Source organism: Cryptomeria japonica, chromosome 10 (genome assembly GCF_030272615.1).
Source record: "Cryptomeria japonica chromosome 10, Sugi_1.0, whole genome shotgun sequence".
Classification (NCBI taxonomy): Eukaryota; Viridiplantae; Streptophyta; class Pinopsida; order Cupressales; family Cupressaceae; genus Cryptomeria; species Cryptomeria japonica.
Window position 1 is genome coordinate 890,229,166 of NC_081414.1, and position 144,179 is coordinate 890,373,344.

The window sequence follows — 144,179 nt, forward strand, 5'->3', positions numbered from 1 at the left end:
AGACATTCGGATCAGAAAGGTATCAAGTAAAACCAACTGTCAGAAGGAAGGAGTCCATCTTGGCATACCAAGCTCGAGGAGCTTGTTTCAGGCCATAGAGAGACTTTCAAAGTCGACACACAAGTGAAGGATCTTGAAAAAATCCTTGTGGCTGCTCCATGTAGATTTCCTCCCGAAGGTCACCATGAAGAAATTCACTCTTGACATCCATCTGATGAACTTCCCAACGATGGGTTGCAGCAATAGCAAGGACAAGCCAGATGGAATTCATCTTAGCAACTGGAGCAAAATTCTCAGAGTAATCAACCCTTGGAACTTGGGAAAAGCCTTTTTCTACCAAGAGAGCCTTATACTTATCAATCGACCCATCTGCTGCAAATTTTGTTTGATAGATCCACTTGCATTGAACAAGTTTCCTTCCCTTAGGAAGAGGAACTAAATCCCATGTGTGATTCCTTTCCAAGGAATTAAACTCTTCTTGCATTGCAGCATCCCATTCGGGAACACCTGTAGCTTCTCGAAAAGACTGTGGATCAGAAGCTGAAGCAATGAAGAGATGTGGAGCTTGCTGAAATTGTGACCTAGTTCTTCTAGAATCTGATGGATCACCAAGCCAATATCCTGTTGACTCAAAAGTTTGTCAAGCCCAAAGAGGCACCGAAGCTGGAGAGTCTAGGGGAGAATCATCAACCTCTGAAGGATGACTATGAGAAGAATGTGTATCCTCACCATCACTATCACCATCTGAAGTGGAGGAAGAAGACTCCTCATCAGGATTAGGAGGATTAAGATCCTCAGAAGAACTGTCATCATCATGCAATGTCTCCAATGTGATAGTGGATGGAGAAGTGGTATGAGAAGAAATAGAAGAACTCTCCTCAAAATGAACACTCCTCTCAATGAACAACTCATGTGTAGAGGGATGGAGAAGTCTATACCCTTTGACATCATCTGGATACCCAACAAACATGCAAGGCTTGCTCTATGGATCCATAGCCTTGCGTTTCTCTGATGGAATGTGGGCCCATGCAAGAGAACCAAACACTCTGAAATGCTTAACTGTAGGTTTTCGACCAGTGTAAGCTTGAAAAGGAGTTACCCCCTTCACAGATTTATGAGGAACTCAGTTCTGGATGTAATATGCACAATTGATGGCCTCTGCCCAATACTGAGGTGCCAAAAACTTGGAGTGAATCATACAATTTGCCATCTCCTTCAAGGACCTATTCTTCCATTCTGCGACACCACTCTACTGAGGACTGTATGGAACTGTGTGCTGCATGTTGATACCTTTTGAAGCACAAAATTGTTCAAATTGATTATTAACATATTCACCCCCATTATCTATATGCAGAATCTTGATGAACTTCCCAGATTGTTTCTCTGCAAAAACTTTGAAATCTAGACATATCTTAAAGCAATAAATGTTAAGACATATCTAGCCCTGCTGAAAGATGGTTGTGGAAATGGTCCTGCCAAGTCACTATGTACCAACTCCAATAGCTGTGGAGCTCTCCATGCTTTGCCTTTATCATACTTCTCCTCAGGATGCTTACCAAGAATACATCCCTGGCAAACTCCATCAAAAAATTGAATAGAAGGCAACCTTGAAACCATGTCTTGTTTACTGAGTTGTTGCAAGTAACGATAGTTCAAGTGGCTAAATCATTGATGCCACAAACAACTAATCTCATCTGAATGAGTTAGTAAAATTGTCGAAGGAGAGTCAGGAACAAAGTGAGAAAACTAATATAATTTGGATTGATGATTTGATTTTCCCACAACAATAGTAGACCCATTATGCATTTCACTGATTACCACTGTATCTGGTGTGAACTCAACTCGCTTGCTAGAACCAGTGTGAGTGATATGATAAACAGATAGGAGATTAGTTGATAAAGATGGAACACAAAGGACATCCTTAAATGTTCCTTCGCCCATATCAACAGACCCTCTCCCATGCACTTCAATAGGAGTGTCATCACCCATTAGTATGGAAGGCATAGAACATGACTCTAAAGAGGTGAAATCATCTTTTGAAGAAGCCATATGGTGTGAAGCACCCGAGTCAGTTATCCAAGAATTAGGTTGTGAAGCAACAACAATTAGGGCCTTACCCTTTTCTTTCCCTTTACTCTTATCTGTATCCTTAGAAGATCCTTCTGATGAACTCTGTTTGAGTGAATCAGGCACCTTGATGTTATTCTTTTCAAGAAGATTTAAAAGGTGATCAATTTGTTTCTTTAAACACTTATGTTCATCATGACCGGGCCTCTTACAATAAGAACACTTGACCTTCTCCTTCTTAGGTTGTTCACCTCTTGATGAAGAGGTCTGATTATCTTCTTTTGAAGTAGAAGATTTCTGATCTTTTTTCTTCTCTCCTTGGTTCTTTTGTTTCTTATCTTGCTTACTAGACTCTTTTTGTTCTTTTGTGCCTTGATTTACAACTAAGGCATGTGACTTAGAGGGTTTTATTGTGCCCATTTGAACCAATTTGTCTTGCTCCCTAGTGATTTCTGCAACAAATTCATCTAGAGAAGGCATTTTGAATGTGGTACCTAGGGCACATTTTGTAGCATAGAATGTAGAAACAAACACTGAATAGTTAGGACCAAGCTTAGAAAGAATACTCAAGATCAGTTGCTTATCATCTTTCTTAGTTCCACACCATTCCAACTGCAATCTTACAGACTTAAGTTTAGTGAAGAAGTCTTGTATAGTATCATAATTGGTTGGATTCAACCCTATGAGTTCATTCTCTAACTGATGACTGTTGGCATTTGACATTATAATAGACAATGGGAGATTGTTGGCATTTCAATAAGGATATTGAGAAGGTTGTTGATGATTATGGATATAACTGATTAAGGATGTTTACTGTCTTGATATTATTATTTTGTCATTGATGTCAAGAAATTGATTTTCTAATTTAGTATGATGTTGCCATATCTTGAGAAGTATGATTTGAAGAGTATAAAGATGTCGGTAAAAGACACAGAAAGAATATGATGAATAAGGGGATGAATAAGGTATTCAATGGGCAACTATTACCGAGTCAGACAATGATGAGATCATGATGTTTAGATTGTTTTAACATCATACATATGTTGTAAATTGTAAGGTTATTACTATACTATGTTACCAAGCAAAGAACCTAGTCGGTAAACCCTAAGGAACCTAGTTGGTAAACCCTAAGGTTATTGCTATCGGTTAATGAAGGCAGAATGTCTACCGAGTGAAGTTTAGTATTTACCAAGTTGTTACCAAGTTGTAACCAAGTTGTAACAAAATACATTAAATGGTTACATGTGTTATTTAATGAAGGAAGCTGATGAGATGGAACTGATTAAATGATTGGTATGCCATGCATTAAGTTTGTTAATGAATCTATGGCAAAGGAAAATCAACATGAAGATCTACAGCTCAGATTGAACCGCAATACCCTAGCACAAGTTTCAAGAAATGTATGCAAGTTCCAAGGCAGGGTAAAACATTTTCAGATCGAAGGATACATTGAACCTGGTCAAAGTTTGAAGATTTGATGGCTATGATTGATCATGGGAAATGTGATCAAAGAGATTAAGAGGTTGGTGAATTGTTTATAAATAGGGAACTATTGATAAATAATGTATGCGGGCAAATGTATGCACATGGATGCTACATAGTGATTACCCAGCACAGAAGCTTGAAGACCTATTTGAATAACAAAGTATAGAATCCTAGCAGATGGACAAGATTAGTTCTATGTCTAGATTGTATTGAGCAAATAAGAATCTTATTTAGCATTTTAGATGTGAATTTGCAGATAGATTTTTATTACTGTTATTTTGTGAAAGTGACAAAAATCTCTTAACCGAGTGGACTTTACAGTTTTATTTGTAAAACCCTCTAGCAAGGTGACATTCTGATTGAGTGTTTGAAATCCTTTAACAAGGTCACTTCTAACAAGGTGAAGATCCTACAGATTTGAGGGAAATCCCTTAACCGGGTCACATCTAGCAATGTGTTTGTAATCTTTAACAAGATTTTCTTTTAACCGAGCATACTCTAGAAGAGTATATTTCTTAGTGGGTCCGAAATCCCACAGTGGTTTTTCCCTATTTGGGTTTCCACGTTAAATCTGTTGTTATGAGGTTTATGATGTTTATATGCTTTTGAGTTTGCATGTTTAGCAGTTTTGGTTATATTACTGAAGTATATGTTACTGAGGTTGAATCTAATTTTTTTATGGAAGATTAAGTTTGTATGATTCACCTGCCCCTCTCATCTTGTTGGCTATTGGATCTGTACTTACATTAAGTATTAGAACTATCAATGACCTCTTATCTCATCTTGCTTACCAAAGAGGTTTTCCAAAGTGGTCCACACAACATTTGGTGTAGTGGCAGATTCAATGTGGAAAAGATGGTCTGGAGAGACTGACATACATAGAGTACCAAAAGCGTCATCACATTTATTAAACCATTTAATCTTTTCTGCAACATCTTGAGGTTCAATTTCAAGTCCCATAGTAACACGATGATATCCATGTCTTTTCAGATATATTATCATCTTAGATTTCCATTCAAAATAATTATATGGTGTTAAAAGTGGAACTATAGATGCATCCATGATAGTAGAAAAGAAGATTGCAAAGAATCAGGAAAAGTGCAAGAAAGAAGGCACAAGAGACACCCCCCCTTTTCACTAGTCTCAGAAATCACCCCTCCCAATGATTACAAGGTTGACACTTTATAATTAGTGCATTTACAAGGCTTTTTATCAGATTACAATTCTTTTAAGAAACTAATAGAGATTTTAAATACAAATAATTTGAGACAAGATCTGAAACAAATTAGCCTTATAACTGCTTAATTTATCTCAATACCTTTCCAACAACTATTAGTTTTGAAAAATGGAGTTGTGAGGAGAAAGATATGACTAGTTGAAGAGAAAAAGAAGCAGCTGATACAACCTTTAATATCTGATATAAAAAGGCAAAAAATTTCAATTAGACCTGCAATAGTGGAGAGTGCTCATTTCCATCTTTTTGTCAAGTATTTGTTTGCAAAAATCTGACACCCGAGGCAAAAGTTGTGCAACTTTTAAGAAATGTTGCTGAATTTCCTTGATAGAAAAACGGATTAGGACCTATTAAAGCTTTATTTATACACAATTTATTAATTTTCTAGAAATACCATCCAAAACCCAGAATTTTTTTGATGCTGGGAAGAAAACCCAGAAATAGTTTTTTGTGAAATTGAACAGAAGTTGGAACACTAAAGCCAAAATGAAAACAGCTCCAGTAAAAAAAAAAATACTCTGATTTTTTACCGTGTCCTCCAAACTCTGATTTTGGTGAAGTAAAAGTCACTTTTGACTTTGTCAAGCCTTATGGACACTCTGAAAATTCTTATTAAGCTTCCAATATTACCACAAAGCTGCAATCACCCAGATCTTACAAGAACACATACATGTAAACCAGATTTAACTAGAAGCTATTTTCCTTTAAACTGTTCTGGTTCTCCAGATCACACGAGAATGCAAGAGAAGAGCATACTTAGTTTTTAAGGAAAATATTAGCTATATAAAAGTCTCAAATCCCTCAAATAAAAAAAGAAAAAAGAAATGAGCTATACCAGACAATAAGCTCTGATACCATGTGAGATTCTACGAGAAGCGAGAATCGAGCCAAGATTTGATGTCAGTCGTAGATCACATGCAACTCTTCACACAACAGATGATCGAAGATCAAAATAACTGAATAAAGATAATTTCAATATGAGAGAGAAATAGAGACAAAGAGGAGAATTTGGAGAAGACTCTCATTGAGCTATCACTCCACTAACTTAACTAGTGAAGGTGAGAGTACAGTGCTTATTATATAGAAAAATATAAGCATATACATCCAAAGGGTGCATTAACTCCCATTCCCCATAAAAAGTGGGAGGTTTTACCTTCTTGGTAAATGCCAAAACATGTGGCATAACCTCCTTACATGAAGACAAAAAAAGAGTCGAGAAAGTTGGCACATAAGGCCAAAAGAGGGTGTGAAACCCAACTACCCCATAACCCAGGAAATGACAAAATAGTGGTTATGAGAGGTTGCACAACAAGCCAAAAGAGGGTGTGTAACTCAACTACCCATGTGAGGTGGAGAGTTACACATGTAGCTGAAGTATTTCGTCACGTGTCCCTCATATAAACCACTTGTATTAACCTGAGCAAGCTTAAATAATATGTGTAGGAAAACATAAATACCCCCTAACATAAGGGAAATAAAAAACCTACACTAACATAGATGTGCCTGGTGCCATGGATTTGTCTGAGTTTGAATTTCTGCTGTAGATGGTTTTTCAGTATGTGTAACTGCCGGTGGAGTGGTCTCAACATGAACTTCTACCTCAGGTTGTTTTCCAGGTGCTGGTGGCTCAGTTTCATTGCTTTCCTTATGAATTTCTTGTACTTTATCTGCTTGTACCTCTGTAATCTCAGTATCCATCACTATATTTACATTTTGTGCAACTACATTCATTGTAAATAGTATCTCTGATTCAGGATTTGTATCATCAATCATGCCTTCTGTACCTATGACTAGAGGATCAGTTTCATGGATCGGTAAATTAGAGGTTAGAGGAGGGGTGTCCTGTACTGGTGGAGGGATGTTATCAGTTATCTTGATAGAAGGTACACCACCTACCTTACCTTTCCCTTTATCCTTATAATATACTTTGAATGTCTTTTCTACTTTCTTCTTATTGATTTCCTCTTGTTTTTCTTTCTCCACAAAGAATATATCCCAATTATTTACAGTTGCATCAGCAATCTCTTTCACTCTTCTTGCCATCAAGCTCACTTGCCGGTGCCCACTGACAAAAATGGACCGGTTTGCTTCAGATATCAATTCATCAATTTCTTCTTGAATTAACAGGATGTACAACTAGAAATTTATCAATTTTCAGTTCCTTATCCAACTCCATTACTGCCATCCTTTTTGCTTCCAATCTTCTATAAAGTTCATTCAGTAAATCATCCACAACTTCAATAAGAACCATCTTATAAATGTCCAAGTGTAAAATAATTCTTTCCTCAATACTCTGCCTATCAGAATCATTAAATGCATTATAAAATTTATGCACATTAGTCAAATTGCCATCTTCATTTATTTCATTCAACAAATCATTCAAAGAAGGGGTAACTAGTTGTTGTTTCTTCTTTGGTGTTCACTTCTTGGGCAGTTCCTTTACTACCTGTTGTTTCTTTCTCAAGGTCCTTGTTCTCTTAGGTGAAGGAGAGGGTACTGGTGAAGGTCTTCTCTTCCTCCTTTCAACTCTTTTAAATTATGCTTCCTTATCACTGTTAGTTTCAGAAGATGTGTCAATCGGTGAAATATGTGCCTTCGGTTGAAGTCCTTCAGGCTCACTAGCCGATATGCCACTAAGTTTAATGACATTCTCTTTGATTTCCTTTAATTTCTTAGAAGCATCTCTAATATTTTTTTCTCTCTTCTTTCTTTTCTTCAACAGATTTACATCACTCTCAATGGTCTCTGTCATGCCAAAAATTTAGGGCAAAAATAGAATAATTTTTTTTTTAAAGGACCATAAATTAGAACGTTATATTGAATAAACCTATGTTGGGTTAACTTAACTATCCAAATATTTAAAATCATAAACCGAATACTAAAGAACGTTAAATCATTTTCTCAATTTTAATTCCTGGCTCATTTTAAATCATTTCCCTAAATATAATTGACGAAGATAGAATTAGTTCTTCAAAGTAGTTTACAGTTAAAAGGAACTAATTAAATTAGTCCTAGTACCTTGTTTAAAATGTCTAAAAGTTTATCTGAATCAATAATCATAAAATGCTTTAAATTAAATTGACAAGCGGGCCAATAAATATATATATATTTTTTGAATACTCACCTATAAATTAAATAGCCCCATAACCGAAATCAATACTACCCCATTTATTAAAAGAGTTCTATATGTTTAGATCTTGAACATATATATATATATATATATATATATATATATATATATATATATTTTAAAACATCCTTAAAAATATCCTTATGACTTTCAAAACCCATTTCTAACCCATATATTTATTAAGGCGACTATAGTTTATAAAACTTAATAATTTATACCAATCTAAATTTGTCTTAATTTCTTACATTGGGCTCTATGTGTAAAAGTGCATCCAACTTATATATATATATATATATCCTAAAAATATTTTCCCTTTTTTTTTTTAAAACATTAAACTTAACCACCATGCAAACCCTAACATTCTTTTACTATTATTTAAGTGCTCTATCTTTTATTATTATTTTTTTTATTACATCTTTTTACTCTTCCTAACCTAGCCCTACCCGACTAGGGTTTGTTATTTTCTTACAACCCCATTTTTGTGTAGGGCGTTTTGTGCAGGGTCGGCCGCGGCCATGGAAGCTCGTGGGTCAAAGGAGGGGTGACGGGGGTGCCACTATGTGTCCACATAGTGGAACCCACCGCTCCACTGTGTGTCCACACAGTGGCGGGCGCGGCACCACTGTGTGTCCACACAGTGGAAGCCGCGAGGCCGCTCACTATGTGTACACACAGTGGAGTCTGCGGCCGATCCACTGTGTGTCCACACAGTGGCTTTCGGCCCTTTAGCATTTTCTCATTTAAAAAAAAAACCTTTTTTTTTTATAAAGTTATAAATTATTTTTATTTTTATGTATTTTTAAAAAAAATATAATATATATATATATATATATATTGATATACATATTTATTTTTATTTATATATATTTATATATATATATGTATATATATATATATATATATATATGTATATATATATATATATATATATATGTATATATATATATATATCTATATATATATATATATATATATTCAACGCATTTTATTTTATTTTCTTTTTCTTTTACATGCAGGCATCATTACATTATTCTTCGTGATCATTTAATAATAGTATTTTTTTTTCTTTTTAAACATATTTATAATGATATAAATGCAATTTGCAAGTCAATAAAATTATATATTTGTATGAATACATATATTCTATGTGACAGTCAATTAAAATAAATAGGCCCTAGTATTTTGATTTAGATGAAAAAGGATATAGATGGATTAATAATTTTCAAACTTCATTTACAACAAGGGTATACTTTTCTAAGCAATAATTTAATAGGTGTTTTACTTCTACCTCCAGCTACATACATGTTTAGATTTTGATAGTTTTACCAGCAACTAATTAAATATAGATTTTCTAATAAATAAAAAAAAACTATAATAGCTTGCGATATTTTTCTCCCTTTCTGCAATAAATAAATTTACTGATTTTGCAATTACTACAGCAACTAAATAGAAAATAATTTTATTTTTTTATCAAATCTAACAACAACAAAATCTTATATTTTCTCCAATTACAGTGAAGACAAAATCGTAGATAAAAAGGAAAACATAGAATTAAATAAAAATGATTTTTATATTTCAATGGGCTATTGCATGCAATTCAAAAGCATTTCTTTTCAAATAGAAAGAAGAATATATCGAGCTTATTTCATTCCAAAAAGTATTCTGCAAAATTTACAAGATGTTTCTTTATCTAAATAACAAATAACTAAACCTCATGTCTTTATTTCTAATTTACAATTAGCCTCTCATGTCAACGAATGAGGATATAGTTCTCCTTTTAAAATTAATAATTACAACTGCAAATAATTTCTGCAACAATAACTCTTGCAACCTTCCACTTGTCCTATTCTTTTCTCCCGACAATCCTGCATATTATATCACAACTATGACCATGGAGTGCTCACCTCCCAGCCTAGGCTAACTGGTAGCCACCCCCGAGCTCGGAGAATCAAGCCCTAGACGGGAAACAAACATGCAAACACAAAGAAGACAGAATGCACACAGATTCAAACACACTCCCATCCCGACTACACTGCACCACACTTTGGTGATGACCTTTTCAAGGGTGGTAGTGGACAAATACCCTGAGGAGAACTACAAGTATGGAAAACATGTAGCCACCTCTTGGCACAACAAATACATCAAGTATTGCAACCCCTTATTCCTTATGCCCCCCAAGGCATCCTAGCCTTATATCCCTCCTTATGACCCCCATTGCACAAACAGGCCATGCAACAAGGGTCACACAAAAATCCCTTGTGATCGCTCTCATAACAAGAGTCTCTCACTCGAGGGTTGTCACTGCTACCACCCACAAGATCCTCCTCTCTCCCAAGAGTAAGAGGTCTTGAAGACTCCCAAAAACACATACAAAACATAATACTAAATACCAAATGAAATTCCCAAAAAGGACATACAAGGAAATCAAATTTCTTACACCAACATACTTTCAAACACATGCAAACAGAAGCAATTTTAAGAAGAATGAAACCAACCTTAATCTGCCCAAAGGTAGGTTAGTATTGTTGAGGATGAGCTGCCCAATTCCACGGATCTTCTCCTTCTACCCTTAGTGAAAATTCACTATTCCAAATCTATTCTATTCTTTTCAAAATTTCTCTTGTCTCCAAAAATGGAGAGTGGGTGATTACCCTCAAATTTCCAAATTCTTGTTTAAGAAGCTCATTGTGAGAGTTCTCACAAGTTTCTAAAAACTAAAGAGGAAGGTAAGCTAGAATGGGAAAGGGAACTCTCATTCGAAAAGGAAAGTTTACAACTAGGTTCAATCTTCTAATTCCAATTTTCGCACAACTCAGAAAAGCCAAATTTTAGGGTGTCTAAAAGGTCACTTAGGAGTAGAAACTTGCCTAAAATTACCCCTAACCCTTAGGTATACCTTATGGGCTTTAGGAAACCCTATTAAACTACCCCTAGGTGTTCATTTAACCCATTTTAAACCCCTCTGAAGTTTATTTTCGGGTCAAACCTATGTTGACCACCCCAAGGATTCTTTACCCAAGGTATTTATGACATCACGTTACATTAATTGAAAAAGCTATAGTTGAACACTTTCCCACCAAGAGACAAAAATAAAAATTTAAACTTAAATCCACACATGTGTCGAGTGACACAAAGAAAACACTTTTACAATTTAATACATGAAATCATCTCTTGTGGATTGTACACAAATCAATTAAATAACATTTAACACACATGCAACATATACTATTACGAATAAAATACAACACAAATGGGGTGTTGTCTCTCCAAATAGACAAACCCTGGCTTACGAACATACATAGGTCTAGGTATGGTTCTCCGTAATATTTCCATTGTCACATGGATAACTTCTTGCGCATCTCAATTTACACATTAGTACTTTCAAACATCCACATATAATATAATTCAAAGGAATAATAATACACATCATCACTTGCATACAATTTACATCTGAACAAATTAAATACATCTTTTATCCAAGCAATTTCATATAAGCAATTTATCCTAATTCTCATAAACTTAAACATACATCTTAATTATATTATCATAGTAAAGTCCTGCAAATTCAATAACGACATTTATCACCATAGTTTCATCTTATTCAAAAATCATGTAGTGTTCTATCGCATAAAGCATATAAATAAATCATCAATATATAGCAATGTTATCCAAACGCTGAAATCATATAAGTTCTAAATTCCAAAATGCATCAAAATAAAGTATCCATAATAGTCTCAATATAAAAACCACTGAAATGTCAGACTGAGTCAAGGTGAGGCCTCACACCCTCCCCCTCTAGGCATGAACTTCCTCCTCGAGTTCATCAAAGAGGTGGGGGTACTCTAATCTCATACGTGCTGCGTCCTCCCATGAAGCTGTAACCTCATCATAACAATCCCACTGGACCTTAACCTGGTCTAGCTCTCAACCTTGAAGGGCCAGCGTCCGGCGTGCCAAAATGCGAATGGGCTCCAAAGCTAGCTGCTCGTGCAACTCCACCTACAAGGCATCCCAATCTAAATTATGAGACTCATCATAGATATATTTCCTCAAAACTGATACATGAAACACATCGTGGATGTGTGATAGGCTAGGTGGCAATGCTAAACGGTAGGCAACTGGGCCTATCCTCTCAAGAATCTCAAAAGATCCTACAAAGTGAGGTGTGAGCTTAGAACCCTTTCCGTAATAGATTGGACTCTTATGTGGTTGCACTCTCAAGAAGACTCTGTCTCCAACCAAGTAGCTACGATCTATCCTCTTTGCATCAACATATTTCTTCTGCCTATCCTAAGCCTCTCTGAGACACTGCCTAATCAAATCCATCTGTTGTTCCATATCCGAACTATCTCAGGACCAATAACAACTCTGTCCTGTATGTGATCCCAACTCAAGGGCGTCTTGTAAGGCCTGCCATATAATGCTTGATAGGGTGGCATCCCCAAAGAAGTGTGATGCCCATTGTTATAGGCAAACTCCACTATGGGAAGATACTCCACCCACCTGGTCTAATGATCCATGACGTACATGCGAAGCATATCTACTAATACTTGATTTGCCCTCTCTGTCTGACCATCTGTTTCCGGGTGATAGGCTGTACTGAAATTGAGCTTAGTGCCCATAACTGCCTGTAATGACTTCCAAAAGGAAGAAGTGAAAAGAGAATCCCTATCAAAAATAGTCTTGTGGGGCACACCATGAAGTATAACAATGTCTTGCAAGAACACCTGTGCTACTACTGGAGCTATGAATGTAGTACGGACTGGTGAAAAGTGGGCCACTTTGGTCAACTTGTCAACTGTCACCAAGATAGCATCATGGCAACAAGAAGACATAGGAAGACCAATGATGAAATCCATGGATATAGTATCCCACTTCCACTCTAGTCTAGCATGAGACTGGAGCAACCCACCTGGATGGCGGTGCTCTGCCTTTACTCTCTGACACTCGAGACATCAAGCTACTATCTCAGCAATGAGCTTCCGCATTCCTAGCCAATGATATAACTGCCTCAAGTCAGCATGCAATTTTTTAACTCTAGGATGCGCTGCATAAGGAGCTCTATGAGCCTCTGTGACAATGAACTCTCGCAATCCTCTGGAGGAAGGTACATAAATGCGCCCTCTGTGGTGTAACAGTCCATCGGACTCCAAAGAATAATCCACATGTTTCCCCTCTAGAGTAACCCGAGATCGTATTACTTGACCAACCTCTGCATACCATCCATCCTCTGGCAAGTGCTGTAGTATATGGTCTCTCAAATCCGTGCCCATAGATATGGTGTAAACCTTATGACGTCTCCTACTCAAAGCATCTACAACTACGTTTTCCATTCCTTTGATGTAGTGAATGTCAAAATAATATTTGCACAAGAACTCCATCCATCTCCTCTGACGTGCATTAAGGTTCGGCTGGGTGAAAATGTACTGAAGACTCTGATGATCTAAATGCAGCTCGAAGTGATGACCTCAAAGGAAGTGTCTCCACCTCACAAGTGCATGCACTACTACTGCGAGCTCAAGGTCATGAGTGGGATAATTAAGTTCATGAGTCTTAAGTTTCCTAGACTCGAAAGCTATGGCCCTACTATCCTGCATAAGAACTTCTCCTAAACCCTCTAGTGAAGCATCTGTACAAACCATGAAGTCAGCTATGGGATCTGGTACAACAAGGATAGGAGTGCTAGTAAGTGCCTCCTTGAGTTCCTAAAAGGCCTTCTCGCACTTCTCTATCCACTCAAATTTCTTCCCTTTATGCTGAAGAGAAGTAATAGTATGTGCGACTCTGGAGAATCCCTTGACAAAACATCGGTAATACCCTGCTAAGCCCATGAAACTTTGGACCTCTATCACACTGGTTGGCACTGGCCAATCCATAATATCCCTAATCTTTGATGGGTCAACTGAGATCCCATCACCGGAAATAACGTGCCCAAGGTACTTGAACTCTGATTGAAAGAAAGCACACTTTGACAAACTACCAAACAACTGGTTATCACGCAAACACTGCAATACCTATTTCAGGTGCTCCTCATGCTCCTTCTCATTCTGAGAATATACCAGTATATCATCGAGAAACACAATAATAGAATGGTCCATAAATGTACGGAATACCCCATTCATGAGGCTCATAAAAACCGCTGGGGCATTCGTAAGTCCAAATGGAACTACGGTGAACTCATAGTGACCATATCTAGTGCGAAATGCGGTCTTGTGGATATCACTCTTCACTATTCTCAGCTGATGGTATCTTGACTTCAAATCTATTTTGGAAAAGACTTTGGCACCTTGAAGTTGGTCAAATAAATCATCAATTCTGGGCAAAGGATATCGGTTCTTGATGGTTACTTTATTTAGCTGCCGATAATCCATACATAATTGGAGAGATCTGTCCTTCTTCTTAACGAAGATGACTGGTCCACCCCAAGGGGATACGCTAGGATGAATATGACCCTTCTCAAGGAGTTCCTCAAGCTGTATTTTGAGTTCATTAAGCTCGTTTGTGGTCATCCTATAAGGTGCTCTGGAAACTGGTTCGGCTCTTGGTACTAGGTCTATATGAAAATCAATCTCCCTATGGGGCGGCATTCCCGGTAACTCTGAAGGAAATACATCTGAATATCCCTTAAGGATAGGATGGTCATCAAGCGATGTTTCTTTTTCTTCCTCTTCTCCTCTGTCACTGATAGTGATAGCAAAAAGTTGACATCCCTTTCACATGCTCCGCTTAAGCTGCATTGCGGAGATCATACGAAGAGACACAGGCCTCTGAATCCCAGTGATAACTATGGGCGAACCATGATCATCCTCACACTCGATCATTTTCAGGAGGTAATCCATCCTGGCTCTATGGGCATAAAGCCAATCCATGCCAAGTACGATTCCGTAAGATCCAAGTGGCATCACTCTAAGGTCTACTAAAGTGGTGGTCTTGCCAATCTGTAGCTGACATGCCCTAACCTCTGATTCCACTGACACTCTAGCCCCTGAAGCTAATTCCACTTCCCAACTGACACCCTGTCTAGTCGCCACTAGCCCACAACGCTCCACAACCAATGGAGATATAAAGGAGTCAATAACTCCTAAATCAAACAAAATAGATACATTGTTACCTTTGATCATAGCTACAGACTCGATGACCATGGCCTGATGCTCAGCTTGGTGGTTGTCAACCACTGTGAATACTCTATGGGACCTACCCATATCACCAACTGTCAGCTCTGAAGCGGCCATCCGCTAATTCCCTACCATTTGACCCTGAGGGCAATCCCTCGCCATATGCCCCATGGCTCCACACATAAAGAAAGCACCCCATGCCTGAAACTGGGTGCCCTGAGGCCTAGAGAAAGCCTAACATCCTGTCCTACTGGATCCACTGTACCCACCCCTAGAGGACTGCTGAGTCCTCACCGAAGGTGTGTATTGCACCTGTGCTCTCTGATCACGTCTCTGTCCTTGAGTCTGCCACTGCTTGGGCTTGGAGCCCTGCTGATACTGTGGAGGCTTCTGCCTCTGGTTCTGTGGTGTCTGTTACGGAGGAGGGAGTTTGGAGAACCCCTAAGAGTTTTGATTGTTTCCTTTCCAATGTGGTTTCTGGAATCCATAAGTCTGAGGTGTGGGATTTCGGTTCTGAAACCGATCCCTATTGTCCTGTGGTCTGACCTGAATTTCCTCGGCAAACAGTGCCTTCTCCATGGCAACTCGAAGGCTCTCTGGAGCGGACATCCTAACTGGCCCGACTATACCAGCATTTAACCCTCTGATGAAGTGGTTTACAAGAAGTTTCTCATCCTTTAGATAATCTACATAGGGCAACAACTCAAAGAATTTGCTCTCATATTGGGTTACTGAGAAGCCCTTTTGTTGGAGATCGTGAAATTCGTCTATACAATGCTATCTGAAGTGTTCTGATAGGTACCTCTCATGGAACCTCTCGGTGAATATCTCCCAAGTGAGAGTATCAGGAACTAATCCGCATTTGTACTCTTTCTATCTCCACCAAGTGGAGGCCGACCCTCTTAACAGATGAACTGTGACACATGCTTTTAGGTTGCTCTCATAGGAACGCAACGCAAAGCACCTCTCAAGACTCAAAAGCCATGCCTCAGCCTCTACCCCATCGGTAGAACCTCCAAAAGACGGTGGCTGGAGGCGCATGACCTCCTTGATAAGATTCCCTAGATCCCGATGAGCTCTCTCAAAATAAACTGGTTCCACCATTGGAGGTGGTCCTGGCATGTGCACAGACTCTGGCTCATTTCCACCTTGACTCTCTATAGGAATAGGAGCTAGGCTCCTACTTCGTTCTCTATCAACTGATCTATGACTCCCAGAGTCCTGATTTCTAGCCTGAGGGTTCTCTGCTGGAATCCTTTCCTGAACTATGCCAATAAGATTCTATATTGCTTCTAAGAGGTTTCGGTTAGGTTCATTTGGCTATTTGAGAGGTGCTCTTGGGTTCTCTTCTGGAACCGATGCCTCCCTCACTAACTCTTTGCATGCTATGCGCACACGTCTAGGACCCCGTCCGCGCTTGCGAGCTTGTTGCGTTGTCGGAGGCATCCTAATAGGAAAATAAGGTAAAATAAATAATTAATTTCTTTTAGAATAATATTAATTCAATTAAATTTAAATGTCTTATAAAATCAATTTAACAAAAATAATTTAAATAATCTAAGGTGAAACGTAAGTGGAGTAAGGTTCCTAGTGTGGAAACCTTGCTCTGATACCAAAATGTCATGCCCAAAATTTAGGGCAAAAACGGAATAATTTTTTTTTAAAAAAACCATAAATTAGAACGTTATATTGAATAAACCTATGTTGGGTTAAATTAACTATCCAAATATTTAAAATCATAAACCGAATACTAAAGAACGTTAAATCATTTTCTCAATTTTAATTCCTGGCTCATTTTAAATCATTTCCCTAAATATAATTGATGAAGATAGAATTAGTCCTTCAAAGTAGTTTACAGTTAAAAGGAACTAATTAAATTAGTCCTAGTACCTTGTTTAAAACATCTAAAAGTTTATTTGAATCAATAATCATAAAATGCTTTAAATTAAATTGACAAGCGGGCCAATAAATATATATATATATATATATTTTTTGAATACTCACCTATAAATTAAATAGCCCCATAACCAAAATCAATACTACCCCATTTATTAAAAGAGTTCTATATGTTTAGATCTCGAACATATTATTATATATATATATATATATATATATATATATATATATATATATATATATATATATATATATATATATATATATATATATATATATATATATATATATATATATATATATATATATTTTAAAACATCCTTAAAAATATCCTTATGACTTTCAAAACCCATTTCTAACCCATATATTTATTAAGGCAACTATAGTTTATAAAACTTAATAATTTATACCAATCTAAATTTGTCTTAATCTCTTACATTGGGCTCTATGTGTAAAAGTGCATCCAACTTATATATATATCTCCTAAAAATATTTTCCCTTTTTTTTTTAAAACATTAAACTTAACCACCATGCAAACCCTAACAGTCTTTTACTATTATTTAAGTGCTCTATCTTTTATTATTATTTTTTTTATAACATCTTTTTACTCTTCCTAACCTAGCCCTACCCGGCTAGGGTTTGTTATTTTCTTACAACCCCATTTTTGTGCAGGGCGTTTTGTGTAGGGTCGGCCGCGGCCATGGAAGCTCGCGGGTCAAAGGAGGGGTGACGGGCGCCACTGTGTGTCCACATAGTGGAACCCGCCGCTCCACTGTGTGTCCACACAGTGGCAGGCGCGACACCACTGTGTGTCCACACAGTGGAAGCCGTGAGGCCGCTCACTGTGTGTACACACAGTGGAGTCCGCGGCCGATCCACTGTGTGTCCACACAGTGGCTTCGGCCCTTTGGCATTTTCTCAATTAAAAAAAAAACACCTTTTTTTTATATAGTTATAAATTATTTTTATTTTTATGTATTTAAAAAAAAAATATAATATATATATATATGTTGATATACATATTTATTTTTATTTATATATATTTATATATATATGTATGTATATATATATATACATATATATATATATAAATATTCAATGCATTTTATTTTATTTTCTTTTTCTTTTACATGCAGGCATCATTACATTATTCTTCGTGATCATTTAATAATAGTATTTTTTTTTCTTTTTAAACATATTTATAATGATATAAATGCAATCTGCAAGTCAATAAAATTATATATTTGTATGAATACATATATTCTATGTGACAGTCAATTAAAATAAATAGGCCCTAGTATTTTGATTTAGATGAAAAAGGATATAGATGGATTAATAATTTTCAAACTTCATTTACAGCAAGGGTATACTTTTCTAAGCAATAATTTAACAGGTGTTTTATTTCTACCTCCAGCTACATACATGTTTAGATTTTGATAGTTTTACCAGCAACTAATTAAATATAGATTTTCTAATAAATAAAAAAAAACTATAATAGCTTGTGATATTTTTCTCCCTTTCTGCAATAAATAAATTTACTGATTTTGTAATTACTACAACAACTAAATAGAAAATATTTTTTTTTTTTTTTATCAGATCTAACAACAACTAAATCTCATATTTTCTACAATTACAGTGAAGACAAAATCGTAGATAAAAAGGAAAACACAGAATTAAATAAAAATGATTTATATATTTCAGTGGGCTATTGCATGCAATTCAAAAGCATTTATTTTCAAATAGAAAGAAGAATATATCGAGCTTATTTCATTCCAAAAAGTATTCTGCAAAATTTACAAGATGTTTCTTTATCTAAATAACAAATAACTAAATCTCATGTCTTTATTTCTAATTTACAATTAGCCTCTCATGTCAACGAATGAGGATATAGTTCTCCTTTTAAAACTAATAATTACAACTGCAAATAATTTCTGCAACAATAACTCCTACAACCTTCCACTTGTCCTATTTTTCTCTCTCGACAATCCTGCATATTATATCACAACTATGACCATGGAGTGCTCACCTCCCAGCCTAGGCTAACTGGTAGCCACCCCCGAGCTCAGAGAACCAAGCCCTAGACGGGACACAAACATGCAAACACAAAGAAGACAAAATGCACATAGATTCAAACACACTCCCATCTCGGCTACACTGCACCACACTTTGGTGATGACCTTTTCAAGGGTGGTAGTGGACCAATACCCAGAGGAGAATTGCAAGTATGGAAAACATGTAGCCACCTCATGGCACAACAAATACATCAAGTATTGCAACCCCTTATTCCTTATGCCCCCCAAGGCATCCTAGCCTTATATCCCTCCTTATGACCCACATTGCACAAATAGGCCATGTAGCAAGGGTCACACAAAATCCCTTGTGATCGCTCTCATAACGAGAGTCTTTCACTTGAGGGTTGTCACTGCTACCACCCACAAGATCCTCCTCTCTCTCAAGAGTAAGAGGTCTTGAAGACTCCAAAAACACATACAAAACATAATACTAAATACCAAATGAAATTCCCAAAAAGGACATACAAGGAAATCAAATTTCTTACACCAACATACTTTCAAACACATGCAAAAAGAAGCAATTTTAAGAAGAATGAAACCAACCTTAATCTGCCCAAAGGTAGGTTAGTATTGTTGAGGATGAGCTGCCCAATTCCACGGATCTTCTCCTTCTACCCTTAGTGAAAATTCACTATTCCAAATCTATTCTATTCTTTTCAAAATTTCTCTTGTCTCCAAAAATGGAGAGTGGGTGATTACCCTCAAATTTCCAAATTCTTGCTTAAGAAGCTCATTGTGAGAGTTCTCACAAGTTTCTAAAAACTAAAGAGGAAGGTAAGCTAGAATGGGAAAGGGAACTCTCATTCGAAAAGGAAAGTTTACAACTAGGTTCAATCTTCTAATTCCAATTTTCGCACAACTCAGAAAAGCCAAATTTTAGGGTGTCTAAAAGGTCACTTAGGAGTAGAAACTTGCCTAAAATTACCCCTAACCCCTATGTATACCTTATGGGCTTTAGGAAACCCTATTAAACTACCCCTAGGTGTTCATTTAACCCATTTTAAACCCCTCTAAAGTTTATTTTCGGGTCAAACCTATGTTGACCACCCTAAGGATTCTTTACCCAAGGTATTTATGACATCACATTACATTAATTGAAAAAGCTATAGTTGAACACTTTCCCACCAAGAGACAAAAATAAAAATTTAAACTTAAATCCACACATGTGTCAAGTGACACAAAGAAAACACTTTTACAATTTAATACATGAAATTGTCTCTTGTGGATTTTACACAAATCAATTAAATAACACTTAACACACATGCAACATATACTGTTATGAATAAAATACAACACAAATGGGGTGTTGTCTCTCCAAATAGACAAACGCTGGCTTATGAACATACATAGGTCTAGGTTTGGTTCTCTGTAATATTTCCATGGTCACATGGATAACTTCCTGCGCATCTCAATTTACACATTAGTACTTTCAAACATCCACATATAATATAATTCAAAGGAATAATAATACACATCATCACTTGCATACAATTTACATCTGAACAAATTAAATACATCTTTTATCCAAGCAATTTCACATAAGCAATTTATCCTAATTCTCATAAACTTAAAATACATCCTAATTCTATTATCATAGTAAAGTCCTGCAAATTCAATAACGACATTTATCACCACAATTTCATCTTATTCAAAAATCATGTAGTGTTCTATCACATAAAGCATATAAATAAATCATCAATCTATAGCAATGTTATCCAAACCCTGAAATCATATAAGTTCTAAATTCCAAAATGCATCAAAATAAAGTATCCATAATAGTCTCAATATAAAAACCACTGAAATGTCAGACTGAGTCGAGGTGAGACCTCACAGTCTCAGCACTACCAAAGACTTTTTCTGATAGTTCTGTCGGCGCATCTAGTAAAGCTTTGGCATATGTCTCCAGAATAGTAAGATCTACTTCATATCCCATCTCGGTGACCCAAATAGTCCTTGGGAGTACTGCCTCCATCCATGTCTCATCTCTTTTGATAACAAAACAAATTTCTTTTTCATATTTATCTACTAGACTCTATGGTAACCTTTCTCTAGCTCTCATCTTAGCTTTGAAAGTCTTGAAATACTCAGAAATGTTAGTCTCATAGTTTGATCCCATACCAGTGAAAGCTTCTAGAATTTGCTTACCTATCGGGATGTCATATGCAAAGTCCTTGTGACCAATACCGGGTATTTCCTTAACGAAGTATAACATCAAACATACCAACAGATTTCCAAAATTGAATGTGCCTTTCTTGTCGCCTTTAATCTTTTTCAAGTTATCAATAAGCTCATCTTTCATCCATTCGCAAACATCAATTATTGCATTTTTGTTTACCATCTCATAAGCACTATGTATACAAAGACTAGAAACAAAATTTAGCCTATTTGCATGAGTGGCCTTGTATCCTAGCACCATACTTACAAATCTCACATTTGCATCCTTAATATCATTTACTCTAAGTGATCTGGTGTCAGATGTTGCTCCGGTTAGGCTTATCACCATTTTGTTGGGAATCTTCTTTGTCTTATCAGGTCTACTACTGGATGAGGGTAAACCCGTGACTGCCCTAATTGCTTCTTTGGTAATTTTGCAAATTGATTCCAGCCATATGAACTCTCCATGAACTCTACTTAACACAAGTCTAACGACCTCCTTAAGGAATATAGGGATGTTCAAAATATCAACAAAACCTAAGGTTTCTACAATCTTATGATCTGGTTTAATAATTCCTTGGTCATCAGTTATAACCTCATCATACATTTTCTTCAAATCCTCAGATCCTAGATCATCTATATTGCAATTTATGTAAATCCTAGGGTCTTCAGCAAATGCTACAACTTTAGGAATTTTCAAAAATGTCCCGACAGAGTCATCTTGCTTAGCAATTTCAGGAATTATCTTAAACATGGGCCTAGGTCTTTTAATGTTCTCGATAATGGTAGGGTTTGAAATAAACTTGGGAACGGAAGAAGAAGCCATTGAAAAATACCTTTTACTGTCTGAAAATATTTTGAATATCTGAAAATATCACTTTGCACCTTCACCTTGAATGCCTTCGCTCAGTTTTCACGCTCTCTGATAATTTGAATGTTCGGTGAGTCAAAAATGAGGGAAATCCGATGATTTATTATGACATATCTTTCACCAACCACATTAAATGCTTGCTGGTTAAGTGAAAACTGAACACATCTACCAGTAAAAAAGAAATCCATCTTCTCATCATCAACTGAGGGTAATTTGCATGATTTTCAACTTGCTGCAATACCCCCAAAGGGTTACTTCTTAGTTAGATGAAGAATCTCCTGCCAGTGGAGAATTACTCTGTTCTACCAATGCAGAGATAGTTTTATCAAATCTCTGATCTCTCTTATTAATCCATTGTTTTGAAAATTCATGCTTTACTTCATCTACCTTTTCTTTGCCTTTTAAACTGAATCCTTTATTTTTAGCTGGTGAAGTCTTGCTTCTACAAAATTTTGCAATATGTCCAATCTTGTTACAAGCATAACAAGTCACATTATTCCTTTGAATAGCCTTTCCATATCCTATGCCGGTTTGTGTTTTGCATTGATTAGATAAGTGCCCAAATCTTCCACAAACATAGCATTTCACATTCATTCTATAATTTTTTGAATTATGACCAATTTTGTTGCATTTGGAACATTGCCCGGTGGGTGCATTAATATTATGATTATTTCTAAGTCTACACTAATTTGCTCTATGACCATACTTGTTATAGTTAAAGCATTTTCCATTAAATTTATAAGCATTAGGTTGTCTTACCGGTTTGTTCTGATCTTCATTGTTTGCAGTACCAGAACTTTCTCCAACTTCAAGTCCAAGTTCATTAGTATCTCCATTAGGCTTCTGAATCTTCAACAAGTCATCAAGCTCCTTTGAACTTTTCTTGAATTCATCTTTGTGTTTATTTGCAGTAACCAACTCATTTTCTAGAATTCCCATTTGTCTCATAAGCTTAGTTTTATAATGTTGCATTTGAATCCAATCTATCTTCAGCATATCATTTTCATGACTAAGTCTTAGATTTTCATTTCCAGCATAATTAAGTCTCCTAGTCAAGTCTTCTTCATTCTTCTTCCTGTCTTCAATATCTTTACATAACCTCATGGTCATATCTTGCATTTTATTCTTCATATTACTGTTTTCTTGTCTTAACTTGTTTGCAACATCTCTAAGAGTTTCTTTTTCATCATCATCTTTCTGCATCTTTTCATGAAGTTCTTTTCTTTTATTTTGTGCTATAGCAAAGTTCTCCTAAAGTCCTTTAATGAATTCCTGCGCAGTCCTTAGATTATCTTCAAGTTTGATATTCTTCAATTTATCTGCACAATAATCTACAAGAGCTCCTTCCAACTATTTTCTTAAGTTCTCCATTTGTACCAGTGTCAGAATCTTCCTCAAGCTGTTTGGATTTTTCAAATAGAGGACCACTCTCTGATACCAATTGTTAGAATCAATGACAGTCCCAAAGACACTGAGAGGGGGGTGAATCAATGTCTATCCGATTAACATAATATTTATACTTATTAAAAACTTTGCATCCCAAAACAGTGTACCGGTAAATAAGAATTAATGCAACAAATAAGAATAACAAAGACAACATAAAGAACACACCATAACACAAGATATTTAACGAGGAAACCCGATGTGGGAAAAATCTCGGTGGGATTTGTGACCCACAATATTCACTCACTGGCCAATGAATAAATATTATTTACATGAGGGGCCTGCACATGCAGGAAGGCCAACAACGTAGAGCTCACTACTCAACTTCAAAATAGAAGTCTCACCGACTTACAAAATGGATGATTAAAGCCAATACAATGTACTACTTAAATCAACATCAACTATGCTAGGTTCAGTACCGGTTTAAGCTTAGTCTGTAACCAAAACCTTGCTGGCCTTATACAAAATTCTTTTGTCAATTTTGCATCATATCATTCTTCTTCCATTACACACATCACACACCCCTAAATGACCTACAAGACTTCATACATTTATGATTCTTTTACAATCTACCAAGTCGTCTTACAAAAAGATAATTATATTACAATTAAAGATATTTCCATGTCGGCTTGAGTGCCGGTATATTGTTGCCGATGTAATCTGAATGCCGGTGAAGGTGTCTATCAGTGCTGGTGCTTGCCGGTGTATGTAGAAATCTTAATGCCGGTGAATGCCATTCGGTTGCCTATCAGTTTGTCAATTAATTTTGCATCAATGACAACACAACCATTCTCACAAACCATTCTCATAAGAGTGTAGAATGCCAACATTATTTGGATCCCTAACCACTTATGAAATGAGAACAACCAGTGAAGGAACTTCAAAGAAAGAGGCTTCTTTCAACTCCATCAAAAAGGATAAGGAAGAAATTACTCATGGAGAATCTAGTGAAGACTTAGACACAGTGGTAGAAAAATTTGTAAGGAAGCTTAAATGAGGATCCGGTAAGTACAAAGGAAAATTACCTCTCAAATGTTTTAACTGTGGTAAAATAGGACACTTTACTTGAAAATGCCCCTATGGTGAAAATAATAGAGAGGAGCTACAAAGCACCAGCAGAACTTCAGGTATGGATAAAAAGAAGAAAACTTACCGACAAGAAAGAAGAAGGTACCAGAAGTAGAACAGTTTGTATGCTTTTGAAGATGATTCCATTGATGAAGATAGTGCCTTAGAAACTGACTGTTGTGAGGATGAAAGAGAAAATAATCTCTTTATGGAAATAGATGAACTGATTGATGAAGCTAATGAAGATGAAGACATTGAAGCTAAAGTGGGCTTGGAAGGTGATCTGATAAGTGCTCTTGAGGAGTTGAGTAAAACAAGAAGATAACTCAAAAAAGTTAAGTGTGTTGTTGCAGAAGAACAAGATCATTTGAAGCAATCACTTGAGGAGACCAAGAAAACAATTTCTGATTTGAAACTCCAATTGGAAGGAGATAAAAGGATATCTAAAGTTACATCCTCTAATTTGATAAAGAAGGAGAAGGAGCATCCGAATCTGGAAGAAGAAATTGTAAGGCTCATAAAGGAGCTTGAAAAGAGAAAAGATGAATTGAAGATGAGAAGCAAATATGAGAGCATCACTGAAGCCTTGGATAAGATGTTGAGTAATCATAAGAACTCTAAAGATATCAAAGGTATAGGTTTTGTAGAAGGATAGAGTTTGAATAGTAAAGATACATCAGGCAAGGAGATACAGTTTACTTCTTCAAGTGAAAGTAAAGAAAAATAAACGTTTACTATCAGCAAAGATACCAAGAAAAAGACCTATGCTGAAGGCACAAGAAATCATCTTGTGAACCAAAATAGTCAAACCTTGAACCAGAAGGCTCACTCACTGTACCAGAATGCAAATCCTAAAGGCAATCCCAAGGTTGATAATGAAGGGTTCACTAGTGATGCAGGAGCACCGGTCTAGTTCCTACCAGTTGAGTAGTTTTCAGTGGAATTTCTTGAGATTGTGGCATTTCTTCTTCTTTGAGTGTTTAGCATTGTGGTTTTGGTTTTATTTCCTTGTGTTTGTCATCTTTGTCATGTTCAAGTTTCATGGCATTTGGATTTAATCTAGGTGAGTTATCAATTCCGGTATTGGCCTAGTTGATATGTTCTTACCGATTGTTCTGGTAGTGTGTTGAGCGAAGTTGGATCGGGTTGTACTTGATCTCCGTGACTTGCAGATCATTGATTTATGTTTTTTGTGCCATGTCCGATGTTCCCAGTGGACCACACGTTGTTTTATGCATTTTGGAATTTGTTCTTTGTGATTTAAGTGGACATGTTACCCTTACATGTTTCATGAACTGGATGGTCTTTGGGCCAACTTGATTAAGTTGTTATTATTTGCAAACGGTATAAATGGAGGTTGCGAATCATTTGAGAAGACACAAGTTAGAAGATAAAAGACAGAGTTTAGAGATCAAGCAAATATGTAGATCCAGTGAGATTTTGATCTAATGGACTGAGGCAGGAAGGCTGAGGTCCGGATTAGGATAGAACCAACATACTATTTTTGGAGGTCGATCTGATATGTGGATGATCTGCAGATCTTTTATTTGTGTTGTAAGCATTGTTTGTATCTTGGACTATGATCCAACATGTGGCACTTGTAATTCTTGAGACTATAATAAGAATTGTTCATATTGTTTACCGATTATGTATTTTGTGTTGCTACCAGTTGTTCTTTCTACTATTTTTGGCATTGTGTTACCAGTTACTAGTATGTTTTGCATGGTTTATGTGCTAGGCTGCAAGGATGGGCTGTCCTTCATTGGATCTCCCTACCTTGACTACATCAAGTGGTATCAGAGTTGGTTTGTGAACTTGTTATTGGAGGACCTGGTTATGCACCAGTTTGTTGAAGAGGAAGTTTAGGCAACTTGTGGACTTGTTCAAATTGCCGGATGTGAGGAAGAGAAAGGTTTGTAGGTAGACCACCAATCCTAGAGCTTGAGTTTGACGTAGTTAGTGGGTGGAGACATGAACAGGTCACCAATTGAGGCAAGTTGCAGTTTGGACTGGTAGATTGCCAAGGAGAGGCAACCAGAAGCTATAGTCAGATCGCCAAACCCCCTAAGACACTTGCAAGTAGCTACTGACAGATCACCAAACCAGATCAAGTGATGGGAAAGACTTTTCAATTAACCCCGAGAGTTTGATGCAGGAGCACCGGTCTAGTTCCTACCGGTTGAGCATTTTTTAGTGGAATTGCTTGAGATCATGGCATTTCTTCTTGTTTGAGTATTTAGCATTGTGGTTTTGGGTTTATTCCCTTGTGTTCATCATCTTTGTCATGTTCGATTTTCATGATATTTGGATTTAATATCGGTGAGTTATCGATCCTGGTATTGGCTTGGTTGATATGTTCTTATATGTTATTCTAGAAATGCATTGAGCGAAGTTGGATTGGGTTGCAGTTGATCTCTATGACTTTTAGATCATTGATTCATGTTTCTTGTGCCATGTCTAACATTTCTGGAGGAGTGCACATTGTTTTATGCATTTTGGAAGTTGTTCTTAGAGATTTGAGCCACCATGTTACCGTTACATGTTTCATGAGCCAGTTGGTCTTTGGGCCAACTTGATTAAGTTCTTATTATTTGTGGATGGTATAAATGGAGGTTTGTGAATCATTTGAGAAGAAAAAAGTTATAAGATTGAAGATCAAAGACAAAGTTTAGAGATCGAACAAAGATGTATATCCAACGAGATTCTGATCTAGTGGTCTAAGGCCGAAAGGCTAGGGTCCGGTTTAGGATAGAATCGACAAACTGTTTTTGGAGGCCAATTTGATATGTGGATGATTTGCGGATCTTATATTTGTGTTGTAAGCATTGTTTGTATCCTGAACTACGATCCAACATGTGTCATTTGTAATTCTTTAGAATGTAATAAAAATTGTTCATATTGTTTACCAATTATATATTCTGTGTTGCTTTCGATTGTTCTTTCTACTATTTTTGGCATTGTGTTATTGGTTACCGGTATGTTTTGCATGGTTTATGTGTTAGGAAACAAGGATGGGTTGTCCTTTATTAGATCTCCCTACCTTGATTACATCAACTAGAGTCAATGATGTGAGAAGAAGACACCCGATGAGACAAAGTTTTGCCGGTCCAAAGAGACAAGATTGGTGTGTACCCAAATTCCATGGTTATTGTTACCAGTGTAATAAGTTTGGTCATAAAATTTCTGATTGTAGTTTGATGCGTAAGCCCCCTACTAGTTTTGAAAGTAGAAATTCATTTTCTGCACTTCAAGAGATGAATGCTATTTGTTATCATTGTAATGAGTTTGGTCATAGGAGTTATGATTGTAGGAGAAGTCAACTGACATCCTAGAATAGTTTTTCAAGTTCATCTTTCAATGTCAATGTGAAATGCTATCATTGTCAAAATGTTGGTCACATTGAAAAGCATTGCAAACTTAGGACATCTAAGAAAAAGAAGTTTGTATTGGATCAAAGACTAGAAGCAAAACTGGAGCAGAAAATTGTTGCAGACAAGAAGAAGGAAGCCAATGTGGTTTGGGTTGAAAAGGATAAGAATAAGGCTGAATCAAGTTTGATTGTCCAGACTGCTCCGCATGCAAAAAGAATAAATTTATGGGTAGTTGATAGTGGTTGTTCCAATCACATGATCGGAGAAAAAAAGAAGTTCATCAAGTTTGATGATTGGAATGGAGGTTTGGTGAGGTTCAGAGACAATTCTTCCATCAAGATAAAAGGCAAAGGTACTCTGAACATACATGGAAAAATAAAAGCACATGTTGTATACTATGTGGAAGGAATAAATCATAATTTTCTAAGTGCGAGTCAGATGTGTGATAAAGGATACAAATTCACATTTAACTCTATGGGTTGTTAGGTAAGGAAGGATAGTACCAGAAAGATTGTTGTAGAAGGTAAAAGGATAGATGGAAATGTATACAATATTAAGGAATTCTTTGAGTCCCAATGCTTGATGGGATAATTAGATGAGAACTGGCTGTGGCACATAAGATTAGGCTATATAAAATTTGATAATTTGGTTAAAGTGAGCAAGAAAAGCTATGTGAGACATATACCACCGATCATCAAACCGACAAGCACCTTTTGTGATGAATGTCTAAGAGATAAGCAGACTAAGGTAACCTTCAAGACCAAATAATATAATACCTCAAGGCTCTTAGAACTTGTGCATACAAATTTGTGTGGTCCAACTAGAACAAGAGCTTTAGCCGGTGAGAGATAGTTCATGCTGTTCATTGATAATTTCTCAAGAATGACATGGGTTACTTTTCTACATGACAAATCACAAGCATATGAGATGTTCAAAATATTTCAGAAGATGGTTGAGAGGGAAAGTGGATGCAAGCTGAAGTGTCTGAGATCATACCAGAGTGGTTAGTTCACATCAATTGAGTTTGTAGAATACTGTGAGAAACATGGAATCAAAAGACAATATTCAGCCCTGAGAACACCACAACAAAATGGTGTTGTAGAAAGGAAAAACCAGATTGTCAAGGAGATGAAGAGAACTATGTTGAATGAAGAAAACATACTAGATATGTACTAGAAGGAAGAAATTCATACTGTTGTATATACATTAAACCAGGTTTAGCTGAGAACAAATAGCAGAATGACACCTTATGAATTGTGGTATGACCAGAAGCCATTAGTTAAATATTTCAGTTTTTGGAAGTAAATGCTTCATCAAGAGAGATGGAGATAGTTTAGGTGGTTTTGATTCTAGGAGTGATGAAGGTACTTTCTTGGGTTACTCTACTCACATCAAAGCCTACAAATGCTACAATAAAAGACTGAGAAGAGTCATTGAAAGTGTGAATGTAATACTTGATGAAGATTTGCACAAAGGCAAACAAGAACAAGTAAACCGGTATGATGATTCATGTGATGAAGATTGAGTTCAGTTAGAAATTGAACCGAGAGAAGCACCCATCAAGACCCCTAACAGATATGTGCAGAAAAATCACTTGGAAGAGTAGATTATAGGAAACAAAAGTAATGGTGTACAAACAAGAAGAAGACTTGCTCAGAACAATGAACAAGTGAATTTATGCCTCATGACTGAAATGGAACCTAAGACATTCAATGAGGCCACTAAAAGTGACAAATGGATGGAAGTTATTGAAGAAGAGCTACAACAGATTGAAAAGAACAAGACTTGGGAATTAGTTCCTAGACCAACAGATAAAAATGTCATTGGTACTAAATGGGTCTACCGGAACAAGATGAATGAAGAAGGTAAGATTGTCAAGCATAAAACAAGGTTAGTGTGCAAAGGGTTTTCTCAAGTAGAAGGATTGATTTTGAAGAAACATTTGCACTAGTTGCAAGACTTGGGGCTATTAGAATGTTCTTAGCATTCTCTACCTTCAAAGGATACAAGGTATATCAAATGAACGTTAAGTATTCTTTCTTGAAGGGTAATTTGGAAGAAGTCTACATAGAACAACCAAAAGGTTTTCTGCTACATGATGATGAAACTTTTGTATGCTGATTCAAGAAAGCATTGCATGGTTTAAAGCAGGCTCCAAGAGCATGGTATTCAATGTTGGATAAGTATCTTAAGGAGAAAGGTTTCATAAAGGGAAGTGTAGATAGTAATCTATACATCAAAGCATATGTCAATCACTTGATTATTGTTGTTGTATATGTGGGTGATATAATATTTGGAGGCAACAAGGATATCTTGTGTAAAGAGTTTACTGATTAGATGCAATCAGAGTTTGAGATGTCAATTCTTAGAGAGCTATCATATTTTCTTGGTTTGCAGATTTCACAAGATAAAGGAATATTTATCTCTCAAATCAAGTATGCCAGAGATGTGTTGAAGAAGTTTCAGATGGAAGACAACAAACCGGTAAGTACCCCCATGGTGACTAGATGCAAGTTGAGCAAGGTTGATGAGTCACCAGAAGTGGATCAGACCCTGCATAGATCCATGATTGGTAGTCTATTATACATTACTACCTCAAGAACAGATATAGTGCAGACAATATGTATGGTGGCAAGATTTCAAGCTGCACCTAAAAAACCACATGAGAATGCAGTTAGAAGAATCTTCAGGTACCTACAAGGAACAATTAATTATAGCTTATGGTATCCAAAGCAAGGAGATTTTACTTTACAGGCCTACACTGATGCTGATTGGGCAGGCTGCATTGATGACCAGAAAAGAACGAGCGGTGGCGCATTCTTTTTAGGTGACCAGTTAGTTTCATGACACAACAAGAAGCAGGATTTAGTCTCCTTATCTATTGCCGAGGCATAATATATTGCTGCTACTACATGTTGTTCTCAGGTGTTATGGATGAAGTAGATCCTCAAGGACATTCAGATATAAATATTTGACCCTATTTCAATCCGATGTGATAACTCAAGTGCAATCAACATTTCAAAGAATTCGATTATGCACTCAAGGACAAAACACATTGCCATCAAACACCACTTTCTCAGAGAGAAGGTTGTAGAGAAAGAAGTGAAGGTAGAATATGTTCTTACAAGTGAACAAGTTGCTGATATCTTCACAAAACCTCTACCAGTAAACACATTTGAATATCTAAGACACAAGTTAGGAGTTTTCTCACCAGCTTTACGCACTTAAATGTGTATGGAGATCTATGGTTCAGGGGGAGTTCATAGTCATACTTTTTTTGACTCCTGGACCATATGCTGGACACAGGGGGAGATCAGATGTTTGTGTGGCAATACTGGCTAGTTTGAAGCTTTGGGAAGTTGTCTATTCAATTTGTCTATCTACAAAATTCACAATTGGCCTACCGGGAGATAGGGTAGGGTGGTTTGGCCTACCTATAATTGATGTCTAAGCCCTTTGTCATTGTTGTCAAAGGGGGAGAGTGTGCATATTGTGAGACTGAATTGTGAATAGTGAATAATGTGCATTGACATCAATGCCAAAGGGGGAGATTGTTGGCATTGTATTGTCATTGATGTCAATCGGTATGCAAGATATTGTTGGCATGTTGATATCAACTAGTATGGGATATCAATTGGTAAATCTTTCAATTGGTAAGAAAGCAAACCCGATAAGTACAGTCCAAGATAGCATGTTCTAACTGACAGAACATAGAAGTGCACAATATGAAGGTTAACTAGTTAGTGTATACCGGTAGCAAGTAGATTTCACTTTACAGGCATACACTAATGCTGATTGGGTAGGCTGCATTGATGACCAAAAAAGCACTAGTGGTGGCACATTCTTTTTAGGTGACCAGTTAGTTTCATGACACAACAAGAAGAAGGATTCAGTCTCCTTATCTACTGCTGAGGCAGAATATATTGATACTGCTACATGTTGTTCTTAGGGGCTATGGATGAAGTAGACCCTCAAGGACATTCAGATAGAAATATCTGACCCTATTTGAATCTGACGTGATAACTTAAGTGAAATCAACATTTTAAAGAATCCAATTATGCACTCAAGGACAAAGTACATTGTCATCAAACACCACTTTCTCAGAGAGAAGGTTGTAGAGAAAGAAGTGAAGGTAGAATATGTTCTTACAATAGAACAAGTTGCTGATATCTTCACAAAACCTCTACCAGTAAACACATTTGAATATTTAAGACACAAGTTAGGAGTTTTCTCACTAGCTTTACACACTTAAATGTGTATGGAGATCTGTGGTTCAGGGGGAGTTCATAGTCATACTTTTTTGACTCTCGGACCATATGTTGGACATACGGGGAGATCAAATGTTTGTGTGGCAGTACTGGCTGGTTTGAAGCTTTGGGAAGTTATCTATTCAATTTGTCTATCTACAAAAGCTACAATTGGCCTGCTGGGAGATAGGGTAGAGTGGTCTGGCCTACCTGTAATTGATGTCTGAGACCTTTGTCATTGTTGTCAAAGGGGGAGATTGTTGGCATTGTATTGTCATTGATGTCAACTGGTATTCAAGATGTTGTTACCGATATTGGAGATTGTTGGCATGTTGATGTCAACTGGTAAGTCTTTCAATCGGTAGGCAAGCAAACTCGATAAGTGCGGTCCGAGATAGCATGTTCTAACTGATAGAACATAGAAGTGCACGATATGAAGGTTAATTGGTTAGTGTATATTAGTAGCATGTTCATTCGGTGACCAAGTTTGAACCGACACAATCAAGTGAGTTAGATGCTGACAGAGATGTCACGTGGACTCTAGGTGGCGAGCATGTAGTGGTAGGTGAATGGTGCGTTGACGAGGTAGTTTCCCACTAGGTCGATATTAAATGTTGACTGTGAAAATCATGGATCGGTTGCAGAGGATTGCAACTCAAAGAAGATCGAAGGGTAGAGATTTTATTCTTTGACATTATGATCGAAGCACGATATCTGATCATCTGGAGAAAGAAATAGTTAGATCATTTATTATGATCGACAAAATCAAGACCAATGAAGAAAGTCCAATTTGCTAAATATAGTAAACATTTATAGGAAGAATAGAAAAGGACATAATTTTTTGTTGAACTGTTGCAAGTTGTCGATTCAAGAAGATGTGATCCGATTTGATATGGATCGTGGTTGGTGAAGAAAACCCTAAGCATGTGAAGTTTGAGTTTTTGTTTGGCAGGAAAGCATGTATATAAACATGCAGATCAAAGAGTTAAGAAATAAGATAGTATGTCGGATGAGTGATGAGAAAGTGTGATTCTTTCAGGTTTATCAGTCTGAGTGTTGATAGAAAAATCTTGAAGTGACCGAGTGTTAGTTAAAGAATTGGTAAGGAAGGTTTAACCGACAAGGTTTAAGGTAACCAGTAGACAATTATAGAGTGTAATAGTTCATCTAACCGACAGTGTCTGAACCAGTAAGATAGTAGCAAAGTGTGAAGGAGAGCAGAGTGAGTTTCAGAGAAGATCTGACAATACAAAAACTGAGTTGTAGAGGATTTAGACAGAAAGAACAAAGGACCGGTAGAAAAGAAGCAGTGTGATAGAAAGGAGTTTAACCTGTTGGCATTTGTATGAAGATTGCATTAATGATATGTTATGTTGTCATTGATGTCAATTGAACTAGTAATGTTATTGCTGATATTGTTGTTATTGTTGATATTGTCTTGTAACCGGTAGGAAGAACTTTGTGAAGGTTATTGTAAACCGGTATGTAAGTTTGTGAGTTGAACTGACAATTAGAGTAAAAGGTTAAACCCTTTCTATGTTATGTAACTGGTAAACCCTACCAGTTGTTTTTGTTAAACCCTAACTGATTAAGGTTGTTGAATTAGTTATGTTGGTAATGATAGTGACACGTAAGGTCATTGTATGAAGACAAGTTCAAAATGTATTGGCACGATTGTTTGTCTAAGGAATGATCAAAGTGTATTGCATCTAATGGAAAGTGCGTGATGAGTTACTAAGCTCAATGAAGTGGTAATCAAGGAGCGGTTGAGGTTTTACTGATTGATGTGTAGAGATTGCTATGAAATCCATCGGTCATGCTTGTACCGACTTGTTTGTAATCTTGATGAGAGGATTATATTTTTGTTGTGTTACTGACCTAATTGATTTGTATTTAAGGTTGATGAAGTTGTTTTGTTAAGTTTTGGCAAGATTTGACAAAAATCAGTTGAGTGTGTGGTTGCCAAACCAGAGAATGAGTCTACAGTTTGAGTAAAGGCAGATAGAAGATTAAATGGATCTGATCAAGCAAGTGTAGTGCTATTCAGACAGATCAAGAAACTCCTATTGTTTTCTAACAATTATAGTAGAATTGAAATCCCCTAATCGGGTAAGCTCTAACAAGCTTGGTTACTTATTAAATCCTCTAACAAGGTGGTCCATTAGATTGGATTTTCAAATCCTCTACTGAGGTTACTCCTTACAGGGTATCTGCTTCTAACAAGGCATTTGTAGTCAATCCCTTAGCTGGGTGATTCCCAATAGGATCAGTTCTTAACATGAATTTTTGTAAAAGCTTTAACAAGCTTGGCTCCTAATAGGGCAAACTTTAGAAGAGTTCAGATATTATCTTGTGAGTCTCATCTCACTGTGGTTTTTACCTATTTGGGTTTTCCACATATAAATACTTGTGTCATGTGGTGAATGTTTTTGTGGTTATGATCTTATGGTTGATTTGATTAACTAAATTATTTTTGATAAGACATGATAACCGAAAGCATTGACATATGATAAAGCATTTGGATGTTTACAAAGTTAAATGTTGTTTACTGTTAAGTTGCTATAACAGTCAATCAGTATTCTTTTGAGTATTGATCTTGACAGTGGTATTTCATTGATAAGTTTACTTTGTATGTTTGAGTTTGAGTTTGGGAAGTTTGTATCAGTTTTTCTATTTATTGATTCAACCCCCCTCTCAATAATCTACTAGATACTTATTATTTCATCATACCATCATAACCGATAGAGATAATTGTTTGCAGGGGTTATAAAACTCATTTGTAACAAGTGTTTATCATTGTATTGTTTTATATCTTATTGTATTTCACTAAGTGGGTGCTCAGTGCAGGGGTTGGTGCTCCTTGAGTTGGTGCTCAAAATAGAATAGGGGTTGGTGCTCCTTGAGTTGGTGCTCAGAATAGAATAGGAGTTGGTGCTCCTTTGTGTAGGTTCCCATAAATTTCTAGGGGTTGGTGCTCTTTGGGTCGGTGCCCTAAACATTATAAAATTGTTGTTTCATCGTGAGGCTGGATTGGAGCATTAGATCTCCAACAACATTTCTCTCTGAGGTTTTTCCCATATTGGGTTTTCCTCGTATATCTAGTGTTATGTGATGTGCTCTTGTGTGTGGTTGCTTGTTAGTGCTTTCATTATCCTATCAGTTGCACAAATTGTTTGAAATTTTTTATAATCACTGATTCACCCCTCTTAGTGATATCTTGTGTTCTACAATTAACACTTGGGAAAAAATGATAGCAAAGGTGAAGGCCCAATTTCTACTGGGTGACTATGAGGTTCAAATTGTTAGGAGATTGCAAGAAAAAATAAATGGATATGATGACATACATACAAGAGTTTCATAATTTGAGCCCGAGGGCAAGGCACCATAAAGATGAAGTGGAGAAAATAGGAAGGTATATAAATGGGTTGAGACATAGCATACATGATGAATTAAGTCTAGATACCCCTAGGAGTGTAGAAGAATGTTTCCAGTTAGCCACAAGAGAAGAAGAGAGGGTTAAAATTAGGCAGGAGCAGAAGGCCAAGGGTAGAGGACAAAACACTAGAGGAAGAGGAAACTTTGGAGGAGGTAGAACATAATTCCAAAAGCATCAAGGGGAGACTAGTGGACATCAAGAACAAACCAATAAGAAAAGAGGTGGATTTAGGGGAAGGAGATCTAACACAAGAGGTAGTTTTAGAAATGAAGGAAGAGGATCAAATACATTCTTAGGGAAGTGTTTTCAATTTGGCCAAATTGGTTACCCTTCTTGGAGATGCCCGGACAAACCAAGTACAAGCTCATATGGAGGAGAAAGGAGGACACAAGTTGTTCATGAGGAAGAGATAGATAGTGTGAACTCACCATCATTGCTGGAAGAACCTATGGTAGGGGAAAACTTACTCATGAGGAGGACATTGATCAAGGTTCCAACCACCACAAAGAAAATCTTTGTTTAGAATCACATGTATGGCACAAGGTAAGGTATGTAAAGTGGTAATTGATTCCGGTTCCACTGATAATTTAGTTGCAGTAGAGATGGTAGAAAAGTTAAGACTAAAGAGGATCGCTCACCCCAAACCATACAAGGTGTCTTGGCTAAATAAGGGTCAACAAGTACTTGTCAATGAGTATTCTTGGGTAGAGTTCAATATTGGTCCTTATGAGGATAAAATTTTGTGTGATATCATTCCCATGGATGTGTGCCACATCCTACTTGGCAGGCCTTGACAGTATGACAGGGAAGCCTAACATGATGGAAAGAAGAATGTCTTTTTCATCAAGAAGGGGGGAGTATCTTATACCCTTACCCCACTAAAGGAAGATGAGAGTGCAGTCAATGAAGGACCTAGTGTTACGGTGGTGAAGGAGAAGGAGTTCATGAAGAACCTAGAAGAAGAGGAGTGTGGATACATCATTGTGGGGAAACCAATCTCAGAAGAAATAGATAATAATAGCAAGGAAGTCCCTAAAGAGGTGCAGACCCTACTTGATAAGTATAAAGGTATAGTAGTGAAGGAATTACCTAATTCTTTGCCTCCCATCTATGATGTGAGTCATCATATTAACCTAATGCCTGGTACAAGTCTTCCCAACAAGGTGGCATACAAAATGACACCTCAACAAAATGAGGAGGTCAACAAGCAGGTCTAAGAATTCCTTGATAAAGGGCCTGGTGAGAAAGAGTTTGAGCCCATGTGCTATGCCAACTATTTTGGAACCCAAAAAAGATGGAGATTGGAGGCTTTGTACAGATTCAAGGGATATCAATAAGATAACCATTAGATATAGATTTCCCATTCCCTGGATGGAAGATCTTATGCATAGTCTGGCTGGAGTAAAGTACTTTACTAAAATTGATTTAAAAAGTGGCTATCACCAAATAAGGATCAGAGAGGGGGATGAGTGGAAGACAACTTTCAAGACTAATGAACGCCTGTATGAATAGCTTTCTATGCGTTTTGGGCTATCTTTTGCCCCGAGTACATTCACGAGACTCATGAATGAGGTCCTAAGAGACTTCATAAACAAGTTTGTGGTAGTATACTTAGATGACATTTTGGTATTCAAAAAGACAAAGGAGGACCATGTGGAACACTTGGATAAGGTGTTAAGAAGGTTGGATGATTAAACATTAATGATCAATCTGAAGAAGTGTGAATGGATGAAAGAAGATTTGGTATATTTGGGGTTTGTGATTTCAAAAGGAACTTTGAAGGTGGTTCAGCAAAAAGTAGAGGCCATTCTCAACTAGCCAACTCCTAAAATAGTTGGGGAATTCAAAATTTTCCATGGTTTAGCAAGCTTCTACCGTAAGTTTATCAAGAATTTCAGTCATATTGTGGCACCCATGATAGACATCATCAAAGGAAAGAAGAGGAGCAAATTCCAATGGACCAAGGAGGCTGATCAGAGCTTTGAGAACCTAAAGACAAGGGTAGCAAATCAACCTATCCTTACTTTACTAGATTTTAATAAGGTATTTACAATAGAGTGTGATGCCAATGGTTATACCATAAGGGTAGTGTTGAGTCAAGAGGGAAAGCCAATACATTTCTTTAGTGAGAAATTGAATGAAGCCAAAAAGAAGTATTCATCTTATGATTTGGAGTCGTATGCCATGGTGCAAGCACTTAAAAAAATGGAGACACTACCTACTTCCCAAAGAGTTTGTGGTATATTCACAGATAACCATGCTTTGAGTTTTCTAAACAATCAAGAGAAGTTGAGTCATCAACACATGAAGTGGGCAGAGCAATTGTAGTCCTATACTTTCACCATAAAGAACAAGAAAGGGCAAGATAACAAGGTAGCTGATGCTTTGAGTAGGAGGACAATGATGATACAAGAGGTGTAGTTTCAAAGTGTAGGAATTGATTCCTTAAGAGGTATGTATCAGAATGATGTAGACTTTCATGAAGTGTTTGCTATTTGTGAGCAATCACAGGGTTCTTTTCACAGTGAGTATGCAAATTATGTAGTACAAGGTGGTCTTTTGTTTAAGGGGGATCAATTATGTGTCCCAAAGTGTTCTATGAGGGAAAATTTGACCAGAGAGAAGCATAGTGGCAGTCTTGGAGGACATTTTGGATGTGATAAGACATTGGATCAGGTCAAAAGGTTTTACTACTGCCCTAAGATGCACCTAGATGTGAGGAAATTTATGGAAGGCTGTGGTATATGCCAGAGAGCAAAGGGGTCAAATTTTAATATAGGGTTGTATCAACCTCTGCCCATACCCAATAGGCCATGGGAAGCCATTAGTATGGATTTTGTTTTGGGTCTACCAAGGACCACAAGGGGCTATGACAGTGTGTATGTAGTTGTGGATAGGTTCAACAAGATGGATCACTTCATTGCATGCAAAACAACCAGTGATGCCTCCCACATTGCTAACTTATTCTTTAAGGAGATTGTAAGGATCCAACCAGTGATGCCTCCCACATTGCATGCAAAACAACCAATCATAGGGTTCTTTTCATAGTGAGTATCAAAATGATGCAGACTTTCATGAAGTGTTTGCTATTTGTTGAGATAGGAGAGATTGCCAAATGGAAACTATACAAAATTGATGATGAATAAGATAGGGCCATGTAAAGTGGTTCACAAGTATGGAAATAATTCTTATGAGATTGGGGTTGCTATCTCTCTTATATTCAATGTAGCCGATTTGTATCTCTATAAGGAATCTGATTTTGTAGGTCAAGGAGAAGAAGGAGCTGAAGATACTGATATGGAGTGGGTCAAGGACCTTCCACCTGCTCAGCCTATGCAACTTGAAGCCATTTTGGACTCAAGAGAAGTGAAGAGGACAAGGAGGAAAGTTTATAAGGAGCACCTGTTCAAGTGGCTAGGACTACCAAATGAAGATGCCACCTGGATGTTAGAGGAGGATATAGCACAACATGGGTCTCAGTTGCAGATCTTATTTCATTAGGAGCATGAAATATTTCATCTCCGGGTGTACGGTGTAGGAGCACCTAGAGTCTAGTTGTTATGTAAGTTAGAGGTTTGAGTCTTAGTAGTTAGGGGTCATGTCTTTCTAATTCAATAAGGTCTATGGAGACAATTTGTAATGTAATTTCATGTTTTTAGGTCAAATTTGGAGTCATATTTTGCAAGTCTGCAAAAGTTGTCATCGGAATAAGATATATCGATTACATGTTATTACTGTAATAATTTATCAAAGGGGTCATTAGGATAGTTATCCCGATAAAAGGGTCATCAGGATAATTATTACTATTGGGATTGCTTAAACTAGTTTAGCCGACTTTGTAGGGCTATCCTGATAGGCCTTTGACTCTCTCGATCGGTATAGCTATACCAAAATCAGTGTCATCGAGATAGTTTCCTCTATCAAGGTTGGAAAATATTGTTTAACCGACTATGGAAGGTTATGCCAATAGTTATCCAATTGCCTCATTCAATATAGCTATGTCAAAAGAGGGACATTGGAATAAGTTTCTTCTATCGGAGTTGCACAAAAAGGTTATCCTGTCAATGTTAGTTATTCCGATGGGTGAAAAAGACTTCAGTTTGGGATTGCTATTCTGACGTCAGTGTCCAGTGGTATTTTGTCAGTTCAAAATTGTTATTCCGATGCCAGTATTTAGATTTGATTTTTCAAATGTGGGAGTCAAATAGTCTTGTAGCTCAACGGTCTGTTGTGACCGCAGGAAAGAGCACAAATTTGGTATAAATTGTGTAAGCCAATGGTGGGAAAGAGTTTTTTGAGATGCAATATGAATTTTGAAAATTTGAATTCCTGAAGCTTTGTTTTGAAATCACTGGCAACTAATTGGAAGCTCATTTTTTTCTTTTGCAATTACTCTGTTTCTACACTTGTATGGTGTTGTATGTATTTCATTTGATTGAACAGTCATATGTATGGATAGAATATTGACTCACCTTCCTGTTGCTGGTGATTTGAGTTTCTAATTCATACAAAGAAAGAAGTTTAGCAATTTTACACACGATGACTTGGTTAGCAGGGTGACTAGGGTTTTAAACAGTCATTAAATCAATTCCCCCACCCCGTCTTACATCAACCTACCTCTTGCACATGTCATAGACATGCCAATTTCACAAGCCCTCTACCTTTTACACACATGAATTTCCAAGTCAACCTATCTCTTACATGTCATATGCATGTCCCTTTCATGATCTTCCACACACTTACCCTTGCACCTCACTTCTCCTTATGACACTTGCCACAAGATCGAGCCTCCAAATTTGGGACCACACTCCTTTTCAATCCTAACCATCTATTTGATATTAAATCTTGGCAATTGATTTTTCTCATGAAAATTTTATAAATTGAGGCCTCTTCTCTCATTTTGATCATCTCTTCATATGCTATCATTATGCTATCCATTTCATCACTCAATCATTTTTATTATGCCATCATGCTATTGGATCAATGAGCAACCACATCCATCCCATTCTCAACCTATTAATCATTTTGAGGTTTTCATCTTGTTTGAATAGACTAAGTTATATGCATATTTATTCCGTTTAATTACATTTGCATGCATTCATCAACAACTATTAGGCTCTTAGAATACATCACAATAATTAGATGTAATACATTGCCTTAAAATGAGATTGTCTTCAGGGGAAAACAAAGCAAAAAAAATATACAAGGTTAGATATATGACCTAATGATAAATGATCAAGGTTTACTATGGTAAATTCTACATAAAATGTGCCTTTTAAGGGTGCTACCTTTGAATCACCACTGGGGTGTGGGACTCCTAGGCCTCACAAGAGGAGTACCCCCCTTGCAACACCCAGTGCTCATTTATCAATAGTAACCTTTTCTTATTGCAAAGTTGAGACACCATTTTCTTAACATTAGGCACCAAGAAAGCATGACCATCATGTGTAGAAACAACAATTTTCTTTTCCACTTGATCTAATGGTGAGGATGACGAATACAAAACCCTTTTCTTAAACTTCATGGAAGCAATATTATACTGAATTGCACATGCATCTAGATTATACAAGGTGCCAATCCGAATACCTTTAGCAAGCACCATAGAACTTGTCATCTTACATCCACAACTCAAGAAAATGACCTGCACACCCACATCTCTTAGATTGCTAACTAAAAGTAGGTTTTGTGCCAAATAATGGATATGTAGGACACCATAAATATCCTTCAATTTTCCATCAAGGAATCAAATCTTGACTCTCTCATGACACACAACATTTAGGTGAGAGTCATTGCCTAGATACACCGTCCCACCATTAAACTCTTCGTAGTTTGAAAACCATCCTCTATGTGAGGTCATGTGGAAAGAGGCACCTAAAGTTATCAACCACACATATTTTGATGCATGTGTTTCTAGGGATATGAAAAAATCATCTACTTCATGATGAGATGATTTTGCAGAGTCAAAATCAAAGAAATCCTTTTTACCTTTCTTTTTATTTTCCTCACACTATTTTTAGAAATGACTAGATTTTCCACAATTCCAACATCTCTCCTTGGAAATTTTACTAGGAGAATTTGATCTCCCCAGAGACTTTGATTTACCCTTCTTGTCCTTGCTTTTGCCTTTCTCCATTGTTCTACCATTAGCAACTAGGGCCTCCTTAGCCATCTCAGAAGATTTCCTATTCACCTCTTCATATAATAATGAAGCAACCTTTTCCTCCATATTGGATGTGGTTGTTGTGCTTCCAATGACTATAACAAGGTAATCCCATGAGTTTGAAAAAGAACATAATAGAAGCATATTTTTTTCTTGTTCATCAATATTGATATCGATAGAACCCAATTGGGCAGCTAGCATGTTGACCACATTCATGTGATCAACAACAAATCCTCCTTCGTCCATCCTTAGAGAATACTAATTTTGTTTTAGGAATAAATTATTTACCAAGGGTTTCCCCTGATAAATATCACTAAGCTTCTTCCAAAGCTCACTTGTAGTCTTCTCTTCATAAACATTTAGGAGCACAAAATCAGCTAGACAGTGTCTTATTAATCCCTTGGTTTTTTTATCTATAGTATCCCATACATCCTACATTGTAGCTTGAGGATTTGTTGAAGAAATTGTAGCCCATAGATCTCTATCTATGAGCATATCCTTTATTTTGAGTTTCCACAACTCAAAATTTCCACCATTAAACTTCTCCTTGTCTATTTTTCTTGATGTGCTTTCCATCTCAAAGTTGCAACATGATTATGAAATCTTCTTTTGCAAAACTCCCATTGACACTAGATCAACACAAAAAACCTTTTGAAACCCAACAATAATAAAAAAATTGGCTAGGCTTTAAAACCAATTGAAAGGAAGTGAAGTGGGGAATAACTCTTTCAAATGCTAAATATAACAAGAGAGATAATGCAAAAATATCTTATAAATCCTTTAATTATTACAGATTAGATAAACACATATAAATACATATTTAAATGAATAAAACCATAGCACCATATTTACGTGGGAAAACCCTTCCAAGAAAAAAAAGACATTCCAAAATTCAAACTCAATTGTATTTTTGGTAATAAAAAACAGCTACAATACTATACACAGAGCCAATTCTTTTCAAGAGTGGTTACAACAAAAAGGAATTCTAGAGCAATTCTAATAGTGTAACGACATCTTAGAAAATAATCAACTTGACTCGTAAAAATAACTAAGGCATCAACATATATATAGAGTTCAACACAAAGAGGTAGGCACTCATGGTTTCCAATACCATCTTAAACACCTAAGAGTTAAGTTGTGTCATAAACAACATCTTGCTAATCCCATGACATGTTGCACTTAAGAACTTCCAAAGGTGTTCCAAAGCAACATCACCTATCTCATCATAATAGTCACCTTGTCAAATACAATGTAATTACAACATAGAAATTGCCATGACCAAGAATAGGCACCTTCCTTACCTCACACTACTTGTCAACTAGCTGCCAAAGGTTGAAACTATAAATGTCAAGGTAGAAGCTTTTGCAATTCCAACCTTGCACATGGGGAATGAATTGATAAACTAGCAAGATTGTGGAGAGAAGCAAGGGTTCTATGAGCATTTTGTGGTGATGTGGGATAAGTGCTGGTTGGTTTATATGTGCACCACCACTAGATTTTTAGAACTTAGCCATCATTTTATGATTTTAATATTTTTTTGTTCATGTATGTGGATGTCTTTTCACCAAATGGAGATTTTTATTGGTCTATGATTCCTTTCTCTTATTGGTCAATCTAGAGATGTGCTAGCCCATAAAGAGTTGCCAAGGATAGAAGATACATATTCATTACAAGCATAACTAGTCCCTAGTGGGTGTTGGGGGGTTGTTTGATATTATATTTGGCCTCTTCACCAGTTGTAGGGGTTTCGATTGGTTTTAGGCTTTTATTTTTATATTTGGTTCTTTGTGTAGATAGTTTTGTATGATTGAAATTGCATCCTCTCCAACAATAGCTTGGTTTATATTTTTATGTAATTTGTTTGAATATAAAATGTATATAAGTCTTTTATAACAAGGATGAGGGCTCCTATAGATCTACTATTATTATATCTACAAAATAATAATTAATATAATACAAACCAATGTAATTAAATATGGATTAATTTATATCTACTGTAATTAGATAGAATATCTTATATTAATTTATAAAACATAATTTTTTATTATGAATAAAATCTTTATCATTGTTTTAAGAAATAAAAAGATAATAATACACTATTCACAAGAAAAAAAATGTGATTAAAAGACACAACCTCAAAACCTAAGTGAAACTAAGTCTAAAACAAAAATTAAAATTAGTTTAATGAAATCAAATCTAAGCATCAATAAACATGAAAATCTACCAAACAACAAAAGTAACACCATTAAAAATTAATTTGAAGCATTTAAAAACTATTTTTAATAGATAATAAAAAATAAACTTAATGGGGTTGTGCTCTAATCGCAAGGCCATTAGGTTTTTAAGATGGAGATCCATGTTCAAATCCCCAAAGTGACATATAGTGTTGAAATTCCAAGTGGTGGCTCTTGAACTTCTATTATGACATCTAAATTGATATGAGTTGAATAAATGATTTCCTAGTTAAATACATTGATAGGGGACGAGGTGACTCTTGGACTTTTATTACGACTTCTAAGTTGATATGAGTTGAATAAGTGATTTCTTGATTGAATATGTCCCCTTGTGACCTTCCCTCGATTCAATCCATACTAAAAATTCCAAAACTCACCAACCTCTCCCCCATCAACTCTTCATTTTCTCCTCCACACTCAAACAACCTCTCCCCCATCAACTCTTCATTTTCTCCTTCACACTCAAACTTTTGTTGTGAGAGTTTCTTCTTGGTGAAGTTTTGCCATAGAGTAATTGCAGTTGACAGGCAGTCGATTGAACGAGTATTTAAGAGCAAACACTAGAGAAAAGAAACACAGCCATCTATCATAAAAGTGATATAGACTATTGTAATATCAATAGATCTTTCTTTTTTCCTACTATATCACATGGCGTTAAACATAAGATAACATTTCTGTTCCAATACAAAAGATACCTGTTATTGTCTGAAAGAAAAAGGCCATCTGCCATTGTATATAACATTTATTTGATTACTATTGAAAGTTCTCATCATAAATGAGAATACAAAATTACATCTAGTGTAGTCCACTCATACTCTTGTACGTCTGAGTTGCAGTCTTAATTCCTTAAAAATTAAGAAATCAATTGACACTGATAGCCATTTCAAATATGGTGGCATTAAATTCTTGACCTCTGAATTGTAGAAATTGTTCTTGCTATTCAACTTTATTAATTATTTTTCACTTCTCAATGATTTATTAATATTTACTTAGTTTGATTTAGGTTTTTTCAACTTCACTATTTAGATGTGCTGGTAGATGAGATACCTTGAAGATATATTTTGTTTATCTATGTTGTTGTTTTTATTATTAATTAATTATTGGTTTTTGAGAATTTTTTAGATATGATATTTTTAGTTTTGTTGTAAGTCACAGTCTTTTTTGTTATTTATATTATTTTTGTTATGAATGTTATCTTCAAATTCGATTTTATTCTATTTGAAAAGCATTTTTCATTTTTATTTTAAATTATTAATTTTAGATTATATTTGATCAAAATATTTAAATTAATTATTTTATACGTGAAATCTTTAAAAGCATCTTAAAATAGTTATATTATAGAAAATAATTTTCAATAAATAAAAACATAGGTCTACTATTAATCGTCACTTTTTCATTTCTATCAACAAAAATACAAATCATTCACTCTTTTATTTTTTCATAATTTGATTGTGATTTTGATTAGGTTTTATGAATTACATGGATATCTCATGATTGAATGTGGTTTTGATCAACATGTTTATATTTAGTTATCTCTATTGAGAGTGAACAGTCTTGATATCAATGATATCAAGTTTCCACAATTTATATCAAATTAATGCAGTTATTTCTGGATTCAATTGTGTAAAGAATTTTTTGCATCAATATTTCGGATCACACTTCCATCATCAGGATGAAAAAAGAGAGCTCAAGGATATGAAAATGTAAGATGCAGACCCAAGATCAACTTAAATAGGAGAGAGGAGGAGAGAGAAATCTTGGGTCTACATCTTACATTTTCATATCCTTGAGCTCTCTTTTTTCATCCTCTTGCTAGATCACGAAGTGTGATCCGAAATGTTGATGCAAGGAATTCTTTACATAATCGAATCCAGAAATAGCTGCATTAATCCTGATATATTTTTGTTAATTATATTCTTAGATATTTTATTGAAAATAAGATTTAAAAATTTAGTATTATGTCAACCAGTCATTCATGCATTTTCACATTAAAACATACACTTTATTTTTTCTTTCTAATTTTTTTTTTTTTTAACTTATTTGACAATTTCTTTGCTTATAAGTAATTGTTTTGTATCTACAATCTTAATATATCTTTGTCAATTATAATTTTATGAAAACATGTATTTATTAATACTTAATTTAAAAACTTTTAGAAGACTATAAAACTATACAACCCTTTTTTAATGGAGAAAACATCTTATTATTTTTCATGATAATTAGATATACTGCAATTTTGTGACTTTGAATTAATGACATATTGTGATTGAGCTATTGCAAAAGTACAATTTCAATTTTGTTGTAGTGTTCCTTTGTTCTATGGGAACTACTCTATTGTTCTAAACATGTCCCCTAATTCCCCTTACTCTTGTTACAAATTAATTGTAATATCGACTCTTTTATTATCTAACATTGTTTGTGGTTTGAGTGCAAGTTCAAGTATAATGGTGGAAATATGACACTAATTGATAGTTTCTTTTTGAACTGTATCTACTTCTACACTAATTTAACCAAGCACTCCTTGTTAAATATGGCATATTCACACACTTACTATCATCTTTAGCCATCTTATCTTGGCTATTTTATGCCAATAGGATATGATTTCTTCTCTCAATCTTCATTTTCAAGAATTTTCTTTTTAGAGCATCATTGGATAGGAGTCAACATACATGGATATTGCTTCAACTTTTGGTGAGTTCCCTAAATAAATATTTTTTGGATTTGGGCTCCCATCTTTTTGGTGAGCTTTTGGAAAAATGAGTTCTATTCAAGTATGCGATGTGTGCAGTGCTACTTTTGTGAAGGGGTCCTTTAATAATATTGATGAACCACTTTCCTATAGTTTGACTGACAATCTTTTCTCACACCATTCCTACTCTGTTCGAACCTCTTCTTTCCTCAATACTAATGGTTGATCCAAGGTCCAATGTTTAGTTGTAGGTGGTTCTTGTTTTGTTCATCTTTGGTCTTTCAAAAAACATATTCACAAATATATTTTTTGCCCATGTTTGGGTGTTTGGGGTTGGATCACGTAGTAAATCTTTGCCTTTGATCACCTAGTTTTGGCTTATTTGTTTATTGATATTTTTCTATATAATCTCTTTGATACTTTGTTGTATATTCTCTTTGGTTTAATAGTACAATCAAAATGAATTTGTCACTTTCATCCAATTTTTTTTATGATATAAATATAGATTTTAAATTGATTTTATTAAAAAATTAAATCTTAACATATAAATAACTTTTGTGTTCAAATTCAATTGTAAATCAAGAGTTACAGATACAACTTTCTCAAAAATTATAGTTATAAAATAAAATTTGTAAAAACAAAAAGTCTATAATATTAAATTTTTTCTTCTTTCTACTTTTATATGGACTCATTGTACTTGAGTAAAATAGTTGAATTTGTATACAATATACAAATGAAATTCAAATCATATCTAATACTTCAATATGAAAACTAAAACATAATAATATAATAAAATGGTGCATTATGTAGGACATATTATACCATAAGATAATATACCATATTAATAAGCTCATATAAAATTAGCCAATTTGTTCAAAACTTAAACGAGCAGATGTAAAATTGAAGTCAACATATATTGTTAAAATCTACACCACAATTGACTAATTATTTCATCAAAACTTCTATTATCTTGAAGCTAATGCAATAGAACAATTAACATAATATGAAGAAACTATAATTATGATTTTGAAATTAGGATATAAAGATTTTGAAATTAACAATTAACAATTAAAAGTATCTTAAAATATTTTAAGGAAAAAAATATAAGAAATTATAATTATGATGTTGAAATTAGGATATAAAAATCTCAATTAATAGGATTGGTCATAGATATTCACAACTAGTTTAGACTGATCTAATTTCAATAGAAAAAAGATTACATAAAAAGGAATAACATTGAGTATTTTACTCATAGAATCAAATCTTCGTATTATTGTTAACTATATGATTTACAAATTAAGAAGAGATAATTTAATTTATTTTTAACATCTTCACCCACATTATTTTTAACATCTTCACCCACTTAAAATAAGAATTATACATTAGACATAAAGTTATCAAAATATTCTAAGATGAGTAGTAGTTGTGTGGGTACAATTATTTGTACAATTTTTAAAAAACGGAATATTCTAATTTACATGGTATGATTACATGAATAAATAGAATACATACACAATGATCCTTTATTTATGACTAATAGAAGCCAAAGTAAAAATATAAAAGAAGGAACTTGTGTTAATTTTTTTTAATAAAGAAAGAAAAATCCTCTCTACATTTTAGGGACATGGTTGCATTGAAAATATAACCTAACAACCAGAATTAAATTTATCCTTATGCATGCTAGGTCACATTGACAAGATATAAATTTTATTAAGAACTTGAAAATTACATTAGTTTGATAGTAGGTAGAATTAAAAAAACTTAAAATATAGATTTCAATATAAAAAATTATAGGGGAGAGGGTCTTATAGTGGAGCAAGGTCCAATAATGGGTATAGTAGTTGGACACAATTAACATATCATTGAAATACAAAAAGTGTCATGTCAATACTTATCTTCAAAAACATTCCACTAAATTCGAAAAAATAGTCAATTATGTGATGCCTCATCAACGCACCAATAAACATGACTTAGTGCACAACTGTGGGTCTCACTTCTTTTTGGGACCATTTTGGAGAATTTGGTAAAAAAGGCATGTGATGTGGCCCCATATTTGACTATGTAGACTTCAAACCAAATTTTTTAAGTAGGAGACTTGACAAGGAGTAGTTGTAGAAAATTTAAAACGTTTTGAAATATTTAAGAAATATTGTGGGAGGCACGAAGCTAGAGTGCTACACTATAGGGCACTCTACCCTAATTATATCAAAATAAATATGTTTGAATATTTAAATTTATAAGAGCATTTTGCTAACGAAATCACATTTAATTCTAACTCTATCCTAACAAAATATTAGGATTCAATAAAAATATCATACCACATACATTTATAGGTCTTGAAAAGTAACCCTAGTTTAATTTCTACAATTCATTTTAAAATTTTTTTATTCCACTCCACATATAATACTATAATCAAAATAATTCTTATTTTATTAATGTAGTCACATAAATCTGTCCATTTTAATTAAATGAATATTTCGTATTTATTTGATTAAAAATCCACTAGCCATCAGTTAATTAAATTAATATTTAATTAATTCATCCCCAAACATTCTTCTATTAATTAAATAAATTACTCAATTTATTTTAATTAATTCATTAAATCCAATTCAAATCAATTAAATAAATAAAATCAATTTATTTAATTAAATCCCCTTTTCCTCTTTTAAATAAATTAAATTAAATATTTATTTAAATCATTATCCCCCACCCCACTTGCATTTTCCTACAAATGCAACTTGCACACATTTATTGAAATAAATGAATTTTTATTTTTAATAAAATCCTATTTTCCCTCACCCACCAAATCCACTTGCAAAAATCTAATCCCCTTCTAGATTCTTCTAACCCCTTCCTAATTAGCCTAATCCATCCCCTAATTATTGTCACATTCCTAAGCAAAATGGAGTCACTTCTCAAAGCCTAAAAGTCTTTGATAACCATTAAAGGCTTTCAACCTTCAACCACTAAATGTCTCAAAGACTTGGATAACCTTTGAAAGCTTCCAACCTTCAACCACTAAATGGCTCAAAGTCTTTGATAACCATTGAAGGCTTTCAACCTTCAACCACTTAATCCCCAAAGTCTCCAATAACCATTAATGGTTACCTCAAACCCTCCCACATGGTTAAAACATTTGTTTTGACTCAACCTCTACCCAACCCAAGGGTCTCATCAAGCCTTTAATGCTTTGACCATGATTATTTCTTAATCATTTGCACAAAGGTTTATCCTTGCATTAACTCCTAATCCAGTGGGTAATCCTAATTTAGACTTGACCCTTAGCCTTTAGATAACCATGAGGTCTTCTCAGGCCTTTAACGCCTCCAACCTCTTCTTTCAACCCAATCCTGTGTTGACACTTGTCACTATTTTATTGGTGCCAATTGTGCACATGGATCCCCAACTTTCAAGCTTGACCCTTGATTAAACCTTTCAATCCTGGCCATCCATTGCTCCATTTTTCCTATAAATAGAGCCCATTCCTTCATAATCTAGATCCTGAAAACTTGTAAGCATTTAGACTATAGCCATTTTAGAGAGCATTTAGCATAAACAATCTAATCTTTTGTCTTTTTGGTAAAATCAATCATTTTAGCATTAAAAATAGCTTTTCATTTCATGTTTGGAGCTATTTTATAAATCTCAATCCTCCATAAGCATCCATAGTGCAAAAAGCTGCTGAGAGCTACACTATTTTGGAACTTGGAGAGGAGAGGAACAAGGGAGAAGGAGCTAATCTCATGCTAAGAGACAGTTGGAGATGTCTCATTGTCTTACTTCTTTAGTTAGATTCATTAGCATGTGTTTTTAGTATCTCTCTTGGAATGCCTTCATTTGTGTTTAGTTTTTGATTGATTAACTCTAACATCTTGTGTGTTTTGTGTTCTTTGATCTTAGACTAACATTGTGTCATTTAGGAGGGCATCATTTGGTGAACCCGACGTAAATCGAACACGCAACCTTCTGATGATTATTTTTGAAATTAACATTTTTCTTGTTGAAATTGCCACACAGGTCGCGCTTCAGCGCTATTGAACGCGTTTTAGTGCTTTTGCAATGATTTCTTTTAGCACTATTGACACTAAGATAGCGCTATTGAATATGTTCCAGCGCTTTTGATAACATTTCAGCGCTATTGTCCCCGTTTCAGCGCTATTGACATACTTTCAGCGCATTTGTCTACTCGGGATTCTGTTTTCTTTTAGCGCTACCATTTAAATTAGCGCTTCTGCTCACGCATACTAGCGCTATCGTGTCAATCAGTGCTTCTGCAAAAACACAGAATAGCGCTATTGCGACAGAGTGTCGCCCAAATGTACTTGTAACCAAAAAATAAAAAATTAGGCTTGTGGAAGCCCCCCTTGTGAGCATTAATTTTCTTAACTTGTTCTTTTCTTTGTGCAGGTTAACAGCACAACAAAAATCACAAAATTTTTTTATTTAGTGCTTAAAAAGAACTTAAAAACACAAAAAAATAGTTTCATTGTTTTCTAGTTAGGGATACATTTTGTTTTGGTGCTTAAAAATCAACAAAACAAACTTTCTTTCCTTGCATCAATTCGGACCTAAAATTTACAAACCACACTTCAAATTTTGGTGCAAATAAAATACACAATCCACTTGTTTTGATTTTTGCAAGCGATTTTTACTTCATGCAAACGTGTTTTCCATTAAGTTGACCAGGATTTCAAATTCTAGAATACAAAAACACATTGCTTTTTGAAGTTAAAAAGAACACCATGACTGTTGGAGCAACATCTTCAAATAGTTAGATCATATTGCCATGATGGATTAAAAAGAACAAGTGAATTTCGTGTTTGGCACGCTTGTGCACAAAAGTCAGTCGAGTGGACCTACTTCTAACACACACTATCCTCTCCCTTGGCTCTCGTGGTCCTAGGTGCAAGAGAAAAGTGTTAGTAACGCTCACATTTTATCTTTTTAAGAGAGGCCTGCCAAGGGATCGATACTCTTGGGAACGACCTCGAGCGGTAAATCCTTCGAGCCGCTATAGAAATCAGGTGAGAGCGAAAGCTGTAGCCTTGGGTATAGCTGTTCCTACAGTGTAACTGGCCGAAAGGACAAATGGGCCCCACCACCAGTTACAAGGCTCTTAAGTGAGTCACTGCAGAATGAACTTATGTCCAAAAACATCGAACATGACTAAACACCTTTAAGTAGTAGCCCACCTGTTCTATTGATTGAGGATATTTGAGATACAATTTAGTGCAAGAGCATAGAAGGTTTTGCTCCCAAGATACTCACCATACATATTTCCTTGAGTAGAAACATAGCTTTTTGAAAAGTCACTTGTGGCTTGATAAAAGTGGTGACTCCCCCATCATAGGGATCATCTATTTGTTATGCTCGTGCAAGACTTAGTATATCACATCCTTACCTGCCACGGCGGGATTCATAAGGTATGTAGTACCAAAGTTGAAGAAATATCAAGATGTGGGCTAAATTTATCACAACTGGCCATTTGACCATAGGGATAAAAAGTGTTTGAAGTGTGTTCGTTTTACAGACCTAGTGCGAATTGAGCCGACTTCAGGCTTTGGAAATACACCTTAAAATACATCTAAAGGAAGGGTCAAAAACAAGTCCAAGAATTGGGTTGATCTAGACCCATACTCATTTGTGCCTTTGAGGCAACATTCTTGTGTTTGTGTGCTTGCTTTGTTTTCTTGTCAAAGAAAAATCAGAAAATCAATCCCAAAAACATAGTATTCATCCAACATCTGTCAACACAACCAAAAATACCAAAAACACAGTGCCAACAACGAAGAATCACATTTTATGACCATTCTTCACATCTTGCGAAAGAAGAAGTGTCATCAGAATATCACCTTAAAAAAAGAGACCACTAAGCTCAAAGGCTTTGATCAAAAGGAGGAAATTCTTCTATCTCAATAGACAAATCTTTGTCTCCCATAGAGTCTTTCTACATCGCATGCGTCTATACCTTCAAGGTAAAACAAACGAGTTTGATTCAGAATCATTGAACTGCAGAGCTTTTATGCAATATAGAGCTTTGAGTTATCACAAAAATCAAGGAGGAAAGATTAATCCCAACTTCTTCCCAAACATCTGTATCACCTACAACACAGCTCGAGAAGTGCCACCAACGCCTGAAAGGGAAGAGATAGAGTTTGTCCCGTTTGTAACACAAAGTTTTTATTGAAGTTGAAAACATTTTCATCCATCATCTCACTCATACATCATCACTTCATCATCAATCCGTCCCAACTCTCAAAACATTAAGAGGTTCTTGTCCCAAGTTCTCTTTTAGATATTGCTTGAAATCAACCACATCACATCACTTTTTAGATTGTTTCTACATCTAGGATAAGCTCATCCTAAGAGACACATCTACGCAGGTTAAAACTAGTTCATGAGTGAATCCTCTCATTGCTAGGTAGTCAAAATCTGTAACACATCTCAGATTTCTCTACACCTTATCACATCCAAACTTATCAAACAAACAAGCAAATCAAAGAAGGAATTTCGGTTACATCTACCTTAAAGTGCTAGAAGATCCCCATACAACACAAATCACCAACCAATCAATCTTTCATTTCATCACCACTCATCATCATCTTCAATCAACTTCAAAACCAAACTTGTAAACAAAATGGCTCAAACCCGATCGCGATCAAGGCAGCGAGAAATAGAAATTGAGGAAGAAGAGGACAACCTCAATGAATTTCAAGAGGCACTTGGAGGAAATGGGAATGATGAAAACCCAGGTACACCCACTCCTTCAACAATCGAAAGGGTTCAGCATAATCCTCATTTTAACAGATTATTTGATGAAATACTAAAGAGCAACGCAGATGCTCACTTCTTAAAACTCGCTCAAGAAGGAGCCAAACTCCCCTTAGACTTTGATCTTGCCCAATTAAGACAAGCATCAGAAAGACAAAGTCGCCATGAGGAGGAAAGGCGTAGAGATCCCATCAGATATAACATCCCTCGAGGTAACCCACCACCTCCTCCTCCTAATGAAATAGAGATGTTGCGGCAACAAGTCGAGAATCTCGCCCAACAACTTCATAGTGGTGTTAAGACCAATCAATTTTCACTTAACGACATCTGTCCCTATCCGTTTGATAGGAATCTTTATATGCCACCCTTTCCACGTGGGTTCGAAACACCAAAATTCAAAAAATATAGAGGAAAGGGAGATCCCCGCGATCATGTCCGAGAATTTCATTCCGCTTGTCTTGAAGTGGCTTATGAGGACACATACCTAATGTGCCTTTTTCCCCAAAGCTTGGGAGGAACAACCACATCATGGTTTTCCCGACTACCAGGTGGCATAAGAACATTTGAGGAACTCATCCAGAAGTTCCTATCTCATTACTCTTATAATATTGAACGCGACATCACCATGGCTGATCTATGCAATACCAAACAAAAACCAGGTGAACTATTCTCAGTATTCCTACAACGATGGCGCCAAATGTCTAGCAGACGTTCTCTTCAGTTACCTGAACGAGAACTAGTGGAAATTTTCATTTCCAACTTAAACGAAGAAATGGAATTTCACCTGGATGTCAAAGACACAGACTCCTTTAATGATATGATCACCAAGGGTATAAAATGTGAAAGGGCACTCATCAAAAAAGGACTCATCAAAATCTTTAATGAACCCAAAGATGGTCCTCGCCCGCGCTTCAATAGCGATAAACCGAACTTCTGGAACAAGAATAAGAATATCGTCAACGATGGAGTTGTGGATGCTCGAACTGTTCAAAATGCACAACCTGTGGTTCGATTTGCAGGACAAAATCCTCCACCTCAAAATAACACAAATGTTCCTCTTAATCAAGGTCGCATCACATCTCATGATGAACCAAGACCTCGTCCACAAAAACAAAAATGCACATACACTCCCTTAGGGGAACCCATTGAAACAGTGCTGCGACAACTCATTTCTCAGAATTTGATCACTCTACCTAAGTTATCAAATTATGAGCCTCAGGTCAAACCAGCATGGTGGAAGGATACTGAACATTGTGAGTTCCATCAAGGAAGAGGACACAAGACAAGTAATTGTCACCGATTGAAAGATCTCATTCAGGATCTTATTGATCGAGGAGAAATTGAGATTGAAGGACATGACCCAAAAACAACCAATAATGATCATCAGATGTTCAAGAATCCACTTCCATCACAAGATCAAAGGGGTCCTTCCACGTCCAGATGAGGTCCTGATACCACTGATTATACGCAGGCTGTGTATAACTACACTGTCAATCACCTGTATGATGCCAGTGAACAAATTGCAACTATCACCTTCAAAAATCCCACCTCAAATTGCAATGTTGTTACACGTCGTGGCAAGGTCACCATCAAGGCAGCTCCACAAGGCGCCACCTCCATCCCAAAGCAGTACAATCTTGTGGAACAATTAGATAAAACCCCTGCGCTCATATCCATTTTGGAGCTTTTGCGTCTGTCACCCTCTCATAAAACAATCTTGGATCAAGCACTCCAAGAAGCGTTAGTCCCTGCAAACCTGAACACGGACCAATTTCAAGCCATGGTTGGAAATCTAAAGTCATCACCTTGTCTCACTTTTTCTGAAAGTGACAACTCTTCGTTCCAGCAACCTCATAACGCCTCACTCCACATTGAAGGCTTTGTCAACCAACACAGGATCAAGCGAGTCTTGATCGATAATGGAGCAGGCCTAAACATTTGCACACTACAATTGGTCACAGCATTGGGATATGCAATAGATTCAGTGGATCCTCGCAAGAAGATCACCATCAAGGCCTATGATGATGCAGAGCATTCATCCAAAGGAGCTGTGGTACTACCAATCCGAGTAGGCCCTGTGATAAAGCATATCATTTGTCAGGTTCTGGACCTTCCTCTGCCATATAATCTATTATTAGGGAGACCTTGGATACATGCCATGCAAGCTGTTCCATCTACCTACCATCAATGTATCAAATTCCCACATAATGGTGCAGAGATCACAATCCTGGACGATGCAAATCCCTTTGCATTTTGCCATAATATCAGCCATCAACCAGAGATTACTGTTCCTAATAATAGGGAAGCCATTTCCTCCACATCATATGTAAATCCCGCCTCTCTTGCCAGTTCGAACACCCCTATACCCAAGCAAGAAAAGCTTAAGATGAAAGTCGCAGAGGAAGGTCGTGGAGAATATAACTTGAGTCAGCTCTTTTGTGTGGGACAAATGCCCATTTCTCCTAGAACACATGGTAAACCACAGCAGATACTCCAGCAACCACTAAACATAGCAGCATGTGCCTTAACGCCTTTTGTTCTTGGAAAGAGTCAAGAGGAAGAAACACAAGATGAGGACCTAGCGGAATGGATCTATAAAGATCCCATCACCACTGACAAACCGCAAGTTACACTTCCTACGGAACAGTATGGTAAAGGCCTCCTCATTATGCAAAGAATGGGGTATGATGGTCAGAGTGCTTTGGGATCCTGCAAACAAGGACGACATGAACCTCTGCTACCAGAATTCAAGCCCAAAGGTAATACAGGCCTAGGCTTTGAAAAAGAAGTCCTTCCTAAACTCAGATTCAAAGGAAAACCCAGCAAACCATTTTGCCCACCTACTGCAAAGAGGACACCTTTCATAATCAAAGCACCATCAAACATTATCCCCACTGCCCCATCGAGGCTCACAACCCCACCACAACCATCTACAATACCAATCATCCCACCAAACGAACCAGTAATCCCATCAATAACACCAATAGCAACAACAACTATATCAGAACCCGCAGCAGCATCTATGGCACCAGCCATTCCAACAGAAGTCACTAAATCAACATTGTCAATACTTCCAGTGACAAATCCTTTAATCCCCATCACAATTCCTGCAGCACCGATCACTACAAAGATACATAAACCAATCACACCTGCCGTATTTAACTCTAAAGACATCCCAGTATGGTATAGCAATCGGATGTTGGAGAGTGATTCAGAGACCGACTCACATGAGTGGGAATTTGATTCAGTGCAACTTAACACTTCAGATGAGGAAGACACATCACCACCTCCTCCACGCAAAGACATCCCTGTTTATGGAGAAGCACAGATAAAGACCACTTGGGTACCTGAGCTGGAAACATCTTCCACAGACCCTCTGTCTCATCCTACGCCTGATTCTGACAGGGAGAGTACCATCAACGACCTTCACCACACTGTCTTAACCCTCACTGATACATCTCCCGCACTTAACTTAATCGATGAAGTAATGCCCATTATCCACCCTGAACTCATTGAATGGAACCAACCAAATCCCCCATGTCTTGACCTCTTCCAGAACGATGAGGCTATCATTGAATTTTTGGAATTAAGGGATAATCTACCAAGCGGGGATCACAAAGCTGGATTCGCCATTGAACTTAATAGCGCAGCATACTTTGGGGTGGATGCCAAACCTTTCAGCTGCAAAAACATAACAATAAAACATGGATCTTCCAGTGAAAACCACATTGTGGTGCTGTTTGATCCGACAAAAGTAAAAAGAAAGAGCGTATCCAACGGTGAAAACCTCTCTGAGGCGCCTGAGGATGAAGGGTTTGACATTCTCCCTGCTAGTACACAACAGGAACGATCCACGATTCTTATCGAGGAAACCAATGAATACAATGTGGGGACTCCTGAAAACCCTCATATCATACATCTAGCATCTCTTCTCACTCCAGAGGAACAACCTCAATTCATAGAGTTCTTCCAGAAGTGTCAGATCAACTTTGCATGGTCATATGCAGACATGCCTGGGCTTGATCCTGATTTAGTCATGCATCATCTCACAGTAGCAAAAGGAGCCAAACCTATCAAGCAGAAGCTTCGTAAGATGCATCCCCAGATTGCAGTACTAGTCAAAACAGAATTCAAGAAACTCCTAGATGTTGGTTTCATTAGGCCAATTGATTATGCAGAATGGATCTCCAACATTGTGCCTGTCGGCAAACCAAAAGGGGGCATCCGCATTTGTACAGACTTCAGAGATCTGAATAAGGCATGTCCTAAGGATGACTTCCCCCTACCAAATATCGACATCATAGTGGATCTGACAGCAGGACATGCCATGCTTTCACTCATGGATGGCTTTTCAGGATACAATCAAATAAAGATCGCACCAGAAGATCAACATAAGACAGCTTTCACATGTCCATGGGGCACATATTGCTGGAATGTAATGCCTTTTGGTCTAAAGAATGCAGGAGCGACCTATCAAAGAGCAATGACCACCATCTTCCATGACATGATGCATACCATGATGGAAGACTATGTGGATGACTTACTAGCAAAATCACTTACTAGAGAAGGACATCTCCACATCTTAGATCAAATCTTTGATAGACTGGAACAATATCATGTTCGACTCAACCCAAAGAAATGTGTCTTTGGAGTGACCTTCGGGAAGCTTCTAGGATACATTGTCTCAAGCAAAGGCATTGAGGTCGATCCAGCAAAGGTAAAAGCAATCCTGGACATGCCACCTCCAAAGAATATCAGTCAACTAAGGACACTACAAGGACGACTTCAATCCATCCGAAGATTCATTGCACAATTGGCTGATAAGTGTCACCCATTCACACACCTGCTACATAAGAACATCCGCTTTCAGTGGGATGACAAATGCCAGCAAGCATTTCAGGCACTCAAAGATTATCTCATGAATCCACCATTGTTGATGCCACCAGATCCAAGTAGACCATTGTTACTTTATATCTCAGCAACAAGAACAGCACTGGGGGTGCTACTAGCACAACATAATGCAGAAGGCAAAGAGTGTGCTATATACTACATCTCTCGTACACTGGTTGGCTATGAACTCAATTACACACCTATTGAGCGAGCTTGCCTAGCAGTAATCCTGGCAGCCACTAAATTGCGACACTATCTGTTGACACACAAGGTACAACTCATCGCAAAGATTGATCCACTCAAGTATTTACTCAGCAAAGTAGCTTTGACAGGTCGCTTGGCCAAATGGGTAATGATTCTAAGTGAATTTGACATCGAGTATGTGGACCGTAAAGCTATCAAAGGGCAAGTCATTGCAGATCAGTTGGCCGATGCACCACTCACAGGCGATCATCCTCTTATTTCCAATTTTCCAGATGAGGAGATATTCATGATCACAGCAGCACAACCATGGAAACTATATTTTGATGGTTCATACACTAGGCACGGCTCGGGGGCAGGCATTTTGTTTATCACACCTCAAGGTGATAGCATCCCGAAGTCTTACAGGCTCACATTTCCATGCACTAACAACATAGCAGATAATGAGGCTTTGATCACAGGACTCAGATTAGCCATACAATGGAAATTACAAGAACTACAAGTATATGGCGACTCCCAACTAGTCATTCGACAAGCAACAGATGAGTATCAGACCAAGGATGATAAGCTCATGCCATACAAGCAAACGGTGGACAAACTAAAGACATCATTTACTACTATCACTTTTGAGCAGATACCAAGAGATCAGAATCGAGTTGCTGACGCTATGGCTACCATCGCATCTCTACTAGATCTTCCACAGAATTCAACACGCTACGAGTTCTTGGTAGAACAACTTTGGATCCCCGCTTATGATATCCCCAAATTTGAAATGATATGTCGCCTTGTTGGTTCCGAATCCCCATGGTACGGTGAATTCTACACCTATCTCCGCGATCATACCCTTCCTCCCAACCAATCGAATAACCAACGAAAAACCTTCATTCGCCAAACTGCTCGATATACCATTATTGCCGAAACCCTATACCGACGTAGTCTTGATGGTACTCTCCTTCGATGTCTAGAACAGGATGAGATAACAAAGGTTTTGGAAGAGGTACATGAAGGAATTTGTGGGACTCACTCAAGTGGTCCTTCACTAGCCAAGAAGATCATGCGAGCTGGATACTATTGGCCATCTATGGAAAAGGATTCCTACTACTTTGTCAGGAAATGCAAGAAATGTCAAGTTCATGGTGACCTGATACATGCACCAGCACAGGAACTGCAACCAATCACAACACCATGGCCTTTTTGTCAATGGGGCCTTGACCTTGTGGGTAAGATTCATCCATCTTCATCCAATGGCCATAAATTCATTATTACCGCCACCGAATATTTCACAAAGTGGATCGAAGCTGTTCCACTTACCCAAGTCACCGGCAAGCAGGTCGCCTCATTCATCCTCAATTACATCATCTGCCGGTATGGTGTACCCATGTCCATCGTCACAGATAACGGTCTTCCTTTCAAAAATCAAGATGTCCGTGAACTTTGTGAGAAATTTCATATCCAACACCGCTTTTCCACTCCCTATTACCCACAAGGCAATGGTCAGGCCGAAGCATCCAATAAAAACATATTGAGGATCCTAAAGAAGACTGTCAATGATGCCGGCCGTGATTGGCATGTTCAACTAAATCCAGCGCTATGGGCATATTGAACTAGCATTCGGACCCCTACAGGTGCAACTCCTTATTCATTGGTCTATGGTGCAGAAGCTATCTTGCCTATTGAGGTCGAGATACCATCATTACGGGTTTCTTTGCACAATCTCATCGATGATGAAGCATACAGAGTCTCACGTCTTCAGGACTTAGAGTTACTAGATGAGAAGCGACAAGCTGCATACAATCACCTCAAAGCCTATCAGCAGCGCATGAGTAGAAGCTACAATCACCGAGTTAGATCTCGTACATTTGAGGTAGGTGATCTTGTTCTTTGAGAGAATCCTCGCAACCAACCAAACAGAGAACATCAAGGCAAGTTTGAATCAAACTGGCTGGGCCCATATGTTGTCACTGCTGTATTTGGGTCCAGGGCATATCAGTTGGCTACATCAGAAGGAGAACCGCTTGCAAATCCAATTAACAGCATGCACCTCAAACGGTTTTATACCTAAGCTGTACAGAGCATCAGGCTCCCCTGCATACTAGAAAATACCAAAAACATTCAGAAAAATGTCCTAAAGAAAATACAAAAACATTCAAAGGAAAATCATGCATCCAAACGGTGAACAACCACTCCGGTGGCACCTTGGGTAAGTACGGTGGTGAAAACCTGGCAAACAGGCGCCACTCGTAAAGGCTATGGCACCATTGTCTTTCAAACTTGTTGCGATCACATCTACTTCATACATACATCCATCCATCCGAAAAACCATGGCTTGTTATTTCTCTGCAATTATGATAAATACTTCATGCATCTTGCGTCCCGCTTCTTCATAAGTCATGTCTAAAACTGGGGGCAATGCCTTTAAACTATTGATGGAAGTGGATTCTACATTGTCTTATGATTCATTCAGTTCTTCATTCAAGCAATCATCAAAATACCAAAAACATTGGAAAATATCTCAACAAAATCCAAAAACATTCAAAAATGTCTCAACAAAATCCAAAAAACATTCAAAAATGTCTCAACAAAATACCAAAAACATTAAAAAATGTCTCACAAAATACCAAAAACATTCAAAAACAATACAAAATCCAAAAACATCAGAAAACATCAAGAATCACACAAAAACATGGCAACACCTTGTACATACCCATCCATGCAGATACCAAAATAAACATTGACAAACTACTCACACAATGACCATTTACCAATCAACCACACAATCAACATCAACAATCAAACTGTCTTCAACAAGGATGCATCCTTCCTTACCAAAACAAAGACAAAAGTTACATTTTCTTTGACAAGAAAATTATGTTAAGCTATCAAATACTTGGTTGATTTGTGAGTACAATCGTTCATTTATCTGTATCAGGATATTGTAGCATTGTTTTGTATCGTTTGCGCATTATTTCCGATGAAGTTCTGGGGCATGTACTAATGGTGTCTATGTGGGAAGTTCACTAAGCTACGTGATCTTATGCCAAAATGCAGTCATAGATCACTACGGCTTGCTGACTACAGCGTATACCTCGACCATATGGGCATGAACTATTACCAAGGATCCTTATTCTTTATTCTTTATGTATATACTATTTGGTTGCAGGTGCAATGCTCATCCTTTGGTTCCTCTTCCTCCAAACTAGATAAAGGTTTTATCTCTTAGTACGGTATGTACTTGTCTCAGGATCTGATCAGCCTAAGATCAAGGAGGACGATCCAAGTCATGCACGAAAGGAGATAATCCTTGTCTGTTCCGCAAGCAATACTCTGGTCGACTTGACCCTTATATCAAGTCGTTTGTATTCACTTGCTATATTAAAATCCATGAAAGAAATACTCAGGTCATCTTGAATCATTGTGTCAAGATGCTTGTATTCTCTTCCAACATTTTAAAGCTCAATGATGAAAATAGAGCACTATGGATCGTCATTTCACCTCATCTGTTTATATCTTGCATTCCGTTGCATATCACCCATCCATTCATTCATAGGTAGGCTTTTTACATGCAAAAATGACCAATAAAGCTGGTCTTGGATACAATCACGACCGAGTACTCTGATACATCATCAATGCATCATGCAAAGTCTTAAAAACCTTGCATTCTTCATGATCATATCATCATTACATTTAGGTGCATCTTGCATTACGTCCATTCATGTCATTTTCACAAACTTAACCATTGCATATCGTTCATTGTTGCCATTAGTTTTCATTAAAAACATTTGCATCATTGCGTCAATCATAAATAATTAGATCCACTCATGAGATAAAATTTGTCTTTGGTTGTATTACATCATTTAATAAGCATTCATTTCATATCAATTATCCATTATCATTTTATTAAACTTTTCATCATTTATTATTGGCATTCATTTCTTTATAGTAAAAGGATGCATTCATTCATTACTAAGTATCTTATAATGCTCATATTAGGATTCATTTCACATTGCATTTATTATCATTACATTAAGGAGCAGTTATTGTCCCCATCAGTTATCGTATCATCCCATTATCATTTGTACTTACAAACATATTTAAAACGCATTTAGAATCATTCCTTTTAATATCATCATATAAACACTTGTACTTTACATTTGTTTATCCATCTGCATTCATTTTAATATCATCATATAAACACTTGTACTTTACATTTGTTTATCCATCTGCATTCATTTAGGCATCATCATATAAACACTTGTACTTTACATTTGTTTATCCATCTGCATTCATTTACCACATCATCATATACACATTTGTACTTTACATTTTGTTTCTCCATATTACATTCATCTAAACACATCTAGATGCATATCCATACATAAAATCATTCATACCATTTCATATATCCATTTTACGTATGCATGCATTTAAAACACATTATCATATAAACACTTGTACTTTACATTTGTTTATCCATTTACATTCATTTACCACATCATCATATACACATTTGTACTTTACATTTTGTTTCTCCATATTACATTCATCTAAACACATCTAGATGCATATCCATACATAAAATCATTCATCTAAACCATTGCATTAACATCATCACATAAATCATCTTATCATTGCATCGCAATAGGAAACACCATAAATCCTGTTCATAAATCATCATAAGCATACATCATCATCATGGCATTCCATACATAAAGCATTACATCATAACTCATCATAAAAACATACATCATAAACATCTCAACCTGCATTCATATGTCAGTATCTCACATCATAACTCATCATAAAAACATGCATAAAAGAAACATCTCATCAAATGCATACATGTACACATATACCTCTAAGCAATAAATCATCATCATGCATAAACATCCATCCATAATCACATGCATAATCATCACAAATATGGGATCTCCTCATATATATCATCTCATATATCAGAGTACAATGAAGTCTACAAAATCGGCTACCAAAGAGCCATCCAAGATACAGTCCAAAAATAGACAATGATACAATACATGTATGCAAAAATGCTCTCTCATATGCCACTCTGGCTAGATGCTGTACCACCACCACCCCTACCTACTCCACCGCTGGTACCTGCACCACCTGATCCATCTCTCCGTGGAGGCCTCATCGAACCCCCACTCCCTCCTGCATCCCCTGATCTATCCTGCCGCAAAGGACCCATCACTCCCCCACTGCTCTGCATCCTCTGTGATCGCTCGGATCTGGCCTGCCGCATCTGGGTATAACTGAGAGCTCGCTGACTGAGTGGCACCACCTACTCATATAAACCTCGCCAGTACTCTATCTCAGCCTGTGCTCGCCCAAACTGCCTCATAATCTCCCCTGTAGGACCCTGTGCTCCTACTCCCGCTCGGACTCTCTCCTGCAGCTCCGCCAATCTCTCCACTGCAGTATCTCTCTCCCACAGCACCACCGTCAGCTCTGACTCACGTGCAAATAGCTGCACATCTCTAGCTGCTACCTCTGCCTCTAATCTCTCTACCCGGGTCTGCAAATAACCTATCATATGCTCCCGCAGATCCCCAGTAGCTCCCTCTCCCATGTCCATGGCTGCCGCACCTGTATCACCCCCTCCACTAGGTCCCTCCCCTGCACCACCCTCCCCTGCACCTGTAGCCATCGGGATCTCTCTCTCCATCCCCCTCCCACTCAGCTGCACTCCTCCCTGCATCAAAGGTCCCTGTGATATCTGCAGAGGTAGTCCACCTCTCCCTCTCCGCTGCCTCGGCATCCCCAAACCTCCTCCACCTCCTCCACCTCCACCACCTCCACCTCCACCACCTCCTCCTCCTCCTCCTCCACCTCCTCCTCCTCCTCCTCCTCGACCTCCTGCTCTCCGTCCTCGTCCTCGTCCTCTCTCATCCTCAAATGCTGGGATCGGCTCAGCTGGGTCTGATATCCGTAGGATCGGGTGCGCCGCCCGATACTGTGTATACTCTGCTGTAACCCCTGCATCCATGACCCTCGGTCGTAAGTCCCATGGCCTCGCCTGCAGTGTCCGAAACTCTGCCAGTGCCTGATCATACGGTAGCACTGGACCCCATGCATACCGCTCTCGGATCACTCGTGCATACTCCCCTGATCCACTCGGCAGTCCCTGCTACCGTCCAAACTGCCTCATCACCCATCCTGGCACCTATCTCTCTACGTGATAAGAGGTCCTCCCAATGAGGAATAGGGTCATAAAGCAATACGGCAGTGCCTCTGCATCATCCTCCCATGGCTCACACTCCAAGTATGGCCGCCAGATCACTGCATCTAGGTCATCTAATGCCCGCCGCCACCACTCTAACTTCCCCAAGTGGGGCTGACTCATCATACCACTATACATAAACATATAGGGCTGGTCCACGGCTCGGAATCTCAGACTCACTGGTCGAGTCATTGGTAGGTGCTCCCATGCCCACACATGCAGCAGCGTCATGCCCACTGCTAGCGACCCCCGCCCTCTGTACACTACCTCGTGTAACTCCTGATACATGTGCGCTAACACGCAGGGCCCCCAGGCATATCGGGTCCCCTCAGTCACCATCATCTCTATCACCTGTCCCCATCCCACCGCCAATCCATGTGACCGCTTGTCTGGACACAGCAGTCCTCCCACGATCCCTGACAATACTGCTGGAAGGGGCTCATATAGTGCCGCTATATCCTCCCATGCGATCGAGCCATCATCAATATATACATCATCCTCAAAAATCCGCTGACAAGACACCGTCCCCTAGGATCTATCATATGTCACCCGCTCTCCCCGAATCGGAATTTGGAGGATACACCACACATCCTCTAAAGTCACCATCATCTCTCCCTGAGCTAGATGGAACGTGCACGTCTCACTGTGCCATCGCTCTGCCAATGCTATGATCAGGCTGTGATTCATCCGAATCACGGGCATGTGCATCACCTCGTACAGGCCAGTGGCTGCAATACAATCTATCTCTATCTGTGTCAAACGATCTCGCAATCCCTGTGTCGCGGGGTGGCACTCGCGTAACTGCAACACGCGCAGATCCTCCTGCACATCGACATTCATCCAACCACCATCAGTTGTTTTGTTATCAAACTTTCTTAAGTTTAAACTTAGACTATCATCAGATACTTTGATCAAGTATCTTCGGGTCTCAACAGGTAAGCAATCATGGCCGCCTAGACTTCAACAGGCATTTATCCCAACAAATGACCTAAGTCTCATCGGGCTGCTATGGTTCAAAACAACTCCCACTTCACCTCGCCACCCATCAATCGTTAGGCATCAGGAGATTTATTTTGTCCGAAACTGGGGCATCTTGTTATACTAAGGCAAAAGCGCTATTTTATCTACAATAGCGCTAAATCTACACAATAGCGCTACAACCACATCAATAGCGCTCAAACCAAACTACAATAGCGCTACAAAACCCAAAGCGCTAAATCCACTATACAATAGCGCTATTACGGGTCAATAGTGCTCAATTAACCCTACGATAGCGCTACTTAGACATAGGCGCTAAAACTTGCATACACTAGCGCTAATGAATACAAAAGCGCTCAAACTAGCTTACAAAAACGCTATTGCGGCACAATAGCGCTAATTGATGGAGAAAAAGCGCTAAAACCATAGTTCCAGCGCTCTTGCTCCGACTTGACTTTGACTCAACTAAAAACCTATCAAAAATGCATCAAAAGTCAGTTTTCGAATTTGCGTACCGCTGGTCCGTAGTCGGCTGGGCGCTGGAACCGTCGGACTCGCTCGAATCAGTGCTCGGTGATCGGAAACGACATCGTAGCTACTCCTTGCTCCTCCAAATGTCGCTATCAGAGCTCTAGTTTTCAACTGGTCGCGGTCACAAATGATCCTATTTTCACCCCTTTTACCCCATTTATACCCCCTGCTGTCACCGTAACTTCGCCCCGCTCATCGCCGTGGTCCCCGTGTACTTTCCGAGCCCCCCATTTCTCCATGTTTCCCCCAATTTCTTCTATTTTTCCCCAGTATACCTAACTTCTTCTCTTCTACCACCCTGCCCATTTTCATTCTTTTTCGAGAGATCGCCCGATTTTTTGAAATTTTTCGGCCTATCTCTCGAGGGGGCATACCACCCATTAAATTTACATTTTATGGGGCATTTCTTCACACCAGTTTTTCTTTCTTTGAAACGATGCGATAAACTGCACCGTCTCAAAGAGGGGCAAATGTAGTCACATAAATCTGTCCATTTTAATTAAATGAATATTTCGTATTTATTTGATTAAAAATCCACTAGCCATCAGTTAATTAAATTAATATTTAATTAATTCATCCCCAAACATTCTTCTATTAATTAAATAAATTACTCAATTTATTTTAATTAATTCATTAAATCCAATTCAAATCAATTAAATAAATAAAATCAATTTATATTATTTATGTGAGATATTAGGGCTTTTTCTTCATACCTTTATTCATCAGATCCATCTTTAATAGCCACATAAACAACTTCCTCAGTATCAGTTTCATTAGATTTGTCATCATTGGATTCCTCATCTGCTACTAGACATGTCTTTCTATCTCTCCTTCTGAAGTCTCGGTGTCCTCTGTATTGGTTATCTTTCTGCCTATTATCTCAGTATTCTCTCTTTTCACTAGATTCTTTATCAGAGCAGTTAGAAGCCATATGTCCTATTCTATGACAATTGAAACATTTTAAAGGTAAATTTCCTTTATACTTACCTTTTCCTCTCTGTAACCTTCGAGCTAATAATGCTTCAAATTCTTCTTGCTTCTTGATTTCCTCATACAGTTTGTGCACTTTTTCCATGTTCATGTGAAATCTTTCACTTGCTCCATTATGATCCCCTTTAGAGTACTTACTCATTCTATCATTGTAATCATCAGATTCACCAATATGAAAAGAATTGAATGTAGATTCTACTTTATTTACCGAAAACCCACTATTATCAAAATTTCTTAACTCAAATGCATGTAGCTTACCAATAGTATCATCCAAAGAAACTGGCATGTTAGGTACAAACCTCCATTCATTGATTGCAGACACTCGAATAACATAAGCTAGTGGTGCAGGAGCACCTTACCCAAACATACACCAAGAGGTTAAAGATCATGTCATGAATCATTTCACTCATATTTGAGTTTATATGGTCATGTTAATGTATTTCGAGACATTTTGTGAAGCATTGTAAGACATTTGCTCAAGATGTGTATTTGAGTCCTAATGTGGTTTAGGAGGTCACATTGTGAAAAAATGCCCATGGAAGGGTAAATAGGATGTAAATTTTTTTTTGAGTCCATCTAAACATATTTCAAGTGCACACGCAAAGATTAGGGGTCATATTTATCAAAATGTCAAAATTGTCAATTGTGTCAAAAATGTTGTCAAGCACAAATTGCATTATAAAATTGCAAACCAAGGATGTAATTGGTCTTGGGTAGTTTTAAATACCATATGGATGTTTGGAGGTTATAAAAACCATCATTTGGTCGAATCCAATGGGTGTGTATAAGATTGGAGGAAGGAAATGAATAACATTTGAAGTTTTTACACACTCCACATTGTTTTCCGGGTATTGCAGTCTGATCATTCACATTTTTCTTTATGAAAAATCATTTGTATCCATTGGAAATGTATTTGATATGATAATGGCATGATTTAACTTTGTTTTCCCTTTGGTTTCATTCAATTTCAACCATTTTGAAGCAAGTTATGCAGGATTTGGTGAAAACTATCAAAAAACCCTCCAAATTGGGGTTTGTGGAGAGTTTCACTAAAATATTTTGATTGCACCATTGGAAATTGTTGTAAATTTGGTGTTTGATATAGCGATGAATTATCTTTCAAATTAATTCAGTTTCAATGTGATTGGTTAAGTATTTCATGAGATATTTGATGCCCTAGGCGGATTGGGACTGCAAATTTCTTGTCTTTTCTGTAACAGTCAAAATGGTCTCGGTACAGAGACCATAACTCGTAACTCCACCACTGGATTGTTCTCAATTTTGGATATGGTTTTAGAAACCTATTTTTCTACAGCCTCACTAAAGAGATCTTCTAAATATGCTCGGTTTTGAAAGTTATTAATAACTGAGTACGGGTATATCAAACTCTCATTAACTGGGACAACATAATGCATTGTTTTGGTCTTGATTAATGTTCAAAGGGTTATAAAATGATATGATGGATTTGATATTGGATTGGTTGGTTGATATTAATATTGTTTTAGACTGTAGAATGATGATTATGACTAGATTATGCCTCTAATACAAGTGAAGATGTTGTGCTGAGATTGGAACTCCATGTTGATTTGGGGTTCTTGAAGGGTTTTTCATGATGCTCTCTACATCAAATTGGTATCAGAGCCCAGCAAAAGGTCTGGGTTTGGAAAGTTGTTTTGTGGATAGAACGCTGAGGGAGGCAATCCACATAGTTGTTTTGTGTTTCTGTTTTGTTTGGTTGGAGGTGTTGGATCCACCTAACTGCAGTGGAACAGGTTGAGGAGAGAACTTGGTTGTGGTTGCCAAAATACTAGGGAGAGAGGAAAAAGAGACTCCTAGGTGAGGCAAAGGAAGTGTGAGTTTGTGTGGATGCCTGAGGAACACCTTGATTTGTAACCATTGGATACTCCATGGATGGGAGTAGTTGAGAGGATGATTACCTTTTTGAAGTTGGTAGCAGCAGCATGAGGATAATGAGAGAATGATGAAAGGAATAGGCAGAGATAAAGATGAAGACAAAGACAAAGTTTCAGTCCAAGACACTAAAATTTTCTTGCAAGTTGTTTCCAAGGGACTTGGAAAGCTTTCAAGGTCGGTAGTATGGTGCAGGAGCACCTAACCCAAACATACACCAAGAGGTTAAAGATCATGTCATGAATCATTTCACTCATATTTTAGTTTATATGGTCATTTTAATGTATTTTGAGTCATTTTGTGAAGCATTGTAAGACACTTGCTCAAGATGTGTATTTGAGTCCTAATGTGGTTTAGGAGGTCATATTGTGAAAATATGCCCATGGAAGGGCAAATAGGATGTAAATTTTTTTTTTGAGTCCATCTAAATGTATTTTAAGTGCACACACAAAGATTAGGGGTCATATTTATCAAAATGTCAAAATTGTCAATTGTGTCAAAAATGTTGTCAAGCACAAATTGCATTATAAAGTTGCAAACCAAGGATGTAATTGGTCTTGGGTAGTTGTAAATACCATATGGATGTTTGGAGTTTATAAAAACCATCATTTGGTCGAATCCAATGGGTGTGTGTAAGATTGGAGAAAGGAAATGAATAACATTGGAAGTTTTTACACACTCCACATTGTTTTCTAGGTATTGCAGTCTGATCATTCATCTTTTTCTTTATGAAAAATCATTTGTATCCATTGGAAATTTATTGGATATGATAATGGCATGAGTTAAATTTTTTTTCCCTTTGGTTTCATTCAATTTCAACCATTTTGAAGCAAGTTATGCAAGATTTGGTGAAAATTGTCAAAAAACCCTCCAAATTGGGGTTTGTGGAGAGTTTCACTAAAATATTTTGATTGCACCATTGGACATTGTTGTAAATTTGGTGTTTGATATAGGGTTGAATTATCTTTCAAATTAATTCAGTTTCAATGTGATTGGTTAAGTATTTCATGAGATATTTGATGCCCTAGGCGGATTGGGACTGTAAATTTCTTGTCTTTTCTGTAACAGTCAAAATGGTCTCGGGGCAGAGACCACAACTGGTAACTCCACCATTGGGTTGTTCTCAATTTTGGATATGGTTTTAGAAACATATTTTTCTACAGCCTCACCAAAGAGATATTCTAAATATTATCGGGTTTGAAAGTTTTTAATAACTGAGTACGGGTATATCAAACTGTCATTAACTAGGACAACATAATGCATTGTTTTGGTCTTGATTAATGTTCAAAGGGTTATAAAATGATATGATGGATTTGATATTGGATTGGTTGGTTGATATTAATATTGTTTTGGACTGTAGAATGATGATTATGATCAGATTATGCCTCTAATACAAGTGAAGATGTTGTGTTGAGATTGGAACTCCATGTTGATTTGGGGTTCTTGAAGGGTTTTTCATGATGCTCTCTGCATCAAATTGTTATCAGAACCCAGCAAAAGTTCTGGGTTTGGAAAGTTGTTTTGTGGATAGAATTCTGAGGGAGGAAATCAACATAGTTGTTTTGTGTTTGTGTTTTGTTTGGTTGCAGGTGTTGGATCCACCTAACTGCAGTGGAACAGGTTGAGGAGAGAACCTGGTTGTGGTTGCCAAAATACTAGGCAGAGAGGAAAAAGAGACTCCTAGGTGAGGCAAAGGAAGTGTGAGTTTGTGTTGATGCCTAAGGAACACCTTGATTTGTAGCCATTGGATACTCCATGGATGGGAGTAGTTGAGAGGATGATTACCTTTTTGAATTTGGTAGCAGCAGCATGAGGATAATGAGAGAATGATGAAAGGAATAGGTAGAGATAAAGATGAAGACAAAGACAAAGTTTTAGTCCAAGACACAAAATTTTCTTGCAAGTTGTTTCCAAGGGACTTGGAAAGATTTCAAGGTCGGTAGTATGGTGTAGGAGCACCTAACCCAAACATACACTAGGAGGTTAAAGATCATGTCATGAATCATTTCACTCATATTTTAGTTTATATGGTCATTTTAATGTATTTTGAGTCATTTTGTGAAGCATTGTAAGACATTTGCTCAAGATGTGTATTTGAGTCCTAATGTGGTTTAGGAGGTCACATTGTGAAAATATGCCCATGGAAGGGTAAATAGGATGTAAAATTTTGTTTTTAGTCCATCTAAATGTATTTCAAGTGCACACACAAAGATTAGGGGTCATATTTATCAAAATGTCAAAATTGTCAATTGTGTCAAAAATGTTGTCAAGCACAAATTGCATTATAAAGTTGCAAACCAAGGATGTAATTGGTCTTGGGTAGTTTTAACTACCATATGGATGTTTTGAGGCTATAAAATCCATCATTTGGTCTAATTCAATGGGTGTGTGTAAGATTGGAGGAAGGAAATGAATAACATTTGAAGTTTTTACACACTCCACATTGTTTTCTGGGTATTGTAGTCTGATCATTTAGGTTTTTCTTTATGAAAAAGAATTTGTATCCATTGGAAATGTATTGGATATGATAATGGCATGAGTTAAATTTTTTTTCCCTTTGGTTTCACTCAATTTCAACCATTTTGAAGCAAGTTATGCAAGATTTGGTGAAAACTGTCAAAAAACCCTCCAAATTGGGGTTGGTGGAGAGTTTCGCTAAAATATTTTGATTGCACCATTGGAAATTGTTGTAAATTTTGTGTTTGATATAGGGATGAATTAAATTTCAAAATAATTTAGTTTCAATGTGAGTGGTTAAGTATTTCATGAGATATTTGATGCCCTAGGCGGATTGGGAATGCAAAATTCTTGTCTTTTCTGTAACAGTCAAAATGGTCTCGGGGCAGAGACCATAACTCGTAACTCCACCATTGGATTGTTCTCAATTTTGGATATGGTTTTAGAAACCTAGTTTTCTACAGCCTCACTGAAGTGATCTTCTAAATATGCTCTGGTTTGAAAGTTTTTAATAACTGAGTATGGGTATATCAAACTGTCATTAACTGGGACAACATAATGCATTGTTTTGGTCTTGATTAATGTTCAAAGGGTTATAAAATGATATGATGGATTTGATATTGGATTGGTTGGTTGATATTAATATTTTTTTGGACTGTAGAATGATGATTATGATCAGATTATGCCTCTAATACAAGTGAAGATGTTGTGTTGAGATTGGAACTCCATGTTGATTTGGGGTTCTTGAAGGGTTTTTCATGATGCTTTGCATCAAGTTTTTACATACTTCACATTGGATTCGACCAAATGATGGTTTTTATAACCTCCAAACATCCATATGGTAGTTACAACTACCCAAGACCAATTATATCCTTGGTTTGCAACTTTATAATGCAATTTGTGCTTGACAACATTTTTGACACAATTGACAATTTTGACATTTTGATAAATATGACCCCTAATCTTTGCGTGTGCACTTGAAATAAATTTAGATGGACTCAAAACAAAATTTTACATCCTATTTTCCCTTCCATGGGCATATTTGCACAATGTGACCTCCTAAACCACATTAGTACTCAAATACACATCTTGAGCAAATGTCTTACAATGCTTCACAAAATGACTCAAAATACATTAAAATGACCATATAAACCCAAATATGAGTGAAATGATTCATGACATGATCTTTAACCTCCTGGTGTATGTTTGGGTTAGGTGCTCCTGCACGAGCTAGTAGAAGGGTTCTCAACAACTTACTTGTTATATTGTTTTCTTCAATAGTTCCACCTGCTCCTTTAATTTGATTGATAATCTCCTTTAGTCTTGTATTGTATTGGGTTATGTTCTCACCTTCATTCATCCTCATGGATTCAGGTTATCCTCTTAGACTATCTACTTTTTCTCTTTTAACATGTTCATCACCTCCATACACATATATGAGATTAGTCCACATTGCTTTTGCATCATTACAACCTTCTAGATCATTAAACTCTGAGTTGGTCAATGCTAATGTTATTTCAATCATAGCTTGAATTTGTTCTTGCTTTGCCTTAATCTCTTCCAAGGTCATAGGGTTGGTGCTCGGTGCAATGTAATCATTCTCTATATAATATGTTACATATTCTCCAATTCCTGATAAATGTAGCTTCATCCTTTTTTGCCATGTGGAGAAACTTGACTTGTTCAGCTTTGGTGCATCCCTTTTATACATCTTCGGATCTTTGCCTCAATTACCTTTAAACTTTTTCTTTTGGAGTCCTCTACTCTGATACCAATTATTAGTTCTGATACTTGATGTAAAGTACAGATGCCAATAGCTATCAAGATGAGAGGGGGGGTGAATCATACAAACTTAAACTTCCATAAAATCAACAGATTCAACCTCGGTAACTTATACTTCAGCAACTTAACCAAAAATTGCTAAACATGCAAACTTATGAACACATAATCATAATAACACTCATAACACTAGATTTAACATGGAAACCTAAAATAGGAAAAAACCACTGTGGGATTTCAAACCTACTAAGAAATATACTCTTCTAGAGTATCCTTGGTTAAAAGCAAATCCTGTTAAAGACTACAAACACATTGCTAGATGTGACCCAGTTAAGGGATTTACCTCAGATCTATTAGGATCTTCACTTTGTTAGAAGTGACCTTGTTAAAGGATTTCAAACACTCATTTGGAATGTTACCTTGCTAGAGGGTTTACATATAAGACTTTTAAGTCCACTCAGTTAAGAGATTTTCTATCACTTACAAAATAACAGTAATAAAAATCTATCTACAACTTCACATCTAAAATGCTAAAGCAGATTCTTATTTGCTCAAAACAATCTAGTCATAGGACTTATCTTGTCCCTCTGCTAGGCTCTCTACTCTGTTATTCAAACAGGTCTTCAAGCTTCTGTGCTCGGTAATCACTATGTAGCATCCTTGTGCATACACTTGCCCGCATACATTGTTTATTAACAAATCCTTATTTATAAACAATTGCTAACCGCTAAATCTCCTTGATCACATTTCCCATGATCAATATTAGCCATCAAATATTCAAACTTGACCAGGTTCAATGTATCCTTCCGATCTGAAAATGTCTTTCCTTACCTCGGGACTTGCATTCCTATCTTGGAACTTGCATAAGGTTATTGCAGTTCAATCTACGCTGTAGATCTTCCTGCCAATTTTCCTTTGCCATAGATCCTTAACAAACTTCATGCATGACATACCAATCATTTATACATCTCCAGCTAATCATTGTACTTTATTAAATAATGCTTTTATCCATCCAATGCGCACTATCATAACTTGGTTGCTACTTGGTAAATACTAAACTTTACTCGGTAGACATTTCACCTTCATTAACCGATATCGATAACCTTAGGGTTTACTGACTAGGTTCTTTGCTCAGTGACATAGTATAGTATAAACCTTACAATGAACAACATATGTAGGATATCAAAATAATCTAAACATGATGATCTCATCATTTTCTAACTCGATAATAGTTTCCCATTGAATAACTTATTCCTCCTCTTTATTCATCACATTCTTTCTATGTCTTTTACCGACATCTTAATTCTCTTCTAATCAATCTTCTCAAGATATGGCAACATCACACTAAATCAGATAATCAATTTCTTAACATCAATGACAAAATAATGATATAAAGATAGTTATCATCCTTCTTCAGTTATATTAATAATCTTCAACAACCTTCTCAATATCCTTATTGAATATCAACAATCTCCTGATATTGAAATGCCGACAATCTTTCTTACTGTAATGCCAACACAGTGATCATCAACCTCCCTATAGATTTAGAAGTAGATGCCATTCTAGACAAAGAAGTTTCAAGGCAGTAAGCAAGGAAATACCTAGAATTTAGCACGTCGCTTCAATTTTCGGTTGGATTAATCAAATGTGCTGTCGTTCGCTTTTCTGCAACTACCAATTCAACTTGATTTCTCTTAGTCACAAAGCAATTTGCTAATTCGCACCAAAACTATCTTGCTCTGCTCTACAATTGCTTCAATTCTTTATCGAAAGGATTAGGGTAAAAATGATAAGGTAAAACTAGTTTATATCCTTTTTACCAACCGTAATAAATGCTCGCACTTTTAGGTTAAAAACCTAATTTTGCCGCTTAAGTGACATACTAGTTGATTGACATGTCGGCACAAAAAAAAGTCACCAAAATTCAAAATTCAAAAGGATTCTTTCTTGCTTATTCTGTAAAGGGGTCTGAAATATGCTTTACCATTATGCTCCCATTAGCCGTTTTAAACAGGCTTAGGTCATCGGTGCTAGACTCTCTTCACTAGGTGAAGGAGTGATTTCTTCTACAAGCACTTCTTTGCTCTTCTTTTTCCATGTTCGATTCACATTTTCTCTTGTTTCCTCAATATCAACTTTTTGCTTGCCTTTCTGATCCTTAGTAGAGCTGACCGGTTTGTTGTTTCTAGTTCTGCAAAACTTTACTAGGTGTCCCGGTTTGTTGTAGTGATAGCAGACCATGCCAGATGATCTGCATGGTCCTTCATTTCCTCTTCTTTTTCTGTAGTTCATAGCCACATGACCACTTTTATTACAAAAGGTACACAGAACATTTGTTTCCTTTTCCAGACTAAACTGATTGACATAGGATCTTTGCCAGTTCTTGTTCATCCGGTTATCAAAATTCCTTGTTCGGTCACCATATGGTCTAGGATGCATGTGTGGTACAAGATTGTTTGCACCATATCTGCACTCAATATGTTTATGCCCATACATTCCACAAGTGTAGCAATGTCCTTCAAACTTTCTAGATACATACCTAGCATTGGTATTATAACTTGTATTTTTGATAGGTTTGTTCCTACAAACATTTGCAGTATGACCAGGCTTATGACAAACAAAATAGATAGGTTTGAAACCTTTTTTGCCGATAGTCTTATTGACTTTAGACACATTTTTATTCTTTGGATAGTTGCTCTTGGTACCGGAGGATTCACCTTTTTCAGTTGTATGAAAGCCAAGTCCGGAGATATCACCCTTCATTCTCTGTGATTGAATTTGTTCTTCCAGCATGGTAGAACTTTTGACAAACTTTTCCAATTTCTCATTGGCTTCAGCAAGCTTAGTGACAAGATCTTCATTATGCTTAGACAGATTCTCTTTCACGGATGATGCCAACTTGAGGTCTAACTTTAAGTTCTCCTTTTCTTTTGTTTCAGCTATTAAATCCTCATGCATGATGTCTCTTTCCCATTTGATTTTTAGGATCTCTTGATCTTTTGCTTTGATAAGATCTTCAGTAGCTCTTCTAGATTCTAGAACCCAGTTCAGTACTTATCCTATGAATTACATTTTGAACAAATGCAGACATCTTATCAATTTTCTTTTCTCTTCTTTTCTTGTTGAAGACAATTTTGACTTCAAGAGCCTTTTCCTTTGTAGTGCCAAAATGTTTAGTTTTGTCATCTAATGGAGCTTCAAGTAGCATTTTCACATAAAGTTCCAAACTGTTGTCATCTACTTCATGTTGGCATATGCACACTCCAATGAGACATTGTATGTGATTGAAGGTTTTGTCATTGATGGTAACCTTGCAATCCTATGGCACCGGCAAAGGCATTATACTGGCATTAGTAGATCACACTCTACACTGGCACTCAGGACACAGACACCGACATAGAAGAAAGGAAGTACGCCGACATGATTTTTTTATATTATATTTTATTTATTATTGTAAAAATGTGTAAGCCGACTTGGAAAATTGTAAAATGACTCTTATATATAAAAGAGATCATTGTAGACATTTTAGATAAGAAGTAGAAGAAAAAAAGAAAATATTAGGCAGACCTATTGTGTGAAATATAGGTCAAAAGGTATATGTAAAGAACAGAGCAGGAACTGGTACTGAATCTAGCATTGAAGATTCTATTGTAAAGCAGTACAAGATATTGGATTTGTATAATCCTTATTGTAAGTCAGTGAGACTTCCCATTGAGTAGCGAGCTCTAGGCAGTTGGCCTTCCTGCATGTGGAGGCCCCTATTCTAAGTAATATTCTCTTATTGGCTAGTGAGTGAATATTGTGGGTCACAAATCCCACCGATGTTTTTCCCACACCAGGTTTCCTCATTAATATCTTGTGTTATGGTGTGCTTTTCATGTGGATGTTGTTGATTCTGTTTATTGCATTATTTCTTGTATACCGGTACACTGTTATATTATGTTCTGCATGTTTTAAATTAAGAAATTCTAATTACCAGTCAAATACTGATTCAACCCCCCTCTCAGTATCTGTGGGATCCCTAACAATTGGTATCAGAGCTTGGTCCTCTATTTTCAAAAGCCTAACAGCTTGAGGAAGATCTTGACATCGGTAAAGATGGAAAATCTGATGAAGCAACTGGAAGGAGCTCTTACAGACTATGATGCAGAAAAGTTGAAAAATATTAAATTAGAAGATGATTTAAGAGTAACTAAGGACATCATTCAGGCACTTCAAGAAAATGTTACTGTTGCAAGAAATAAGAGAAGAGAACTTTGTGAAAAATTGCAAAATGAGAATGATGAAAAGGAATCACTTAATGATATGATAAGCAAGTTGAAACAATAGATCATGACAACAAAAAATGAAATGCAGGATATGACTATGAGATTTTACAAAGAGATTGAGGATAGGAAGAAGAATGAAGAAGAATTGACCAGAAGACTAAGTGATGCAGCAAATGAGAACACAAGACTTAGCTATGAAAATGACATGTTGAAGACAAATCTAATGCATACTCCGAATGACTCAAATGAACTGATGAGACAAAAAGAAGTCTTAGAAAGAGAAATAGAAATTGCAAATCAACACAAAGAAAAATTCAAGAAAAGCTCAGAGGAACTTGGCACCTTGCTGAAGAATCAAAAACCTAAAGGTGACACTTCTAGAATTGGCTTTGAAGTTGGTGAAAGCTCCGGGACTGCAAATACTCATGATCACAACAAACCGATAAGACAACCTAATGCTTATAAATTCAATGGTAAATGCTTTAACTGTAATAAGTATGGTCATAGAGCAAATGAATGTAGATCTAGAAATTATCAGAATATCAACACACCCACTGGTCAATATTCTAAATGCAACAAAGTTGGTCACAATTCTGAAAACTGCACAATGAATGTGAGATGTTATGTTTGTGGAAGATTTGGACATTTATCCAATCAATGCAGAACACAAACTAGCATAGGTTATGGGAAAGCTATTCAGAAAAATAATGTAACTTGTTATGCATGTAACAAGATTGGGCATATTGCTAAATTCTGTAGAAATAAAGGAACACCAGTAGACAACCAAAATTCTAGCTTGAAAGGTAAAGAAAAAGTTGAAGAGGTTAAGCAAGAATTCTCAAAACAATGGATTAGAAAAACTGATCTAAATATTGGGAATACTCCTCCACCGGTAGAACAAACCAATACTTCACTGGAAGAACGGAGTGATACTTCACTGGCAAAACAAAGTGATGCTTCACTGGAAGGACAGAGGTGCTCCACCGGTAGGAAGTTCTTCATCTAATTGAAGAAAATTTTCTTGAGGGTTTGGCAATCTATTGATACATGTGCTATTATTCCCTCGGTTAGAGATAAGAAGTTGGAAATTACTTATTACCGGCAAACAATGTTAAGTGAATACTTAACTGGCATGCAATTACTATGGTAGATGGTAAAAAGACACTATAAAATTAAGGTTTTGGCTCCATTTCATTTCACCGAGATTTCAAATTTTCAAAGAGCGTGAAGATTCTGAGCTAAGGCATTTCAAGCAAGAAGCAAGAACACTCCAAGCAATCATCCATCCAAGGTAGTAAAAGGTATTTAATCATGGCATCCATCTCTGCAATTGAATATATAGCAAACCCTACTGTTGTTGAGGTAATAAAAAGACCTAGGCTCGTATTTCAGTTAGTTCCCGAGATAGCAAAGAAGGATGATACCTTAGGTGCTTTTTCTCAAATTCCTAAGGGAGTTGTATATGCTGAAGACCCCAGAATGTACATCCACTGCAACATTGAGGAATTAGGAGATGAGGAAATTAAAACCATGTATAAAACTATGATATGTGATAATACCAACAATGTAAAGGATGAACACAAGATCATTGAGACCCTAGGATTTACAGAGATCCTTAGCACTCCTGAATTTCCAAAGGATGTGATTAGGATAGTCTTAAGCAGGGTACATGGAGATTTTTTCTCGCTAGATGCAATCCACAAGATCACCAAGGAAGCTGTGAAAGCTATCTCAGGGTTACCGACCACCGGTAAAAGACCAGATAAAACCAAGAAGGTTTCCAATGACCTAGTTATAAACCTAACTGGTGCAACATTCGACAAGAGGTCTCTAAGAGTTAATGATGTAACAGATATCAATGTAAGATTCATTAGTATGATATTAGGGTATAAAGCTACTCATGCTAATAGACTCAATTCAGTTTCAAGTTTATGCATTAAGAGTGCTTATGATATGGTCACAGATAATGCAAAAATTGACATATGTGAGTGGTTAAAGGATGAATTAATTGACAACCTTGGAAAGATCAAGAAGGACAAGAAAGGAACTTTCAGATTTGGAAATCTGTTAGTATGCCTAATGCTACATATAACAAAATAGGTTCCCAGTATAGGTTACAAAGAACTTGGATATGACATACCGGTAGGCAAACAATTAACAAAACTATTCAATAACATGGGTGAGAACAAGGAAAGCAATATAAATGAATTCTTTCAAGCATTAAAGACCAAAATGAAGAAAAGAGTAAGGTTATCACAGAAGATTGTAGACAAATACAAGGATTAAATATGTTTTGTCATCAAGAAAGATGAAATCTGGATGGAAGCGGTCATCCCAAGGACAGTTTGGGTAACCGAGATGGGCTATGAAACAGATGATCACATAGTTGAAACATATGCCAAAGCACTTCTGGAAGCCCCCAGAGAACCTAAGGAAGAAATATTTGGCAGTGCAGAAAATATTGAAAGACAAATTCAATCAAAGAAAAGGGTGAAAAAGGTTGAGGAAGTTGTAAGGAAAGGGTCCAGACAAGCAAAAGCCATCAAAGAAGATGTATTGAAGAAAACTGACATAACAGAGGATGAGTTAGCAACTCCATAGCCTGAAAATCACCTATCACCGGTAGGTACTTCTTTAGGAAGTGACATGCTTGCAACTTTCAAAAGATTTGTAAGAAAAAGAGATCCCTCACTGACAACCACACCCTCACCCAGGAGGACAAGGCAAAAGAAACAAGCAATGAGATCTCTGGTAAGAAAGGCCACACCAAAGAAGAAACTGACACCCAAGAAGAAGAAAAGGACAAACAAAGACTTGGCCCCTCTTGATATACTGCTAAATGAAATCATGGAGGAAGGTAAACTAAAGAATATAAAGAAAATATATGACACTCTAACAGCTGATGAAAAAGAGCAAGTTGAAAATAGTGTTATATTGCACATGGATATGTACAAGAAGTTTTTGATGGAAGTAGTCAATGAAATACCAGATGAATTATTCAAAAGACTAGAGGCAAGAAGACAAGTAGTGATAGAATTGGATAAGAAAATAAAAATTGAAAAGTTACTTGCTGTATATCTAGTAAAATCTCCACAAGAAATTGATGACCTAATTGCTCAAGCCAACCGGACAGTATTTTTGACTGCACACCGGCAGGTTGCCTTAATGGTATGAAGAGTTAATGAGGTGCCAGAGGAAATAGAAAATGGATGGGATATATTCCTAGTTGAGAAAGAAAAACAAGAAGAGTACATGAACCCCAAACCCATAAAAGTTTATCAGGAAGATAGAGATGAGGGGAAAGGAAAAGTTGGTGGACCACCTAGTATCAAGGTTAGAGACAACTTACCCCCACCTCCCTTGATTACTCCACTAGTAAAATCAACAACTACTGAAGATCAATGTAGAGGATAATAATCCTAATCCTGAAGTTCTATATACTATGAATGTTGATACTCAAAAGATCAACATAGTAGTAGACAAAGATACAACAGAAAAGACAGATATGGCTAGTGAGCCTCTAGTGATTGAGGAAGCTGATAAACCGGTAGAAGATAAAGATAAAAAGGCAGAGACTAAAACATGGACTAAGGCAATGAAACATACAGAGAAACCAACAGAGCTAAAAGCTCCAGAACAACAACAACTGGAACAGGTACATAAAGAAACAGTGCCACCGACAACTAGTGAAGTTGGAAAACCATTGCTTAAAGAAATGCAGACACAAATAGACCTACCAGAGGTCAAAACAAGCTTGGTTACTTCCATTGGTACTCGGATTATTGATTCATCATCAAGCTTCAAATCAACCAATGTGACTAAGGTACTACTTGATTCTATCAAGAAAATAACCAACTACAGCTCACAGGATTACAAAGCAATTGATGATACCATACCAATTTTGAAGGTAATTGCTCCTAACTGTAATATAGATAACAAAGATTCTTTAGGACAATTGGATACACTGTGTAAATATATCTCAGAAAACATTGAGAAAATAAAAGAAGAGTTAGTAAAGGATAAAGTAGAAGTTGAAAAACAGAAATTCTTTGATGAGCAAATAAAGAAGTGTAATAGAGATGTTGACACACTTCTACCGGAATTATGTAATTTGTTGAAAGAGTACAAAAATCTGTACAAAGATACCTATAAAACAAACTTTTTGACTATAGATATTGACAAGAAAATGAGCAAGGTACAAGATGAGATCAATAAACTTGCAGATAGTTTTGTCAACTCACCTAATACACTATCAGTTTTTGAGGAAAAGATAATAGATTTTGAGGAAGAACTACTCAAATTGGAAAGAGTGAAAGAAAGAATAATAAGTAAGGCAAAACATTTGAGATCTAAACTAATTCCAAGATTGGACTATCTAGCATCTCTACGGAAGGAAATTTCTGATGCACTAATACAGGGCAGCAAAACACTTGCAGAGCATTTGTAGCATCTCACCAGTACAATGAAGAGAACAAAGACAACAATAAAGGATAGCAAGAAGTTTATGGATAGTATAAACTTGATTTTGGGAGATCTTTTTCAAATTATAACAACCTAGCTACAAGGTTGAAACCACAAACTCTACTGACATCTTGACAACCTTTGTCATTGATGCCAAAGGGGGAGTAGTGGGATGAGAAAATTCAAATCACAGGAACTATATGCTCAGGGGGAGCTCTCACATTTTTGGTAACATTTTTGAAATACACTTTTTTGGATACTTTTTGAAATTTCTCATGAGTGTTGCCATCAATGCCAAAGGGGGAGATTGTTGGCATATGCACACTCCAATGAGACATTGTATGTGATTGAAGGTTTTGTCATTGATGGCAACCTTGCAATCCTATGGCATTGGCAAAGGCATTATACCGGCATCAATAGATCACACTCTACACCGGCACTCAGGACACCAACACCGACATAGAAGAAAGGAAGTACACCAGCATAGAGACCGACAGGATTTTTTTATATTATATTTTGGTTATTATTGTAAAAATGTGTAAGCCGACTTGGCAAATTGTAAAATGACTCTTATATATAAAAGAGATCATTGTAGACATTTTAGATAAGAAGTAGAAGGAAAAAAGAAAATATTAGGTAAACCTATTGTGCAAAATATAGGTCAAAAGGTATATGTAAAGAACAGAGCAGGAACCGGTACTAAATCTGGCATTGAAGATGTTATTGTAAATCAGTACAAGATATTGGATTTGTATAATCCTTAGTGTAAGTCAGTGAGACTTCCCATTGAGCAGTGAGCTCTAGGCAGTTGGCCTTCCTGCATGTGCAGGCCCCTATTGTAAGTAATATTCTCTTATTGGCCAGTGAGTGAATATTGTGGGTCACAAATCCCACCAAGGTTTTTCCCACACCGGGTTTCCTCGTTAACATCTTGTGTTATGGTGTGCTTTTCATGTGGATGTTCTTGATTCTATTTATTGCATTATTTCTTGCATACTAGTACACTATTATATTATGTTCTGCATGTTTTAAATTAATAAATTCTAATAACCAGTCAGATACTGATTCATCCCCCCCCCCTCAGTATCTGTGGGATCCCTAACACTTCATATCCTAGCTCAATGACCCATATGGTTCTAGGCTCCATTGCCTCCATGAGGGTTTCATCAGTTTTTACCATAAAGCATATCAATGGAGTATTTGTCCACAATGTGCTTTGAGATCCTCTCCCTCAGTCTCATGTTTTCTTGAAAAGTTTTGAAGTAGCCCCAAAGCTTTTCATCCCTACTAGTACCAAGCCCGATGATTGCATCTTTGATTTTCATACCTACTGGTATGTCATGAGCCCACCACTTCTTCCCTAAACTAGGTAGCTCATTTATGAAGTACAACATTAAACAGACAATAAGATTCCCAAACCTAAAAGTTACTTTCTTGACACCCTTAATTTTGCCAAGATTCAATATTAGTTCACTTCTCAGCATTTCATATAAATCATATTTTTCATCATTCCTTAGCATTTGGTGTGCAACATGGATACATGAACTGGTAACAAAGTTCAATCAACTAGATTGAGTTACCTTGTAACCGATGATCATGTTGGCAAACTTCACATTTATGTACTTGATGGTGTTGATCCTCATTGATCTTCCATCATGGGTTGCGTCGGTGAGATTTTCAACCTTAGTGTTGCAGATCTTCTTTCTAGGTTCTTGTCTGACTTTGGGAAGCCGATGCTTGAATTGCTTCCTTGGTGATCATGTAGGACCAGTCTAGCCAAATGAATTCATTGTGGACCCTTCTCAGAATATATATGATCACTTCATCCTTGAATTCTGGTATGTATAGGATATCGATTAACCCTAGGTCTTTGATGATTTTATATTCTGTCTTGATTGATACATTCCCTTGATCTTCTTAGCGCCTAGATCTTCCAAGGTGCAGTGACTATATGCCCTTACATCTTCTACATATATTACGCCATCGAGAACCTTCGAGAATGTGCCCGCAAAGTCTTCCTTCTTGGCTATCTCAGGAACTTCCTTAAAAATGGGTCTCAGCCTATCCTTGACTTCAACAATGGTGGGATTTGCAATGAAAGTAGGAGCAGATGATCTAGATGCCATTTGAAAGAAATACCTGAAAATGATCACTGGTTGAAGATTTGATTACTTCTTAGATAATTGTTGGAAATCCTTTCAGAATGCCTTTGCTTTCTATTGATCACCTAAGATTTGCCTTTTCTTTGCTTTGGTTTGATTGAGTGCTAGGTGAGTGAAAATGAATCCACTTTCCCTTTTATCAGCGAGTAAACTCTAATCCTTCACTATCATAAATGCTTAGAGATGTACCCTACCGAATGTTTGTTTCACAGTTTTATGTCAGGTAAACCTTCATCAATGATCAATACAACTCTCCAGATCTTCTCTGGGGAATATGCAAGATTATAATGAATTTTCCAACCCTTAAGGCATATGCCTCAATTACCAGTTGAATTTCTTGTTTGTGGAAGAATTCTCTATTCTACTGGTGGAGTCACTGGTGTAGTTACCGGTGTAGTTGCATCTCCACACAGTTCTTCAGACTTTCTAACCCATCTCTTGGTGTGATCTTGTTGTATTTCATCTACCTTCTGCTTTCCTTTCTCATTTGTTGTATCATTGCTAACCGGTTTAGTCTTGCTTCTGCAGTACTTAGCATTATGACCTATTTCGTTGTATGCATAGCATGTAACATGGTTCTTTTGAATTGCTTTGACATATCTGGTATCATTCCTTGACCTACATTGATTAGCCAAATGTCCAAACTTTCCACATGCATGACATTTAACATTCATTTTGCAGTCTTCTGACTTATGACCATATTTCTTGCACTTTGTGCATTGATCGAGAACAAAATTGTAGTTTTGATTTTCTCAATTTCTACATTGTTTAGCCATGCCCAGATTTATTACAAATCCAAGTACTAGAGCTTTCACCTTGTACAAATCCAAGTCCTTTAGAATCATCACTCTGACTTTGTCTTTTCAGTAAGTCATCCAACTGTGCAGCACTGATCCTAAATTTTTCTTTATACTCACTTGCAGTAGTTAGATCATCTCTCAGATTTATTATTTGTCTTTCAAGTTCTTGTTCATTATTTCAGGATTGTACTAAATTAGTTTTCAACATATCATTCTCATGAGCCAATCTGTCACATTCTTGAGATTTGTTCTTCAGAGATATAGCAAGATTTTCTTCCTTCTTCTTTTTGTCCTCAATATCTTTTGACATTCTCATAGTCAGGTCTTGCATTTCATTTTGCATGAGCATGTTCGCTTTACTCAATTTCTGACAATGTTCCTTGAGTGCATTTTCATCATCCTATTTTTGCAAAAGTTCCTTCCTCCTAGCTTGAATTGCTGATAGCCTTTCTTGCAAGACAAGAATGAATTCATTAACATAGTTCAATTCATCTTGCAGTTTTAAGTTCTTCATCCTTTCAACATCATAATCCTCAAGTGCCATCTCAAGTTGCTTTTCCATAGCCATGTTTAATGATCCCGGTTTCAGGATCTTCCTCAAGCTGTTAAACTTCCTTCAAGGCACCAAGCTCTGATACCAATTGTTGGGATCCAAGAACACTAAGAGGGCGGGGGGGGTGAATCAGTCTTCTACCGGTAACATATGTTTTTACCCTTTTATAACACACACATATAAACTGGTAAATGAAGAAGCATGTAACTTGAAGTAAATAAACCATCCACATGAATGGACACCATAACACACAATATATATCCTCAAAGAGGAAAAACCATAGTGGGATTTGTGACCCACTATATCAATTCACTGGCCATATGAAAGATATTACATAGAAAGGGGGCCTACACATGTAGGAAGGCACACTGCCTAGAGCACACTGCTCAACACAAAAGAGTCTCACTGACTACAATCTTCTGCTTAGATAAAATAGTAATAATGAACTCACAAAATGCATCTATAATGCCAAAAAGAGTTCCAATTATAGCTCTTCTCTGTACCGGTTCATAAACCCTGAACACTTCTACCAGTATCTCCTTTCCTCCAAGAATTCTTTACAAACCATCTACAGATCATTACATGATGTAACATTCACATAGAAATGTTCTTCATACATATCCTTCACATTACATAGTTCTACTACCTTGTCATATATTCTCCCATATCATCCTATTACCTCATCTCATAATGACCTAACAAACTGACTTATATACCCTTTACAAAGAATATGCCTTATGTCAGCTTACAATACATTACAAAAGATATACAATGTCAGCCTAATACAATAATTACAAAATGATTTTTCAAATAAAACTTCCTTCAGATCCTAGACTGATGTTGGCTTCACTGAAGTGTCGGATGCCAGTGTCGGTGCTGGTTGTGATCTTGGATACACAAAGTCGATATCTACCAGTGAATGCTTCCTAATGTTGGTGTATGTCTCCTATAGAATCTTGTTGCCATCAATGACAACAAATGAATCCAATGAGTGTCAATTGCCAACATTAGATGGGTTCAATTTTATGTTTTCTTATTAAGAGTAACTGTAGTCAGTGAGACTCTTTTGTGATGAGCAGTGTGCTCTAGGTTGTAAGCCTTCCTGCATGTGCAGGCCCCCATATTTTTTAATATCTCTTCATATGGCTAGTGGATTGATATTGTGGGTCACAAATCCCACTTTGGTTTTTCCTCTTTGAGGTTTTCTATGTATAATTATTTGTGTTATGGTATTTAGTTGTGCGATTGGCTTATCGATTTATTTACTTCTTTCAATCTTATATGTACCGGTTTACCGGTTGGTGAATGCATGTTTTAATAAAGTTAAAATTAAACATTCCGATAGAATAATGATTCACCCCCCCTCTCAGTGTTATGGGATTCCAACAATTGGTATCAAATCTTTGCGCCTCGAAGGAAGTTTAACAGGTTGAGGGATATCCTGAATCCGGAATCCATGGATATGATTTTGGAGAAGAAAATTGAGGTAGCACTTGAAGATTATGATGCTAAAAGGATGAAGAAATTGAAGTTACAAGATGAATTGAATTTTTCCAAGGAATTCATTCTTATCCTATAGGAGAGGTTATCATCTGTTCAAGCTATTAGGAAGGAACTTCTGTAAAATTAAGATAATTAAGAAAAAGATGCCCTTAATGAAATATGTCAGAAGTTGAGTCGGGAGAACATGGTCATGAGGAATGAAATGAAAGCCCTAACTATGAGGATGTCAAAGGAGATTGAAGATCAGAAGATGAATGGAGAAAATCTTGGGAGGTCTCTTAAAGATAGATCTAAAGAGTGCATCTAGTTGGTTCATGAGAATGATATGTTGAGAACTGATTTAGTGCAATCCCAAAGTAATGAGCAAAAACTTGAAAGACAAATGATAATTCTAAGAGATGATCTGACTATTGCAAGTGAGTACAAGGACAAATTCAAGGTTAGTTCAACACAACTTGATGAATTATTGAAAATTCAAAGACAAAATGGAGATTCTAGTGGACTTGGATTTGAACAAGGTCAGAGCTCCGGTATTGCAAATGAAGATCAAAACCAAAAGGCACCGGTAAGGAAGCTTAATGCTTACAAATTTAATGGTAGATTCTTTATTTGTAATAAATTTGGTCACATGGCTAGGCAATCTAGAAATAGAAAAAATCAGAACTATAATTCTTCTCCTGGTCAATGTTCTAAATGCAATAAGTATGGTCATAAGACAGAAGATTGCAGAATGAATGTTAAATGTTATGCATGTGGAAAATTTGGACATATAGCTAATCAGTGCAGTTCAAGAAATTATACTGGTTATAGAAAAGCAATTCAAAAGAACAATGTTACATGTTATGCATGCAATGAGGTTGGACACTAGTTAACAATGATGGATCAAATGATAAAGGAAAAGAGAAGGTCAATGAAATCTGGCAAGATCATATCAACAAATGGGTCAAGAAGTTAGATGATCACTCAATAGATGGAAATGCTCTGGTTACTCAATTGACAGAGGAGGTTTCTCTTGCACTGGCAGGAAGCTCATTCAGTAACTGAGGCAGATGCCTTAAGGGTAGACAAAATTCATGAAGTTAGTGCATATGCCCTGGGAAGAGGTTCTGGTAGATGTTCCAGACATTGGAAATTCTTATCCAGAATGGATGATTGTTGGCATTTTTATGATGTTGTGATTGTCATTGATGGACACACACTTGCTTTGAGATCACTTTTTGTATGTATGAGTTATGCTCAACTGGTATTTGTTCCAACCAGTATTATGTATTATAGTCTTTAGACTATCAGTGCTTTGCTGAAAGTGTTTACCGATCTCAAGCAGTATGAAGACACAAAGTGGTATGAAGACACGAAGCAGTATGAAGACCCAAAATAGTATGACGACCTCAAGCCGTTCGAGGATCTCAAAGCGGTACAAAGGAACAAAGCGGTTGTTAACATTTTCCCAATCTTCATTTTGACAAACCGGTAATTAGTAAAATGTATGAACCGGTAATCGGTAATAAATTGGTATTATTCCGTGATGAGTTACCAATTGGTATTTCTGTGATGATTTATCATCCACCGACACTTTGGTGGTGATTTTGTGTCATGTTACCAAATGTGTCCAGATGCACTGAACCTAGGAACTTGTAATGTAATCCTATTGGACCGACATGAAATCAGATTCCTTTATAAGGACATCATGTCTAGGGTTTTAGTAGTTGATAGAGTTTTAGAAGTGTATGAGGTTTTTGTATGTACGATCATAGAAGAGAATATTAGGTCTAGTATCTAGATCACTCACTTGTTGATTACTCACATCTTAGACAAGTCTGAAACCCTTAACCGGGTAGGCCTGGAAAAGCCTTTGTAAATCCTCTAACAGGGTGATTCACAACTATGGATCTGAAATCCTCTCACAAGGTAGTCTTTAACAGGACTTATCTCCTAACAGAGATCTAGATTCCTAACAGGATCTATTCTGGTGAAGAACATTGTATGACCTTAACCGGTCTAACGTTAACCGGTCTGGTTACTATTCTGTAGATAGTTACTTGTGAGTTTCAGCTCACCATGGTTTTTCCCATTTGGGTTTCCATGTCAAAACCTCTTATGTTATGGTGATTGTGCTCTTGTGGGTGAATGCTTTATTTGTTGTTTGGTTTGCATTTGTCTTAACCAGTTTGTTAGTAAATTTGTTACACCGGTTGACTGCTAAACTATTTAAGTGTTTGAGTTTAGTATTTTTTGGTATACTAATTCACCCCCCTCTTAGTATTCATCAATTGGTATCAGAGCCAACCTTTCTATAAGTTTAACCACTTGGAAGGAGATATGGGGGAATACACTATGAGGGAGATTACTCATTGTCTCACTCAGACTGAGAAAGCATTTGATGAACTTAAAGTCAAGTATAAAGCCTCTCTAGCAAAGAAAAGAGAGCATGCTGAGAAACTGATGGAGCTTACTGAAAATAGATCTTCTGATGAAGTAGACATGGAAGCCCTAGTTGAAGATGTTGAAAAACTGTATGAATCTAATGCTAACCTGAGAAGGGAACTGGAAGGACTGACTATCAGAATGTGCCAAGAGCTTGAGAACTGGAGGAAAGCTGAAGACCTAGTAAAAGACAAAGATCATGCAATCTCCAAGCTGAAGCAAGAAATCAGTGCCCTTACTACTCATCTCCAAGAGAGTAAAGTGGAAAAAGAAGAAATGCAAGGTGAACTAAACATGGCTATTTTTTAGAATGCAACCTTGAAGGAATCCAATGTTGCTATTTCCAACGAACTCACTAAGTCAAAGGAAATACTTGCCAAATTCAATAAGAGTAATGTTAAGATAGAACACAAGCTTGAATCAGTAAAACTGGTAAAGAATACCACTGGACTTGGTTTTTCTGGTTATGAGGAAGGTGAGACCTCTGGAACAAAAGATGGAGCATCAAAGAAGGAACCGACACTGAAGGATAAAGGTAAGAAAAAGTTTAAACCTGTTTGCTTTAATTGTCTCAAGGAAGGACATACTGCTAATGTGTGTAGAAATAAGGCCTACAATAATTTTCCTCATTTTCTAAACAATAAGCCTAGATCCAATAGATTCAATGGTAACTATTATGCTTGTAACAAGTTTGGGTATAGAGCATTTGAATGCAGGTCTGTTATGCACAACAACAAGAGATATCCTCAAAGGACTCAAGGAGTTTTTCCTGAATCTTTCGTGAACCGGAATCCAAACCGGTATAATGCCTATGACCATCAGTCAGGTGGTGGTGGCTATCAAGCGGAAACTAGTTGGAGAGTAACCTATTTGATTTTCCATGGTAGCGGTCACACTGCTGCAACATGCAGGAGGAAGAATGGTAGAATGAACAATGGACCATGGAGAACACCTGGAATGGTATGCTATCATTGCAATAAATTGGGACACCCTGCCAGAACCTGCAGAATGAGAAAGAACCTATCAGATGACATACCGGTCACTCTGGAAGGGAAGATTGATGTTGAAACCATTCAAGCAGGAATGAATAAAACATGGAAAAAGAAACCTGAAGAGGTGTCACAGGAAGAACCGGTTTCTGCACCTAGTGTAGAAGTCTCTGAACCGACAAACTGAGCTTCAGAAAAGCTTAGGGGGATCAAATTGGTGAAATATTTCAAACCCCCAGTTTATATCGGTAAAAAACCTTAACCAATATGTGTTACTTGTCAATCAGCAGAAGACCAGAAATGGTAAAAGGTAAAATTAGGGTTTATACCCTAATGGTGGAGCATTTATTATGGTAGGTGAAGAATTTGTTTAAAAGGGATTTTTAACATCCTTTTCACTTATCAATTTTCGAGCGAAGAAATTTTCAAGTGCAAAGCGACCAAAGGTGATTTGACTTGCGATTCAGAGTGAATTGAAATCTAGCAGAAGAATTCTAAGGTACTTGCAACATATTAGTGAAGAACACTAAGTGGTATTCAAACAATCAAAGTGTGAAGTGTGCGTTGTATTGACAAACCCTAAATTTTGAAATTTTGAAGGTATTTATCAAAATTCTTGTTTATCAGTTAATCATGGCTTCTGCATCGCACTCCAGTTCTAGTGCACCTGTCGATTCAGCAGATTTTATCCAACGGAAGATGAAATACAATGCCCTATCCCAGATACCCGCTAGATTCATAGTGGAAGATGATATTTCAGGGTACATTGATTGTAAATTGGAAGACCTAGGATCTCTAGTGATCCATTCCCAGCTAGGTCTGTTCTGCAGGGATGACAAAAAGATCAAACTAGAAAACAACATCCTGGTGAGGAAGAAAATTCACAATGTAGTGTACTTTCTTAAAGAATTCACAGAAGATAACATCTGCATCATCCTGAGAAGAGTGCATGGTGACAAGATGTATCTCGAAAGGACACATGACATTACGCCTGAAGCCATTCATGTCGTCACTAGTTTCTACAACACTTGTGAGGTGCCAGCCCTAAGGAAAGTCATCAAGACTAAAATGACTAAGCTCACCGGTTCTATGAGCGAGCAATGGGGAATGACCATCAACACCATCAAGGATGATTTGGTCAAGTATGCTTGTATGGTGATTGGATACTGGATGTTTTATGCTAGCAGAATAAACTCTATCTCTGCTGCTGTGGTAAATGTTGCCTATAGAATGATCATAGAAGATGCATCATTTGATCTATGCACCTATATGCAGAAGCAACTGTTAATAAACCTGAAGTCTATCAAACAGGACAGTGCCCTAATATTGAAATTTGGACAACTTTTGGTAGGTCTATTTTTCTACTTTCAAGGCTATTTTCTGGGAGTCGGTGGTATTCAATGGTCTGCTGACCAATCGGTTACCAAACAAATCAGAGAAAGTATTCAAGCGGTGGGAACCAGATATCCTGAAGTCTTGAATAAATATTTTGATGAATTCAAGCAGAAGATGAGCCAGTGGATGAGGATATCTAGCAATATTGTTAAGAAGTATGAAGAGGACATCTTCTTTATCATCAGAGTAGATGAGTGCATAATGGAGGCGGTGGAGCCCAGAAAAGAAAAAAGTTGAACCCATGGGATATGAGGTGATGTATGACATGCTAGATGGGTTTTCCTCTACCCTAGTTGCCTCACCTCTTGATTCAAAGAAGAAGAGAACCGACACCTACTTGGAAAGGATAAAACTGGTTGAAGAACCTTCAGTGAAGAAGGGAAAGGCAGTGCCCTTGGTATCGGTACTGGTTACGTCAGCAAGTCCTAAAGTGACCAAGTGGTCACCTGCCGAGAAGAAACTGGAAGTTGCACCCACCAAGATTTTTGAAAGAAAGTGGAAGACTAAGAGCAACTCACCAGATTCTAAGGATATAGAACCTGAAGTGTAGCCTAAGAAGACTAGGAAAACAAGGAAGAAGATAAAGACAACCAGCAATGAACTGACATCGTCAGCACCGGTAAATATAGACATTTCCTCTTACAAACCCTTGACACATTGTCAAAGGACTATCAAGAATGTTAGGAGAAAAGTGCTAAGTGATTTAATAGATCACTTTGATGATTTTAATGATAATGCAAAAGAGGAAGTTGAACAGGAAGTCATCCAATATCTATGTATTAATGACCGGTCGCCATTAGAAATTAGATCGGTGACAACAGATTCTTTATACAATTCTTTAGATAACAAATGGCACATTTCCATTGAAAAAGAACAGGAAATAAGAGAAGAAATCTTTGGACAATATTTTCCTGGTGTGTCAAATTTTTGAGCTCTATGAAATCATGGATAAGTACAAAGGCCTCTTCTTCATTAGAGGAAGAAGACTCTTGTTACTGGAAGGCAAAGTCTCTGAAGTGGTGAAAGATACACACTCCCATGCCAAAGTCGCTATGAGATTGCACCAAGTGTCTGAGGCCAACAAGAAGGCCGAACAGGAACCGGAAATCAGAAAACCGGATGAGGAATTTGATGATAAAGGAGAAAGAGTAATAGAACAGGTAGACACATTTGATGTTGATGCGTTAAATGTTGAAGATGTCACTCTAGATGCTAAAAAAGAAAAAGCGGACAAGGAGAGACAGGACAAAGAAAAGGCTGACAAAGAGAGGGTGAAACAGGAAGAAGATAAGAAAAAATAGGAAGAGAAGAAGAGGAAACAGGAAAAAGAGAAGAGAAAAGAAGAGGAAAAGAGGAAAGAAGAAGAAAAGAAGAAAGAGGAGGAGAAGAAGAAAGAGGAAGAGAAAAGGAAAGAAGAAGAGAAATGGAAGGAAGAGAAAAAGAAAGAGGAAGAGAAAAAGAAAGAAGAAGAGAAAAGAAAGAAGAGGAGAAGAGGAAACAAAATGAGGAGAAGTGGAAGGAAGAAGAAAGGAAGAAGGGAGAAGAGAAGAAAAAGAAAGAAGAAGAGGAGCAAAACAAGGCTGAAGAGGAAAAGCAAAGAGCCAAAGAGAAGAAGGAAGCAGCAAAGAGCACACAAGTGGAGACCCCAAAGGCAACTGGTGGTCAAGCCAAACCGGCTAACATCACCAGTCCTATTGACCTCCAATCTGTAAATGAATCAGAGCTTCTCCAAAGCATTAAGCTTGCACAAGAGTGACTGGAAGCATTAAGGAGGAAAAAGGAGCAATATGTTATTCAAACTGTAGTTGACACTCTTACCAGTTTGATTCCTGGTACTAACCTCCCTAGTACCGATTCCTCTTTGGCCCAACTAAAAATTCTATGTACAGTTGTAGAGGATCAAGTACAATGTCTAGAAGAGGTTGCTGAAGCTAATGCACATAAGAAGCATCAAAAGGAGCTAAACATTTCCTTAGTGAAGAAACTAAATGAGCTTCGGTCTGAACTTCTGAAACAACAGAAGAACATAAGAGATGCTTTGGATGAGGGCAAGCTACTATTAAGCAAAATCAGCCAACCCCATCTATTTTATGATGATGTGCTTGCACAGAAGGAAAAACTGCAATTTGATTTGCAGGCATACATAAGCACCTTTAAGACGCCCTATGATTCCTTCACTACATATGGGCAAATTGTTCACCGGTTTCAGCTCTAGTCTGCTAGAATAGAGTTGGAGATTAGCAATAGGACCAGAGATTTGTTGGAACTTCAACTGGTTTTATTACCCAGAATGCAAATACTTCAGAAATGCTTTCTTAATCTTGAAGCATTAACAACCACTCAAGAGATGAGCACAATTAATGCCATGGAAGAACAGGTATCCCAGATGCAGACGAAAAGTGAGGTTGCTACCTCATTACTAAAGTCATGGTCATTATCCATGAAAACTTTTATGCAGGATTTTAAATTAGTTTTTGATAAGTTTCACTCATTATTGTCATAAACATTTATTATTTTAATGATAATGAGAAATAGGGGTTATTCTGGAGTACTTTGTCATTGTTGGCAAAGGTGGAGTAGTATTTTGTATTTAAAATTCTATTGAATGTTATGTATACTTTCATGTTATCTCTCTAAGGGAGTTGTATACATTGTCATTTCTACAAAAGGGATAGTGTATATGCTTAGGGGGAGTAATTTTGATTATGGCATATTTTTTTGTTGTAAAACACTTAGATGTCAAAATTTTCCTAAGTGTTGCCATCAATGCCAAAGGGGGAGATTGTTGGCATTTTAATGATGTTGTGATTTTCATTGATGGACACAAACTTGCTATGAGAACACTTTTTGTATGTATGAGATATGCTCAACCGGTATTTGTTCCAACCGGTATTATGTGTTATAGTCTTTAAACTATCGGTGTTTTGCAGAAAGTGTTTACCGATCTCAAGCGGTATGAAGACACAAAGCGTTATGAAGACACAAAGTGGTATGAAGACCCTAAGCAGTATGAAGACCTCAAGCCGTTCGAGGATCTCAAAGCGGTACGAAGGAACAAAGCGGTTGTTAACGTTTTCCTAGTCTTCATTTTGACAAACCGGTAATTAGTAAATTGTATGAACTGGTAATTGGTAATAAATCAGTATTACTCTGTAATGAGTTACCAACCGATATTTTTGTGATGAGTTATCATCCACCAACACTTTGGCAGTGATTTTGTGTCATTTTACCTGATGTGTCCAGATGCACTGAACCTAGGAACTTGCAATGTAATCCTATTGGACCGACATGAAATTAGATTCCTTTATAAGGACATCATGTCTAGGGTTTTAGTAGTTGATAGGGTTTTAGAAGTGTATAAGGTTTTTGTATGTGCGATCATAGAAGAGAAGATTAGCTCTGTGTGAAGAAACAGAGTGTGGAGATATTGAAGACTAAAGTAATGCTAAATGTGCATTAACTATGAGCTATCAAGGATCTAACTAAGCATACTGTGCTAGTATCTAGATCACTCACTTGTTGATTACTCACATCTTAGACAAGTCTGAAACCCTTAATCGGGTAGGCCTGCCAAAGCCTTTGTAAATCCTCTAACAAGGTGATTCACAAATGTGGATTTGAAATCCTCTCACAAGGTAGTCTTTAACAGGACTTATCTCCTAACAGAGATCTAGATTCCTAACAGGATCTGTTCTGTTGAAGAACATTGTATGACCTTAATCGGTCTTGTTACTATTCTGCAGATAGTTACTTGTGAGCTTCAGCTCACCATGGTTTTTCACATTTGGGTTTCCACGTCAAAACCTCTTGTGTAATGGTGATTGTGCTCTTGTGGGTGAATGCTTTAGTTTCTATTTGGTTTGCATTTGTCTTGACTAGTTTGTTAGTCAATCTGTTACACTGGTTGACTGGTAAACTGTTTAAGTGTTTGAGTTTAGTATTTTTTGATATACTAATTCACCCCCCCTCTTAGTATTCATGAATGATATGCTATGTTGTCATTGATGTCAGTTAACCGGTAATGATATTGTTGTTATTGTTGATATTATCTTGTAACCGGTAGGATGAGATTTGTGAATTAAACTGTAAACCGGTATGTAAGTTTGTGAGTTGAACCTGTTAGGTCCTAGAGGTAACTAAGAGGGGGGGGTGAATCAGTTTTCCTATCTATTAACTTAACCAAACTTAGTGCATAATACCAGTAAACTAAACTTTAATGCTGATAGATAGTTTAGCAATTAATTGCAATACCGAAAAAGTTTAATGCATGAAGCAGAAAGACAAATAACATACACAACACATAACACAGTTATATGTACGTGGAAACCCTGTAAGGGGAAAAACCATGGTGGGAAACATTACCCATAATCAAATGATACTACTATAGATAGTATGTGTGTACAAATGGGGTCTACACATGCAGAAAGGCCAACTGCCTAGAGCTCAATGCTCAATCATAAAATGGGAGTCACACTAACTACAATTGGATGGTTAAATCCAATGATAATGTACTTCTCAAAATAACATCTTCATATGCTGGATTGAGCACCGATTATGCTCTGATTGTCTTCCTCAAACCTTCCTTGAATCTTCAAATGAAGTCTGCATGTATAGCTCTGCTTATATTCACATATACCTTATTACAATCCTTTTTCACACTCCTCTACTACATAATCTCACAAATGAGATCTTACATATATACCAAAACCTGAGACCAAAGGTGTAGGTCGGCTCACTAAGAATATTACAATTAAATCAATTACAAATGAATCAATATGCGATGCATGATGTCGACTCAATGCATTTACAACAATAACAAATCATCTCCATAACATGTCGTGCTGATCTGGAATAGATAATGCTTGTCGGTCCATAACCTAGACCTATTTGCCGGTAACAACAAATATGCAAACTCGATTGTACCAATAATCAAATCATCAAAACCAAGTGTCCAAATGATGTCTTCGACATAACCAAGTAATGTCCAGATGATAACAGATCATCCTTAGTGCTGGTGAACCAGATACCAATGACTATGCATATGTCACTGAACAGGTCGGTGAACATAATCAAAGATCTCCAAGTGTTGAGAAGTGTTTTGAAGTGTTGACATCAATGACAAAACCAATGCAACACATCCATAATACCAACAATCTCCCCCTTTGGCATTGATGGCAACACAAGATGGAAAAGCCATCTAAGTGCCAAAGCAGAAATGCCAAAAACCAAAAACCAACAATCTCCCACAGAGATCATTAACCAAAACTCAAAATATAGGGAGTAAAAATCTCTCCCCCAATGAATAATCTCTCCCCAAAATATAATGTGTTTTACATAGATATCTCTCCCCCTTTGGCATCAAATGACAAAACAGTACAAAACCAAATACAATCAGTTCATAGAACTTGTTACAAATACCAATTGTTATAACCACATTTATTCAATCTACTCCCCCTTAGAAGTAGCTCTCCTTCATCAAAGTCAGAAAAAAAGATTCCTCTATTAATTCTATCGGTCTGATGCCATGCTCCAACTATCTAAGTTTCTACTAGTGAGGGTATAACTCCAAGCTGCTCTCTTAGATATTCAAAAGTTTCTTTAGGAAAAGGTTTAGTAAAGATATCTGCAATCTTCTCTTTAGTATTCACATAAACCAATTTCATTTCTTTTGCTTCAACATTCTCTTTCAAAAAATTGAATTTGATAGAAACATGTTTAGTTTTAGAATGAAATACCAGATTCTTTGATATATCAATTGCTGCCATATTATCACAGTAAATGATTATAGGTTCTTTGCATTTTACCTTTATGTCCTTCAACATTTGCTTAATCCATAATACCTATGTACAATTAGTTGTTGCTACAACATATTCTGATTCTGCTATTGATAGTGATGTACAACTTTGTTTCTTGCTCAACCATGAAATTAGTCTGCTGCCAAGAAAAAATGCTCCGCCAGTGGTGCTTTTTCTGTCATCTACGTCTCCTGCCCAATTTACATCTCTGTATGCACATAAATCAAAATTTTCATCTTTAGGATACCATAAACCAAGATTTGTTGTGCCTTGTAGATATCGAAAAATCCTTTTTACTGTTGATTCATGATTTTCCTTAGGATCACTCTAAAATTTTGAAACAATACATACTGCATTCATAATATTAGGTCTTGATTGTGTCAAATACAGTAAACCTCCTATCATAGACTTGTATCTTGTTGGATTAACAGGTGCTGATTCATCCTTCAATGATAGTTTATGAGTTGTAGTCATAGGTGTACTTATCGGTGAATATACCTTTATTAGTCTGTGAAATCTGCAATCCTAAAAAGAATTTTATCTCTCCAATCATAGACATTTCAAATTCTTCATGCATCTTATTAGAAATGTCTTTGCACAATCCATCTTCTCCTCCAAAAATTGTATCATCAACAAAAACTTTAATAACCAAGATGTCATCATTAGTCACTTTGTAATATAAGTTGTTGTCAGCATTACCTTTAATGTAACCAAGCTTCAAAAGATATTTGTCCAATCTAGCATACCAAGCTCTAAGAGCTTTCTTCAATCCATATAAAGCTTTCCTTAACCTGCAAACCATATCTTTTTCATTTGTCAAAGAAAATCCATCAGATTGTTCAATGTAAAGTTCCTCTTCAAGATCTCCATTCAAAAATGCACATTTAACATCCATTTGATATACTTTATAGTTCTTGTGTGCTCCAAAAGCTAAGAATAATCTGACTACCTCAATTCTAGCTACCGATGCAAAGGTTTCATTATAATCTGTAGACGTATAAAAATGACCATATTCCTAAATGAATATTTTATGTTCATTTCTCTATTTAATTAAATCCAATTTAATTAAATTACCAGCATTCCTCTATTTAATTAATTAAATTACTCAATTAAATTCACTATACCCATTTAATGAATAAATCATTTTATTCAATTAAATCCCCCCTATCCACTTTTAATTAAATAGTTATCCTAAATTGAATAAATCTAATTTATTTAATTTCCCCAAATTACAACCAAATTGAATTAAATTAACTTTATTTCAATTAAATCCTATTATCCCCCCATCCACTTGCATTTTCCTACATCTCCCACTTGCTTCCTAAACCCTATTCCTAATTTCTTCTAGACCCTTCTAATCACTTCTAAATTAACCTAACCCATCTTCTAAACTTTCTCACATCCCTAAACAAGGGGAAGTCACTTCTCAAACCCTTAAAGTCTTTGATAACCATTAAAGGCTTCAAGTCTTCAACCACTTAATTTTCCAAAGTCTCCCAAACCATTAATGGTTAACTCAACCCTCTAGCATGATTAGAGACTTTCTCTAAACTCAACCTCCATATAACCCAAGGGTCTCATCAAGCATTCATTTCTTTGACCATGTTTATCCCTTAATCATTTGCACAAGGGTTTATCTTTTGATTAAAACTTAATCCAATGGGTAATCTTAACTTAAGCTTGACCCTTACCCTCTAGATAACCATGAGGTCTTCTTAGGCATTTAATGTCTCCAACCCCTTTTCTCAACCAGTCTTATGTTGACAATTGTCACCATTTCATTGGTACAAATTGCAAACATGGATTCCTAACTTTCAAACTCAACCCTTGATTGCCTCTTTCAATCCTGACCATCCATTGCCCTATTTTTGCTATAAATAGAGCTCTCATTCCTCCATTTTTATCAATCCAAGTTTGTAGTATCATACTTATGCTCAAATACATTCAAGCTTTCATTTCATATATGCTCATCATTTAGCCTCTCTTTTAAACTAGGAATTAGTCTAAATATGCATGTTTAGAATACTTTCTTTATCATTTAGCTCAATCATAGACTAATATATCATGTTAGGATAGTATTCATGCTAACCTTGTCATCTTATAATCTAGTTTATTGCATTTTAAGATCATGCATAGCTTAGGATGCATTTCATTCTAAAATCTATCAAAAGCATCCCTCGTTCTTGCATTTGTCATCCCCAAACCATTTTGCTCAGTGATCTAAGAGCAAAAACATTGGTTTGAGGGACCTTGTAAGATAGAGAACCATGGGACCCACCTTGGGAAGCTGATTGATACTTCATTACTCCATAGCTTGCACCAAGAAGTCCTGTGTGTGTGTGAGCAAAGCTCCATAGAACTCCATTTTTCACATTTTAGGTTCTATCGACTCGCTTTTCTTGCATACATATTCTGAGAAGAAAGAACCTTTATCGTAACATCACATTGAAGAAACAACAACCTAGTTTTTTCAAATTCATCAAGAGAAATAAGTTCTTATACATCAATCATCAACTCTTCAAATCTCATCGGGTATTCCTTCATCACGTCAAACGTTACATCCAAAACAAATCCAATGAATTTGACAAAGAACCCTTAAAAACAAGAGCCTACTGTCAGAAGTCTTCTTTTAATCAAATCATAAACCGCGGAGGAAAAATCAATCCAGCATTCTTACCCGACGAGTGTATCACTTACAACACATCTCGACTAGAACCACCCACCCCCAAGCAACACATCGAAGAGGATTTTGTCCCCTTCATCACTGAAAGTTTCTACTAAAATGCCTGTTACTTGCTCTCAAAGAAACCAACAAAGTGAGACACACGCAGAGTCTAGTATGAATCGAAGATTGTTAAATCCTTTTGAAGTTCCACACTTAGAAGAGACTGAAATTTCTGAAGCACTTCTTTAGGAATGTCAGGAAAACCCCTCATTCCAAAAACTTGTCGAAAGGCTCATGGAAAATGACAAAGAAAAGTATCTGCTCATGCTCACAAGTAAAGGCGTTAAACTTCCTAAAGATTTAGACACAAACATCTTTAAAACTAGATCTCAACAATACGAGTATCAAGAACAACAAAGAGAAGAAGAAACTCACATACCTGAACAACACATTCCAGAACAACGTATACCAGAAATGCATATACCTAAGCTAGAAACTCCAGAGCAAAATATACCATTTAACACACCTTTTCAGCTAAGAACTAATACAAGGGAAGAACTTTCCCCTTGACAAGATAATGCGCATTTGGTTGCTCTTACTCAACAAATGCAAATGTTACAAAGACAAATACAGGATATGCAACGAGGGACAACAGTGCGGTACTCTTTAAACGAAATTTGTCCTTATCCTTTTGACAAAAGATTGAACATGGCGCCTTTTCCTCCAAACTCAGATGTGCCTAAATTTGACAAATACGATGGAAAAAGTGATCCCCGAGATCATGTTCAAGAATTTTGCACAATGAATCTTGAATTTGCTCATGATGACACCTATCTGATGAGGTTATTCCCAAGAAGCCTGGGAGGGCAAACAATGGAATGGCTATCCAAAATTACACCACCTGTCAGATCATTTGATGAATTGGTTAACAAATTCATAACCCAATATTCCTATAACATCCAACATGCCATAACTATGCTAGATGTTTGTAATACCAAACAAAAGAACAACGAAACATTCATGATGTTCCTTCAACGCTGGCGACGTATGGTATCCAGATGTCCTCGGGATATTCCTGAAAAGGAGAAAATGGAAATCTTCATCGATAAATTGAATGGTGAAATGAGTTATAGACTCAAACTTTAATGCATACCGTCTTTCACTAAATTGATTGAAAATGGCATCCAGGTAGAGGAAGCATGTGTCAAAAAGGGAACACTCAAATTCTACAAGGAGGGAACAAACTCATCAAACTACAATAACCAGAACAACACCAACCTCGAAAAATCTCGATTTTGGACTCGAAACAAAAATGAAGGAAACAATGAATCATATGATCCAAAATCTAAGCAACCAGTGCTTGCATTATCCAAAAATCCTCAAAATATGAAAAATCCTAAAAATGCTAATCCACATGCTAACACATATACACAAAACACCAATCAAGGACAACTCAACACAAACAACACCAATGACACTCAAAGCAAAAACATGAATCCAGGACCTAACAACAATTCACGCAACAACATGAACAATTTCCAAAAGCGTATCTTCACACCACTAGGGCAATCACTAGAATCAGCATTCAGAGAACTTTTGGCAAACAAGATTCTTTCTTTGCCTCCAATCAGCAACTATGAACCCCAAATAAAACCACCTTGGTAGAATGATTCACACTATTGTGATTTCCATCGCAACAAGGGTCATCGAATGAACGATTGCATGAGATTGAAACACCTGGTGCAGGACATGATTGATCGAGGTGACTTAATGGTAGATGGTCTCAAAACAAATGGTGATCACGAAGCCTTTAAAAATCCTCTCCCAAATTACAACAAGGATGGAGCTTCAACCTCAGATGATACATGCGGAGCTCGTATCAACCATATCTACAACAACACCATAAATCACATATCAGCTGAACATCATCAAGTAAATGTCATCACCATCCGAGATCAGCATAATCATGAATTTGTCAATGTAACAACCCGAACTCAGAAATATGTCTTGAAAGGACATACTGCACCTTCAACTACTAGACCAAAGATCCAATATGACTTGGTTAGCCAACTATGCAAAACTCTAGCACAGATATCTATACTAGAATTGCTGAAACTATCACCAAAGCACAAAGACATATTGGAACAAGCACTATTGGAAACCAATGTATCTCAAAATCTGGATACAGACAGATTTCAAGCCATGGTCACCCATATGACAGGACCTCATAACCTCACCTTCTCAGAACATGACAATAATTCCTTAAGCCATCTGCATAATACTCCTCTCCATATCGAAGTCATTGTTTACAAACACCGAGGAAAAAGAGTCTTAATAGATGGAGGAGCCGGACTTAATATATGTACTTTAAAACTTATCTGTGCATTAGGCTTCTCAGAAGAGTCTATTGATCCCTGCAAAAAGATTACCATAAAGGCATATGATGATGAGGAAAGGTCTTCTAAAGGAACTATAATATTACCCATTCAAGTAGGACCAGTGCAAAAGGATACTATATGTCAGGTCTTAGACATAGATCTCACCTACAATATTTTGTTAGGGAGACCCTGGATACATGAAATGCAAGCAGTACCTTCTACATATCACCAGTGTGTCAAATTTCTGTATGATGGACAAGAAATCTCCATATCTGCTGATCACAATCCATTTCAACATTGCAATGAAATGGGGGTAGCCCAAGACAGTTTGGTTCCTCATAATAGAGAAAAGAAGTGATCTTTAACATCAAATCTACAAATAGCAAAGCCCAACTCCCTATTTGGAGATTTCAAGTAGAAAATGCAAATCAAAGACCAAGGCATGGGAGAATACTCTTTGGAGCCTTTATGTTTGTCCAAATTACCAACATCACCTAGATCTCATGGATTGCCTACTACATCAACACATCTGGCCACTCAGCCCATCACCAAATTTGATGGTACCTTCATCCAATTGGGCACTCTAGCACATGAATCAGAAGACAAGGATGTTCTTAGCTGGTTATACAAAGATGAGGAAGAAGATAATAGAGCAGCTACTCTGGACATTGTTCTACCAACACACCTATATGGAAAAGGATACTTAATCATGCAGCAAATGGGATATGATGGTAAAGGACCTATTGGGAAATGCAAAGAAGGAGTCACTGAACCTATAGATCTTCCTTCACAGCCTAGTAGAAACAAAGTGGGATTGGGTTGTAAGCTCACTTTCCTATTAAAAAGGCCACCCAGCATGACTACAAAACCTCAATGGAAAGTAAAGAAGAAGTACAAAGAAGAATCCTGGCAGGAAGCACTCTTTGAATCAGCAGAAACAATCTGCAAGGCATGGGAATGTCAAGATCAGAAGTTACATCAGGGAAAGCTTCTAAGCCACAAGAAGGCCATATCTGCAACAATAGCTCATATTCCAACACGAATATCTCAAGAACAAATCATATCATCTCCAGATACCATTATTCCTCCCCGAGGAAGCACAGTCTATGAACAAATACAAAAAGTAGAAGCCGGATTTGACACAGAATCAACCAAAACTATCAAAATGGTATCCATCATCAAAGATTTGTTTTCACCATACAACATACCAGTTTATAGTACTGATAGAATCTGGGATGAGGCCTCTGAGACTGATTCCAATGAATATGAATGGGGTACCTGCTCCAATACTACTACAAATATCCCTAATGATACTGATTCCATATCCCTTTCTCAAGACAAACATAACGCAGAAGATAGACCTCTTGAATTTGGACCGCAGAATATCTATGACACCAAGGAAAGCGAATGGAAACATTATGAACAAGTCTATGCGAAAGATAATACCATCGAAGACCTCGACGAAATCCTGGACTTATTTAAAACCAAGAACAATCACGATGAAAACTCTATCCTAACACTTACAGTAGCAGAACTTGATCCACCTAACGATTCCTTACCGCTTGTCTTTCCTGACCTCATCGACTAGGATGAACCTGAAATCCACGATATACCAATTTTCCCAGATGATGAATCTATTATCCATTACCTGTGTACCGTAAATCTAGAAACAGGCTCTACCATCGAACAAAGTAACGATTTCTGCCAATCAGGGAGTGCCAAGTCTCTCAGTCGCAAAAATAAATCACAAGAAGGATCTGATGCTGAAAACCAGTCAATGGCAGCTCTAGATCACAAAAAAGTAAAAATAAAGGATGCATCTGAGGGTGAAAACCTTTTTAAGGCACCTAACGATGGGAGACTTGACACTCTTCCTGAGCACTTTCATGAGTGATCACCCATATTTATTGAGCCCACTCAATCAATCAACATTGGTACCACAGAAGTAGTCAGAAACCTACACCTTGCAGAATCTCTGACAGAGGAAGAAAGATTAGCATTCATCATTTTCTTTAAAGAATAGCAAATTAACTTTGCTTGGTCATATGCTGATATGCCCAGAGTGGATCCACACTTAATCATGCATCACTTGTCCATCTCTTCAGGAATTAAACCAGTCAAGAAAAAGATACGAAAGATGAATCCATAGGTGGCACTCATGGTCAAAACTGAACTATAGAAACTATTAGACATCGGATTCATCTGACCCATTGACTATGCAGAATGGATTCCAACATTGTTCTAGTATCAAAACTAGATGGTAGTATCAGAATATGCATTGACTTCAGAGACGTCAACAAAGCTTGTCCAAAAGATGACTTTCCTCTGCCCAGTATCGACATAATTGTAGATCTCACAGAAGGCCATGCAATGCTCTCTCTCATGGACGGTTTCTCAGGCTATAATCAAATCAAAATAGCTCCAGAAGATCAAGATAAAACCATGTTCACTTGTCCTTGGGGAACGTACTGTTGGAATGTTATGCCTTTTGGCTTAAAGAATGCAGGGGCCGCTTATCAAAGAGCAATGACAACAATATTCCATGACATGATGCACACATTTATGGAAGACTATGTGGATGATTTACTAGCTAAATCCTTCACCAGAGCCGAACATCTCAGCATCCTAACAAATATCTTTGATCGATTGGAGAAATTCCAAGTCAGGCTCAACCCTAAGAAGTGTGTCTTCGGGGTTACATCAGGCAAGTTACTAGGCTACATAGTCTCAACTAAAGGTATCAAAGTAGATCCAACAAAGGTACAAGCCATTATGGACATGCCACCACCAAAGAATATCAGTCAACTCAGATCTCTACAAGGACGACTTCAATCAATCAGACAATTCATCGCTCAACTAGCAGATAAAAGTCTACCATTTAACCATTTACTACACAAAAATGTACCATTCAGATGGAAGACCAAGTGTGCAGAATCTTTTTACCAAATCAAACAGTATCTGATGAATCCACCAGTTCTAGTACCACCAGTCGTAGGAAAGCCTCTTATCCTATATATCTTCACAACAAATATATCACTGGGGGCACTATTAGCACAAGAAGATCAACAAGGAAAGGAACGAGCCATATATTATATCAATAGGACATTGAATGGCTATGAACTCAACTATACGTTCATTGAAAAGGCTTGCCTAATAGTGGTCTTCGCATCTCAGAAGTTCTGACATTATATGCTAGCACACACCATTAAGCTAGTCGCAAAAATTGATCCTCTAAATATCTACTCAGCAAGGCAGCTCTTACAGGCTGATTGGCTAAATGGGTCATGATTCTTAGTGAATTCGACATTCAATACATAGAAAGACGAGCCATCAAAGGACAAGCAATTGCGGATCAGCTGGCTGAAGCACCGCTACCAGAAAAACAAACCATGGAGATTGAATTTCCTGATAGGGACGTTCTTTCTCTTTCTACCAAACAATGGACCCTATACTTTGACGGATCCTACACACAACATGGTTCAGGTGCTGGCATTCTATTCATCAATCCTGAAGGACACAATATACCAAGATCATATAGGCTTATGTTTCCATGCACAAATAATGTGGCTGAATATGAGGCATTGGTTATAGGCATCAAAATGGTCGTAGAATGGAAAATCACAGAGTTAAAGGTCTATGGAGACTCACAACTAGTCGTCAATCAAATCAACAATGACTATCAGACAAAAGATGACAAGCTACTACCCTACAAGCGAATGGTGGATGACTTCAAACAGTATTTTGTGCACATCACCTTCGAGCAAATACCAAGGTTGAACAACAAAGAAGCCGATGCAATGGCTACAATCGCTTCATTACTACAAATTCTAGAGCAACAGAGTCATTACGAGTTCCTGGTAGAGCAACTATTCTCCCTAGCCTATGACCACTCTGAATCTCATGTTATCTATGCCTTGACTGGTTTAGATTCTCTGATATCTGGACCAATATACAACTACCTAAAGCACAATATCTTACCAATTGACCAATCCCGTAACCAAAAATGTAACTTTATCCGACAAGCTGCCCGTTACACCCTTACCACCAATACTTTGTATCATCGAGGTCTAGATGGTACTCTTCTTCATTGCCTTGATCGTAACGATTCCGATTCTGCTTTACACAAGCTTCATGAAGGTATTTGTGGAACACATTCAAGTGGTACTACTCTTGCTAAAAAGATTCTACAGATGGGATACTACTGGCCTACAATGGAGAAAGACTCATACCACTTCGCCAAGAAATGTCCTAAATGCCAGATCCATGGCAATCTGATACATGCACCAGCACAGAACTACAGCCATTTACAACATCCTGGCCATTTTGTCAGTGGGGACTAGACTTAGTTGGCAAAATTCATCCTTCATCTTCAAATGGACACAAGTTTATTATAACCACAATAGAATACTTTACCAAATGGATCGAAGCAGTTCCCATGACCATAGTGATTGGGAAACAAATTGCCTCTTTTATCCTAAATTATCTAATCTGCAGATATGGTATTCCAAGTTCAATCATCACAGATAATGGACAACCTTTCAAAAACCAAGATGTACAAGAACTATGTGAAAAATTCAAAATCCAACATTGGTTCTCTACACCATACTACCCACAAGGAAATGGTCAAGCAGAAGCATCCAACAAGACAATCTTGAAAATCCTAAAGAAAATAGTGAATGATGCAGGCAAAGATTGGAACGTACAACTTAATCCAGCACTTTGGGCATACAGAACTAGCATCTGCACACCTACAGGAGCAACACCATACTCATTGGTATATGGATCAGAAGCCATTTTGCCCCTGGAAGTAGAAATCCCATCTCTCAAAGTCTCTTTGAAAGGTTTAATAGTAGATGAAGAGTATCGAGTTAACCGATTACAAGAACTTGAACTATTAGATGAAAGATGCCAACATGCTTACACTCATCTCAAAGCATATCAGCAACATATGTGCAGGAGCTACAATCACAAGGTCATCCCTCGCAACTTCAAAGTTGGTGACCTAGTCCTCAAAGAAAATCCAAGAAATCAGCAAGATCGAGAAAAGAAAGGGAAATTTGAACCTAACTGGTTGGGTCCCTATGTCATCATATCAGTCTATGGATCAGGTGCCTATCAGCTAACAACTTCAAAAGGAGATGTGCTCGACGAACCAACTAACAACATCCATCTAAAGAAATACTACACTTAAGTAGCCTAGTGCATGGAAAAAGCCAAAACAAGCAAAAAAATCAAAAAATCCAGAAAAAGCAAAAACATAAAGTACAATAAAAACAAATGGTAAAACCTGGTAAATAGGTACCCTTGTGAAAGAACGGCTCCTCTATCTATCTATATACCATTTTATCCGTATCCTTAAAAACACTATCGACCATCGCCCGACACTTAGCACATATCCATTCAGGACATATTTAGTGTAGTCACTATCCTAGCTTATCCATATATATCCTCTTACCACATTCCACCATGGCTTGGAAATTACTGTACACATTTACATCAAGAGGCACACTCAGCTAGGGGCATTAAAATCATCCAAAAACTTGCAAACATTCAAGACATCAAAACTACTTGCAAAACTCAAAAGCATGGCATGACAACCAAACCTACGCTTCATCGCAAAACAAAACAAAACCATTCACATAAATACCAAGGATGGATGATTTTCTGAAGTACTAAATGTTGCATTATCGCATAAAAATCTTGACTAGTTTTGCATTTTGAACTTTTTAAATTAATGGATTCTCTTCCTTTTCTCACTAAATGCTTCAAAGCTAGAGATCATGGAGAACTTCCAATATTTTCTTAGTCTTCTGTCTGGGAGGCGATCACTTGTACTGTTTGAATACTTGCCTCGAGACGTGATACATCGAATATCACTAAAGGCCTGATTCCACTTCACGCATACAAATGATTTAATCTTGTCTGTTTATGCAAGACGCACTCAGGTCATCCTGGTTCAATTATACCTTGACGCTTGTGCTATCTTTCAAAATCAAAAATCATGTAAATTTTTCTCAGTTTATTATGGTTCAATTATACCATTGTGCTTGTATAAATTTTCAACATATCCAAAAATCAATAAATGCTCAATGATGATATATACACAGAAAGCAAACAACATGTGGTTATATAGGGATGACAAATGCAGAATGAGGATGCTCAAAAACAAATAGTTACATATCATTTTACAATTAGTTGCATATCATATCATACATCTCATTTTCAAAATATCATTCATCATTCATCATTGCATCCCTCGCATGCATATCTATCACATCATCATGGAATATTTCTTCACTTTCATATCTCTATCATTCTTCTAAACTATCTTCTATCATTCTTCCAACCTATCTTCTATCATTCTTCCAAACTATCTTCTATCATTCTTCTAAACTATCTTCATCATTCTTCCAAACTATCTTCTATCATTCTTCCAAACTATCTTCTATCATTCTTCTAAACTATCTTCATCATTCTTCCAAACTATCTTCTATCATTCTTCCAAACTATCTTCATCATTCTTCCAAACTATCTTCTATCATTCTTCCAAACTATCTTCTATCATGTCTTATACAGGATGTATCTTTCCTGAAACCAGATGTTTTGATAAGCTCTTATATAGGATATATCGTTCCTGAAACTAGATGTTTTGATCAGCTCTTATACAGGATATATCATTCCTGAAACCAGATGTTTTGATCAGCTCTTATACAGGATATATCATTCCTGAAACCAGATGTTTTGATCAGCTCTTATATAGGATATATTGTTCCTGAAACCAGGCATTTTGATCGGTCTTATACAGGATATATCGTTCCTGAAACCAGACACTCGATCATCCATGTCTTATATAGGCAGTATCATTCTTGAAACCAGATGCTCAATCATCCATGTCTTATATAGGCGGTATCATTCCTGAAACCAGATGCTCGATCATCCATGTCTTATACAGGAGGTGTCATACCTGAAACCAGACTTGCTCTCATTCCAATCAATCTAATCAATCTTATCGAACCCATGCATGCCATCACTATCTACTCTTCTATCTTTCAAACAACATTCTTCTTCTTTTGAGAGATCATTTATGCTTTGTGTGCATGAACGATCTCCCGAGGGGGCATTATCATATCAAATCTCAACATCAATTTCATATCAGTTTCATATCAAATTTTCATATCAAATCAATTCTTCATATCTGGGGCATCATCAATATTGCTCATCAAATTTGGGGCATCATATCGACTTTTCATATCAAATCAATTTTTCATATCCACAGCATCATATCGATTTTTCATATCAAATCAATTTTTCATATCCACAACATCATATCGATCAAATTTTGACAGCATATCTAACAAATTTTGTTTGAATCAACATGTGCACACACGTCACTTCAAAGAGGGGCAAAATGTAGACATATAAAAATGACCATATTCCTAAATGAATATTTTATGTTCATTTCTCTATTTAATTAAATTACCCGCATTCCTCTATTTAATTAAGTAAATTACTCAATTAAATTCACTATACCCATTTAATGAATAAATCATTTTATTCAATTAAATCCCCCCTATCCACTTTTAATTAAATTCAAATTTAATTAAATAGTTATCCTAAATTGAATAAATCTAATTTATTTAATTTCCCCAAATTACAACCAAATTGAATTAAATTAACTTTATTTCAATTAAATCCTATGATCCCTCCATCCACTTGCTTCCTAAACCCTATTCCTAATTTCTTCTAGGCCCTTCTAATCACTTCTAAATTAACCTAACCCATCTTCTAAACTTTGTCACATCCCTAAACAAAGGGAAGTCACTTCTCAAACCCTTAAAGTCTTTGATAACCATTAAAGGCTTCAAGTCTTCAACCACTTAATTTTCCAAAGTCTCCCAAACCATTAATGGTTAACTCAACCCTCTAGCATGATTAGAGACTTTCTCTAAACTCAACCTCCATATAACCCAAGGGTCTCATCAAGCATTCATTGCTTTGACCATGGTTATCCCTTAATCATTTGCACAAGGGTTTATCTTTTGATTAAAACTTAATCCAATGGGTAATCTTAACTTAAGCTTGACTCTTACCCTCTAGATAACCATGAGGTCTTCTCAGGAATTTAATGTCTCCAACCCCTTTTCTCAACCAGTCTTATGTCGACAATTGTCACCATTTCATTGGTACAAATTGCAAACATGGATTCCTAACTTTCAAACTCAACCCTTGATTGCCTCTTTCAATCCTGACCATCCATTGCCCTATTTTTGCTATAAATAGAGCTCTCATTCCTCCATTTTTATCAATCCAAGTTTGTAGTATCATACTTATGCTCAAATACATTCAAGCTTTCATTTCATATATGCTCATCATTTAGCCTCTCTTTTCAACTAGGAATTAGTCTAAATATGCATGTTTAGAATACTTTCTTTATCATTTAGCTCAATCATAGACTAATATATCATGTTAGGATAGTATTCATGCTAACCTTGTCATCTTATAATCTAGTTTATTGCATTTTAAGATCATGCATAGCTTAGGATGCATTTCATTCTAAAATCTATCAAAAGCATCCCTCGTTCTTGCATTTGTCATCCCTAAACCATTTTGCTCAGTGATCTGAGAGAAAAAACATTGGTTTGAGGGACCTTGTAAGATAGAGAACCATGGGACCCACCTTGGGAAGCTGATTGATACTTCATTACTCCATAGCTTGCACCAAGAAGTCCTGTGTGTGTGTGAGCAAAGCTCCATAGAACTCCATTTTTCACATTTTAGGTTCTATCGACCCACTTTTCCCGCATACATAATCAATTCCTTTTTTCTATGAACATCCCTTACACACTAATCTTGCTTTGTTTCTGATTACCTTACCATATTCATAAGTTTATTTCTGAATACCCATTTAGTTCCAATTACATTTTTGTTTTTGGGTCGGGGAACCAATGTCCATGTGTTATTCTTTTAAATTTGTTCCAATTTATCTTCTATAGCCTTAATCCAATGTTTATCTTTACATACCTCATTAATAGTTGCTGGTTTAAATTGAGAAATTTGACATACCTCTTCATTTGCCAGTCTTCCTCTAGTCATAACACCTTGATACTTATTCCCAATTATCTGACTTTCATAGTGATTCAATCTTACATACCTGGGTGTGTTCACTTGCTATTGTTCTTCAGTCACTATGGAATTCTCAGATGATGTCAGTGTGATTGGATCAAAAATTTTTACTGATGTACTCGTAGTAAGTTCATTTGTGATTATCTCAACTGCCGGTTGAGAGTCTATAGACCTTCTAAACTGTTCATCAATCTTCACATTTGTACTTTCAGTGATTTTCTACAATCTCTTATTAAAACATCTATATGCCTTGCTCTTAGATGAATAACCAAGAAATATTCCTTCATCACTTCTAGGATCAAATTTGCCAATATAATCATCTCTCCTAATATAACATTTTATTCCAAATATTCTGAAATGTTTAAGAGTAGGAGTATTACCAAACCATAGTCCATGAGGGGTCTTACTAGTTTCACCTTTGATGTGAACTCTATTGAATGTATAAACAATTGTATTGACTGCTCCTCTCCAATACACATGAGGTAGGTTTTCTTCTAATATCATGCTTCTAAATGCATCCAAAATAGTTTTGTTCTTCCTTTCCACAACTCCATTTTGCTGGGGTGTCCGAGGTGCTGATAATTGTCTTTTGATTCCATTCACTTCATAGAATGTATTAAATTCCTTAGATGTGAATTCACCTCCTTGATCTAATCTCAAGCATTTTTTTTCTTACCAGTTTCATTCTATACCATGACCTTGAATAGTTTGAATTTCCCAAAAGCTTCTAATTTCTCCCTGAGAAAAGTAACCCAACACATTCTAGAATAATCATCAATGATTAGCATGAAATATCTATCTCCTTGTAAACTTCTAGTTTTTGCTGGACCACATAAATCAGTATGAATTAAGTCAAGAACATTATTGGATTTTTCTAGAATACTCTTGAAAGTTTCTCTAACTTGCTTTCCAAATTGACATTCCTTACATACCAGATTGTGAGGTTTAACAATCTTACGTAAATCTCTTACTACCTTAGTTGTACTGATTTTCACAATGCAATCAAAATTTACATGACACAGTCTCTTATGCCATAACAAACTTTCATCAATATGTGCAATGAAGCATGTCTTCTCATTGTTATTCAAATGAAAGATATTACCTCTAGTCTGATTACCGGTTGCAATTTCCAAACCAGTTGTATTCATGATTTTGCATTTACCATTCTTGAATTGTAATTGAAATCCCTTTTCAACTAATTGACCAACACTCAAAAGATTATGCTTCAAACCTTCACCATAGTAAACATTATCAGTATTGTGCTTACCATCAAAAGATATAGTCCCTTTTCCTTTGATCAAACAAGATTTGTCATCTTCAAATATTACTAGACCTCCATTGTATTCCTGAAAGGTTAAGAATTTACTCTTATCACTAGTCATATGATGCGAACATTCAGAATCAATGATCCATTCATCCTTTTCTTCAATTTTAGCTGTTGGGGCCTGCTCTACCGGTTGAATAGTAGGTGCCAGTTGATCTTCTATTATAGCAACAAAAGCCCATCCATTATCTATTGGTTCCTCATTAGAATCATCAGTAACTCCTTCATCAACATAGTAACATGATTTGTCTCTATTCTTCTTAAATCTGTACCTTTGATATTTAGGGTTAGGCTTATATGTTCTTTTAGCTTCTTCTTTCAATCTTGCATGTCTATCAGGACACCTAGATGCCATATGACCAATTTTATTGCAGTTAAAACATTTAAATGTATCTTTACCTTCATACTTACTTCCAACTAGACATTTTCCTTGCAAATAGTGCTTCAAGCTCTTCAAATTCTCTAGCATAGAGTGCTTTCCAATCAGATTTTTCAGATGATGATGATGATATTGCAGATTATGAAGCTTTGAAAGTTGAATCTCTCTTAATTGAAGCAATAGGACCAAATTCCTCAAGTTCAAAAGCTGAAAGTTTTCCAACCAAAGTATCTCTAGATAATGATGCATTAGGAATTATTCTCAATTCATTAATAGCAGTTACTTTCATTTTGTATGCCGGTGGCAAAGCTCTTAAAACTTTAGAAACAATTTCATCTTCACTTAAGGATCCTCCATAACATTGTATGCCCAAAACAATTTCATTAACTCTTTCCATAAAAATAGAAATCCTTTCATCTTCTTCCATTTTTAGATTTTCATACCTGACCTGGAAGCATTCTGGTTTTGCAATTTTGACAGTGGTATCACCTTCATTCAATGTCTCCAATTTATCCCAAATAGCTTAAGTAGTAGATCGATTTGATAATCCCATGATTTGTTGATCTTACAATGCGCTCAAGAGTGCTTCTCTTGCTTTGTAATCATTTTCTTCATCTTTAGCCAAGGTTGGTGGATTAGGTTGACCTTGAGTAGGAGCAACATAGCCATTCTTTATAACATCCCATATATCCTTTCTAATGCAATTTTGATGTGTCTCCATTCTAATCTTCCATATACCATAGTTGGTTCCATCAAGCTTCGAACTGTCCTTCCTGAAATAGTTAGTAGACATAGGATGTCCTCAAGTTGTTAAACTTTTGCAAAAAGAGGACTAAGCTCTGATACCAATTGTTAGGTCCCGAAGTCAACTGAGAGGGGGGGTGAATCGGTTGTCTATTAATTTTAAACCAAAACTAACTTAACCAAACTTTAATTCCGGTAGATAGTTTAGTAGTTAATTGCAATACCGGTGAAGTTTAATGCATGAAGCAAAAAAACAAATAACATACACAACACATAACACAGTTATTTGTACATGGAAACCCTGTAAGGGGAAAAACCACGGTGGGAAACCTTACCCACAATTAGATGATACTACTGCAGATAGTATGTGTGTATAAATGGGGTCTGGACATGCAGAAAGGCCAACTGCCTAGAGCTCATTGCTCAATCACAAAATGGGAGTCACACTGACTACAATTGGATGGTTAAATCCAATGATAATGTACTGCTCAAAATAGCATCTTCATATGCTGGATTCAGTACTGGTTAAGCTCTGATTGTCTTCCTCAAACCTTCCTTGAATCTTCAAATGATGTCTGCATGTATAGCTCTGCTTATATTCGCATGTACCTTATTACAATCCTTTTTCACACTCCTCTACTACATAATCTCACAAATGAGATCTTACATATATACCAAAACCTAAGACCAAATGTGTAGGTCGGCTCACTAAGAATATTACAATTAAACCAATTACAAATGAATCAATATGTGATGCATGATGTTGGCTCAATGCATTTACAATAATAACAAATCATTTCCATAACGTGTCGTGTTGATCTGGAATAGATAATGCTTGTCGGTCCATAACCTAGACCTATTTGCCAGTAATAATAAATATGCAAACTCGATTGTACTAATAATCAAATCATCAAAACCAAGTGTCCAAATGATGTCTTCAACATAACCAAGTAATCTCCAGATGATAACAAATCATCCTCAGTGCCGATGAACTAGATACCAGTGACTGTGCATAAGTCACTGAACATGTCGGTGAACATTATCAAAGATCTCAAAGTGTTGACAAGTGCAATCAAGTGTTGACATCAATAACAAAACCAATGGAACACATCCATAATACCAACATAACCCATAACCGGTAAAAGTTTAAACCCTATCTATTTGATGAAACCAGTAAACCCTACTAGTTGTTTTTGATAAACCCTAACCAATTAAGTTTGGTGAATTGGTTATGTTGGTTTATGATTTGATGATGAGTGGTAATGATAGTGACATGTATGATCATTGTATGAAAACAATTCCAAAATGTTTTGGTTCTTTGTTGTAACTTCTTTTTGTCTAGGGAATGAGCAAAGTGTATTGCATCTAATGCAAAGCGCATGGTGAGTTATAGAGATCGAAGAGGTGATCAAAGAGTGGTCAAGGCTTTCTTGATTAATGTGTAGAGATTGCCATGTAATCCAATGGTCATACTTGAACCAACTTATTTGTAATCTCTATGAGATTTTTGACTTACGTTGCTGACCTAATTGATTTATTTATAAGGTTGATGAATTTGTCTTATTGAAGGTGTTGGCAGAGATCAGTTCAGTGTATGGTTGCCAAACCAGATGATGTATCTGTAGTTTGAGTAAAGGAAGATAAGAGATTAAAAAGGATCTGATCAAGCAAGTGTAGTTCTATTCAGACCGATCAAGCAAACCCCTGTTGTTTTCTAACAATTACAGCAAAACTGAAATCCCCTAACTGGGTAAGCTCTAACAAGGTGATCAATTAACTTGGACTTTCAAATCCTCTACCAAGGTTACTCCTAATAGGGTATTGCTTCTAACAAGGCATTTGTAGTCAATCCCTTTAGTGGGTGGTTCTTAATAGGACTTTTGTAAAGCTTTAACAGGCTTGGCTCCTAACAGGGTGAACTTCAGAAGAGTTCAGATAGTTATCTTGTGAGTCTCATCTCACCATGGTTTTTACCTATTTGGGTTTCCATGTCAAAAATATTTGTGTCATGTGGTGAATGTTTTTGTGCTTACGATCTTATGGTTGATTTGATTAACTACTTAACTATTCTGATAAGGCATGATAACTAGAAGCATTGAGAAATGAAGTTTGTTGACATATGATAAAGCATTTGGATGTTTATAAGTTTGATGTTGTTTACTGTTAAGTTGTTGTAACAATCAATCCGTTTTCTTATGAGTTTCTATCTTGACAATGGTATTTCATTAATAAGTTTACTTTGTGTGATTGAAATTGAGATTGGGAAAGTTTGTATCAGTTTTCCTATTTACTGATTCACCCCCCCTCTCAGTAATCTATCAGATACTTATTCTTTCATCATACCATCAAGAAAAAATCATGAAGATAGTGCATATGCCCTGGGAAGAGGTTCTGGAAGATGTTCCAGACATTGGAAATGCTTATCTGGCATAGAGATGTTCTACCGAGATCTAGTATCTTTCACTAAAAGTGATTCATATCAATGACGGATTAGAGTTTATTGGAGGTTAAAAGGTTGAATCCACTTCATTTCTGATCACCTTGCATTCAGAGTGATTAAGAGCAATTCAGAGTAAGTCTAAGGCGATTCAGTGTGATCCAATATCTTCTTTAGCGATTTCACCAGTGATCAGAATAGTTCTTTAGGATTTCACCAACAACTATTTCTCAGGTGTTTATTTTCATCATGGAAGTGGGATCATCCTCTACACCTACTTTTATTGTAAATCCTATTATTGTCGAGGTTAAGGATCGTCCTCGACCGACTTTTAAGGAATGTCTGCATATTGCCACCTTGGATTATTTGGTTGGTGCTTTTTCCCGTGTCTCGGAAGGAGTTGTATATGTGGAAGATTTCAGAGCATACATTCACTGCTACATTGAGGATTTGGGTACCAGTGATATCAAGAGCATGTATATGAGCAAATAGATGGGAGATTCCAGAAAGGTCAAGCCCGAGTATTATGACATTGAGGATCTGGGGTTTACCAACATTATGGATATTCCTAAATTTGAGGATGAGATTGTCATATATATTTTGAGAAGAGTGTATGGAGAATTCATCTAGTTGGATAGACCTTAGAAGATCTCGAAGGAGGCCATTAGGGCCATCACCGGTTTTTTGCAGATTGGTCAACATCAGAAGAAGAGGTTTTTTAATGACTAGGTTAAAAAACTCACCGATGCAACTTCGGACCAACGATCGATGAGGGTTAGCACCATCATAGATAGAGACATTAGATTCGATAGCATGATTATTGGATACAAGGTAACTCAATCCAATCATCTTAACTCTATTTCTAGCTCCTGCATTGATGTCACACATAAGATCATTAGGGAAAATGAGAAGTTAAATCTTTGTGGATGGATGTTAGATGAGTTGTTAATTAACCTTGGGAAGATCAAAGGAGAGAAGAAGGGAACATTCCAATATGGAAATCTTATTGTCTATTTGATGCTATTTTTCATTGATGAAACTCCCAATTTTGGGAAGAGATAGTGGGAATTTCATATCCCGATAGGAAGACAACTAAAACAATCTATTGCTACATTGGGTAGTCAGCAAGATGATAAGGTTTGGGGTTACTTCAAGGCATTCTAGAAGGCTATGAAATCTAGAGAAAGGGTTCCAAAACAAATTGTTAGGAAATACTCAATCGAGATCTGCTTTATGGTTAAAAAGAATGAAACCTTGATGGAAGCAATCAAACCCTAGAAAATATGGATAGAAGAGATGGGATATGAGGGTGATACTTAGATTTTGGATGCTTATACAAAGATGTTAATTGATGCACCTATTGATGAAGCTGAGAAATCCTTTGGTACTACAGAACAAAAGAAGCAAGAGGTTCAAACTAAGTTTAACAAGAAGAAGAGGGAGAAACAACTGGGCAAGGAAAGAGAATTTGCTGAGAAAGTATCTCAGGACATCAAATAATTAATGGATGTTGTTTTGGAAAAAGGAAGGAAGACAAAAGAGCCTGAAGTCTCCATTGAGCCCATTCCATCAGACTCTGGAAATGAAGATGACTCACCCTTAGCATTCAAGAGGGTATTGAGGAAGAAAGGTGAGGAGACTACGGAGGAAGCTAGGAAGCAACTAGTAAGGAAGGTCACAATCAAGGTACCTACAAAGAAAAGAGCTCCAAAGGAAACACCTTCTGCTCCATTTGGTACTGGATGAAGAAAGAAGATGGATGACACAGGCCTGGCTATTGTCACCAGTAATGTAAATATTATTCCACCTAGGACTTGTGCAGAATTGGTAGATGAAATTACTAAGGATGGTATGTTGAAAAATGTATAATTTTATTATGAGCATTTAAATGATGATGAGAAAAGAGAAGTTAAGGAAGCTATTAAAGTTAAGAAACCATCATAGGAGAAGAAAGAGGAATCTGATAGGGAACCGATAGTGAGCGCATCATTATTGTCAATTGACACCTCATAGGTAGAATAGAAAAACATAACTGAGATGAGTTCTACTGAGCTCATGATGATGGATGTATAGAAGATGATGAAGGAAGGATCTGTGGAAAAAGGAGTTATTATCAATCAATCCCAATTTTACATTGACATGTCCTGGTGTGCCATTTTGACAAAGGAGAAAGCCCATCTGACAAGCTCAAAATAATCTCAGAGCACATTTCTAAGTACTTTCAATCTTTACAACAGATATCAAATCGACAAGCATTGGAGAGGTTTAAAAAAGCTAAGACAACTACATTTGATTAGATGATTGAGTTAGAGAAGAAGGATATTACCAATAAGCTGAAGTTGATTGATAATTCTTTAAGGCAATGTAATAATATTTACAGAGTATGCTACAACATAGGTTTACTTACAATATGTTGGCATTTCAGTAGAAAGAAAGATTGTTGATATTCAATAAGGATATTGAGAAGGTTGTTGAAGATTATTGATATAACTGAAGAAGGATGATAACTATCTTTATTACATTATTTTGTCATTGATGTCAAGAAATTGATTATCTGATTCAGTATGATATTGCCATATCTTGAGAAGACTGATAAGAAGAGAATTAAGATATCGATAAAAGACATAGAAAGTATGTGATGAATAAGAGGAGGAATAAGTTATTCAATGGGCAACTATTACTGAGTTAGACAATGATAAGATCATGATGTTTAGATTGTTTTGATATCCTACATATGTTGTTGATTGTAAGGTTAATACTATACTATGTCACCAAGTAAAGAACCTAGTCGGTAAACCCTAAGGTTATCGATATCGGTTAGTGAAGGCAAAATGTCTATCGAGTAAAGTTTAGTATTTATTGAGTTGCAACCGAATTATGATAGTGTGCATTGGATGGATAAAATTATTATTTAATGAAGGACAATGTTTAGCTAGAGATGTATAAATGATTGGTATGTCATGCATGAAGTTTGTTAAGGATCTATGGCAAAGGAAAATCGGCAGGAAAATCTACAGTGCAGATTGAACCGCAATAATCTTGTGCAAGTTCCAAGATAGGAATGCAAGTCCCGAGGCAAGGTAAAACATTTTCAGATCAGAAGGATACATTGAACTTGGTCAAGTTTGAAGATCTGATGGCTAAAATTGATCATGAGAAATGTGATCAAGGAGATTTAGCGGTTAGCAATTGTTTATAAATAAGGAATTGTTAATAAACAATGTATGTGGGCAAGTGTAAGCACACGAATGCTATGTAGTGATTACCGAGCACAAAAGCTTGATGACCTATTTGAATAATAGAGTAGAGAGCCTAGCAGAGGGACAAGATAAGTCCTATGACTAGATTATTCTGAGCAAATAAGAATCTGCTTTAGCATTTTAGATGTGAAGTTGCAGATATATTTTATTATTGTTATTTTGTAAGTGACAGAAAATCTCTTAACCGAGTGGACTTAACAGTCTTATTTGTAAACCCTCTAGCAAGGTAACATTCTAAATGAGTGTTTGAAATCCTTTGACAAGGTCACTTCTAATAAAGTGAAGATCCTAATAGATCTAAGGGAAATCCCTTAACCAGGTCACATCTAGCAATGTGTTTGTAATCTTTAACAGGATTTGCTTTTAACCAAGCATACTCTAGAAGGGTATATTTCTTAGTGGGTCCAAAATCCCACAGTGGTTTTTCCCTATTTGGGTTTCCAAGTTAAATCTGGTGTTATGAGTGTTATGATGATTATGTGTTCATCAGTTTGCATGTTTAGCAGTTTTTGGTTAAGTTGCTGAAGTATAAGTTACCGAGGTTGAATCTATTGATTTTATGGAAGTTTAAGTTTGTATGATTCACCCCCCCCCCCTCTCATCTTGTTAGCTATTGGCATCTATACTTTACCTTTAGTATCAGAACTAACAATTGGTATCAGAGCCTTGGACTCCAAAAGAAAAAGTTTAATGGTACTTGAGGCAAAGATCTGAAGATGTATAAAAGGGATGCACCGAAGTTGAACAAATCAAGTTTCTCCACATGGCAGAAAAGGATGAAGCTGCATTTATCAGGAATTGGAGAATATGCAACATATTATCTAGAGAATGATTACATTACACCGAGCACCAACCCTATGACCTTGGAAGAGATAAAAGCAAAGCAAGAACATATTCAAGCTATGATTGAAATATCATCAGCATTGACTGACTTGGAGTTTAATGATCTAGAAGGTTGTAATGATGCAAAAGAAATGTGGACTAAGCTCATATCTGTGTATGGAGGTGATGAACATGTTCAAAGAGATAAAGTAGATAGTCTAAAATGACAACTTGAATCCATGAGAATGAATGACGGTGAGAACATAACCCAATACAGTACAAAACTAAAGGAGATTGTCAATCAAATTAAAGGAGCAGGTGGAACTATTGAAGAAAAGGATATAACAAGTAAGTTGTTGAGGTCTGTACCTAACATGCCAGTTTCTTTGGATGCTATTATTGGTAAGCTACATGCATTTGAGTTAAGTAATTTTGATAACAGTGGGTCTTCAGTAAATAAAGTAGAATTTGCATTCAGTTCTTTTCATATTGGTGAATTTGATGATTACAATGATAGAATGAGTAAGTACTCTGAAGGGGATCACAGTGGAGCAAGTGAGAGATTTCACAAGAACATGGAAAAATTGCACAAACTATATGAGGAAATCAAGAAGCAAGAAGAGTTTGAAGCATTATTAGCCAGAAGGTTACCGAGAGGAAAAGGTAAGTATAAAGGAAAGCTACCTTTAAAATGTTTCAATTGTGATAAAAAAGGACATATGGCTTCTAACTGCCCTAACAAAGAATCTAGTGAAAAGAGTGAATACTGAGATAACAGGCAGAAAGACAACCAATACAAAGGACACCAAGACTTCAGAAGGAGAGATAGAAAGACATGTCTAGTAGCAGATGAGGAATCTAACAATGATAAATCTGATGAAACTGATACTGAGGAAGTTGTTTATGTGGCTATTAAAGATGGATCTAATGAAGAAAAATATGAAGAAAAAGCTCTAATATCTCACATAAATAATAATGATTCTTGGATCATAGACAATGGATGCTCACATCACATGATAGGTGATAAACACAAGTTTGTTAAATTAGAAGACTATGATGGAGGCTATGTAAGATTTGGTAATGATGCACCATGTCCAGTAAAAGGTAAAGGATCTATAACACTTCTTGACAATGCTAAATGTGATGATGTATACTGGGTTGAAGGTTTGAAATATAATTTGTTGAGTGTAGCATAGCTGTACAATACAGGATACCGAATATAATTTCAGAAAGGAATTGTCAAAGTTCATGACAAGCATGGAAAGTTAGATGCTATGAGGACACAAACAAAAGGTAATACATTTCATCTTGACTCAACTCGGAACAAGTGTGTTTATGCAAAGATAGATGATACCTGGTTATGGCATAAAAGGTTTTGTCATGTAAATTTTGATAATTTGATCAAAATAAGTAAGAAGCACTGAGTGAGAGGTCTACCGAGTCTGAAAAAACCTAAGAATGCTATGTACCGAGGATGCCAGATGGGTAAGATGACAAGATCAAGCTTTACAAGTAAGTCCTACACTTATAAAGGAATTTTAGATCTAGTACACACTGATCTTTGTGGTCCCATGAAAGTTCAAAGTTATTATGGTGATAAATATTTCATATTATTTGTGGATGATTACTCAAGGATGATGTCAGTTATGTTTTTAAAAGAAAAATCAGAAGCTTTTCAAATGTTTAAATGATACAAGGAAAGAGTTGAAAATGAAACAGGAAGATAGTTGAAATGTCTTAGATCTGATAGAGGAGGAGAGTTCACTTCTGATGAATTTAACTTATTCTGCAATAATCATGGTATAAAGAGGCAAGTATCTGCACCAAGAACACCTCAGCAAAATGGGATAGATGAGAGAAGAAACAGATCAATTGTAGATTGTGCAAGAACCCTGATGATAGAAAAGAGGGTACCTCAAACATTTTGGAGAGAAGCAATTAGGACTGCAATTTACACCCTGAACCAAGCTCAACTAAAGAAAGGAACTATGAAGACACCATATGAGATCTGGTATGACAAGAAACCTAATCTAAGTTACTTTAAAATCTTTGGAAGTAGATGCTATATTCACAAAGATGACAGAAATGGAAAGTTTGATCAAAAAAGTGAAGAAGGAACATTTCTTGGTTATTCTTCTAGAAGTAAAGCATTTAAATGTCTGATCAAATCATCTAACAAAATAGTGGAAAGTGCAAATGTGAAAATTGATGAATTTGCAGAAAGAAATAATGAAGGAAATTCCAAAGAACTAGAAGATTATGAAGAATTCATTTATGTTCAACTAAGAAGTCCTACCGAGAAAGTTGTTGAGGCAAATGAAGATAATGTCCAGTTACCGAGTGATGAAGAAGATCATACAGAACCTACCGAGCCTATATTAGCCAAATATGTCAGAAGACATCATGCATCAAGTCAGATTATAGGAGATAAGGATGATCCAATGATGACAAGGAACAAATTGAGACATAACACATGTCTAATATCTGAATTTGAACCAAGAATAGTAAAAGAGGCATTTAACAGTCAAGATTGGGTAACTGCTATGACAGAAGAGATTGATCAAATCAAGAAGAATGACACATGGACACTGATCCCAAGACCAAAGGACAAAAATGTAATCGGTACAAAGTGGATTTTCAGAAACAAGCTAAATGAAAAAGGTGAGGTCATTCGCAACAAAGCAAGACTAGTTTGCAAAGGTTATGCTCAAGAAGAAGGAATAGATTATGGTGAGACTTTTGCACTTGTGGCTAGACTTGAGGGAGTAAGAACATTGTTTGCATATGCTGCTTTCAAAATTTTCAAGGTATAGCAAATGGATGTTAAATCTGCATTTTTGAATGGTATACTAGAAGAAGAAGTTTACATTGAACAACCTAAAGGATTTGTTGAAGACAAGAGTAAAGATCAAGTATGCAAACTAAACAAAGCTTTATACGGTCTAAAGCTAGCACCTAGAGCATGGTATGAAAGATTGCACTCTTATTTAATCAAGATTGGTTTTATAAGGACAAGTGAAAACAACAATATGTACATGAAGAAAGATGAGGACAATGGAATACTGATCTCAGCCATATTTGTTGATGACATTATATTTTGTGGAAATGACTCCTTATGCAAAAATTTTGGAAATGAAATGTGCAAATAATTTGAGATGTCACTAATCGGTGAGATAAAGTATTTTATAGGTTTATAGATACTACAAATGAAAGATGAGATTTTCATTACTCAATCCAAGTACATAAAGGAAATCTTGAAGAAATTTGGAATGGAGGATTCTTAAACCAGTAAGTACTCCTATGACTACTAACTGTAAACTATCAAAGGATGATGAATCTACATCTGTTGATGAGACACTTTATCGATCTATGATTGGAAAGTTGCAATATGTTGTGCATAGTAGACCAGATATAACACATGCGGTAGGTATTGTAGCAAGATTCTTTGTAGATCCCAAGGAAACCCATATGACAGCAATCAAGAGAATTTTTAGATACCTGAGAGGCACTGAAGTTTATGGCTTAGTATATGAAAAGAGGAATAATTTTGATTTAAAAGTTTATACTGATGCTGATTGGGTAGGCAACATAGATGATAGGAAAAGCAAAAGTGGTCGAGCTTTCTTTTTGGGAGAAAGACTAGTAAGTTGGCTTAGCAAGAAACAAGGATGTATTTCACAGTCTACAACAGAAGCTGAATATGTTGCTACAGCATTGAATTGTACCAATATAGCATGGATCAAACAATTGTTGGAAGGTATAAATGAGAAAGTTACCAAGCCAATAACTATATTCTGTGATAATACTAGTGCCATTAACATTTCAAAGAATCTAGTAATGCACTCTAAGACAAAGCATATATCTATAAAGTATCACTATCTCAGAAAAGAAGTTCAAGAGAAGAAAGTTGTGCTGGAATATATCAGTTCAAAGGAGAAATTAGAAGACATCTTCACAAAGCCATTTCCAAGGGACACTTTTGAGTATCTCAGAAGCAAGTTAGGGGTCCTACCCCTATCTTCTACTCACTGACCGAATTCGGTGAAAGCATCAATTCGATGAATCTACAAAATATTATGTGTGGATTGATGTTGATTTACGCACTTTAGAAGGTTTTCTAAAGGTGTGCAAGAAAAAGTGAATAGAGACAAGTTGATTTGACTGAGACTGAGATGATACATAGCAAGGCAAATCACTTCACAGAGGAAGAAATCATGATTTAGTTCTTTTACTTTTTGGCATTGTTGTCAAAGGGGGAGAAGACTAAATGGTTGGAAGGCTAAATGATTGATTGAATGATAAAGGCCTAAATGATGAAAATAATAGAAGACTAATGATAGGGGGAGATTACTGCAACAAGGATAAGACTAAATGCAAGACAACATATCAAGGATAACAGGAGAAGTCTAAAAGCAATTTGAATCCAAATCAATTTGAACATCTTGTTGGTATTACCATTTAATTGTTGGTTTTGCCATCAATGCCAAAGGGGGAGGTTGTTGGCATTTCAATAGAAAGAAAGATTGTTGATATTCAATAAGGATATTGAGAAGGTTGTTGAAGATTATTGATATAACTGAAGAAGGATGATAACTATCTTTATAACATTATTTTTTCATTGATATTAAGAAATTGATTATCTGATTCAGTATGATATTGCCATATCTTGAGAAGATTGATTAGAAGAGAGTTAAGACATTGGTAAAAGACACAGAAAGTATGTGATGAATAAGAGGAGGAATAAGTTATTCAATGGGAAACTGTTACCAAGTTAGACAATGATGAGATCATGATATTTAGATTGTTTTGATATCCTACATATGTTGTTGATTGTAAGGTTAATACTATACTATGTCACTGAGTAAAGAGCCTAGTCGGTAAACCCTAAGGTTATCGATATCGGTTAATGAAGGCGAAATGTCTACCGAGTAAAGTTTAGTATTTACTGAGTTGCAACCGAGCTGTGATAGTGTGCATTGGATGGATAAAAGTATTATTTAAAGAAGGAAAATGATTAGCTAGAGATGTATAAATGATTGGTATGTCCTGCATGAATTTTGTTAAGGATCTATGGCAAAGAAAAATCGGCAGGAAGATCTATAGCGCAAATTGAACCGCAATAATGTTGTGCAAGTTCCAAGATAGGAATGCAAGTCCCGAGGCAAGGTAAAACATTTTCAGATCGGAAGGATACATTGAACTTGGTCAAGTTTGAAGATCTGATGGCTAAGATTGATCATGAGAAATGTGATCAAGGAGATTTAGCAGTTAGCAATTGTTTATAAATAAGGAATTGTTAATAAACAATGTATGCGGGCAAGTGTAAGCACGTGAATGCTATGTAGTGATTACCGAGCATAGAAGCTTGAAGACCTATTTGAATAACAGAGTAGAGAGCCCAACAGAGGGACAAGATAAGTCCTATGACTAGATTGTTCTGAGCAAATAAGAATCTACTTTAGCATTTTAGATGTGAAGTTGCAGATATATTTTATTACTGTTATTTTGTAATTGACAAAAAATCTCTTAACCGAGTGGACTTAACAGTCTTATTTGTAAACCCTCTAGCAAGGTAACATTCTAAATGAGTGTTTGAAATCCTTTGACAACTGTGGGAAGGGAGTTCAAGAAAGAGTATTCTCATGCTCGATTGATTTCAGTGGCCAACTAACAAAGTGAAGATCCTAACAGATCTGAGGGAAATCCCTTAACCGCGTCACATCGAGCAATGTGTTTGTAATCTTTAACATGATTTGCTTTTAACTAAGCATACTTTAGAGGAGTATATTTCTTAATGGGTCCAAAATCCCACAATGGTTTTTCCCTATTTGGGTTTCCACATTAAATGTGGTGTTATGAGTGTTATGATGATTATGTGTTCACGAGTTTGCATGTTTAGTAGTTTTTGGTTAAGTTGTTGAAGTATAAGTTACCGAGGTTGAATCTGTTGATTTTATGGAAGTTTAAGTTTGTATGATTCACCCCCCCTCTCTCATCTTGTTAGGCATTTGTACTTTACCTTTAGTATCAGAACTAACAAAATAGATTTAGATAAATGGATTAAGGATACTCATGAGAAGATTGTAGGTATAGTCAATTCTTTTGATGATTCAAATTATTTGACTACATCTATTAATGGTCAGATTTTGGTATCAGAAGCTCATGTTTCAACTCTTGAGAGGGATAAAGACAAAATTATAAGAAGAGCTAAAGGTCTCAGAGGATTGGTGATTCCTTGGTTAGACTCATGAAGTGTACATAAAAAGGAGTGTATTGATATGGTTGGTTGGCCCACACTGATAGAGCTTAAGGATAAAGAGTCATATGCTCACATGCTTAATGAAATTGTATCTATTTCCATCACACTTAAATTAGGTTGGGATACCTATCTAGAACTTTTGGAGAAAGCCTATCCAGAAATTTTCAAATATATTCAGCTTTGGTAAGGTGTTCTGGGACATTCTTTGTACAGTCTTTCATTCTTCGTCCTGGTTTTTGGTATTTTTTTGGCATTGATGTCAAAAGGGGAGGTATAGGTGAAAAACATATTCTTGATATCAGGAGATATGGAGGTATGGAGTATTTTGTTCAGATCATGATCACAAATGGATATACAGCTTAGGGGGAGCAGTCTTAGAGTGAAACCAATAGATGGAAAACATTATCATTTTTCACATGAGTGTTGCCATCAATGCCAAAGGGGGAGATTGCGGGAAATTGACACTCATCTAATTGGTTTCAATATGTTGTCATTGATGGCAATATTTTTTGGCTTTCATATCTTGGTTTGGTTGTTTACCAACACCAGCATCAATAGGTATCTTCACCGATGGGAAGAATTCTATGGGTACCAGCATTGCATGCCGACATGACTTCATTAGGATACCGGTATAGGAAGTCGACATCATTTGGGAGATCTGATAATTGATAATTGATTTTGATATTTATGTATATATGTGATTGAGCCGACATGTATATTCATTTTGTAATTATCTATGTAAGCCAACATAAGGCATGAAGGATTGTAGGGGTATATAGGTCAATTTATTAGATCATTTTGTGATATGAGATGTATGATGCAATGTAATATGAGTGAGAGAGATAATTGTAATGCGAGAAATGTTTATTATGTAAGAGGTTATTTTGGTAAGGGTTTAAGGTTTCAGAATCAGAACAGTCAGAGCTTGAACCAAAATTTAATTAGGCATAGCAGATGCATTATATGAGTTCAGTTTTATGTTTTCTTATTTAGAGTAACTATAGTCAGTGAGACTCTTTTGTGATGAGCAGTGTCCTCTAGGCTGTAAGCAATCCTAAATTTGTACGCCCCCATATTTTGTAATATCTCTTCATATGGACAGTGGAATGATATTGTGGGTCACAAATCCCACCATGGCTTTTCCTCTTTGAGGTTTAACACGTATAATTATTTGTTTTATGGTATTCATTTGTGTGATTGGATTATTGATTGCTTTACTTCTCTAATCTTATATGTAGCAGTTTACCAATTGGTGAATGCATGTTTTAATAAGGTTAAAATTGAGCATTCCGGTAGAACACTGATTCACCCCCCTCTTAGTGTTCTTGGATTCTAACAAGTGCTCCTTGAGTTGGTGCTTATAATATCAGGGGTTAATTCTCCTTAGGTTGGTGCCCTAAACATATTATAAATTGTTATTTTCTGTGAGGCTAGATTGGAGTAGTAGACTCCAACAACTATTCTCACCGAGGTTTTTTTCCCACATTGGGTTTTTCTCATACATCTGTTATTATGTGATGTGCTTTGGTGTGTGTGTGTGTGTTTATGTTTGCATTACATCCTTAGAATTTGCATACTGAGCTTAAAGTTTTAAAATACACTAATTCACCTCCCTCTCAGTATCCATTTGTGTTCTTCAATTGGTAATAGAGCCCTAGGTTCCCCTATAGTAAAAGATTTCTCTAGCTTGGGTAGATTCTGGTTAATACAATGGCTAGGAATGAATCCTCCTCTAAAGAACCTATCTTTGATGGTACCAACTATGCCTTTTGGAGTAGAAGAATGGAAACCTACCCGTCTTCCCTAGGATTTGATATCTAGATGTCAGTAAAAAATGGATAAACTTTTCCTCAAGTTCCTCCCACTAATACTAATTCTAAAAGGGAATATCAGAACAATTCCAAATCTAAGAATGCAATCTTAAGTATTCTGTCAGATATAGATTTTATCAAAGTCATGCATTGCACATCAAAAAAAGAAACTTGCGACAAGCTATAGAGTGTATATGAAGGAGATACTAAAGTGAAAGAAGCCAAATTGTAAAATTTAAGAGCTTAGTTTGAAAATTTAAAAATGAAAGAAGAAGAGCAGATAGATTATTATCTGCAAAGAGTGGATGAGACTATGAGTGCTATAAGAGGACTCGAAGAAGAATTCAAAGATGAAGTTATTGTCAAAAAGGTTCTAAGATCATTAACCTAAAAATATGATACATAAGTCTCATCTATTGAGGAAGCTAAAGACTTAAAGCTTTTCTCTATGGATGAATTGTTTGGCTCTTTGTCTACCTATGAGATGAGAAGAATAAGTTTTGAACCTTCAAAGAGAGAAGTTGCCTTCAATACCACACAAAAAGGAAAAGAAAAAGCTACAAATGAACATGAAAATGACTATGATATTGTTGAAGCTAACTTTGTTAGAAAGCTCAAGAAAGGATCAAGCAAGTATAGAGGAAATCTACCTTTCAAATGCTTTGACTGTGGTAAGATAGGAAATTTCCAAGCTATGTGTCCCTATAAGAAGAAGGAAAATAACCATGTGGAAGATGTCAAAGATAAAGGTAAAAGGTTTTATAAACCAAGAAGAAGAAACTTTCAAAAGAAGAAAGTTCTTTATTCAATTTATAGTGATGTCTCTGATGATGCAAGTGAATCAGTTGAGGAATACAGTGAAGATGAAAAACAATCTAATGTCTTCATGGATCAAGAGATCCTTAATAAGAAACATAGTGGTGGTAAATCTAAAAATTTAGATGACAGTGAGGCAGAAGATGCAGATGTTGTGGTTGACCTTGAAAGAGAATTGGATTGTGCTCTTGAAGAACTTGACAAAGTAAGAAAAGAGTTCAAGAAATACAAAAAGTTTGTCATAAAAGAGCATGACTTACTAAATAAGAATATTGAAGAATTGAATAGCAATCTTGCTACAATGACTGCTCAGTTGGAACAAACCAAAAGAATGTATGGAGTGACAAAATTAGATTTAGAAAACAAAGAGGAGTATCAAAAGATGGAGGAAGAATTTGTGAATCTCAAAATGGAACTTGAAAAGTGCAAAGATGAACTCAAGGTGAGAATCAAGTATGAGGGCAACATTGATGCATTGTAAAAAATGTTGAATAAGAAAAAGCACTCAAAAGATACATAAGGAGTTGGATTTGATGTTAGTCAATGTTCTACCAACAAGGAATCAACAAATAAAGAGATACATTTTGTCTCTTCAAGTAAGAATGGAAATGAACAAACATTCACTGTCAACAAGCCCACTGAGAAGAAAACATATGCTTCTTTTATGAAGAACAATTATGCTAATCCAAAAGGAAAATCCAAGATGGATGATGGAGGTTTCACAAGAGTCAAGGATATGAGTAAGAGCTCAAGAAGACCAAGTTATGCTGCTCCAAGGAAACCAATGAAAAATAATTTCAACAATGATTGGTATGTACCTCAGTTCCATGGCTACTATTATAAATGCAATACTTATGGCCATAGAATTGCAGAATGTATACTTATGCGTAGGTCCCCTCCTAGTTATGAAAGTAGAAATCCTTTTGATGCTCTTAGAGATGCAAATATTATTTGCTACCATTGTAATGGTATTGGTCATAGAAGTTATGAATGTAGGAGATATAGTTTTCAGTCTTATGACAGTCTATTAAGTTCACCATTCAATAGAAATGTCAAATGTTATTTTTGTCAAAATCTTGGACACATTCCAAAAGATTGTAAGCTTATGATAGCTAAGCAAAAGAAGACAGTGTCAACATCTAAACCTAATGCAAAGTCAGAACAGAATGGAACACCAGAAAAGAAAGAGAAATCAAATCAAATTTGGTTAGAAAAATAAAAGGACAAAGTTGAGTCAACTTTGACTGTGCAAATTGCCTTACATGTTAAATTCAGCCACACAACTGGTGATAAGAAGTTCATTAAGCTTGAAGATTGAAATGGTGGCTCAGTAAGGTTTGGAGACAACTCTTCAATCAAGATAAAAGGAAAGGGCACACTAAACATAAATGACAAGCTGAAAGAACATGATATGTAATATGTGGAAGGTCTGAAACACAATCTGCTTAGTGTGAGTCAAATGTATGACAAAGGATACAAGTTTACATTTGATTCAAAAGGATGTCAAATCAGAAAAGAAAGAAATGGACAACTTGTTGAAGGAAAAATGACATATGGAAATGTGTAAAACTTGAAAGAATTCTTTGATTCTCAATGTATGGTGGGACAAGTTGATGAGAGTTGGCTGTGGCATAAAAGACTAGGTTGTTGTTATATGGAGCCTAATCAAACTTGAAGGTTAAATTTTCCCTACTTCTATCAGTTTGGTTTCCCCCCATATTTTTGATAGGGGTTTGGGGGTAGCACCCCCAAGGTGGGGTCAAGGAGAAGAGCCCCTTGTGTGCTGCCTATTATGATATAAGGTGGGGTCGAGGGGCAGTGCCCCGCAAGGCCAAAAATACTTATTATTTTATAAAGGGGTCGGGTGTTATTTTTCTATTAGTTGACATGTTGTAACCCTAATTTTGTAACCAACACAAGTCTTGATAAAAGGCTAAGGGTTAGGGGTTTTTTGTAGAGAATTTTATAGTATTTTTGCAGTGGTATTGAGTTACAAGGGATTGCTAGTTTTAATCAATTTTGATTTACTGGATAATAATATTGAACACTCTATTTGGTGGATGTAACCTGAGGTTGGGTGAACCTTGTTAAATATTGTCTCTTCGTTGATACTATTTCTGTGTTTTTCATTCCTTTGTTAATATTTATCTACATATAATTGATATTTTCTGCATGCAATTCTTAACATAGGTCACATCAATATTGATAATCTAGTTAAAATGAGAAAGAGAGAGTATGTTAGGCACATACCTCAGATTATCAAACCAACAAGCACTTTCTGTGATGAGTGTCAAAGAGGTAAGCAACTAAAGGTCAGTTTTAAGACAAAAGAATACTCAACTAGAAGACCTCTTGATCTTTTGCTTATTGATTTGTGTGGGCCTACAAGGAAAAGATCCCTTAATGGAGAAAGATACTTCATGCTGCTTATAGATGATTTTTTAAGAATGACATGGGTCACCTTCTTGCAAGACAAGTCTCAAGCTTATGGAAGATTCAAAATCTTTAGGAAGATGGTTGAGAAGGAAAGTGGATACAAGCTGAAATGTTTGAGATCAGACCATGGAGGTGAGTTTACATCAAATGAACTTGAAGAATATTGTGAGAAACATGGAATTAGAAGGCAATATTTTGCCCCTAGAACACCACAAAAAATGTTGTAGAAAGGAAGAACATAACAGTCAAGGAGATGGCAAGGAGAATGTTGAATGAAGCTAATCTGCTTGATGTATACTGGAAAGAAGTAGTCTATGCTACTATATACACATTAAATAGAGTTAAATTGCGTGTGAACAACAAAATGACACCCTATGAACTATGGTATGATAGAAAACCCTCAGTCAAGTATTTCAAGGTGTTTGGAAGAAAGTGCTTCATCAAAAGAGAAGAAGATGGACTAGGAAGTTTTGCTTCAAGAAGTGATGAAGGTATCTTCTTGGGGTACTCAACTCACAAAAGGCCTATAAATGTTTCAACAAGAGGCTAAAGAAAGTGATTGAGAGTGTACATGTAAGAGTGGATGAAGATCTACATAAAGGAAAACAGAGTATAATAAATCAGATTGAAGAGCCACTTGTTGAAGATGGAGAGCAATCTAAAAGTGAACAAAAAGAAGTACCCAACAAGACTCCAAATAGATATGTGCAGAAGAATCACCCTGAAGAGAAGATCATAGGCAATAAAAATGAGGGTGTACAAACTAGAAGAAGACTTACAAGAAATAATGAACAAGTAAACTTCTACCTTATGATAGAGATGGAACATAGGACATATGTTGAGGCCAACAAGAGTGAAAAATTGATAAAGGCAATGCAATAAGAATTGCAGTAGATAGAAAAGAGAAAAACATGGGAATTGGTCCCTAGACTTGCATACAAAAATGTCATTGGGATAAAATGGGTCTATAGGAATAAGATGAATGAAGAAAACAAGGTAGTAAGAAACAATGCAAGACTAGTGTGGAAGGGTTATGCTCAAGTAGAGGGAATATATTTTGAGGAGACATTTGCACTAGTTGCAAGACTTGAAGCAAGTAGAATGTTCTTGGCATTCTCAGCCTATAAAGGATATAAAATATATCAAATGGATGTCAAATTTGCATTCTTGAATGAAAATCTTGAAGAGATAAAAATATGCTTATAAGGGGACCAAAATTTTGTTGATCAAACCAAATGTTTTTGGTCCGATAGGCATGAAATTCACAACAACGGGCACCCTACCCCACTTCACTTGAGGAGTGACTGGGGGAACAGAGGGTGCCGACACAGATTGTGAAACAAGAGAAAGTAGTGATGAACGAGCATGAGAAGATCTCTTCCCTTTATCATAACAACAAGTCCAAGGGATATTAGCCATGATTGAGAGATTGAAGGGAGGGCAGGCTGTAGACTTTGACAGCATAGGCACATTTCCTTTGTTTGCATTAGGTGCAGTCACAAGAACATAAGACACCACTAGAGGCTGCATAGTCCTAGGTGAACACATAGGTCTATTCGGAGGAGAAGGCTTAGTCTCAGCCTTTGATGATGAGGGGACATGAGGCACAACCCACTCCATCATTGGAATAGATGGAGAAGAGATCGATGCAGGGAAAGGCAATGAAAAAATAGGTTGCACCAATTTAGGAGCCGACTCTGCCATCTTGTATTGGTAATATGCATGATACATCAAATCACCATGGGGAAGCATGGACCCCATTGGAGTGGGCCAAAAATCATCTAACGAGAAATCCCTACAAGAGTTGATACCTAGTGTCATAGATGACATGCACCAAACCTTCATGGGGAAACTTAAGGCATTTATGAATCACTGATGGGACCACCTCCATAGCAATCATGATGCAGGAGCATCCCCGGTCGATGAGCAATCTTGCATCAACCAAAAACATTTCCTTTTATTTTTGATCTTGTTTAGTTCTTTGTGCAGTTTTAGTATTCTTACCGGTATGTACCAATAGTTTCTTGTTCTTCATGGTAGATCCTATTTGCTATTTCCTGGTGGTTTCATGTGCTTGATTCCATATTTCTAGTTCATTTGGGTTCTTCTCCGGTCAGTCATCACTTCCAGTTGGATGTTTCTGGGTTCTTGAGACAGTTCTTGTGCTTATCGATTGGTTTTCCTTCATTACCTACGTGATGCTTGGTGTGTGGATCTATCTTGGGTCTTGCTCAATCTTTTTTGGCATGTGGCTGACCTTCTTGTTGAACCGCATCACTTGGTTGTTATTTTTTGGAAAGATTTCTTAAATCTTAGGGCCGACCTAATTACATGTTTCATTTTCCTATATTGGTGAATGTAATCCTTTGAGGCTGACCTGAATATGTTCTAATGGGTATAAATATTATGTTATGTAATCATCTGTGAGGGGAGAGGAAGCAGAACTGAGAATAAGGATTGAGATTTGCATGTTGTGATCTAGTTGATTCTTAGAGTCCTGGTTGGATTGTATCTGGCTTGAAGCCTACATGTAACCTGTTAACTACCAGATGTTCTTTGATGATAATATGATGATTGCCAAATAATTTTTTAAAGTTATAAGGTGGTAATTTGATCTATTTATGTCAATTTGTTATGTTTTCTTACTACTTTCGTTGTGCCTCTCTTGCTACATAATCCGGTTGACTCTTTTGATGAGGTTTTTTACTATTTATGATGCAATAAATCAACCACAGAATACCTAGTTTATCTATGAAGAGGTCCAACTCAGGAATGGTCACAAATGTGGAAGATATAGCCTTGGGTCCCACAAGAATCATCAAGGTGATATTACCCAGAGGAGGGAGGGAGAATCCATCATGCGTCCTTAGGGTTTCTCGACACTCATCATATGCAGGTCTCTGGCAACCATTCACAAATAGAGTCTCTTTCATAGTAACATTGACTCTGCATGACTGGTCAACCATCACACCTATGACACTTTATTAATGAAATGTACAAAATAGAGACACAATATAGGACAAGAATAAATTGTATTCTCATCAATAGAAAATGATCAATAATCAATTAAGCATTACATACAATGTAGATGAGATTGCTTATATAGGCAAGGCTAGGGATATGTGAGCACACAAACATGACATGTGGCTCAATAAGAAACAAGGGTAGGTAGGAAATAGGTGTGGGTAGGTAGGAGAAATAATATAATAGTCCACATGAGGTGGATCACCCACTGAATGTGGAGTGTAACAACAAGATCAACACCATAAAAGATGGAATTTCTCCTACACACACTATCCCAATATGGCACAAACACCCAAGTGTCTCATACCCAAACTACTATGAAAATGCATTTCCTAAGTAAACTTAAGTAAGTGTAATAATATCCAAGATGAATAATTATTTACACCAACACCCCCCCTTAAGTGCAACTTACGGGAATGCACTTAAGTCTACAATGCAACTAAGCAATGCAAAATGGGTCCCGGGTGCGAGGCCATGTTAGGTACCCATGTACAAATGCAAATGCATGCAAACCAATGCAATGAAATCTCTCACAAAGTGGGGAAAGAGAGAAAAACCCAATGGGAAAAAACCCTCCCCCAAAAGAGAGATGAAAAACATACAAGAGAACTCTCATAGAAGAATGTGAAGGACAAAACCCCATGTGAGGAAAAAGTCCCCCCCATATGAGAGAAGAAGAGAAGCTAGGAAGCCCCCCCTCAATGTGGAATCTGCACCAATGATAGAAGCTCGATGTATGAAGAAATTGCTCCATGAATGTCGAACAACATTCCTCCCCTTAGGAAGAAACAAAACCAAAGGTGTATCCATGAAGTCTCCCCAATCATGAAGGGAAGATGTATGAAGAAAACTCATGATGAAAGGAATCTCTGAAAAACTGCTCAAGTGTCCCCATGTCGATGCTAAAAGATACCCCTTCCAAAGGTGGTAAACTATGCCACACTGCTGAAAAAGGCACTCCAAGATCTAGTGGAGATGGATGTAGAACATGTCCTAAAGACTCACATGTCTCCTCAAAAAATAAAGAGACCTCCTCCAACTGTTGTACATAAGTATCCACAATCATGTCAACCTCGAAAGAATGATCATGTAGAGAATGAACAAGAGGGTTAGAGTGTGCCCTCGCAACAATCAAAGAAGGATCATCTTCATCAAAGAGAAGATGAATGTCATCAATGATGTCTCCCAAATCTGTAATGTAGGATTCCATAAATAAACCTGCAATATCTGTCAAGTAATCATCCCATGAATCTGAAGCTGGAAGACAATGAATATCCTGCTGTATTGAATCACATGAAGGGAAAACTGTCGCACTATCCACATCATCAGGTGCAATAGGTGATGTGATATCAATATGAGGAGATGTAATACAAGACTCAAGAACGGGTTCACATGTGAGAATCCCCATGTTCAAGTGTCCAAAGTTCTCCTCAAAATCCGAACCATCACAAGAAGTGTGATCATAATGTGTAGAATCATCAAATGTGAAATCATCATCATCAACAAAATCTGAAAAGGAGTATAACCAAGATGCATGATCAAACACCCCAGTCGCAATGATAGCTCTAGTCTCCAAGTCTCTAATGAAAACTAAGTCAGGTGTGAACTCCACAACTCTCTTAGTTTCGCCATGTGTGATTTGATAGATAGAAAGGAGATTGTTTGTCAAGTGGGGTACACACAACACATCATTGAAGGGGTTATCCCCAATGTCAATAGATCCTTTCCCAATCACATCCATGTATGTATGATTGCCCATCAAAATCTGTGGCATGGTGCAAGGCTCAAATGTAGAGAACATAGACTGCGAAGATGCCATATGATGAGAAGCCCCTGAATCTAGAAGCCATCTCTCTGAATCATGACTGAGTGTAGCACATAGAGCTTTTCCTTTTCTTGTTCCAAAAGAGTGAGTCTTCCCACTTGTAGAAGCCATGAATGCTTGCCCTTTTCCTTTTGAATGTGAGGAAGTGGAAGTTTATGAATCATCCTTCTTGTAGACTTTAGGCAAATCAATGTTATGCTTTTTGATGATATGTGTAAGTTCATCAATCTTCTTAGAATGGCAATGATGCTCCTCATGACCAATCTTTTTACAATAAGTACAAGTAGGTCTCTCCCTCTTTAGTGAATTATCTCTCTTGGAAGAGGATGAATCTCCTTGTTGTGGAGAAGATGATGCTTTGTCCTTAGGCTTTGATTGCCATTTCTTCTTGTTTGAGTTGTCCTTTCCTTGATTTCCTTTGTTCCCTTGATTTGCCACTAATGCTTGAGACTTAGAAGCCTTAAGAATGCCCATGCTTATCAACTTAGTTTGTTCCATCATCAACATCTCATTGAAAGCATCAAATGTAGGCATTTTGTAGCTTGAACCCATTGTCATCCTATGGGTTTGGAAACTAGAAACAAATGCTGCATATTCTTGTGGAAGCTTGCCTATCAAGTTGAATATCAATTGAGTATCCTTCTTATCAATGCCATAATCTTTGAGTTGTGCCCTCAACTCATTTGCCTTAGTGACATAATCTTGTATAGTATCAAAGTTCTTGGGATCTAACATGGTGAGATCACTATCAATTTGATATCCCCTAATCTCATCAACTTGACCATACAAGTCTTGAAACTTTTGCCAAGCATCCTTGATTAGAGTACATTTCTCAATATGAAAAATGAGATCCTTTGATACATACTTTCTTAAGGTACCAATTGCCATGATATTTTTAGTGAGCCAATCCAAGTGACCAACTAGATCAACCTTAGGATCAGCGGGAGCAACAATAGTTCCATCAATGTAATGAGTGAGTCCTTTTTCCATAAGTTTACTCCATGCATCAATTTTCCATGTAGCATAATTATGAGGAGTTAAGAGAGGAAAATTAGAAGAACCCATAGCAGCAAAAAGGAAGGAACACAAGAGCACAAAAGAACAAGAGACCACCCCCCAAATTCACTCAATCAAAGTACCCCCCCCAAAGTGATGATTTTGGCACTTTATACTTAGTGCGATTACAATGAGCCACTTGCAAAACAAGGCAAAGTGGACTTATGATGCAAATTTTACAACTTCTCAAATGAGATACAAGAGACTCCAATCAATAGTGCAATGAATCTAACTAAGATTCAAGCAAATATACAAGTACCAAGAGAGCCAAAAATGGCCAAAATTTGAAAGTACAATTTCTAATTACAATGGAATCAATATGATAGCATCATGTGAAAGTAGACTAAAAAATACACACTTTCAAAAAAAACAGCACCTGAAAAGGAGGTCGTATGACCCTAAACGAAGCCTCTGAAGTTGCAAAAACTGGGATTACTCAGGTATAGTCACCAAAAACTGCATTTTCTGAAAAATAAGTGCTTCAAAATAAAAAAAATTCTTCACCACTATGGAGAGCACAAAATTCTAGCCCATTTCAAAAAAAAATGCACCCAAAAAGGAGCAAAAATGAGTAAGTTATGGCCATTTGAAGTTGAACTGCAAAATCAAAAAGCTCAATGAGAGGGGCTTGCAAAATTTTTGAAAAATGCTGATGTGGCATTGACATCAGCAAGTCACTATGTTAAATTTGATGGGCGTATGACCGTCGCAAAAACTTTGCCTCCCTGTTGACTAGGCGTCCGTACTGTACGGACTGCTGACTGGGCAGGTGACTGTGCAGGCCGTACTGTACAGATTTGCTGACTATGCGGTGTGCGTCAGCTTTGCATAGCAGATGACGTGGTAGATGACTCGGCTACCGTACAGAGCTGATGTGTCAGATAGAGGTGGCCATGGGCCGGTGGCCTCCTGCCACGTGGCGGACATGGATCGCTGGTTTTGTAACGCCGGAGGAGAATATACCGGCGGCCGTGGGGCTGGAAGTCGCCAGAGGTGGAGGGAAGCACTGCCGATGGGATCCCGACAGTGCAGGAGCTGGGCGGACGGGACTCGGCAGCGTGTAGGTAAGGCAGTCGGCAGGGAAGCGAGGCGGCCGGCAGCAGTGAGCGGCGAGGACGGGACGGCCGCGGCTGCGGGCTTCGGCGACGACGGGTACAACGTGCAAAGACCGGGAGGATGTCGGTGGCAGTGGTACTGGGTGGTGCTGCTGCCGGGGAGCTGCGGCAGGACGATCTACGGCACGGGTACAACACGGACGGCGGTGGGGAGATGGTACGTGGGCTGACAGCGCTGCAGACCTGCGGGGTACGACAGGTCACGGGGGGGTCTGCGGACCCCGCAAAAATTGCTTTTTTTTATTTTTTTTTTTGGTTTTTTTAGTTTTGATTTTTTGAAAAAAAATTTCAGAAAATAATTTTTTTTTTCCAAAAAATTAATAAAAATATTTCGAAATCCGTACAATACTAGCAAAATTGGCGAAAAGAATTTTTTCACCAAAATAGGCCGACTTTATAACCAAAATTCATGGAAACGGCCTTCTGGATGCAATGACGGGGTCGGATCTGGTCTATGACGCCTCCAAAAGATGCTGCTCCTCAGATTTTCCTCTTGACATCGCAATAATGCCTCTTCAAGACGAATCAATGAAGCCCCAATGGCTCTGATACCATGTGAGATTTTGCCAAGATCAAGAGCTCAATGAAATGTACAAAATAGAGACACAATATAGGACAAGAATAAACTGTATTCTCATCAATAGAAAATGATCAATAATCAATTAAGCATTACATACAATGTAGATGAGCTTGCTTATATAGGCAAGGCTAGGGATATGTGAGCACACAAACATGACATGTGGCTCAATAAGAAACAAGGGTAGGTAGGAAATAGGTGTGGGTAGGTAGGAGAAATAATATAATAGTCCACATGAGGTGGATCACCCACTGAATGTGGAGTGTAACAACAAGATCAACACCATAAAAGATGGAATTTCTCCTACACACACTATCCCAATATGGCACAAACACCCAAGTGTCTCATACCCAAACTACTATGAAAATGCATTTCCTAAGTAAACTTAAGTAAGTGTAATAATATCCAAGATGAATAATTATTTACACCAACACCCCCCCTTAAGTGCAACTTACGGGAATGCACTTAAGTCTACAATGCAACTAAGCAATGCAAAATGGGTCCCGGCTATGAGGCCATGTTAGGTACCCATGTACAAATGCAAATGCATGCAAACCAATGCAATGAAATCTCTCACAAAGTGGGGAAAGAGAGAAAAACCCAATGGGAAAAAACCCTCCCCCAAAAGAGAGATGAATAATTATTTACACCAATAGATATCAATTAAGAGAACTTTTTCCTCAATACCAACTGCAGATTGCTAATAAACATCCCCTACAAGTCACTATCTGGTAGGGAAAAGGGGATTTTGGTAGAAATCGATTGATATCTTGAAATAAAATCTGTGACCTTCTCATTGGGTTTCTACTTGCAATGAACAAGGTTAGTGATAGTGACCCCGCTACCAATGGTAGCCTGAAACCATCTAAGGAAAAGGTCCATAAGTTGATCAAAGGTGCGAATAGAATGATCTAACAAAGAGCTATACTGTTCTAACCCGACACCCTTAAGGGATCATGAGAATAGTTTAAGAAACTCAAAGTCCAAACTATGATAATCACTGCACAGTCATGAAAGAATCAATATGCACATTAGGGTCCACATCACCATTGAACTTGTCAAAACTTAGTGTTTAAATTGTAGGATGAAGGATAGTGTTCAAGATGGTAATGTTGAGGGGAATCTTCCTGTAATATGCATGCATGGATGACTGACCAGAGGCAAAGGTCAAGTTGGTTCACTGTAACTACAACTAACCCATGGTCTGTAAGATGGTGTTCAAGACGAGATTAGCAGGCAGAGGAGGTGGAGGTGGGCCAAATCCACCACCACCTCCACTGGTTCAAACTCCAGAAGAACCACTTCCACTGGAAGATGTAATTCTAGTGTTAACCATAGACATATGAGCTACAATAAAGGCAAAGGCTGAGCCACTAGACATACCCATATAGCCCAAGGGGGTAGATGAAGCAGTGATACTAGGAATAATAGGCCTGGGATCAACCATGTGTACTGTCAAACTTGACATACCGACACTAAGTTGAGGTCCATAGGTAATTGACTGGCAATCCTAAGGAGGAGCATTAGCCAAAGGCACATGACTTTTGACAATCATAGATAATTCCCTCAACATCTCCAAGCCTCTCCTGTCTGAGATCAACATGTCTGTTAGAGTGTTGATGACATTTCCATCCTAGAGGAGGGCATTCTCCCGATTTAGGAAACTCTCAAAGTCTCTTAGATTCTACTCAAGCATGTCAATTTTCTGAAAATTAATAATGAGAGTAGAGTCATGATCAACAGTAGGAGGGAAAGATGGAGTAGAATATCTCTGAGAGTGGGAATGCGAACCAGGTGGAGAGGGCCCCCCTATCAAAATGGACTTAAGGGGATGAGAAGTGAATAGATCATTTAGGTCAGGCATTTGATTGTTGAACATTGTGTTAGGTAAAGGAGGACTATAATAGTCAGGAGGAAAAATCTACCTAGATGACCTCCTAACTACAACTCTTGTGGCAGTTTGGGTGTTTTATCTTCTAATAAAGTCTTTATTAAAAGATGAAACTAGACTAAGCACAAATGAGCTATGCTATATGAAAATGATAAAACAAAGATGTAAACCCCCTTTCTTTATATATATATATTTTAAATTAAGTTTGATTTTAACTAAATGAATGCAATATTCTAAATGACAAATGCACAATACAAAAGGAAAGTTCCTTCATGTCGAGTTCACCAAAATGTAGTGGAGGGAATTTTCTACCTTAGGGATGATGAATCCTTAAGAACTCCAATACCTCACTCGAACTGGTGCTAAGGTGAGCTAGGGATACCAGAATTATGCTAGGGCATCAAAAATTTGAGAGGGCCCCCTAGATGGCTCTACTAAGCCTTTTTCCTTAGAAAGAGCACATAGAGATAGGACACCATCACAACAAACTGATGTCCTACACGGATGGAGCATAGAGTCTAAGAAGAAAAATTCAGATGAGCTGACTGAGCTTAAGTAAATGCGAGAAAGAATACTGAAATAAATCAATATCATAAAATATGAATTAAAGTGATAAAAGTAAAAGAAGGCAAAGAAGTCTCACAAAGTGTCCATGCTATGCAGCCTCCTGCAAGATGATTTACTCCTCGTGATAATCTACCTACACATGCAAGAAGGAAAATGTTGGGGGTTGTGTTTTTGAAGTCTGCCTAAGTCAGACCCCCATTTTGATGTTTCCACCTCCATAGACAACCCAAATAAAATCCATGGGGAAAATAAATGATAAATCGAATTGGAAAACAATGTGAGGAAAAGGATGATAATATGTAAAATCAAGGGAGAAAAGTATAAGTAAACTCCCCTTTCCAAGATGCTTATGGAAATGATGTCATTAGTTATTTGTGAAGCTACAATAGTGATAGACTTCATGAGAGAAACTGTGAATGCTATCCCAAAGAGATTTCCAAGAGCTCCAACCTGCAATAAGTATACTCAAATTGCCAAAAGATCCCCCAAAATGATTTCAAACAAGAGAGATATAGGCCCTGGAAGGCAAACCAATGTTAGTGGGCTCATGTAGGAGCATTACAATTCCTTCTAGGCACAGGTGTAATGCTCGAATGACCACCTGCAAACTATTAGATTCTCGGGATGATAGTGCTCCACGCGGATGTCTCCTCACCACGCCCTAGTCCCTAAAGGTTATAGGTTGGTAGATGTTGTAGAGACTAATTTGGAGATAATGAGGTGATACCAGGTGGACAAAGGACAAAAGTGGCGATGCCTGACCTCCAATGACATTGAGAAATGCACCATTTGTCACATTGAATCATAAAGGAAGAGTTTTTTGACAGTACAATTATCTTTGTGGAGGGATTGAAGATGGATTTGGAAAAGGTGAGAGCAATTATCAAATAACATAAATCAGTAGGCATTGGGGAGGTAAGATGTTTTTATGATTTGGTGAGTTTTAACCATAAGTTTATTATGAATTTAAGCATCATTTGTACACCGATGACAGAGATAGTGAGGGGAGACTGGAAAGAGTTCAAGTGGATGTTCAAAGCACAAAGTATTTTTGAATTACTAAAGAAAAAGGTGATGGAACAACTTGTATTAGCCTTAACAGATTTCAAAAATGTCTTTTAGATATATTTTGGTGCTATAGGAGCAATCCTAGGCCAGGAAGGAAGGCCAATTTCTTACTTCAATGAGAAGTTGAATGATACTTGGAGGAGGTATTCTATGTATGATTTGGATCTCTATTCCATCTTTCAAGCATTGAAGAAGTGGAGACACTATTTTCTATCAAAGGAGTTTGTATTTTTTGTTGACCATTAAGCATTCCAATACCTGAACAATCAAAGCAAGTTGAACCAAAGACATATCTAGTGAGTATAATTTATGAAGAATTAATATATTTATTTTGAAACACCAAAGTGGGAAGTCAAACTGGGTTGTGGATGCTTTTAGAAGGAGAAGAAACCTGATGATTTAGAAGACGATGACAATAATGTGGTTTAATGAACTGAAGTATTTGTATGAAGTTGACCTTGACTTTATGGAGGCCTGGACGATGAATAGATAATTGGTGGTGATTGATAGAAGTAAGTGGATGGAGTACTCCATCCAAGATGACACATTATTCAAAGAAAATCAGTTTTGTATTCTCAAAAGCTAAATGTGGGAGAACCTAATAAAGGAGAAACATTTTGACGAGTCAGTAGGGTATTTTAGTGTTGAAAAAATTGTAGCCTTGGTGAGTGAGAATGATTTTTGGTCTCAAATCTACAAAAAAGTTTGGAATTATGTTGAAAAGTGCAAGAATTGTCATGTGGATAAGGGAGTCAGGTAGAACACTGGCTTGTTAACCTCTTCTATCTTAAGAAAGGCCTTGGAAGGATATCAATATGGATTTTTTAGTGGGGT